The sequence below is a fragment of the Prionailurus bengalensis genome, chromosome B3, assembly GCF_016509475.1.
Source record: "Prionailurus bengalensis isolate Pbe53 chromosome B3, Fcat_Pben_1.1_paternal_pri, whole genome shotgun sequence".
Taxonomy (NCBI): Eukaryota; Metazoa; Chordata; class Mammalia; order Carnivora; family Felidae; genus Prionailurus; species Prionailurus bengalensis.
In genome coordinates this window covers 71,907,444-72,038,946 of record NC_057355.1, presented here as the reverse complement: position 1 = coordinate 72,038,946, position 131,503 = coordinate 71,907,444, and the positions used below count along the sequence as shown (strand labels likewise).

Here is a 131,503-nt window from a genome sequence, read left to right as displayed (position 1 = left end):
GGAGTATGAATAGGAGTTAGTCAAGTTTTCAGCCAGGGGCATAGAGTAGACACAAATGAAAAAAAAAATGTGAACAACAGTCCAGAATTCTAAACATTGTTTAGGTGTGTGGTATGGTATATATTACCAGAGGACAAAGTAAAAGACCAGGAGAAGCAGAAGAAGATAGAAATGACTTGAGGAATCTTTCCCTATCTTATTATACCCTGAAGGCTCCTATCACTTGCCAACCCAGAATCAAGGGTAGGGATTCCCAATATCACTTTAAGTCCTCAGGGAGAAGACACAATGTCTGTGTTACCTGGGGAGTAAACATTTCCCCTAAGTGCCATGCAGAAGAAAGTTGGATGATGACTATGGTCTTCCACACTTGGTCTGGGTCAATTTTTTCTCTCATTCCCACTGTATTGCCCCAAGCCTTTTGGGGCTGCTGGGCTTGAGGGGGTTGGCAGATGAAGGCAGAAACATTCCCAGTCACCTCTTGTTGGATGAAGGATCAGCCTCTTTTTCAGATTTATCAGTAATGAAGTCTGGAAAATTTCCATTGAATTACATATCTCCCTTGGGTCTTCTCAGAATTATTTTCTCGTTCTCTCTCATGGTTTTACCTCAACACTTGGGTCTCACTTCTCTAGCAGGTACTGCTGCTAACCAGGCTCCCAATGTCTGGATTAATCAATCCTCATTTTAGGACATCTCCATTGGAAACTGAAGTTATGCACAAAGGATTCTGTCCTACAATACAGGGGTTAGTTAGAAACAAGTCTTCAGGCTTTTCCTTCTCTGCACTTAGGCTAATGCCAGGATTTAGGGAGGATGCATTATAGAACAGGAAAATTTACTGTGCATAAATGCATCAGCAAAAAAGTGAAGACCTGCCTTTAGATGGAACATTTTTCAACTATTGGAAATGAAAAGAACTATAGGTAAGTGCAGTAAGTCCTTTCATAGCTAGATGAACGATTTGACCCCTCCATATCCACCCTTTGCCTTCCAACCCCATGTTATTCTAGAGTACCATACCTTGGAGCATTGTGAGATCATGGTCCTTCACTTGAAGTGTGCCTGTTTAAGCCTAAGACAGTGATCACATTGTAGAAAACACTCTTTTTACAAGGAGGGAAAGGTGGGCCCTGATGGTTGACCTGTACATGGCCATACAAAGGGACAAGTGTGATGCAGCCACCTCAGGATCAGAAAGCCCCTTTGTTTACAAGGCAGAAGAATAGCATCGGAGGAATTATGCCCAAGAGGAAAACACAAGAGAAGAGGGAGATTATCTAACTGCTGCCTGTTTTCCCAAATGCTTTGCGCATCCTTAGGAACTCTAGGCTATGGTTAACCTTACACTACAGGGTATGAAAAGGACCAGGGTGGAGCCGACCATTGGGTCATAAAAAGGGAAAGAGAATCCTTACAAGGTGATCCCCACCCTCATGGAAACATCAAGGACATTCAGGGGTAGGTAGGAGGGACTCCTTCCACATTTAAGGTTGCGACTCATCTTCCTCTTACTTAAGGTATAGTTAGGTTCGGTTCAGTGGAAATATTTTCACAGAGAGCCAGAAAGAGTCCCCTTTGAGGTGACCGGTTCTATCTCATTGCACTCCATGCATTATGTCCTGTGCTTTGGCCCAGATGTACTATGTTCACATGCTGCCCTTTTCCATTAAAAAATCTCTTTTCTCTCCTATCAAATCCATACTCACTTTTTAGTGTTTATTTTAGGCATCACTTTTCTCCAAAATACTTCCTATCTCTCTAAAGTCTCAGTTTGGATTTTTTTCCCCATGTGCCCCCTTAGACCCTATTCTTACCTGTGACATTCCACCTGTGACACATATTAACTTTTCCATCATTCTCATTAGGCAGTGAGCTACATGAGAGTAGTGACAACATCTCCTTTATTTCTGAATCACCACATATAGCATCCGATACATAATCAATACAGAGCAAGAGTTGAATGATTTTACTGATAGTAAGGCAATTTCTATAGAAGCTGGAGGGAGATGAGGCTCTGAAGGGAATCCTTAAGGAGAAAGACCACAGAATTGCTTTATCCTAGAGAAAAGGCACAAATATTTTTCTGCTCAGGTAGGACCCACAATTGAGACACTGTAAGTAAAGAGGTTCCTGTTTGCTAGGAGCAAGGACTGCTGCGGTGTGCCAGAGAATAGTAGGGCTGAGAATCAAGGCCTTAAGGTCAAGTCTCATGCTTTGCATGGCTAAAGGGGATCAGTATTCTCCCAATAACTGAGGCGTTTTAAAAACACTTTCAGAATATCATTGATTTGGTCCTTACAACTGTTTGTGGTCTTCAAAACTAGAAGGACCTGAGTCAGATGGCAAGGACTTAATTTCTGATTTCATGAGTGATTTTCAGGGATTCCTAGTTCTGTCTCTGACAAGCCATCTAATAGAGCCCAAGTTTGTGAAAGGCCTTTGGATTAGTATCATGGACTGAAAAAGCATAAGAAATTCATCCTAATATTACCCAGAATACTTAGCTTAAAGTTGACACTAAATAAATAGATGTGGAAACCTGACTGGATGATTCAATGTAGTTTAGCCCTATTCTCCCTTTTAAATATGCCATAACTTGCTTTAGATAGGCAAGCATTTTATGACAAGCTCTCAGTTAGACCCTTGGGTTGCTGTGGAAATTCTTCACAAAAAGGGTAATTTTATGTAATAGATGTACTAATGACCTATATTCCTATGACTCATTTCATAGCTGAACAGTTCAAGGACAAATGAGATGGATGCATTGAACACCTTCCAAGGCAAATGGCAAGTCAAGCCTAGAGTCTGGTGCCCTAACTTACAGGGGTTTCTATACCACAGTGTTTGTCGACTAAGATCTAGAAACTCTTTTGAATCCTTTGCACTCTCATTTAACTTGCTTCTTTTAGCGGTTTACAATTGAGGAGCACAGAAGTGGTTAAGTAACTTTTCTGAGGCTACTCGGCTAGTAAATGGAGATAATGGAATTCAAAACCAGGCAGTCTGGCTCAAGTCCTGATCCTGGTAGAATGGGGATCATATTCTTCATGAAATAAGTTTTTGATATTTTTGTCCAACTCATATACTCAATGATATCAGTATTATAACAATGGGGCATCACTATTTAAGATCTGAGAAGGAGACTCCTGGCATTTTCATATCTAAGTTTTTGCCACCCTTTCTGGAAAATCTTCTCCAGCTTTAAAAGTAATTAGATGAGGACCTCAGGTTCTTCAGATCTTAACAGTGGTTGGAGAAAGTGGGGAAGTGTGTGCCATATCACGATAAAATAAGTTTCAGGATTGTTCTGGAGATGATGTGTCCTCGCCACAATCATGTTCATGTTGTTGCACAGGTGGGAAAGATAATGGTTCCTGGGGGGAACCAGAGCATTGGTGTTACAGAGTTCATCCTGGAAGGTTTCCCAAATCTCAACAGCACAAAAGCAGAATTGTTTTCTGTCTTCCTTCTCGTCTATCTGCTGACTCTAACAGGCAACGTGTTGATTGTTGGAGTGGTAGGAGCTGACACTCGCCTGCAGACTCCTATGTACTTCTTTCTGGGTAACTTGTCCTGCCTAGAGATCTTGCTCACTTCTGTCATCATTCCCAAGATGCTGAGCAATTTCCTATCAAGGCAACACACTATTTCCTTTGCTGCATGTATTACCCAGTTCTATTTCTACTTCTTTCTTGGGGCCTCGGAGTTCCTGCTGTTGGCTGCCATGTCTGTGGATCGCTACCTGGCCATCTGTCACCCTCTGCACTACCCCTTGCTCATGAATGGCACTGTGTGCTTTCGGGTGGCCTTGGCCTGCTGGATGGGGGGACTTTTCCCTGTGCTTGGCCCCACAGTGGCTGTGGCCTTACTTCCTTTCTGTGAACAGGACGCGATGGTGCAGCACTTCTTCTGTGACAGTGGTCCACTGCTCCGCCTGGCATGCACCGACACCGAGAAGCTGGAGGAAACAGACTTTGTACTGGCCTTTCTCGTCATTGTATCCTCACTGATGATTACTGCTGTGTCCTATGGTCACATAGTTCTGGCTGTCCTGCGCATACCCTCTGTTTCAGGCCGACAGAGGGCCTTCTCTACCTGTACCTCCCACTTGATGGTGGTGACCCTCTTCTATGGAAGTGCCATTTTTCTTTATGTGCGACCATCACAGAGTGGCTCTGTGGATACTAACTGGGCAGTGACAGTGGTAACAACATTTGTGACACCACTGATGAATCCATTCATCTATGCCTTACGCAATGAGCGAGTCAAGGAAGCTTTGAAGGATATGTTTAGGAAAGTGGTAGCAGGCTTTTGGGGGGAACTTTTGCTTCCTAAGAGTTTCAGTAGGAAGGAGTGAAGTGAAAGTGAAGAGGGATGTAATAACCAGTCATAAGTCCAAGTCTTCTCCGTTGTCATTCTTTTTCCTGTGGTTATCATGGACATCACCAAATGACCAAATTCTGTAATCCCAAAAGAATTCCAAAGTCATCAAGTCTACCCTTCTTCTCCTTCAGGCAAAATTTCTTGATTCTATCTCATACATACCCCCATATTATTATTGATATATCATGATCAATACCATCCATTACATCTTAAGATCCTCCAGCCAGTGAGATCTTAACCTAAGAGTCCATGGTCACCAGGGAGTCTAGGGATGGACTTCAGAAAATTTATAAGCTGCCTTACTATTTAAATTTTATGTGTTTGACTTCATATGCATTTGTCTGGGAAGAGGATCCACAGTTTTAATCCAATTCTTGGGAGATCTGTGTGACCTTTGCCAAAAGTTAGAAACTGATTAAAATTTTCAGTAGTATCTTTTGGTTATTTATGAAAAACAAGAATTTTAAGAAAAATTTCCTTATAATCTTAAAAATAAATAAAAATAAAATAGATTACCTGTGTATTTTTGTATACATTTTATGGAAAACATTGCATTTACTGTCAGGTGGAAAAGAGGTAAAGCAAACTGAGTAAGGGACTTATGCACTTCCCCACAGTAATCCCAGTGTCTTTGCAAAAGCAGATCCAAAATAAAGTTCATGAATATTAGCATTTAATGTGGTTTTCTAATTTGCACTTTATTATAAAGATGATTTAAAGATATCACTCATTTTTTCACTGGATTGTGTTCCTTTCCTTTGTCCATTTTTTATATCCTTATATCTGTTGTGTTCAGTCTTGTTTTGTTTTTAGTAAAATTGGAATTGGGACAAGGACCTTTAATATCAAAGAATTACAAATGTCAACTATTGCTGTACCTGCCAGGAACCAGACTTTGTGGTACGTTTTATGTACTTCACTAGATATTTGAAAGGGAGTGAAGATTCCTATATTGTGGTACCCCTGGAAATCTTGGACAAATATTCACTTATTTCTTCATTCACTTATTTTTTTCCCATTTATTTATTCATTTGCTCCGCAAAGGTCTTTTAGGCATCTGACATATGCTATATATCATATATAGTGATATATGCTCAGAGGAACAAGAAATGGTTCCTCACCTCATGCAGCTTTGATTTTAGAGGGGAAGACTGAGAGACAAATAATTATGCAAAGGAATGAGGATGATAAAGGCGTTTATAAAACAACATTGGAAATTATATGAAAACTGATTTACCCTCTCGTATTTTCTTGTTAAAGAAATGTTCAGAGGCTGTCATTCATTAAATAGGGATTAATTCCATGTTAGAGTGTGTTTGTATACACAGACACCATATATATAGAAACAGCACATCAACCTCAACATTGGCAAGCTGAGCATTAGCATGCAAAGAGATAGCCATAAAGCTTCAGTGGGCTCTGGAAATAGTAATGCTTTCATCTAGTTCTATTAATAATACACACAAACACACACTAAATAATTCAATCCCCAAAGATTTCTGAGTGAAAACGAAAGGGATGGAAGGAATGACCAGTGGTTTGAGAGAGAAAAAGAATTCTTCAGGAGTGATCTAGGAGCACTGCCCAGAGAGCAGATGAACTATTTATTACCTTAAAATCTACCTAATTTCATGAAGCCTAAAAACCTTCAGCCAATTCCAGGCACTGACCAAAGAGAGGAATTTGTATCACAGTTTATGATATTTTTGGAAGGAACCACTCCCATATTTTGGCAATAAAGTGTGTTAAACCATCTATTTTCAAAATTATTTTATTGTAGGAAATGACTTTGGACTCAATTCAATAAAAGTTTATCGAATACCATATTCTGGGAAATAAGTTGGTATGGAGAAGTACAAATACATGATCTCTGCCATCAAGGAACTCACAGACTATATAGGTATAAATATTATAATATATAATAAAATTATATTAATAAATAAAAGTAATATATATATGACTGTGGGTCAAAATATAATAGACCATTGTAAAATTTAAAAGTGGGTCTGACAAAATGACATTTTACTAACAAAGCATAAGAACAAATATTAGGTAATTGAATGTGATTAAGAATGGAAATATCACAATAAAAATTGTACTAGGGAGCAATCTGTGATTTTATTTTTTCAATCTTACTTTACAAGTTCCTGTTCCATAGGAATTTTTTACTCTTAAAAAAATTTTTTTTTCTAATGTTTAGTTTTGAGCGGGGCGGGGAGAGGGGGGAGGTGGGAGAGAATGAGAGGCAGGGAGAGAGTGAGACACAGAATCTGAAGTAGGCTCCAGGCTCTGAGCTGTCAGCACAGAGCCTCATGCAGGGCTTGAACTCACAAACTACAAGATCATGGAGATCATGAAGATCATGAAGATCATGACCTGAGCCAAAGTTAGACACTTTACCAACTGAGCCACCAAGGTGCCCCATGAATTTTTTACTCTTCATCTTAATCTCAACAGCACTTCTCACAACTGATCTTGGACTTGTATTGAATATAGTTTTGTTCTTTGGTTTCCCTGGGACTGCACTTGCCTGGTTTTCTGTCCACATTTCCAGCTACTTTGTTTTGTTTTGCAGGTGTATCCACTTCAATAAAGCTATTAAACATTAGCTAAGTTGTAAAGTTATTTCTAGAAATCACAAATTAAGAGGACGCTGAAAATAAGAATGTATTTCCAACACCTAGAACAGAGCCTGGTCCATTGAATGTAACCAAGAAAAATTTGCTGAATGAATTAAAGACTCATGAGCAGATGATAGCCACAGCCCTGAGAGAGATGCTGAGCTCAAGTATCCAGCAGCTTGAGTGTTAGTACTCATTCCCACACTCAGCCCACTCCAGTGACTATTAGAAACTGAACCTCTCACATGTAGCTAGAGCCCTTAGAGGGTTATTAACAGTAGACTAGAAAAAATTTCCCTTGCAGCAATCAACAAAATTTTCTGCCTCTAGGAAAAAGTCATCCTTGAAAATTCTCAACGGAAGCTCTGCCTTGCTACATAAAATTTGTGTCATCTGGGGTTACCAGAGGGCAGGTGGGTGGGGTGATGGGTGAAATAGGTGATGGGGATTAAGGAGTGCACTTGTAATAAGCACTGAGTGATGTACAGAATTGTTGAATCACTATATTGTACACCTGAAACTAATATAACACTGTATGTTAACTACACTAGAGTTAAAACAAAAACTTAATTAAAAAAATAAGGATTATAAAAAAACATTAAAAATATTTGTGTCATCTGGGACACTGCAAACTAATACATTAATATAACATTATTCCCATTTTCCCAGATGACACAAATATTTTTAATGTTTTTAAAATTTTTAATATTTTAATATTTTTAATGTTCATAGGCAGTATAAATATAAGCCTCAAAACGATATGAAGAGACATTTCTCCAAGGAATTTATACAAATAGTCAATAAATACATGAAACTCAGCATTATTAGTCATGAGGGAAATCAAATGAAACCACAATGAGGGACCACTTCCTACCTGCTAAGATGGTTATAATGGAAAAGACATAATAATAAGTACTGATGAAGATGTGAAAAATTGGAACACTCATAAGGGGAATGTAAATTCCCACGTTAGAAAACAATATGGCAGCTCCTCAAAAGTTTAAGCATAGTGTTACATATGACTCATCAATTCGACTTCTAGGTATATGCCCAGGAGAAATGAAAATTTTTGTGTCCACACAAAAACTTGGACATGACATTCATAGCGGCATTATAATGCCAAAAGTGGAAACAACTCAAGTGCCCATCAACTGATGAATGGATACATAAAACGTGGTATATCCATACAACAGAATATTGCTTCACAAAAAGGAATGAAGTATTGATACATGCTACAACATGGATGAATCTTAAAAACTTAATGCTAAGTGAAAGAAGCCAGTCATAAAAGACTATATATTGTATGATTCCACTCACCTAAAGTATCCAGAATAGGCAAATCTGTATAGAGAGAAAGTAGATTAGTAGTTGCCCTGAGCTGCAGGAGAGGGATGGGAGGAAATGAGGAGTGACTTTTAATTGGGCATAATGGGGTTTTTTGGGAGTGACAAAAATGCTGTAAAATTGATTACATTAATCTGAAAATATGCAAATATGTAAAAAACCACATTTGTGTATTTTAAGTGGATAAATTATATCAATAATTCTTATAATGGATCTTATGCTTCATCACTTATAGTGATTCCACTTTGAATCCTGATACATTTTCTCTGGTAATCAGCCCCCATTTTCCCTGTATCCCATTTTTTTTTAATTTTTTTTCAACATTTTTATTTATTTTTGGGACAGAGAGAGACAGAGCATGAACGGGGGAGGGGCAGAGAGAGAGGGAGACACAGAATCGGAAACAGGCTCCAGGCTCCGAGCCATCAGTCCAGAGCCTGACGCGGGGCTCGAACTCCCGGACCGCGAGATTGTGACCTGGCTGAAGTCGGATGCTCAACCGACTGCGCCACCCAGGCGCCCCTGTATCCCATTATTTTTAAAAATGAAGACAGAAACTGGGTCATACCTGAGTTTGCTTTCTTGCCAATCAGAAGAGTACCTGATAATTTGGAACACAGCAAAATCTCATCACATTATTTTTTGAAAGCACAGATTACATAAGGGTTAAATATGTATCAACTAGTCATGCTCACTGGTGATTTGCTGTGGACCCTTTTGCATGATTCAAGGGGGACAGGTCATGTTCATAATAGTGGAGAGTACTAAAGGCCCGCACCAGCTCCTACAAATCAATATTATTTTTTTAAAAGGCAGTTATATTATAAAACACAAGCAATCAGGACTCTAAGAGTAAACAGATAAACAATGAAAAGCAGACTTAGACCGTTAGGAACTTCAGTTAATATAACCATTATTTGGGTTCTGAAACCCGCACTTCTCTCCCACCTAAGATTATCTTACACCTATTTCTGCTTTTTCAGAACTGGCTTTCCTTCTTTTACCTCCCTCCTCAGGCTGTGAGCTATCATCCCCCTTTACTTTGCTCCTTTCTGCCTTTGTTCCAGTGCTGCTGAGTTCTTCCTGTCTTGATTGTCAACCCAACCAGTATTCCTGCCTTCTACACAGTAATAGGAGCAGTAATAGCACCACCTTCATGTGTGCTGGTCTTAAAAGTCCTTACAAGTTCTTGATAACCCAAGGAACCTTTAAGGGCAGGGAAAGACAAGGACTCACTAAATAATCACGAACTACCCCTAAGACCTTTGAACCAAACATGTGAAAGGACTAGGTCTTCCCCTTCACAGCCAAACTCCTACAAAGAATTCTTTACCTACATGGCCACACTTTCCCCCTCATTCTTCAACCCACCCAGCTCTGTCATCTTCCCTATACTTTCTGTTTTAAATGCTGGTAAAGGCTGTCAACAGCCCCTGAGTAACCAAATCAGCTGTCAGAACAAGTGACTGTCAGGAGGTTTCCTTCTCTAGTTCTTCTACTCACTGGATTCCATTCCCAACTTTTTAAACACCGATGATCACCAGGGCTGGTTCTTAAATTCTTTCTCTGTGAATGCTCTTCCCTGCACATTTTTAGCCAAAGCAACATTAACCGCCACTGTGCGTATGTGTGTGCGTGTTTAATTGAAGTATAGTTGAAACCCAATATTACATTAGTTTCAGGTGTACAACACAGTGATTCAATAACTCTATACATTATATTGTGCTCACCACAAACGTAGCTACCACCTGTCACCATATGTACAATTACGATGTTTTTAATTCCTAAAATTCCTTCCTTTAGTTTGAATCTTTCTCTGGATCCCCATGCCTTTATATCCAGATTCCTACTGTGCATCTCCCCAGTAGCAAATACATCAAACACAACAAAGCCCAGGCTAGGTGTATCGCATTTCTGACGGGACAACCAACTGGAAGTCAGGGCATCCTGGAAAATTCTACTCTTTCTTTTCCCGTCATCCAATAACCAATCACAAAACTCTTTATTCTTGCCTGGCCACATAACCTAACAACTCCGGAAAGGACAAATATGGAGTCAGTCAGAAACTCGAAGATTCCCAGTGTACAAGCAGTTTGAGACGATAAGTAGGTTTGAAGGCCTATCATTCCAACAGTTCACAGGTTTGGGCCACTTCTACAAGCCGGAATCAACCATACTCTTAGGTTTCAGGTAGACACCTCACACTACAGCTGGCTGGCTTTCCAGGTAAGCAATCAAAGAATACCAACGGGGCTCGTGGATTCTTGCTAGAAATGGCAAGACTACTATCACTAGGTTATATTGAGTCTTGGAAAAAATTCAGTTATGCTCTCTTTGAATAGAACGGATGTCTGAGCCTTTGGAGCCCAAGGGTTCCCAGGCCGCAACTTTGCATTATTGGGAAGATTTCCAGGGCACTTGTGACTGTGCGGCAGACGGTGTCCTCAACCAAGAGCGCAGCCGCGCTCCTAACCGCGCGGCTGCTCCCAGGCGGGTGCTAGATTCCGCACCGCCCAGGGATCACTGCAGGGGACCAGTGGCCCCAGGAAGAGGGTTCTGGCCCGGCATTGTGATCCCAGCACACCTCCAGGTACCACTCTCTTCCGTGTGAAATGCTGTAGTGAGAATTGCACGAGTTTTTTCCCGCGAAATGTGCCTCGCTAAACACTGCCGGAGCAAGCTACTCCTGACAAAAGAGCCTGTCAGAGCCAGACTGGGGCACCCCTATCTCATGAAACCCTTGGCTCACAGTAGCATCTTCATTGTCCTTGCATCGGTCCACAGAAGTGTCCAACTTGCTCGCAAGCTGATCTCGAAACAGGTCCAGGTTGGAACGGACCTCAGCCTAGGTGGACTTAAGCTTGGGTTGTATTAACTGTATTTGGCTCTAAAAGGACGGGGAAGAGAAGGAAACAAAACCAAAAAGATCGGGGCTCGTCCGGGATTTGAACCCGGGACCTCTCGCACCCAAAGCGAGAATCATACCACTAGACCAACGAGCCAGCCCTGAAGGTGGGCTTTCCTCTCTTGAAATGATCATTCATCCTCGTTTGTTGCATCACACTACTGGACCGTTTTTGACGCTTCTCGTAAGCCCACTGATTTTTTCCAGACCCCAAGAATATCAATGAGCGCATTCGAAGGAATCTGAGCCACAGCGTCCCAGAGATAGGAATGTTCATTATGGAGCTCAGGCTGAGCTGCGAGTCTGTCCGCGGACCCTCCTGAGGTGGGGTCTGATTGCTTACGGGGTTAGGACCAGAACCATCGCAGGCGCACCGGGGTGTAAGGACACAGTAAAAATAGGAACCACCGAGTTCACTAAGAGGCAAAGGTTACCTCCAGGACCAACAGAGGAGCTCGACACTATGCCCCCCCCCCCCCCCCCCTTGGAGTCAAATCCCAAAACTACTGCTTTAGTCCACTGAGCTTGCTTTTGATGTTCCTTTCAGCTTTATTTAATAAACGTTGTGTTTTAGGTCTAGATTTAAGGCACCCTTCAAGGGTGGGCATAAGGTGACCTTGGGGAAGGGTTGTCCTTTCCATACCGTCTTTTTGAGAAGGCTGGACCCTCCTGCTTCTCTATCACCCAGAAGATGGTGGGTGGAAAAGGAAGGGAGGGCTTTGTCCTTGCTCTGCAGTGCTTTCTGCAAAGGGAACGATGTTCTTGGGCTCTAGCTTGTCTGCCCTGGTCACACTCTCTACCCTGTGCTGAGCACATTTCTGGCACACTGGGTAAATAGCTACTGAATCTCCTGAACCAGGCCCCAGACTCCTGGGCGGGCTGAGACCAGAGGAGAGAAAAGGAAAAAAGGAGCGTTCCCTTTCCAATCCTTTCATGTGTCTCCACTTTGTATTTGTTCTGGACTTCAGGAGAGCCTGAAGGCCCAGAGAGAAGCTGTCTCGGGGGAGTCCATGTTGTTAGCGAAGAGCGTTAAAGGACCGAGGAGAGGGTTACACTCTTTTAGCCAGCGTCTGCTTCAGGAAACCTGGAGGAGTCTCAGGTCCAGATCGACTGTGACGGGGTCTGATTCCGCTGAAAGGCTTGGGGAGGGGGCGAGGGATGTCTGGATGCCTTGGCGCCTTCACTGTGGCGGTCCCCAAATTCTGAGGGTCCGAAGGGTATGAACTGTGCTTAGAGAAAACCATCTCCATTAAAAAAAAAAAAAAAAAGTTTTATGAGTCCAAGCAGATGGGAGACATGAGGTCGCGGACATATCTTGCATCCTCTTCTGTAAGGAGCCCTCACCCTACCCCACTTTACCCCAGGGCTCACTGGAAGCCCGGGTGTTGGCGGAGCTCAATAACTTGTTAGGACTGAGGCTGAGGAGCCTGTGCAATGGGCTCTACCGGTGGTCTTCTAGAGACCTACATTCGAGTTTAGGCCTAGTCAGGAACATGGTTCTTAGTCATTCTCTTGTTTGAAGATGCTTCCTTCAAAACGAATTTGTTTTCATTTAGATTTATCTATTAAATTTTGTTTAGATGTAAAAGCCAGTTTGGCTGCAGTTTTTAAAACAAGGGATACAACGGTAAAAATGGACCTGTAGGGCGGCTCCATAGCTCAGGGGTTAGAGCACTGGTCTTGTAAACCAGGGGTCGCGAGTTCAAATCTCGCTGGAGCCTTAGGCGGGTGCTTGTTTTCCCATAACGTCATTCTCCGTTTTTGTCTACGTCTTGACCCAGTCTTGATGGGGGAAGGGGGGGGGGGGGGGAAGCACTGTGTAATCTTTTTGGTAAAATCAGATCCTGGACATCTGGGACGGAGGGTTATAGAACCGGAGCTCCTGGGATCCCAAGGAGAAGACAATGTGTGTGTGTACCTTTCGGTAAGTAGGAGAGGAACCAGATTCCTCAAGTTTCTGCTAGAAGACTGGATGGGTTGGCGGAGTCCACACTTACGTATTTGAGGAAGAGAGCAAATCAGCTCGGGCCCATTGATAGCAGTGACCCCCGGCGGGGTGGAGTTCGGCACACCTCCCAGTACACCAGCCGGGCGCCCAGTTTCTCCTGCGCTCCTGGAGAACTGGTTCGTGGGTTAATCGGCCAGTTTAGGCCAGAAACTAGATAGATAAACCCCAATCCGGCTTCTGCTCTGCTTCCATACTCACTTTCTCCGACTCAGAGTCTGCTTCCTACGCCCCAGGCTACTCCTGGGATTCGATTTATTATAGATTCGACTCTCGGGGGACTTGACGAGCTTCAGTCTTAGTCTGAATCTCAAATACAAAGAAGCCAGACTTCTCACTAGCTGGTACTATATCCACAAAAATCTACAGTAACGCGCAGGAGTCGCGCCCTTCGATAGCTCAGTTGGTAGAGCGGAGGACTGTAGAGGAACGACGTCTGCTGTTATCCTTAGGTCGCTGGTTCGACTCCGGCTCGAAGGAGGTGCTTGCTGTTTTGATGTAATCCCGTACTCAAACGTCCTGAAACTTTTGCCCTCCGGTTTCTTTTGATTCTATTTTCAGGCAACAAGAGAAGAGCTTTCCACCTGCCAAGAAACCTAATTTCACTTATCTTTATGATCATGGAGTAGATGTGGTTCACTCAGGAAATGTGAACTAATGGCTTTCATATTAGATTTGAATCTGTTACCTTCTAATCTTTAGAACCAATTTACGTTGATTAAATATTGGGGTAACTGCGCTCCACCTCACCAGATACCTATATTTTTTCATAAGCGCAAATAATGCATACTAGGCAAATCAGGGCTTAAGGAGAAATATATTAGAAAGTCTGCCTTTGGAAAAGGTAAATACACAATAGAGAGTGAGCAATGCAAAAGACTAAATATGCACATGGAGATGTTCTTTCATTAATAAGAAAGAAATACTAATTTAAACAAGAGGATATTGTTTCATCACCAAATCAGAAAATGTTGACTAATATGTAATACTGACCAAGATGCAGTGAGGACTTTCTTGTAGAATGGTACTACTTTCTGGAGGACATTGGGTGTTATAAATCAGGAACCTTGGGGTGTCTTGGGGTGACTTCAAGCCCCATGTTGGATGTAGAGATACTTAAAAAATTTTTTTTAAATCTTTAAAAAAAGTAAATCAGGAACCTTAAAAAGATAATGTTTGATCAAGTATTCTATTCTACTCTTAGAAATTTATCATTCATACATGAAAAAAGGATATATGGCAAAATAGTTATTTGTGGGTGATTTGTATCTTTATATTTTTATGTATTTTTTCAAAATATATCACGTGGATACATTACATTAATAAAAAACAGTGTTTTAATCTTACAAAATGAAGTTTAAACATACTCTGTGTCACTGTGGAAGACATTTTGGCATTTTCTTATAAAACTAGACATACTGTTATCATACAATCTAGGAATCATGTTCCTAGGTAACTACTACCCCAATGGTAGAAAACTATGCCCACACAGAAACTTGCCCATTTATGTTTATAGCAGCTTTATGCCAAAACTTGGAAGTAATAAAGATGTCCTCTGACAGGTGATTAGGTAAATAAACTATGGTACATTGATACAAATGGAATATTCAGCACTAAGAAGAAATGGGACATTAAGCCATGAAATGATATGGAGAAACTTTAAATGCACATTCACTAAGTGAGAGAAGCCAATCTGAAAAGGCTTCATACTGCATGATTCCAAGTATATGACATTCTGGAAAATGCAAAATTACGGAAACAGTAAAAGTGGCTGCCAATGGTTGAAAGAAGGGAGGGGTGCATTGGCAGAACACAATTTTAAGGGCAGTGAAACTATTGTGTATGATACTACAGTGTACTGGTAGATGTATGTCATTACACATTTGTCAAAACTCATGGCGTGTATAATACAAAGGTAAATCCTAGTGTAAACTGATGTGGAAATGTTGGGGTTCAGAGCCTATGGCCAAGAGACAATTCTTGAGATGTCTTCAGTGCAAAAAGGTGGTTTTATTGAAGCACAGGGACAGGACCCGTGGGCAGAAAGAGCTGCACTGGGGTTGTGATGGGTGACTGATTATATACCTTCAGATTGGGAGAGTTTAGGGATAGTCTAAGTCTCTAAGGTGTTTTGGAAACAAGGTTTTCAGGATCCTGAGGGGGCTGCCTGTTGTTGGGAAAAGATCATTTCTTACTGTTTAGTAAAAACTCAGTCATGACACCCTTCAGATGTATATCAGGAGGCCATAAGCTTGGAGTATGATTGCCAACATATATCTTGAGGGTGGGCGGGGGGGGGAGTAAGATATAAAGGAAGCTTCCAAAGGGATTTTTATATGTTAAAGTAGACATACAGGATCCTGAGGGGTTGGGAAAGTGTTAAGCTAAGACTGCCTTTTGCCCTTAGCAAAGTGTCATCATTGAGGCAGCTGAGCCTCAGAGGAAGGTCACTCTGCCTGTTTCAAGGCTTTGTCAGTGGGCTGTAGGCAGTAAAGGAATTTAATTTTTCATTTGCCTTTGTTTCCCACATCATAAACTATGGACTTTAGTTGATAATGATGTATAATTGTTCATTCACTGTAACAAATCTCACTAGTGCAGAATGTTGATGGTAAGGAGGCTGTGGGTGGGCAGAGAGGAGAGAAGGTACATAGAAACTCTGTATTTTCTTACTCAATTTTGCTATAAACCTAAAACTGCTAGTCATAGTTCAGACTGCTATAACAAAAGTACCATAGACTGGGTGGCTTAAACCAAAATGTATCGCTCACAGTTCTGGAGACTGGCAAGTCCCAGATCCAGGGGCCAACACATGGTGTCTGACAAAGCCCTGCTTTTTGGCTTGTGGACAACTGCCTTGCCTCTGTATCCTTGCATGGGTAAGAGAGAAATCTCTCAATTTCTGAGAAAATATGGCCTCTTTTGTGAAAACCTCAGGTGGCCAAGATATTTCTTGGTGAGAGGTGGGTGAAAAGGAAGTGAACATCAAAGAGGAGTCATCAAAGTGACACGAAGGTGGCCTAGGAAACATGGAAGAGGGTTTGAATGGGGAGAGGGAAAGTAATAATAATAATAATAATAAAAAGACACAATAAAAATGTAGCATGAAAAGCCCCAAGACCTTGATTCTTGCAGAATCCTAGTTCCCTCCTCCATTTATTTCATTCATTCTTCATGACAGTGCTGGGAAATTGCAGGGGATTTCCTTCTTGAGGGGAGCAGCCTGCCCAAATCCAGGAGTACTACTGTTAGGAAATAGGGACTGTCATGGCTGAAAAGTGCAGTGGGACAGCCCTTCTGAGAAGACGCCACTAAGTAGTCCCTGAGCGTATCTTCTCTTTCCCACACTGAATCAGGTGCTGCACAGTTCTTGCAGTTGAGTGGTTTAGTCTCCAAATCTAAGTAGTCTCCAAGATAAGTAGATTCATTTGGAAGGACAGGGGAGTGGCTAGGTCAACACCATTCACAGCACACACTCCCTGGGCCGGATGCAAGGAGTCAGCCAAGAATCAGCTTGGAAGTGTTTTTGGAATCAGAAACCCACCTGCAAATGAAATTCAAAGTAACTGTTTACCTATCCAACCCCACCCCCATGAAGCAATCAAGCCTGAGTGAAAGCTTGAAGCCTGGTAAGTATTGGTTTTCTCATTCATTCATCATACTCAATTACAAAAGTAATGTGATTAAAATCCAAATCGGATCTGTGCAGGTTATTTTCGGAGTATAGAGCTGCAGCTCTTAAACCAGTGTCAGCAGTAGGCTGATGGGGGCAACCACACAATTTCTGGGAAGTGTTCCTGACCCGATGATGCCTAAACCGGGTCAAAAGAATGAATCAGTGCGAATGTGGATTTTACAAGAGTGAGACCAAAGGAGTTGCCGAGTGAGGGAACACAAAAGCAGTGCAAAAGCCTTGACAAGGAGTAAGTCGGGTGCAAATACAACCTGGAAGGGAATGTCAGAGGAGCTCGAAGTGGGAGATTATTGTGTAGTAAACGGAGGTGGTTTGATTGCAAACATAGAAATCAGTGTCCGGTGGATGGAAGTACGGAAGAACGGAGAAGAGGAATTACTATGAGTTATGTGAATTATTGTTACGTAACCCTTTTTTCAGGGCCGAAGAGCTCGGGGTTTGTAGCTAGATTAAAACACACTAATGGCAGTGGTGGGATTCGAACCCACGCCTCCGAAGAGACTGGAGCCTAAATCCAGCGCCTTAGACCGCTCGGCCACACTACCGGTTGGTATACAGAGCTTTTTTTTAACCTTTAAGTTATGTACCTATGCAGCATATGAGCTCAAAATTTGGAGTTTTCTTCTCGGTTAGTGGACTTCCCCGCAGGGTTTTCGTTCAACCCTACGGATCTGAACAAGAGAGGAGTCATCGTGTTCTCACACGCCTGTGAAGTGAAACATAAACTAGTCAACGATCATTACAGTGAATGTCCTTAGAAGATTTTTACCTTTTCTGTAACCTAGGCAATAAGACGCAGGAAAAAAAAAAAAAATCCGCCGGCGACTTATTGCCCGTGATTAGAGAAGATTGAATAAGGGCCTCCTTGCCGTTGCGTCGTTGGTCTGTGGCTGTGAGCCTGAGTGCAAATGGAGTCTGAGTTCAGCTCCAGAAGGAAGCGCCCTTTCATTCACAGATCTGGCCAGCCTAACACAGAATTCCAGGGAACTCCTTGGTCTCCTCCTCCTGCAGATTCAGTCAGAATGGAGAGATTGGGTCGAGGTGCGGCCTTCTGGGTCAGTAACTACCGCACTGCTGTAGTATCGGAACTATTTCCCTTACGTAGGGACCGAAATGACCCCCCACCCCCACCCCACCAAGGGAGGTTGTGTTCCAGGAGCGTCCACAGCCCAGGAAGGGGTGGGTTCGGGGCTTCCCTTGGGTGCAAGCGCCCCTAGCTCCGTTCAATTTCTTTTAAAAGGAGCAGAGAGAAATCTAGATAAAAGTTTCATGAGTGATACCTGCGGTCTGCTGACCCAAAGTGGGATCTTGTACCTGTACGTGAACTCTACCCGGCTCAAGGCCCTGGATTCTGCCTTAGCTCTATTCTTTGCGGTTTCTGATTGGCCATTTCTGGGTCTTCAGAACCAGAAATTCTCCCAGGAATCTGTTTCCGAACTTCAAGGGCCCCTCCCCCACCCACCTCCTCTTGCCTTTCCTTGCCTGAGGGTTTTCCGAGACTTGGTGGCCTGAGGGTCGGGGGCTGGGGGTGCGCCGAGAGAGGCAAAATTGTTCTTCACTGGATCTTCACGGGGCGAGTGTCCCGCTAGCTCCCGCCCTCGCTGCCACGGTTGGGGGACGAAGAACAGAAAAGTTCTAGAAAAGTTGCTTGGAAATAGGGTGTCGAGAGCATTTGATGGAGGTAGACCCAGGCGGGGAAATGGGGGTAGAAGGCTGGGGTCCGCGAAGGAAGAGTCCTGGACGGTCCAAGGTCAGAGGCGGGGTCTTCTTAGACGCCTCATCAGCAGCACCCCATTCCAGCCAGGCCCGGCTGTCTGGTGGGTCATCTCCCCTTCACTCCGCCACCTCCACCCTACCCCAACCGGATCCCTCCTTGCACACAAGAAATTAAGTGCCTCCTGGTTGCTTCTTTTGCCTTCTGCTTTCCTCTCTCTAGTTCGAGTTCATGGGCAATCTGAGCAACCTGAGCAGAACTGGGTGTCCCCCAGTAGGCTCCAACCAAGTTCTCTTTCTCTCCAGAAGCTCCCAGAGTTAAGAGTGAGGTGCAATGGTCAGCTTGGAGGTGGTCAGCACGGGAGGCCAGTGATCCACCGGTCTAGAGGACTGGTCAAGGGTGTGGCTTCTGCTCCCTACTCTAGAGGCAGAGGGATTCCAATACCCCTCCCTGGCCCTTTTGGCTGAAGTGTAGGACTTCTAAGAAATTTCACTTTGTGTTTCAGAATCCTCAGAAAAAAAGCGAGTGTGAACTGATTGCCTTCAGCAGTGCACAAAAGTCTTTGCCACTTTGGAAAGAATGATGTGGGAAGATTGTTGTTAATCTCAAATTGTGGAGAACATAGAAGTCATGTATAGCCACCTCTAAGTGTAAGATAAGGAAGCATCAGTTTGAAAGAAAGAAAAGACCTTGGGGCTTTTCATTACTTGAAAAAAGTGGGGAGGGAGAGAACAAATATTTAAAATATAGTTTAAGGGGCACCTGGCTGGCTCAATGGGTGGACAATGCGACCATTGATCTCAGTGACTTTTAAGTCCCATGTTGGGCATGAAGCCTACTTAAAATAAAAATATTTAAATGTTAAAATAAAAATTTTAAATATTAATAAATTATTGCTAAAATATTTTTGAAATATTAAAAATATTTAAACTTTTATGCCTCCTACTGAGCCAGATAAGAAACTTGGAGTCTATGGGTAGCTCTTGGGAAGGTCTTTTTTTTTCTTTTGGTGATTTGGATGCTTTTTATTTCTTTGTGTTGCCTGATTGCTGCGCCTAAGACTTCCAATACTATGTTGAATTAACCGTGGCGGGAGTGGACATTCCTATAGTGTTCCTGACCTTAGGAGGAAAGCTCTCAGTTTTTCCCCATTGAGGATGATATTAGCATTGGGTCTTTCATATATGGCTTTTATGATCTCGAGGTATGATCCTTCTATCCCTACTTTCTTGAAGGTTTTTATCAAGAAAGGATGCTGTATTTTGTCAAATGCTTTCTCTGCATCTATTGAGAGGATCATGTGATTCTTGTCCTTTCTTTTATTGATGTAATGAATCACATTGTTTTGTGGATATGGAACCAGCCCTGCATCCCAGGTATAAATCCCACTTGTTCATGAGTGAATAATTATTTTAATGTATTGTTGGATCCAGTTGGCTAATATCTTGTTGAGGATCTTTGCATCCATGTTCATCAGGGAAATTGGTCTATAGTTTTCCTTTTCAGTGGGGTCTTTGTCTAGTTTTGGAATCAAGGTAATGCTTGCTTCGCAGAAAGAGTTTGGAAGTTTTCCTTCCATTTCTATTTTTTGGAACAGCTTCAAGAGAATAGGTGTTAACTCTTCTTTCAATGTTTGGTAGAATTCCCCTGGAAAGCCATCTGGCCCTGGACTCTTGTTTTTTGGGAGATTTTTTATTACAAATTCGATTTCTTTGCTGGTTATGGGTCTGTTCAAATTTTCCATTTCTTCCTGTTTCAGTTTTGGTGGTTTCTAGGAATTTGTTCATTTCTTCCAGATTGCCCATTTTATTGGCATGTAATTGCTCATAATATTCTCTTATTACTGTTTGTATTTCTGCTGTGTTTGTTGTGATCTCTCCTCTTTCATTCTTGATTTTATTTGGGTCCTTTCTTTTTTCTTTTTTATCGAACTGGCCAGTGGTTTATCAATTTTGTTGATTCTTTCAAAGAACCAGCTTCTGGTTTCATTGATCTGTTCTACTGTTTTTATTTTGTTTTGTTTTGGTTTGGTTTAGATAGCATTAATTTCTGCTCTAATCTTTATTATTTCCTGTCTTCTGCTGGTTTGGGGTTTTATTTGCTGTTCTTTTTCTGGCTCTTTAAGGTGAAGGGTTAGGTTATGTATCTGACCTTCCTTCTTTAGGAAGGCCTGGATTGCTATATGCTTTATTCATATGACCACCTTTGGTGCATCCCAGAGGTTTTGGGCTGTGGTGTTATCATTTTCATTGACTTCTATGTACTTTTTAATTTCCTCTTTAACTTCTTGGTTAGCCTATTCATTCTTTAGTAGGATGGTCTTTAGTCTCCAAGTATTTGTTACCTTTCCAAATTTTTTCTTGTGGTTCATTTCAAGTTTCATAGTGTTGTGGTCTGAAAATATGCACGTATGATCTTTTGTACTTTTTGAGGGCTGATTTGTGTTCCAGTGTGTGATGTGATCTGTTCTGGAGAACATTCCATGTGCACTGGAGAAGAATGTATATTCCACTGCTTTAGGATGAAATGTTCTGAATATATCTGCTAAGTCCATCTGGTCCAATGTGTCATTCAAAGCCACTGTTTCCTTGTTGATTTTCTGTTTAGATGATCTATTGTTGTCAGTGGGGTGTTGAAGTCCCCTACTATTATGGTATTATTATCAATGAGTTTCTTTATGTTTGTGATTAATTGATTTATATATTTGGGTGCTTTCACATTTGGAGCATAAATTTTTACGGTGATAATACTCTTCTTCATCTCTTGTTATAGTCTTTATTTTAAAGTCTAGATTGTCTGATATAAGGATGGCTACTCCGGCTTTCTTTTGTTGACCATCAATCTGAAGGTGTCTTTAGGTCTAAAGTGGCTCTCTTGTAAACAGCATAAAATGGATCTTGTTTTCTTATCCATTCTGTTACCCTATGTCTTCTGATTCAAGCATTTAGTCCATTGATGTTTAGAGTGAGTACTGAAAGATATGAATTTATTGCCATTATGTTTCTCGTAGAGTTGGAGTTTCTCATGGTTTTCTCTGGTCTTTTCTAGTCTGTTGATTTTGGTCTTTTGTTTTTTTTTCTGTCTTTTCTCCCCTCACAGAGTCCCCCTTAAAATTTCTTGCAGTTAGTGGTCACAAACTCCTTTAATTTTTGTATGTCTGGGAAACTTTTTATCTCTCCTTCTATTTTGAATGACAGCCTTGCTGGATAAAGAATTCTTGGCTGCATATTTTTCTGATTCAGCACATTGAATATATCCTGCCACTCCTTTCTGGCCTGCCAAGTTTCTGTGGATAGGTCTGCTGAACCTTATCTGTCTTCCCTTGTATGTTAGGGACTTTTTTTTCCCTTGCTGCTTTCATGATTTTCTCCTTGCCTGAGTATTTTGTGAATTTGACGTCGATGGTCAGTTTTTGTTGAATCTAATGGGAGTCCTCTGTGCTTCCTGGATTTTGATGCCCGTGTCTTTCCCCAGGTTAGGAAAGTTTTCCACTATGATTTGCTCACATAACCCTTTTATCCCTTTTTTTCTCTCTTCATCTTCTGGGACTCCTATGATTCTGACGTTGTTCCTTTTTAATGAGTTGCTGACTTCTCTGATTCTTAAATTGGGCTCTTTTGCCTTAGTCTACCTCTTTTTTTTTCTGCTTAATTATTCTCCATAAATTTGTCCTCTATATCGCTGATTCTCTGTTCTGCCTCATCTATCCTTGCCACTGCAGCATCTGTTAGAGATTGCAGCTCAGTTATAACATTTTTTATTTCATCCCAACTAGATTTTACTTCTTTTATCTCCACACAAAGGGATTCTAAACTATTTTCAACCCCAGCTAGTATTATTATTATCATGATTCTAAATTCTGGTTAAGACATCTTGCTTGTATCTGTGTTGATTAAGTCCCTGGCTGTTGTTTCTTCCTGCTTTTTCTTTTGAGGTGAATTTCTTCGTTTCATCATTTTGAAGAAGAAAAGGAATTAATAAGGTAAAAAAATTAAAATTAAAAAATTAAAAACAACACACACACACACACACAAATCAAATAAATGATGCTAGATCCTAGGTGTGTTTTGGTCTAGGTGTTGAAAGGAGGTTGATAGATTAGAGAAAAAAGGGAAAAAGAAAAAAAAAAGGAAAACGTTTGAAACTGTGAAAAAAAAATGATTACAATGAAATAGAATAAATGAAACGATGGAAGTAAAATAGAATTTGAAAAAATTACAAAAAAGTAAAAAATATACTAGAAAACATTTTTAAATATTTTAAGAAAAATTGAAAATAAAAATACTTTTTTCCTCTTTCTATATTCAAGGAATAGAAACGAAAAAGAAAAAAAAGAAAATTGAATACATGGACCAGCGAACAGACTGAAATACGATTGAAATTACATTGTTTACCCCTAGAAGTTAAACTATGAAGCACTTTAGAATCTGTAAACTAAGCAGGCGGAGGGACTTGTGGTGTTCCTGAAGAGTGAGGTTGGCCCAGTGGGTGGGGTTAGTGTAACGGCTCCATTCTCCACTAGATGGCGCTGCTTAGCTTACTGGGGCGGATTGTTGCGGAGCTTGTAGGCGTGTATGCGCGTGCGCGGGAGTGGTCAAAATGGCGTCACCCAACGGCCCGGTCTGTAGTATCTGAATTCCGTTTTCCCCGACCAGCAGTCGCACACCTGTCCTTTGTCTCTGGCTTTTGTCTATTCCCCGCGTTTACACTGTCCATGACCAAGCCGTCAGGTTGCCAGGCGACACCTCCCTCCTGAATTTTATCTCAGATGCGGCTGTGTTTCCCGGCCCCTCACTTCTGAGGGACTGTGGTTTTGACCCGTTCTGCCCCTCTGTAGGAGCGTGTCAACGAGCAATGGCCAGTGCCAGCTGCACCCAGGAACATTTATGGGACTGTGCTGCTGCTGCTGCCCAGAGACTGAGGCTGGGCGCCAGCCCATCCCAGAAAAAGTTCACGCAGTTGTGTAGCAGCAGCGTTTCAGGAATTGTGGAAAATCACAACACGCATCTGGCACCAAGCTTCACCCTTAAGGAACTTGTTCCAGCACCAGCGAATGTCGAATGTCGTTGTTCTTTGCAGTCAGCTGAGACCTCTGGAATCGGCAGCGGTGGCCACACGGACTCTACCAAATGTCCTCCTAGCAGGGGAACCACTTCTCCCCATGTGGCCCGAGAACTTCCCGGACCCCACTCTGCTCCTGGGAATTCGCCCTTCCCACCAGAGCACCACAGGTATTGAGCTGAGTTTCAGACTCTGCATTCCCCCTGTTTACATTCTTAATGAAATTTAAACCCTTTCCTTTCTCCTTTCTCCCTTTTTTGTTCAGTCCCTGTGGCTGTTTCCACTTTTCCACTTTCTCTCCAGCTGCTTTGGGGGGGGGGGTGCTTTTCCCATACTCTCCCCACACCCTCCCCCCCCCGCCCCGTCTCTGTTCTCGCTCTGCAAGCATAAACAGCTCCCTGCCCTCTGCAGATTCTCTCTCCCCCAGTTCACCTCGCTGTGCTGTGTACCTGTTGAGTTCTGTGGTAAATGTTGTGCAGATTGTTGTGTTAATCCTCAAATCAGTTTTCTAGGTGTGCAGGATGGTTTAGTGTTGATCTGGCTGTATTTCATGAATGTGAGACACAAAAAAAAACTTCCATTCTGTTCCACCATCTTGGCTCCTCCCTTGGGAAGGTCTTTTGATGAGCTCTTACAGATGCGATTATACAGGCATACTTGTGTATGTGTATGTTAGGGCTAATTTGGTAAACACACACATTTAAATAAACCAGAGTTTATGTAACTATGTTTTAACTTAAAACACCACCAACACCAACATGTCATAAGGTGCAAGTGTTCTGGGCCCTTCTTGATCAGGCAATAAAAAGAACCAGTCAACAGGAAAGAACCTGGTTTACAGCAGAGCTCCCCTTGATCCTGGCATGCTGCATTTTCAGCTTCCAAACAGACAGACTTGAGATCAGTTTCCTGTCAGGAGAGAAAGTATTACCCTCTCTCGTACCTGGCTGAAATTCCTTTACTGACCAGTGTGCATAGCTTCCCCTATTGAATCACTGGATAGTGCTTGAGTACTCCTTGCTTACTTTGAACTCACTGGATCCTTCAGTGGAGGGAGGAGCCTTGGTCTACTTCCCTCAAGAAGTGGTTGCTATGTTGAATTGCACAGTAAAAGAAAGAAATGCCCAGAGACTCACAAGCTAGGTATCTCAGATTTCCTTTGTCACACATTTAATTGTCCAGTATCTGAAGCAAATACATAACGGCCCCTTTGGAAAGAAGCCTGATACAGATAAATGTGATGGGTTTATCTGACACATGGTTATTACTTCCCTCTTCAACACAGAATGCTAGTATTCTAAGCTCTAGCATTCTGCAATAATGCCAGAGAGTTTAACCCTGAATTTCCTGCTATCTTTACCTTGTTAATAGTCCAGATGATGAAAATTTATTTACAAGCAGTAAATTCAAGACCTTGATACTCAAACTGTGGTCCAGGCACCAGCAGGATCAGCATGTCCTGGTAAGTTATTAGAAATGCAGGGTCTTAGGTCTATTGAATTGGAATCTTAATAAGCTACCCAAAGGTTAGAGAATTTTGACAGGTACTCTCTGTTCCGGTCTATGTATCAAATGCCCCATGGTCAATTTAGGGCATTTGAAAGTTCCCACCAGAATCCTTCTAGATCAGCAGGAGACTTGCATTACATTGCAATGTAAAATTCTTTCTCTAGCTCCAGTACAGAGCCAGCCAAGTAGTGGCCTGTACTGTAAAAATAGTGCTCAAAATTAAATACTGGTGAATGATATGTATTGGATGTATTTGGATGTATTTGTATGTATTTGGATGAATGTAATAGATAGTCTTTTGAGTATTTATTGAGCCCCTACTTAAATATTTAGTTCCTTTAAGGTCTCACATGTTAATTACATTGTTCATCATAGTTCTTTTTTTTTTTTTTTTTTTTGAGCCAGAGAGAGACAGAGCATGAGCAGGGGAGGGGCAGAGAGAGGGGAAGACACAGAATCTGAAGCAGGCTCCAGGCTCTGAGCTGTCAACACAGAGCCTGATGCGGGGCTCGAACTCACAAAGTGTGAGATCATGACCTGAGCTGAAGTCAGACATTAACTGACTGAGCCACCCAGGCGCCCCTACATTGTTCATCATAGTAATGCAAAGCACTGTGATGTACTTATTCTTGCAAGTTTTCTAAAATAAATGTTCAAAGGAAAAGGAGAGAAGGGTAATCACTTTTCTCAGTTTTGACAGGGAGAATCAAACCTCTTCTTTTTAACTTGTATTTTTCCCTTACAATGTTCATCAGCTCAGGAAACCATCCTACTATCTTTAAGTCAGACTTCTAGGAACTCAGACCACTATCTCTAGTAACAAGCCAGGGAGCCAAGCAATAATTCTGTAATAATCAGCCCCAAATGGCCAAGACTTGATTAGCAACTGACAGCTTTCCTAATATTTGTCCCTGCTTCCAATTTAGGACCAACCAGAGAAAGTCAAATATGCACCCCTAACCAATCACATAGGATGCTTTGCTTCTAGGTAGACTGTCTATAGCTTCCCCATGCCAATGGTCTCCAATCAAGGCACACCTGAAGCCTTCCACTATAAAGCTTTCCCACTTTTCTGTCTGCCTATGAGTCTCTGACAAAACTCAAATGATGATGGCTGACTTCCTTGCTACAGCAAACTCTGAATAAATAGCCTTTGCTGTTGTCATTTACTTGGTCTTCCTTTATTTCCACACTAGAATTAAAACCTTGCACAATAGGGGCACCTGGGTGGCGCAGTCAGTTAAGCATCCAACTTCAGCCAGGTCACGATCTCGCGGTCCGTGAGTTCGAGCCCCGCGTCGGGCTCTGGGCTGATGGCTCAGAGCCTGGAGCCTGTTTCCGATTCTGTGTCTCCCTCTCTCTCTGCCCCTCGCCCGTTCATGCTCTGTCTCTCTCTGTCCCAAAAATAAATAAACGTTAAAAAAAAAAAACTTTGCACAATAAAAAGTTGAGGGGAAATGGATGAAATACAGACAAATATGCAAAAAAGTAATTAAAAGTAATTCTAAGATCCCTACCAGGGGTCAAGTTGTTCTAGAGAACTTCTAATTGGCCAGAACACTCTGGAACAGGCCTTTTTGATGTTGCTCTCTGGACCAGACTAGTGGAGCAGGCTCTTGGAACCTCCTGAGTCAGGCCAACCCAAGTGAGCTGAGGGCAGTGAGTGGCTGGAAGAATGAGAGAGATTGATGTAAGGTCCTGGGACAAACTTCAGGGGTAGGAAATAGACTGAATGTAGATAGGGTCTCTTGGGCAAAGGTTTAGTTATCCTGTGAAGAGAGGGAGGACCCTGAACCCAAAGACAGCCTCTGTGACGGGGAACAAAAACCATCAGGCCCATGGTTGTTGTCCTAGCTTCTCTTTTTGGAGGCTCCTTTGAGCATTTTAAATTCCTTTCAGATGTGTAACAAGCAGTCTACAGTTATAGGGAAGAATTCAGTCCATCCAGAGAATAGAAAAGAATAGAAGCTTGCTCAGTTGTGACAGTTTAGGATGAGGGAACAGATTTCAGGAAAAGGTTAAGAGGAGCCAAGAATGCAATGGGAGAAAAAGAGAGGAGAAACAGCAAGTAGGGAGGGGATGAGAAAGCTGTTGGGATGCTGGTTTTGACTGTTTAGCAATGTTGCCTAAGGCCCGTGTCTCTGAATAAAATAACAATAATAAAGATGGTAATAACCGTGATGATAGTAATGAACTCTCATTTCCAAAACAAGGATACAGCAACTTTGCAAGGTTAACTAACTGACCCAGGTGTTTTCTAACCACTATGCTACATACTCAAGTCCAAAGGGATGACCATGCTGATTAACTTGGAAGTTTCTACCAGTGAAATGCCTTGTGTAGGCAAATGGGATACAGCGACCGATTCTTGATTCTCTAAAGCAGAGCAGTCAGTTCAAAGCCTTGTAGTTGTCTTACAGACAAGGAGGATATTGTCTGGAGAAAGACTGAGGTTTGCACACCAAGGGAACATTGGGAGGAATGGCTATTGTCAAGCCACAGAAGATCCTATTACCCTCTTGGCCCTGAACAGTTGGATATGTTCCTCTCGTCTTAGGACAACCTTGTGAGGCCTCTCCGTGACTCATCCCTGAACCAAGAATATCTGCCATAAATGCCTGATTCTGCCTGTATGGAGATTTCTCTTCCTTCAAGATTTGTAAGGTTAGTGGCACCGTGTTTTACATTGATACAATGAAAAATAGTTGTTGCCAATTGTTGCCAGGTGAACTATGTGTGGTTTCTTTCCTGATTGGATGGGGGCCCCCAAATGTGGGGCAAGGTCAGGTGGAAGCAGGTAGCCTGAGGGGTGAAAGAACACCCGAGGCAAAACAAAGGTGGTAGATGTTTATTGAATACACCTCAAGGGAGAAGCGGGAGGAAGAGCAGGGGAGAGATTGCTTGCAAGAGGTGGGGGTGGGGAGGAATGTATCTAAACCGGGAAGGGGAGCATGTATGGACTTTCCCTTTTTGGCAACTGTGCCTATGTGTAAGTAGCCCATTGGTCAGTTAGGGCCTATGGATATTTTGAAGTGGGTCATCTTATGGGCCTGTTTGCATTCACCCAGAGGGTTACTGCAGGCCCTTTTGCCTTGATCAAGTTTCCATTGCTCAAGCCTGAGCCTGAAAGGGGCCTCTAGGCTGCAGAGACTTGAGGTCCTGGGGCTTAAACCCAGTCACACCTGAAGAAGTCTTGGAAGGTTCTTGGTCTTGTCATGAAAAATAACCCAAAGACAGACATGCAACACAGCGGATGAACGACACAAGCAGGAAAGTTTATTAAGGCAAAAAGTACCCTCGAGATATGAGAGCAAGAGCGAAATTGAGAGAGCACTGTGTCCCTGGGGTTTGGGATTCTATATTTTGTCAGCAGTTGTTAACTAGGGCATAGAATATTCATTACTTGGGGCTGGAAGCAGGGCTTCCCACTTTTTCTTCCTAAATGGGTCAGGGGTTTCCTGTCTTGGCATCCTCCATCTTGGGCCTGTTGGGTTTGGTCCCCCTTCGTATGGAATGCCTCCAGGACAGGCCTCTGACTTTCTTGGATCTGACCATGACTTCCTCCTTGCTGGCCTCCAGGTATCCTGTTAGAATCTAACTACTGCCTACTCTAACACAATGAATCATAAGCTTACAGATAAGCTTACAGATTTCTTAGAAACTTCATGATCTTGGACAAATGAAAACATTAAAAAATAGTGGGCACAAGAACAGGCGTGTGGACAGAGTCGAAATCTTGCTAAACAGAATTGGTCCACTTTTGGGGGTTGCATGAATCAGTGCTTTTTTCCAGTGTTCCCAGCTATGATTATATTTCCAGTAAGAAATAAGTACAATATCTTTCTTAAATAATTTTTTTTGTTCCTGTTTACTAGCTTATATAAACAAGGTTTCTAAAAAGTGAAAATCCTTTTTAAAAAGTTGTATTATTTTCATACCGAAGATGTAGGTAAATCTTCCTTTAAGGAAGGATTAAACTCTTTCTCCCTAACACCCCTTTTCCCTACATGCTCCTACCCCTAAGCCTTTGAGAGAGAGGCATTGATCCCAAAATACTTAAGGTTTTTAGAAAGGACAAAACCATGATAAATCTTTTTTCACCTTCCCCAGATTTTATCACAATATTAAATGAAAGGAGTGTATTATAATCTGTCCATCGGACACCCTCTATAGGAGTCTCTTACTTCTCAGGTGGGTCTACCATGTGCCCAAATATCTGAGATTCTTATATCTGCATCCTTTCTGTGGCTCCAGATGCACAGGGATGCACTGTCTCAGGAGAGTATCAAGATGAAAGACAAGACAGCCTGGTGGTGGCTCTACTCGAAAGGAACTTTTTAAGAAGGTTGACAGGACATGGAGAAATTCTCATTTTATGGAAGAATATCTTGGATTTTTGCTCTGGTCAAAGTTCTTAGTGTTTTGGGATGTTGGCTTTACTGTGTGCTTCTATAAGATGAGAGGTAGAGAAAGAGCCCACAGGATGAGGCTCCATAGCTCAGGGGTTAGAGCACTGGTCTTGTAAACCAGGGGTCGCGAGTTCAAATCTCGCTGGGGCCTTTGGTCCTTTTTTCCTCCGAACCTCACTTCCAGACGCCTCAGAAGATATAGGAGGGTAGGACCCGGCACCTCAGACTCTCCCAGGTCCTCCGCACCTACTGAGACGTTGAGCCAATGCCCGATACTTTCCCTGCTTCTGTCTGGTGATTATAGCAGCTGATAAAGGACTGTTGTGAGGCTTACGCTTTCTGGGTAAACAAACACGCATTCCTTCCAACAGAAGGCACTCGAGTGATACGGTTCTGGATACCCTAGTGACGGGAATGAGCCTTGAGGCAGAGTTAAAAGGCATCTGTAGGCTGGCTCGTTGGTCTAGGGGTATGATTCTCGCTTAGGGTGCGAGAGGTCCCGGGTTCAAATCCCGGACGAGCCCAGTTTTGCTTCCTTCAACTTGTTTACGTTTCTGTCGCTGCATTTTGTCCTCTCTTCTCTGCTTAAAATGATGCAACCGAAGGCTCCCTACGCGATGTGAAATAGCAAAGGAGAGACAGCTCCAAGCTAGCTTTTGAATTCTGTCCCACGACGTGTTTCCTCACTCCCCTGGGCCAACAGGCCGGCGGGCAGGTATGAGAGCAGATCATTCTTTGGCCTCTGAGTGCCTCCATAGTGAAATGGAAATGGTAATGCGTTCCCTTCCCCTGCCTGACTCCAGGGACTCATTCAGTCACATAAAACAGTGTATGGGAAATTTCTTGGAAACTTTATATGGTGCCACATATACCGAGCTGTTTTCTTTCCTGAGAGGGAACTGGGGGCTGATGCATGCTAACATTGTCATCGTTTTAAAAATGTACAATGTGTTATCCTTTACAAGGGTTTTTATGTGTTGTCACATAGCGTTGTCTCTGTTTTTCTTTTCCTCCCTCCCTCCCTTTCTCTCTCTCTCTCTTTTTTTCTCCTCCTTCTCAGTCATTCTGTTCTGGCCACACTGGCCCTCTGTTCCTCAAATACATGGCACTGGTTTCCTGTTCTGAGCTTTACTTTCTGTTTCCTCCTCCTGGAATATTATTTCCTCAGATATTTGTATGACTTCCTCTTTAATTCCTTCTGTGCTCAAATGTCACCTCTTTAGAGACATGTTCCTTGATCACCCTTTCCAAAATAGCCCCCAATTGTCACTATTCCCTACATTATTTTTTTCCTCACAGCACTTATAATTATTTGACATGATTACACACATTTGTTTGTTTCTTTTGTCTTCTCTTTCCCCCCTATTAGGATACAAATTCCAGATATAAAGGCCTAAAGTTTTATTATGCTTGTGGCTGTGCCCTAAGCACTTAGCACTGTATACGATACATAGTAGGTGAAGAATGGATGAATGGATGAATGAATGTTACCATATTCCTGGACATACTTGCTGGCTTCCAGAAGCCACAATTAAACAGCATTTATTTCTGGCTTCTATAGACTCATATTAAAGTCTTCCCAAAGGGTAGGAACCATGGCAATGGGCTTACATTAAAAATGGAAAGCCTAAACTGATCTTGATCTTTCCACTTGGGCCCAAGTACCCAATTCAGGCTTCTCCTCAGAAAGAAACTACCTAACTGCTTATCTGCAGACACCAGAATTACAAATACCTGTATTGATAATAACAAGACTATCATATAGACTTTTTCACTTCATGTAGCTTTCTGTAGACAATGTTTGATCTTTTATTATTTAATCTGTAGTGGAATTTCAACCCAGATGGGAGAAAAGAAAGGGTAGTCTTAAGTGTGGCAAAATATGTATTTAAGTAATGAAAATACTTAACATTTTTTTGACTGCCAGACTCTGTGCTAAGCACCTTTATATGTATGAACTAATTTTCATAACACTTCCATGACGTATACAGTATTACCTTCATTTTACATATGAGGAAATTGAGGCATACAGAAGATAAGCCACCTGCCTCACACCACACAGCTAGTAACGTGAGAACTGGAGCTCTGGTAGTCTAACTGTAGAGTCCACTGTCCTCAGCATCCTCCCCAAACCCTCACATTGCCTTCCTTATAGGACATTTGCTTTCTGCTTGATGATGTCTTACCATGGTTCAACACTGTTTTGTAATCGTATGGCTTACTTTTCCAGTTTGGTCAGTGGGCTTCCCTTGTAACAGGCAGGCATTATGTTTTACTCATCTTTTCTGCACCCCTCAATAGAACAGTGCCAAAAACAAGTGATCAAAATATGCTCTTTGAGTGAAGAAAGGCAAAGCAAAGGTTATAGGTATATGATATTAAAGTACTAGTACTTTACCTCTGGGAAACCATGGGTTCAAAGGCATCATTATAATCTTATGATGGCATTGTTTTTCACTAATAAGAACTTTGAGTTTTGAAAGAGTAAAAAATGTGAAGTTACAAAACAGCATATACCCATATTCCCACTAACTGGTGAAAGAGGTTGGGGCTCGAAAGGAACGCGAAGAGATTCAGTGCTATTATGTGGCCACACCGATGCAAACACTGCTGCTGTCTGTTACAAATTAGCTCAAAAGCATATGGCAGCGGTGGGATTCGAACCCACGCCCCCGAAGAGACTGGAGCCTTAATCCAGCGCCTTAGACCGCTCGGCCACGCTACCTGCTGGTGGAGTGTGAGGAAGCATATTCTCTACCCTTCGATCTCTTCCCGGCTCCCCGCCCTCCACCCTCCGCCGTGTGGTTCGTAGTTTTGTCGTTTCCCGGGTTCTTCGTATCTCTTTTTTCGCCCATCCCTTCCTGGTTTGTTTTGCTTTCTTTCGTCTTTTAAGCCGCAGTATTTGAGACTGGTGGAAAGAGCTGTTACACACGTCCTGTCCCGAGAGACAGGACCACCTCTGTTAGGTTTTGACGTTCGAAGCACCTGCCCTGGGCCAGGCGCAAGCTGGTCACCAGGAAGAGTCAGGGCCCTCTCCTGTCTCATGGCTTCCCTTCCCCCCCAGGGAGGGCGTCACACGACGGGAGCTGTTTCTCCGCGAAGGATACTGAGTTTGGGGTCGTCCGGCTGCAGGGCGCCCTGACGCGGCTGGAGGAGACACCACGCGAAAGCTTTCCGGAAAGCACGCTCCGTGGAGTGTGAGGCAGGGCGGGAGATGTCGGAGCGCAGGAACGGTCTGCAGAGTGCCTAGTCCGAAAGGAGCCTCCCCGTTGCCCAGCTCTCCCGCCAACCGCGGGCAGCCCTCCCCACGCCCCCGGGGTCGCCCCGCAGCCCGTGACTGTCCTGGATGCGATGGCCTCCCACCATTCCTGTATAGCATCTTTGGCTCATTCGGAAGCCAAAACGTGCCGAAATATTCTCGTTGATGCCTGGGCTTTTTTTTCTGAAAAAATCTGTAGTCGAGGGGCATCGCCTTCCGGAATTTGGGCGAGAGAGACTGCAGTGATCACTTTATCCACTAGGCGTCACCCCGTGCCCACAATTGTAAAGAGGGGACTTTTGGGCCAACTGTCTACGTGGCTAAAATTTTCTTTACTAAAGTTTAAAAATGAGAGAGCAGTTGTGTGTGGCTCGTTGGTCTAGGGGTATGATTCTCGCTTAGGGTGCGAGAGGTCCCGGGTTCAAATCCCGGACGAGCCCTGTTTTTTTTTCCTGTCTGTTGTCTTCCACCCCCAGTAGACCTTCAGCTTTCTTGGTGTTTAAACACCTTCCCACTGAAGGGAGCACCTTCTGTAGCTAAAGTCACTGGATGAAAACCATTGTATACTCCACTACTTCAGGTTTATATACTTAATCCTCAGGCAAATGTTCTTTGTGTTATTAAATCTGGATAAATACCAGATGTTATTACATATCATTTATATGGTCTTTGACAAAAATCACTATTTCTAAAATTGACCAGCATTTCACTTTTGCAGTTTTTTGTTGTTATCCAAAAATTGTTCATTCAGGACTGGGAGAGTTGTATTTTCTCTCAATCATTTTGCTTAACCCTCAATTTTCCTCCACTGCAATCATGGGGGCCCTTCTTTGGGTACTGGGACCACAAAGGGTCAGCAAATGCAGCAAGATGTCTTGTCACATAAAGCCTGGGGTCCCTTCTTCCTTCAAGCCTAACATTCCAGGGACTTGGGCTATGTGCCTGTGGGGGTGGGGGAGTCTCAAGCATGGTAGCACCTTGGGAATGAACTTCTAAGCAGGATGCTCAAGCCTGCCAGCTTATTAGTCTCACCTGTGAAGCTTTTTACCATTCACTGGTTTGGAGTCCAACCCATTAAATTGGATTTTGTGATGATAGGGCCTTGGCATGGCTATTTGTTAAAAGCTCCTCAGCTATAATTAGGGTTGGCCTAGGAACTACAGCAGCTGTGCAGTTGCTCCACAGGCCACAACTGGAGACTCTACCCAGTACCCCCAGTAACTCTACGGATCCTGTATCCCATCCACCCTCCTCAGAATCACTGCCTCCCAGCTGGGACTTCATCTTCCCTGGATAAGGGTAGTTCTGGGAGCAACCACATGCCAAATTTAGTTTCTCTGTGACCCTCCTTACTTCCCCAGGCCACAGAAACAGACTGTGCTAAGAACAGGAAACTCCAAAAGATAAGAGACGGCCCAGTGGTTCAGCCTGCTTGGTTTGAAGGGGACAGGTGGATAGGTACATGGCTCTCATTCCTCACACAGGGTCGAGACCCTAGCTAACATCAAGCCTTCACCTGCACTCCCTGCCTGCTGTGTTTGGTGCTTACATCCCCCTCAGTCAGATGTGCCCTGACTCACCTGATGAACAAGAGCTAGAAACCACAGTTATTTTTCACCTCACTCTTAGCTATACTGCTGAGTATTTAACTTCTGGTACCTCTTCAACATTTGGAAGAACTGCAAAATAATCTTGGAACCAAACCAAGATTATTTAGCGTTCTCACATTCAATCCTTTAACAAATGATGTTGGCTGCACAGTTAGAACATTTCCAGAATCCAAACACTTCTCACCACCTCCACCACCACCACTGTCGCATAAGCTGCCACCATTTCTGCCTGTGCTGTTGCAATGGCCCCTTCGCAGGTCTCTCTGGTTGGTCCTTGTGCCCCTTCAGTCCATTCTCAACAGAGCAGACAGAATACTCTTGTTGAAACCTAGGTCAGAGCTGGTCATTGCTTTGCTTAAAACCCTCTGTGCATCTCCATTTCATTCAGCATTAAGTCAAAGCTCCTTGCCATGGCTTAAAAAAATCTCTACATGACTTTGCTGCTTCTTGAACTCCCTTCACTTCACTGACCTCATCTCCTACAGCTCACTCCCTTTGGTGGCTACATTCCAACTACATTAGCCTTCTGAGCACCTCAGAAATTCCTGCCTCAGTGCCTTTGCACATGCCCTTCTCTCTGTCTTGAATCTTATCTTCCTCCTGCCTGTGTAGCTCAGTTCCTCCCTGCTTTTAAGATCCCTATTCAGATGTTGCCTATCACAGAGGACTTCTGTGACCACCCACATGAAATAGCATCCACCCCCTTTGCTCTCTGTCCCCCGTTCTCTAATTTTGCACACCCCCTTTGCACATGCCACATGACTTTGGCTGCTGCTGCTGTTGCTTTTCTTAATTCTCCTCCCACCCCCCACCACTGGACTGCAAGCTCCAGGAGAACAGGTTTGGTTTTTTTTTTTTTTTTGTTTTTTGTTTTCTTTTTCTTTTTCTTTTTTTTTTTTTTTTTTTTTTTTACTGCTGAAGCCTCAGAGGCTAGAACAGTTTTTAGCACCTAATAGATACTCAATAAATATTTGGTTAATGAGTTGCAAGAATTGCTTTAAATCACAAAGTTATACAGGCTTTTAAAGAATGCCAGATCCTGTTGCATCAGGGGAGACAGGAGCATGGAGGTTCTGGGGACTTGAATAGAGAGAGCACTCTTGCAGTGTGAGGGATGGGTCATCATTGGGGCATGCCTGGAAAATATTCTGTGGCAGCCCCCCTTTTAGGCCACGATATGGCCCTGTCAATATTTTGAAGAAGTGTTGAAAGGTTCTTTTTGGTGGGGATAGGGGTGAACAGCACAGGCACTGCCCTAGATTTGTGTTTTATTAATTTTGAGAGAGAGAGAGCATGCACATGCTCACACAAGTGGGGAGGGGCAGAGAGAGAGGGAGAGAGAATCCCAAGCAGGCTCTACACTGTCAGCACAGAGCCCAATGTGGGGCTTCATCTCACAAACTGTGGGATCATGACCTGAGCTGAAATCAAGAGTTGGATTCTTAATCAACTGAGCCACCCAGGCACCCCAGAACTAGATTTGTGTTTTAAAAAGATTACTTGGTGGGGGAGGGGGAAGTACCTGGGTGGGTCAGTCGGTTAAGTGTCCAACTTCGTCTCAGGTCATAATCTCACAGTTTGTGACTTCGAGCCCTGCTTTGGCCTCTGTGGTCACAGCTAGAGCCTGGAGACTGTTCCAGATTCTGTGTCTCCCTCTCTGTCCTTTCCCTGTTTGTGTTCTGTCTCTCTCTCTCTTGCTTTCTCAAGGATAAATAAACGTTGAAAAAAAATTTTTTTTTAATTAAAAAATTACTGTGGTAGTAAGGTTGACAAAAAGCCACTGGGAGCTCCATTTCTGTGTCTAATAGGCCTAGAGCCCTGCATCAGGAAATGTTATGGCTGGATGTCTTTTGCCAACTCTAAAATTATTAGTTGTTTTCACCTCCTGCTTGTTTTCAGCTCGTGCATTCCACCAACTCTGCCAGTTCCCAACCACTTTTAAAGAATGTTGGTGAGAACCACAGAATTAAGCTCAGGGCCACAGAGCTAGTTAGTGGCAGAGCCAGTGTCAAGACAGGAATCCAGCTTTCAGGACTCCCAGGCCGCTGCTCATTCTGCCCTGGCTGGGTGCTTCTGAAAGGGGAGATGGTTTGTTTGCTTGTTTAATGAATCTGGATTCTTTGGGGCCTTGCTGATTATTTGGGCTCAGGGGACAATCATTCATATTCTTTAAGGGCATCTTACTGATTTTCAGGGGAGCTGGAACTGGCCCGGAGAGGAGGGCAGAGACAGGAGTGATATGAAGGATCTGAATGTCCTCGGAGGTGCTGTGGGGAAGGCTGGGTTAATGGTCCTTCCTCAATGAGGGTGCAGAGGAAGCTGCTGGGGCTCAGTCCAGGGACACACATGAGAAGCCAGATATGCTAAGATCAAAGCATTTTCAGAAGTAGAAATCTAAGGGACAGGGGGCCTACCAAGTAGCTGTTAGAAAGACATGTTTATGCAGCTTCCCTCAACCTGGCCTCCCCTGGGTTATGGCCTGCTGGCAGTCATTTCAGGGACACACATAAAGTTACCAAGAAAAAAAAAAAAAAAAAAGGCTTACTTTGCCCCCAAGGGAGAACAGGATCTGCCATGTTCACAGCTTGAGGCTTTCAAGTGTAAGGCTGAGATTGATAGCCTCTGATCTGAGTCTGAACATGTCCTGCCCAAGTCAGGAGCTGCTTGTTCTTGGACACATGCAAGCTCTAGGCTGATGGTCTCACCTGGACAAAGAGACAGGTGAGGTGGTGGGAGGGCAGGTTGGCAGCTGGCCAGAGACTTAGAAAGGTATTGCGTGAATCCACTAGTTAACAGTGTGTTTAGGGAACAGCTCTCCAGTTGCCAAAGGTAGCTGATGACCCCACCAGAATAGTGGTGCTTCATTCCTCCCCACCTTTTTTTGGCCAATACTTAGTGTTCTTGATTTAGTGTGTGTTCTTTTGACCAAAATGTCAATTTCCTAAGCCATTTCACAGGGCTCCTCCACCTCTACCACATTCCTGAATCAGAGCCCCACCTCCCCACTTCCGGGCCTGGTAGCCAGGCTCCATCTCCGTTTCCCCACTGCTTACCTTGACTCCAGGCCAGGGGGCGGAGACCACATCTCTACCCGCCCTGTGGGGGGGGGGGGGAGGGGAATAGAATTGGTTGCCAGAAATTTGTCGCCTTAAGAGAATAGGAATTGTGTCATTTCAGTTTAGCTCAGAAACTTAGTTTGTGATAGCAGAAAGGAACCTCAGAGTCAAATTCTTCCTTTGTTACCACGTCCGTTTTAGAAATATAGACTCAGACTTGCGAAGGAACACAACTTGCCCAAGATCGCCTAGGTAGTTCATGGCAGAGGGAGAACAAGACCTGAAGTCTTTTACTTTTTCATCTGTTGGCCAACAAAAGACAAAGCAGCAACTGCAGAATAAATGTATGCACTGATTTGGGGTCTTGGGGATTGCCACCTGGAAGGCGCAGAGTGGAAGAAAAGTGTGCCCCGAAGAGACAATGGAGGTCAGGGTATTTCAAGAGGAAAAAGAATTTACATGAGTTGTTTTCAATGAGATGTGATTGGTGCTAGCTGCAAAAGTGCTGAGCTGTTAGAATACTACTGGAGAGTCACATGCAAGCAAAGGTTGCAAAAGAGTTTTTCCGGCCTCTGGCCAAAGCGTATGGATGTTTTCCAGGATGTTGTTTGTACAGTGCTGAGGTTTGGGTTTCATCGGTGTGAGGATGTGCTTCAGACTCACTTCCCCAAAGGCTCCAGGCTCCATTTTATGGCCCCTTAGCGTGTCTGACTCCATTTTACGAATTTACTTTCACACATCCACTCTGTAAACAACTTTTGATCTCTTGTGAAGTACCAGGCAGTGTGCTAGAGCAAACAGGTTCCTTTTCCTGGCTCTCCAGAAGCCCACATGTGGGAAAGAAGGCCAAATAAACCCTTCGCTGCTCCACACAGCAATCACTAAGCCAAATTATGTACAGGGAGTGTGGAGACAGGCTTCTTATGGAGATGCAAGGAGGAGATGGAGGTGGTTAATTGAAAGAAGGCTTCCTGGAGGAGTTGGTAAGGCCCCATGCCCTTTGCCCTGCACTTAGAGATATTTCCTGACACCAGGGCTTTACTTTGGTTGCATGAAAGTTTGTGGGAACCGGCACAAATTTCCTCACCAGCAAGGCCCACTTCCAAGGTTGGAAAGAAACCCATCATCTGACTGTTCTCCACACCAGGATAGGAGGTGAAAATGGTTTGGGAGGGTTCTTTGGTGAAAATGAATAGGGGGAAAGAAATCAGATCCCAATTTAGAAGTGCTTCCAACCTTTCAGTCTTTAGGGAGGTGCTAAAAGGTGGCATCTGGGTGATAGAAAAATGGGCACAAAGAAGATTAGAGAATGACGTGGGGGTGGGGGGGAGGAGTGCACCCTGTGCCCTAAGTGACCTTACTGAATCCAAGCCATTCCCAGCTTCTCATTGCCAGTGCTCCCCACCCCCCACCCCCTGGCCCTGCTTCCAGGCCACAGGCACACTCTCACTTCTCCCACACTTATGCCTAGCCCTGGAAATTCTCTCCCTGGTGGAACCCAGATCATCCTAGCTCATGTCTATGATCCCTGTGAAATGATCTCCAGATTTGCTGAAAGAACACAGGTAATTGAGGACCACAGCTAAGGAATACAGACCAATCCTTCCTCTTCCAAGGGTGTGGTGCATTTGGGGGCAGGCCCTCCCAGTGTCCAAGGAGGGGGCCCTCTGAGGAGCTGCTTGAGTCATGTGACGTGAGGCACTTGCACAGGCTTTGTGGGATGGAAGCTCTGCAGCAGGGCAGGAATCCAGATGTGCTTTCAGACTGAGGTGTCAGGTACTCTGTATTGTAATGTAAAAGTCAGTTCTATCCTGGAATTGCAAGTCTTTAGAAAGTATTATGCTGTTTACCAATTTGGGGCTCATCTATTGTGGTGACCCTTAAATTTCAGTGTGCATTATAATCACCAGAGATGGCCTACTGATTACAAATGCAGATTCCAGGGCCTTACCTCCAGAGACTTGGATTCAGTAGGTCCAGGGTAAGGCCCAGGTTTCTGTAGTTTTAGTTAGTAGCCAAGAAAGGGACGCTTTCACTTAGAAACCACCTCCATTCACTGTATTTATAATTTTTTTTCTTAATGTTTATTTATTTTGAGAGAGAGAGAGAGAATGCCAGCATGGGGAGAAGCAGAGAGAGAAGAGAGAGAGAGAGAATCCCAAGCAACCCCCATACTGTTGGCACAGAGCCCAGTGCAGGGCTCAGTCTCACTGACAGTGAGATCATGACCTGAGCCAAAATCCAGAGTCTGACACTTAACCAACTGAGCCACCATATATTTTCTTTCTTTCTTTCCTTTCTTTCTTTCTTTCTTTCTTTCTTTCTTTCTTTCTTTCTTTCTTTCTTTCCATACTTATTTATTTTTACATGTTTATTTATTTTTGAGAGAGAGAGCACATGCATGTGAGCAGAGGAGGAGCAGAGGGAGAGGGAGACGGAGACAGGATCTGAAGCGGGCTAAGTGCTGACAGCAGAGAGCCAAATGTGGGGTTTGAATTCACGAACTGAACCGTGAGATGATTACCTGAGCTGAAGTTGGATGCTTAACCAACTGAGCCACCCAGATGCGCCAGGCAGGGGCAGACTAAGGAGTGGTTAAGGGCTGGTGGTGAGGTCATTAACCCTTCCCTAATAACTCTGCAACCTCCACTCCCATTCTTTCCTATGGGCACTTCATGTTTCCTCAGCTTTAGGTAAAGCACTCAGAAAATCCATCTTCAAGAAGAGTGCCCCTAGCGCCCTCTTGTGGCATGATCACTGTCTCCTGCACGCTCCTCTATGGGAACTCTGTGGTCACCACTACAAGGACAGAGGGGCCCAGGCCTTGGGGAAGAGGAGATATAAAGCAGAGGATGATAAGGGGAATAAGCAAACCCCATATCAGAATGACCAAGGAAAGGGACATTCAAAAGGAGTTCTAGTGAAGGGCTGCTGATGGCTGCTGGAAGTAGTGCATGTGAGTTAGTGTTAAGATTTTTTTCTCAGCCCTATATACTTGTGTTTGGTGGGCATTAAAGAAGTTAATGCAGGACTTATAAATTTAAAAAGCACTCCTCAACGAGCTTCTAAAGTGCCTTTGGGAAGGGCACTAAAATTCTAGTAGTAGTGAGTGATGGGGTTTGGATTATTTTTATATGAATATTGAAGGGCAACCCCCCAAACAAACAAACAAACAAAAAACTGGGACTATTTAAGTTACATTCCCTTTGTTTATAGTTTCCTTGGTTTGCACTCTGGTGCCATCTATGGCTCCTAGTCCCTTGCAGCAGTTCCCAAACTGCTATTCCATAGAACCCTGTTCCTTTGGATGCTAACAGTGGTGCCGCTCAAATGAAGCTCCATGCTCAAATCAGTTTGTCAAGTTCCAAATCAAAGGAAATTAGTCAAGCCTCTCAGAATCTCATGCTTTGTGAATTTCGTGACTCTTGGAGGGAAGGAATATGATAACAATGTTTCTGAAGCTTTTGATCAGGACACTTTTCTTGAAGCACACTTGTTACCATTTTCCAGAACAGTGTTTACCTGAAGGCAAGTGGGAAAAGCGCTTGCTTTGCCTCCAGTGTTTATTCCCCCTTTCTTTTTAGTAATAACAACCAGAATTTTAGCTGGGCACATGACAACCCAGAATAAATCCAGCGTTTGCCGCTATCCTTTGCAGTTGAATATGACCGTGTGACCAAGTCATTGTCAATGAGATTCAAGTGGAGATGGTGTGTGACACTTTGGGATCTACCCTTAGAAGGCACTGCCATTCCCCTTTTGTGCCTTTCTCCCTGCTGGCTGCTCCCTGCTCCCTGCTGGCTGGAGATGCTAGCTAGGGCTAAAGTGGCCATCTGTGCCATCTGAACAGTGACATAGAAGCCACATCCTGGGATAGAAGTCCAGCACCTTGGAGCACCTCACCAATCCTGCACTAACTACCCCTGGCTTTCTTTTACATGAGAAATAAACTTCATCTTGTTCATACTGCTGTTACTTTGTGTTTTCTGTCATTAGCCGCCATTTGGGAAATTTATAATGATAATCTCTTTAGATTTTTTTGTAATTTTTTTTCATGCTTATTTTTGAGAGCCGAGAGAGAGAGAGAGCGCACAAGCAGGGAAGGAGCAGAGAGAGCGAGATGCAGAATCTGAAGCAGGCTCCAGGCTCTGAGCTGTCAGCAAAGGGCCTGATGTGGGGCTCGAAACCACGAACCGTTAGATAATGACACCCCTTTTTTTCTTTTTAAAAAAATTAAAAAAAAATTTTTTTAGACAAGAGAGTGAGCATGATCAGGAGAGGGAGAGAGGGAGAGAGAGAGAGAGGGAGAAAGAGAATCTTAAGCAGGCTTCATGCTCAGTACGGAGCCAGACGCAGGACTTGCTCTCATGAATATGATATGACCTGAGTGGAAATTAAGAGTCAGATGCTTAACTGACTGAGCACCTAGGCACCACTGGTTTTTTTTTTTTTTTAATATTTTTTCAAAACCAGTTGTGTATTAGGATGTATGTATAGTCTAGGAATGTATATAGAAGCCAACAAAAATAATAAAGGATATTAAGAAAGATTGGAATAAGGCGAGGGCCCTTCCTATTAAAAGAATTTAGGATTAAAAGATGTATTCTAACAATAAATATGCTAATTGTAATAAATTGGGTTATTGAAAGTATTCTTGTAAAGTTTCTATACATAGAGAGTTTATATAAGGGACATTAAGAAGAGTGTTTTCCCTTGGTTGGTGCTGTTGGCTAGTACAGGTCCCATAGTGAGAAGGAGCAAGAATTGTTTGCCTTCCAGATTCTCCTGGTCCCCTACCTAGGGAGGAAAAAGAAACTTAATAATGGCATAAGTTGAATTTCTCCCCAGCTTAGTAGGACAGAAGACTTAGAATTAGATTCAACTTGATATAGAAGCAATTAAGAAATGTAATTTTCTTTCCCATGTTTGTAGAATAAGATTCATATTGGCTAGGTAGCAAAATATTTATTTACTATACTTCACTGATCTTTTAAAGTGACTGGATGCTCAGAAAAGGGTCTTTATTTGGTCGTAAGTAGATTGATGGGAAGGTGGGGGGCAGGGAGGGGAAGGTGGAATCCAGGAGACCTCATGAGCTATCCCATCAAGCAAGGGAGGCTCTCAGGACAGGAATGGAGAGAGATGGGGGTGTCAAAAAGGAACTTTTGGGGTTTCTACAGCAGATGGAGATTTAGAAACTAGTTTTTATTATTGTTGGTATGATAACCTATACTCTACCCCCAAGAACACTTCAGTGGTATCTACAACTTGCTAAAAACTTGTGGAATTAGATTTGCTTTGGGAGATTCAGCAAAGTGGTGAGCCCTCTATTCTGTTGATCAACTTGCTGTTTTACAATCACCTTAAAATGGTGACTGACAACAATAAGAATTATGTTGACCCTCAATCTGGAGGCTGACCAAGCTCAGCTAGGCAGTTCTTACTTGAGGTCGTGCCTGTTTTTACTCACGTGGCGGCTGGAGCTCAATGATCCCACAGGCTTTTTCACTCAGCCATCTGGCATCTGGGCTGAGAAGACCTGAGCATCAGGGAACTGGAACAGGTGGGGCAATCTGAGCATCTCTTTCTATCCATGTGGCATCTCCTTGCAGTGGCCTCAATGTTACCAGACTTCATACTTGGTGGCTGAAGGCACCCAGAGTGAATGCCCCAAGAGAACCATGGCCAAGCAGACCTAGTCTCAGAAGTCATCAGAAGAGATGGGATCAATTGCACCAGTCTAAATTAGTGGGAGCAGGCACAAATGCCCACCCAAGTTCTCAGGAAAGACTGTGGACTCTACCTTTTAATAGAGGAGTCGCAAGATTCTGGAAGAGAATGTGGAATGGAAAACATTTTGTGGCCATTTTTAGAAACTACAACCTGCTATATAGCCTTAAGTTGAGCATGGCATTGGGCAATTGCAGACGCCTTGCAAGAGTAGCCAACCACATCCACAGGACACTAATGACCTCCACAGTCTCCTGTGGGAGAGCCAAAACCGGGGGAGCTCTTTGAGCACTTCTCTCTATCCAAGTGTCCTCTTCATGCGGTGGCCTCAGCACAGTGGAACTTCGTACACAGCAGCTGAAGGCACCCAGAGAAAGTGCTCACTTCCTCTGCTGTCACTTTGAGACTCTTGCCTGGTATCATGGGATACTGGAGCTGGGTAGTTCCCCAGCTGTCCTGAAGGACAGCTTATTCATTTGATGAAATGAGTGATTAGGGAATTGCAAATGATGTGTTACATCCTGACACTAATTTTAGTTTCCAGCAGCTATGTGCCTCCTGTAGTCCCTGGGTTTTGCCCCAAAGCTCAGCAAAGGGGGGTTGGGGTGTGGGGAGGAGTCTTAGGAAAAATTCAGTAGTCCAAAAATAGATCCAGTTTTCCCTCCCTTTCCTTCCTTTTCTTCTTCCTCTTCCCCCTACCCCCCCCTTACCCTTCTCTCCCTCCCCCTCCTCCTCCCCCTCCTCCTTCCTCCCCTCCCTCTCCTTCTCTCCCTCCTCCCCTTCCTCTCTCCCTCCTCCCCCTCCCCCTTTCCCCCCTCCCTCTTTTCCCCCTCCCCCTCTTCCTTCCTCCCCTCCCCCCTCTCTCCCTCCTCCTCCTCCTCCCTCTCCTTCTTTCCCTCTTCCCCCTCGTTCTTCCTCCCCTCCCCTCCCCCTCCCCCTCTCCTTCAACTCCTCCCTTTTCTCTTCTTCCTCCTCTAGCTCCTCCTCCTCCCCCTTCTCCTCCTCCACCCTCCCTCCATCCTTTCTTCTTTCCTTCCTCCCTTCCTTCTTCAGGCGCACAAAATTGAGTTTATCATATTCTGTTTGTAGCCTATGCTAGGCCTTTCCTTTGTTCAATTTTATTATTTCTTTTTTTATTCCTTGTGACTGCTTCTATTTCTCTCACCCTCATGGACACGTGTGCTAGAGTATTTAATCCATGTTCTTCCATCCTATGTATTGTATAGCCTTGGAAAATACATTGTATTATTTTGGAGCATGTATGTTTTAAATTTTAATAAATAGAACTTTCATTCTGGTTCTTACCATTTTTCACATGGCACTGTGTTTTCTAGTTCTATCCATGTTGCTATTTCTAAATCTATTTTTTGAAACTGCTTTATACTATTTTATTTTATGTATTCAACACATCTTCACTCATCCATTCCCCTCAAGAGGGACACATAAGTTGCCTCCAGGCCTGCTCTGCTACCAGTCATGCCATGAGCAACTGTACATGTGCTCCACCTGGAAAAATTCTGGTGGAGTCTGTGCCCAGGATGGGGTCACAAGGGCTCAGCATATACACATTCATTCTAAATTAATTAATTAATTAATTAATTTGAAAGAGCATGAGTGGGGGAGAGGGTCAGAGGGAGAGAGAGAGAATCTCAATCAAGCAGGCTCCACGCTCAGCACAGAGCCTGTTATGGGGCTCAATCCTACCAGCCTGGGATCATGAGTCAGTCATTCAACCAACTGAGCCACCCAGGTGCCCCAGGTATACCCACTCTTAATTTCACTAAACACTTCCAGGTTACTTTCCAGTATCACCACACCAATTTTCATGCCCACTAATATTTTTGCCAGCACTTGATAAAAGATTTTCTTAAAAATATATATATATTTTAATTTATTTTATTTTTTAGAGACACAGAGTCTATGTGGGGTAGGGGGCAGAGAGAGAGGGAGAGAGAGAGAAACTTAAGCAGGCTCCATGCTCAGTGCATGGAGCCCAACCTGGGGTTCGACCTCTCGACCCTGAGACCATGACCTGAGATGAAATCAAGAGTTGGTTGCATAACCAACTGAACTACCCAGGCGCCCTGAATATTTCATTCATTTTTTTTTTAAGTAATCTCTACACCCAACCTAGGGCTCTAACTCACAACCCTGAAGCCAAGAGTCACATCCTTCATTGACTTAGCCAGCCGGCAGCCCAAAATATAAGATTTTCTAATTTTTGAAAACTTGATGGTTATAAACTGTTATCTCTTGGTTATCTGAATTTCTGTTTATTTGATTACAAGTGAGGTTGAGCATTGTTCATCACCCATGTTGACTTTCTCTTCTCAAATTGGCTTTTCATAATTTTTGGCATTTTTTTCTCCTTGTAAGTTTCTTGTCTTTTTATTGCTGACACTAGGGAGTCCTTTACATCTAGATGTTAACTCTTGTTGGTTTTAGGCATTACAAGTGTTTTCTCCCAGACTGCCAGCATTATTTAACATGTGAACCCAGTCTCTGTTCAATTTCTGCAGGGTAATACTCTGAAATGTACAGACAGGTCTAGCTGCCTCAGGTGAGGATAAATTTTGTAAGAAATGTTGCCTCCCCCTTCTGTAAACTTAATATAGCATCTATAGTTCAGGTACTTGGAAGTCCTGGCAGGAAATAATGAACATGTTATAATGTGTATATATATTTCTCTTTATAAGATGAAAATGTTTCTGCAGATAGTGTGCAAAGCAAAATTTAGTCACTAGAGGTAATTAATTATTTACATTTACATCTTTGTGGCACTGTGCAACACATATCCCAAAAAGGACAGTTTGAGTTCCAAAAGAACACCCATTCTACAAAATTTGGGAAAGTAAATAATAACCCCTTAGTCATTCATTTCCATGGTCTGGGATTTCGCTTTGGTTGTTGATGTATAGAAAGACTTTGAAGACTTTTCCAGTATTGCAGACCATTTTCCATCCCCAAAATCACTTTCTTCTTACCAGTTAGAAAGAGGAGACTATGTAGCTGTCTCTCCAAAAAAGAAATCACTTCAGGGCAAGAAGTAGTAAAATTAAGTCCATTTTCCCATTTCTATATCAAATGACCAGGAGATGATAGCAACAAAAAAGCTCTTATTTTCTCAGTGTCTTATACCGCGGTCTTTTAAATCGAACCCTCGTCCACTGGTTCCCTATGTCAGTTTCCCAAGAATACCATAGGCCAGTGGTTCCCAAATTTTGTTCCACATTAGAATCATTGGGGGGGCTTTAAATATCTCAGACTCAGGTCACAGCCAACACCAGTTGAAGCCAAATGTCTCAAGGTGGCCTTTAAAAATGCCCAGGTGATTCCAGCGTTCAACAATGGGTTTGGGAACCATTGCCATACTTCCCCAGGAACCCAGGGCTTGATCAAGGCTAATGTTAATGTCAGGGAGTTGTTTCTGTCCTGCACACCGCGTGAGAATGAGGCTTGCTAGGACTCGATGTTCAAGTGTTAAGTGTCAAGAGGGTGAGACTCTTGTTCCTCTTGCCCTCTTCTATCTCCACAGTAATCTATCTGCAACATTTCTTCTTGAATGAAATGGGCATAATAGCTACTTCCTAGGTTTTCAGGAAAGACTGACTGCAAATCTGGGAAATAGATGATAGTGTGTCTGACACACAGCAGGACTTTAATAAATGCTTTGGAAAATCCACGTTTGTTTAATGAGGACACATTCAGGACCTGCCTTATGTAACTCTCCCTCTGAAGATAACTTCTCATCCTTCCCAGTGACACCCAAGCACACTCTTCACAGGCTCCTCCCTTTCTGCTCTTTTCACTTTGGCCCTCCCCACACTCACCTGGCTCCCTATCAGTTATTGCCAAGGAACAGCTAGACACAAAGGACTTTCTCAGATCTATGGTCACAAGGACATGTTACCTGTGAGAACTACAGCAAAAACACAAGGTGAGAGGAGTTAGCTTGGTAGGAGAAATTGGAAGAACTGGGAAGAAGAGATTAATAGTGCTGAAAACATGTGGAACTGGATGGAATTAGTGTTGAGACAATTAGGATAAAGGAAGTCATTCAGCAGTAGGAAGAAAACAATCAGCCATGGGTACTTTTGAGCATCCTTCTACATGTCCAGCTCTGTGTTAAGCACTCTGATGGATTCAGGAGAAACGGAAGATCTCAAGGAGCTTGCAGAAGCAAAACAAATAGGACACAATGGGAATGACCAGAGAACAGTTCAATGCCAAACGCTGAGAGCTGAAATAGATCAAAAGGGCTTGTTTGGGGAACTGTTCCTCCAGCTGGAGCCTGAGATTTTAATTAGCAGAGAGAAGGAAGTAAAACATCCCAAGGGTGGGGGAGCAAAGTCAGGGGATGGGGCTGGAGGAGTCTGATCACCTTCTGCTATGTCCTGTCTCTTCTTACTCTGTAGGGCTTACAGCAGATGTGAAGGGAATCTCACCCGTGATGATACTAATGGTGATAATTTACCTGATGCTTTTGTTCTGGGAAAATGAGCAGAATGAGGAAGGAGAGGAGTCCACCATAGAGCATCTGCATGTGGACTACCCTCAGAGTGACTCTCTTGTAAGGTACTGCAACCACATGGTCTTACAAAGAGTCATCAGGGGACCTGACAATACCTGCAAAAAGGAGCATGTTTTCATCCATGAGAGGCCTCGAAATATCAACAGTGTTTGCACCTCTCCCAAGAAAATGACTTGTCAGAACCATTCTTCCACTTTGTGTTTCCAGAGTTTGACAAAGTTCAAAATGACAGTGTGTCAGCTCATTGGAGGCACCAGATACCCTGCCTGCAGGTACCACATTTCCTCCGTGGAGGGGTTTATTGTTGTCACTTGTGATGACGTGGGGCCAGTTACTTTCCAGAGATATGTTAAATAAGTTGAGACCACTGCCTGGGTCTGAGGGGTACTGGTACTCTCCTCTCTTGCAGACTTCTGTATGGGGTACTGGTATATTGGTTCCTCTCTCAGGGGTACCAGTAACTGGTTCGCCCTGGAGCACACCTCAACTGTGGACATGGGGTAATGCTTTGTGTGAATTGGGTAGCCACTAGTAATTCATCTGTCCTGCTGGTATGGCTAAGCTGGAATAATTTCATTCTGGTTTAATAATAATAATAATAATAATAATAATAAAAACTCGACTGAATTGAATCATAAACTCTTCATGTGTTTTAATTTCTTGTCCCTTTTCTCTGGGTCACATGTTGAGAGCCAAGAGTGAATCTGAGGCAGAGCTGGGATTCAGGTAAAGTGAGCAAGGTGCTCACTTCATGTACACAGTTTAAAGGCGCCCAAAATCCCAGTAACCTGGATAAATAACATTTAAAAAAAATCAAAATTAATGCAAAAATTTTCTGATGAATAAAATATCTGAGTTTTAAATCAAGACCCAATCTGACAGGGTTGGACTTAAGGTGACATGAATTAGTGAGTTAGCCAGTACAGGGTCAGATCCTATTATTTGACATTTTGGTATTTGTCATCAGAGATTACTCTGCATTAAATTAATATTTTTTAAGTGTTGCATTAAAATAGTATTTATCTTGATTACTGGGCTTTTGGGTACCCCCTTAAATTTTGTACCCGGAGTGAGTGCCTCCTTTTGTTTCACAATGCTCCCAGACTTGATCCTAGGTGTGGAGGCATTTGGAGTCATTGATGAGGGTCTCCTCTGAAGAGGGCATATATAATTCAAGCTGCGTCTGTTTACATTTAGCAGCTGCCTCTGTGCCTTGAAAGAAGGGGAAAGGGAGAGTGGAAGGATTGCCTGATGGGTCAGAAACCATTTCCCTTAAAGACTGTGGTGAGAAATGAATCCAGATTTCCCAGGAAGAGATTGAGACTCTCAGAGCTCAGTACCTGGACGCTTGCGTCCACAGAGGAAATAGAGAATTTGCATCCTAACTCCTGACTCTTTTCCCCTTATAGATCTTACAGTGGAACTGATTGTTTAACTCCCCCACATCCAGCTATGGGCAAGGTGTCTTTTGAGTTAGAGGGTGAGCCCAAAGAATGCAGAGGAGAGGTTCCTCATTCTGGGGATTTGATTAAGTCCTGTTCTTCTCTGAGCATTGGCCCCCTCACCTGGGAAGTTAGGGGCTTGGACCAGCTAGTCTTTGAGGTTTCCAGGCCTATTACTCCACAGTTGTGTTTCTCCTTGTTGGACGAAAGGGTTAGTACTGAGGAGTAGTGAGAAATAAGGGATAATTGGCAGCTGAGTGCCAGGTTACGGGGTCACTAATTCTGAGTTATGACATTTCGATCCTGTGAGAGCCAGAAACACAGTGAGCTAGAGCTGGCACAGGCTATGCACAAGCTTTAGAGGGCCCTTTCTGTTCTCATCTTTTCAGTTGAGAGATTTTAACTATTGCATTATTTATTCGAACTTAGTTCAGGGTCAGATCCAAAAAGGAGGTACACCTGTGCTAGTTGTTAACTCTGTCTTTTGCAAGCGTCAAGTTCTAACTGATTGATTTGATTGAGGGAGGGAGGACATCTACACTTGTGAATGAAGGACACTTTGCAGCCTGGGAAGTAGACAAGGCTTACTCATTACCCATTTCTCCATGGGAGTCCCACTGTCACCGTCGTCTTCGTGGAAGTTTGGATGTCACCAAGGAAGCAGAGCCCTCAGATGCTGAGTAGGAACAGGTGGTCCCTGGCAGATGACTTATTAGAGTCTAAGTAGCAGCATCATTTCTTGGGCAAAATTTTAAAGTCACTGACATGTGTCTTTAAAGACCCTGTTTTTATATTCTGAATTCTGATTCCTTTTCCTGCCCCTCTCCCCAGGATTTATTGTCCTTTTTTTTTTTTTTTCCTTCTCACTATTTTTCCTTCCCTTCCTCCCATAAGCCCCCTCCTTCTAAGTAGAAACAGAATTTTGCAGATAAATTCATTCTCATTAAGGTGCTAGTAACTGAGACTGTCCAGTGGAATCTATTCTCAGAATATTTTCATTCAATAGGGATCAAAACCCAATTCAAATGAATTGTGATGTTTTAGACATTTGTAGTTTGGGAGGGTTTTTTTTTTTTAATGGGCACCTAGCAGCCCCAATCAAACCCAAGTAGCTGTGAATTCTATCCACTTGAAATGGATGTTTCAGAAAAATGATTTCAGTCAAGAATCTCTGCCTTGCTCTTCCTTTTTATTTTTCTCCCCAGTATCTTTCTGTTTTCCTGTTATCACCTCATTATTGATGTTGACAGTAGAGGATATTTAGAAAAAAAAATCTAAATCCTTCTTCCCTCCTACCTTCAATCTGCAGCAAGTCTGGTTTAAGCCACACACACAAACACATCCACTTAATTCCTAATCATTTATCAATAATCAATCAACCCAGTTACTGAGGCTTATATATTCTTAGTGCTGAGTCTTTGCTCTAACTTCACACACAGAACATTTTTAAATTACCTATAATAAAAACCACAAGTCCATGTGTGTTAATGTCAAATGAGTGGTATAAGAAGGGAATGATTATATAGAATTATCGAATCAGTATGTTGTACACCTGAAACTAATATAACATTGCATGTCAATTATACTTCAATAATAATAAAAAAGGAAATGAGTGATAAGAAGATTAGGGAAGTGAACAATAGAGTTGGTAGACATAAGTTGTGAAAAATGTGTTAAAGAAAGAATGTGATCTGAATTGGGCTTTGAAGGATTTCAAGAGGCGGAAAAGAGTAGGCACTCAAGAAAGGACCAAAAATGGAGAGACAGAATAGGGTGCATTTGGAGAAGGGTGGATAGTGCTGATTTGGTTCATGTACCAAAATAATGGGAGGTAAACCTTGAGAAGCTGATTGAGATTAGATCAAGAAAGCCTTGACTACATGGCCTCAGGGGATTAGATGGCCTTGAGTAGGCAATGAGGAATATTTCAAGGTTTTTGAAATAGTGTCATTGCAAGGGGTATTTTTAGAAAAGCAGTGTGTTGAAGGAATCGGAGGGGCCAGGAGCAGTGGTTAGGAGGTTAGAGTGATAATGCAGGAGATATAAGGGGATGAATCTCTCAGTGGTGGGAGGGAAAAAAATTCTTTCTAGAGCAAGAGAAGGAATTATCACCCTGAATAAGCATTTTTTTCTGAGATTCTCATGATGAACTTTCCAGTATTGAGCTTAAGTAGAGGATTTTCTACATGTTATGTTGTTAACAAATGTTGAGAAACTAGCACATATACAGTTCAGTGTTTGATTCTGTACCAAATAAAAAGGAGCAGAAACAAAGTTCCAGGCTCAAGGAATTTTCAACCCTAAAAAGAGGGAGAAAATTACATACATCATCTAACTTGAAAAGTAAAAAAAGAACATATAAAATGAAGTGCAATGTAATCTATGCTGTGGGGTTTCAAAAAAGCTGAAAACAAATCACTGTGGGTTAAAATATAAACAGGGATGATTTCTTCAAAGAAGAAACAATGATACCACCACTGGGCATTGCCAAATGCCCACTTTATTAAGTTCTCTGAGCATCCTTGGTTCCCGTTGTCTCCTCCTCCTACCCCATACAATTCTACCTACCCCTTTCTTGCCCCTCCTTCCTCATTCAGCTAGACCAATAACAGAAACTCCCAGGAAACAAATAGAGTTTCACTTCTCAGCCCTGTAACCAGCTGGATTCTTTCTCTGCAGGACCAACTTGCCAGAGGAACTGGTAAAGAGAAATTCTATGACTGCGAGTGGGTGGGGAAAGAAATGAGAGATGGGGGAAATAACATGTTTTGAGGCCGTAGGAAACTCAGAAGTAGTAAGGAATGTGTTGGGTGAGATCACTGTGACCACTATGGAGATGACAGTCCCTCCCAAAGAGATTATAGACAAAGAGAAAAGAGAGAGAAATAACTACTTGGTTTGGGGCACTTTAAACATACTATCTTGTACAATTCTCACATCCCCCCCCCCCTTTGTTTTTTCTGCATGGGGCAAACTGAGCTTAAAGGAGTTCGAGTAAATCGCGTATGAGCGGGTAAGCGGGGATTTGGAGCTGGGTCCTCAGATTCCACAGCTGAGTATCTTTTCATGCCATCATCCTTCCATAGAAGGAGCCTGAACTTACATGCAGGAGTCAATCCTGGGAATAACTTCCCTGAGGAAAAGAGAACTATCTCATTAATATTCTCCTTATTTTCATCTTTTACTTTTTTATTTTTACTGCAGAAGAGAGTACCCCAGATCTGAGATGGATTCTTTCTTTCTGCTGCTCCTCGGCCTGGGTTTGGTTCTTGCAGGAGCTCCAGAAAGCATAATGGAGATAATTAATGAAGAATTATCGGGGGAAGAGATGTACTATGATGTGGCAAACAGGGACCAAGAAAAACGGACTAGTGAGGTATTAATGAACTTGACTCTGTTACATAAAAATACTAGGGCCAGTACGTCCAAGGATAGTCTGTCTTCCTCATTATTGACATTCAGAAGATTACATTATAGCTTCCACGGAGGAGACAGCCCAGGTAACGACAAAGAGTATTGCAATGATGTGGTGGTCTGGAGAAAAGTTTCCAAAGCTAATGGGTCATGCAGGTTGAGCAATAACTTCATCCATGGCTCCATGGAAGTGATGCACGGGGTCCCCAAGGCCTCCAGCTGCAAGTGTGGACAGAATCTTGGCATCAACTGCTCTAGGAGCCCACGTCTGGAGACCACTATGTGCCAGCTTACTATGGACAAACAGTTCACCAGGTGCCAATACCACAGTGATACCTCATTAAAGAAAATATTGGCAATGCTGACAGGTCATTCTCTGATGAGCTGGCTAGTTAGTGGCTCCAAGTTGTAAATCCCACAGGGCTTTGAGACCGGAGTCTCTCTAAAGAAAGACATCCTTATTCTCATTATTGTTTATTTCCTTCTATTATCCGTATCTACCATTTCAGCAATATAGCAAACTCTTGGTTATCTATACTAACTGGAGGAATTAAAAATGCAAAATTGTGAATTCAATTAAAATTTATAACTGATCCTGGAGTACAGATTCTTTCTCTCCCCCTCTCTCCGCCCCACTTCTCTGTCTCTGTATCTGTCTCTGTCTCTCTCTCTCTCTCACACACACACACACACACACACACACACACACACACTTTCTTGGAACCAGACCAAATTCTATCCTAGCTCAGCTATTAAGCCAAGAAGCAGAGTCCATCCAACCTGACAAAATTAAGAGAAAAGGCCCAAAACAAATACTGATAATTGAAAGTTAATTGTACTGCCTCTGAGACTATTCAGAGAAATAATGAATGAGCATAGGGGATACTATTATCTCCGTTTTTCAAATAAGTGTGTGCATCCATGCTCAAAAATGTGAGCACCCACCCATGCAACCAGGTGCTGCCTGTCCTCCAGAAGATGCCAGAAGAAAAAGATGCTTTTTGGCTTAGCTGTTGCCCTCAGTCAACAGCTCCGGCCCTATGCAAGCCCCATTCCTCCATCCTTGTCCCTATCTATGTCACAAGTTGCTACAGATGGAATGATAAAGCTCTTATTGCAATTTTTACTCAGCATGGTCTTGATTCCCTGGGACTGCGGGAGAGGGATGCAAGCCATGGAGAAATAGAGCAGGTAGAAAGATGGGAAACAGGACATCTCTGCCAAGTACTAGGCAGGGTTAGTCTTCGATCCTGTTTCTGATGTTGTATTGGTTTTTTTTTTTCACTACCAATTGTTTATTTGTAAGTTTTAGGGTTCAACACTCTACACAAAGTATGGGCAATTATCTTGTTCCTTAGTGGGTGCTTTTGTGTTCCTGTTCTCTCCATCCTGAGACCACTCTTTTAATGTCCTGATTTTAAATAAATACATGTATAGCAAATGTTACATCACTGTAACACTTTTCTTACTGTACAGCACTCTTAATATATCAATTTTCCTAATGCTTTTCACATCATGTGCAGGATTCTCATTTTATTAAAACTGCAAGACTCTGACAATCAACCAATATGCAGCATTAGGGCAGATAGTTTTATATCTTTCAGCTGGGTTTTCCTTGTCAGTATGGTGCCTGCTTAAATAGTCACTATGAGCTTGGCCAAATAGGTGTGTAGTTAGCACTCAATTTTCTCTTGGCAGCCAGAGGAGAAGGTGATAGAGGGAAATGCCTGGTACCCAGAGTTTTCTTCTCCATAGGAGGAGAACCTAGAGCCCTGGAGGAGAGGTATGCTCCCTGGGGTCCATTCTGGGGATAGTTCTATGTGGCAAGGCTGGTGCTACCAGCCACTCATCACACATGGGACAGGTTCTCCAGAGCAGAGCGGTCCATCGGGTCTCTTCTTGGTTCCAACTTGGTTCCATTTGAGTCACTTCTTCCCTACAGTACAGTCCTACTGTAGAGTCAAGCTCTGGGTGATGGGCATGTCAGCCCCAGAGACAATAACTATTCAAGCTCTGGCAAAGTTTTTTGGTAATATGCAAAGAAAACGCAAATCCAGCCTCGTTCAGAATTTAGTACAGACTTCTTCCTTCACCAGAAGAGAAGAGCAAAGAGCCATAATAGATACCTCTTTCTAGGCCAGGACCATCCTCTAAAGAGTCTTAAGACCAAATCTTTCCACTTCTCTGAAGGAATTGGGAGCTCCCAGGGTATATCTAATCATCATACTGTGAAGTCTGAAAGATGTCAAATGTGGAGATGCCATCGAGAGTTGAGACTCCTAACTACTGGCATTTCCCACCCTCAAAGCCTGTCACCCCTTTGACATAATGTGCAGCCTGAGGTCCCTCATGATGATGATAGGCAAGGGATTTCACATTTTAAAACCTTGAGTCTTTGTAATGTCCCTTCTCTGTTCCCAAACCACAGAGAGCTTTTTTTTTTTTCCCTTTCATTTTTCTTGTAGCTTTACACCTAAATTTCTTGGCCTGGCTTCCAAGGCTACTAATGCTCCATTCTCATCTCACCTAGCCTGACCCCAGCACTGTCCATCTTCTGTTGCTTTAAGGCTGCTGTCTTCACAGTCCCCAGAACTCACCTCCTTGTCTTCACTCCGTTGGTGGGCTGGTCCTGATAGGCTTCCTCTTCATGGTCTCATTCTGTCACCTCAGCCCCTTCAACTGCACAAGCCCGCCTGGCTACAAAGGGCCAAACAAGTGTCTCTTGGACTTCCTAGAAAGATAACCGAGGGTAGATATGTGTCATTTCTCTGCAGCTACAGAGAGACATTAGAGGGAATGAAATGAGGGAATAAAGGAGACAGATCCAATCCCAAGGGCCACAGAAGGGAGAGTTGGATAGAGAAAGGAAGCTGGGAATGTAATGATAGAGAGTTTTGAGAAAGGGATACTAAGGGGGGTATGTAGCACAAAAGTAATACCCATCTTGTCTTTAGCCATTCCCTCTGCTTTCCCAACATGAAGGGCACTAAATTCCCTTTAATCAACAATTCTGAAGCGAAACAAGTCCTGACTCCCAAGGCCCAGGGTGATGCTGAAGTAAGGGGAGCCTTTGTGACATCACAGATAAGTCCTCATATGTTTTACTGCCTCGTCATGCTCCCCCACCCCCAACTCACTTCACATCACTGTCCTTATCTACGTGATGAGGAGGCTGGATTAGATCTCGGGGCTCTCTGACTTGGATAGCCATCAGGATCAGTGTGGTGGTGTTCTCTGGTTGCCTGCCCCAAACTACCCGCTCGGCCTCAAGCCAAAGAGGTACAGTGAGGCACGGAGCTGCCCAGCCAGACTTCTTTTCCCAGGATCTCTGAGCAGGAGGGATGTGTGCCACTTCTACATCCAGGTTTTGTGACATGGAACTGGCCTCCTCTGTGCTTTTTTTTTTCTTCCCAACTGCTAGATCCCCAAAATGGACATGAGTGTGACTCACCTTTCATCCCTTAGATGATAATAGTGTTCTAGGAACGTTCTAGGAATGAGCTGAACACCAAAAGGGAAGGAAGGCATGTACCTGAATAACTGTGTGCAGCAGAGATATCTCACCAATCTGGACTGCTTAATTATATGAGAGAGAAATACATATGTATATACATTTTTTACATTTTTATTTATTTATTTAGAGAGAGAGAGAGGGAAAGAGAGAGAATCCCAAGCAGGCTCACCACTGTCAGGGCAGAGCCTGACGCAGGGCTCGAACTCACGAACTGTGAGATCATGACCTGAGCTGAAATCAAGAGTCAGAGGCTTAACTGACTGACTGAGCCACCCAGGTGCCCCAATATGTATATTTTTAAATTCACCATATTTTGTTCCATTAGCCTAGCCTTACCCTAACAAATTTACTAGCCGTAGGAGCTGTTATCAAATACGAATCCCTGGGCCCTGGTCCAGGAGATTTGGGTTCTATAGATCTGGGATACGACTACAGCATACAGGACTTTTACAAGCATTAGGTTTGCGATGTGGTTTGAAGTTTGAACACCACTAGATTAGATGGCTTAAAATCTTTCCTTCTAGTTATAGAACATTCTAATTCTAGTCCCAGTGAGGGGAAAAAAGGTTGCTGCGTATGTGTTCAGAACTTTTGCAGACAACACTGGGGCAAAACAAGTCAGTTTAACTCCGACTGACTCTGAACTTCGTTCGCAGTGTCCCAAACTAGCAAGGCGGCATTGTTGTCTTCAAACTCCCTGGAAGTAAACACACTGCAAGAGGGACTCATGTTTCCAAAAACACGAGAGTGGCTGAGATGTTAGAAGAGGCGTCACACACATGGAATGCATCCTTTTTACTCCGGCAACTAGAGAACTGGCAGACCTTCATGTTTATTAATATGTTAAACTTTTTCAAGATCACATATGATAATTACCACAGGGATGGTTAATAGGTAATAGCAATATTTAATTACCAACTGAGATCTTATAATGTGCCAGGCGCTTGTCTAAAATGTACATATGGTTTCTTTATTCTCAGAGCAACCTCCATGAGGTAGATTATTATTATCCCTGCTTCAATGATGAAGAAAGCATCATTGAAGCATAAAGCATAAAGACTTCAGGAAATATACAAAGTCACACACATAATAAGTGGTCCCCCAGGAACAAACAAGGATGGTCTGATTCCATAAATCAGGTGTTTTTTTTAGTTTTTATTTATTTATTTTTCAATATATGAAATTTATTGTCAAATTGGTTTCCATACAACACCCAGTGCTCATCCCAAAAGGTGCCCTCCTCAATACCCATCACCCACCCTCCCCTCACTCCCACCCCCCATCAACCCTCAGTTTCTTCTCAGTTTTTAAGAGTCTCTTATGCGTTGGCTCTCTCCCACTCTAACCTCTTTTTTTTTTCTTCCCCTCCCCCATGGGTTTCTGTTAAGTTTCTCAGGATCCACGTAAGAGTGAAAATATATGGTATCTGTCTTTCTCTGTATGGCTTATTTCACTTAGCATCACACTCTCCAGTTCCATCCACGTTGCTACAAAGGGCCATATTTCGTTCTTTCTCATTGCCATGTAGTACTCCATTGTGTATATAAACCACAATTTCTTTATCCATTCATCAGTTGATGGACATTTAGGCTCTTTCCATAATTTGGCTATTGTTGAGAGTGCTGCTATAAACATTGGGGTACAAGTGCCCCTATGCATCAGTACTCCTGTATCCCTTGGGTAAATTCCTAGCAGTGCTATTGCTGGGTCATAGGGTAGGTCTATTTTTAACTTTCTGAGGAACCTCCACACTGTTTTCCAGAGTGGCTGCACCAATTTGCATTCCCACCAACAGTGCAAGAGGGTTCCCGTTTCTCCACATCCTCTCCAGCATCTATAGTCTCCTGATCATAAATCAGGTTTTTAATGTTTATTTATTTATTTTTGAGAAAGAGAGAGAACACAAGCAGGGATGGGGTAGAGAGAGTGAGACACAGAATCGGAAGCTGGCTCCAGGATCTGAGCTGTCAGCACAGAGCCTGGCGTGGGGCTCAAACTCATGAACCAAGAGATCATGACCTGAGCTGAAGTTGGAAGCTTAACTGACTGAGCCACCCAGGTGCTCCAATAATTAAATGGTATCTGCCATTATTATTTTCATTATGATTAGATCAGGGCACGGTGTTAAACACACAACTGAAGAAAAGCATTTACTATTGCTGAGAAAGGGTTTCTGTCTTCAATATGTGAAGAGTTCTGTCTATTTAATAAGTTAAAGATGAACATACCTGAAGAAAAATAAACCAGGGACACAGAAAATTAACAAAAGAAATAAATAGTCATTAAACATTTGGAGATCTTTTTTCCCCTTTCTTCTAAAGGTAATATAGATAAAAGCGGTGTGATATCATTGTTTACCTGCCCACTCAACAGAAATAACTTAAAATAATAACATAGTGGTGGCATAGGTACAGGAAAAGGGACAATTCTTGGGCACTCCTGCTGGGAAAACAAATTAGTACATTTGCCATCTCTCTGGAGAACAGATAGAACTAAGCCCTATTCTAGTTTTCAGACTCTCTGCACATTTGGTTTCTTTAGTTCACTGATGACAATCCTCCTTCCTCTTATACATCCTTTAGGTAAGAGACTCAACTCAGTTAATTCTGGCCCTTAGGACTTTGAGTTGGGGATCTCCCCAGGCGCCTGAGTGGACCCTGGGGCTTGTCCTACAGATGGTCAAAGAACAGGGCAGAACCCCAGGCATGAAAGCTCCAGGCTATGCTGCTTGGTTCGCTTTCCTTGCTCTCCCCAGCTCAGGCTGTTCTGAGAACTCCATGTTCTTTCCAGGAACATGGGCTGAGCTTTCAGACCCATCCCATTAAACATGCCTTCTGAGAGCTCTCATGGCCTCAGGAAGTAGGGCCTGTCAGAGGAGGAATCAGCAGGGGTAGGAGCATGAGAGCAAGGTTGAGAGGCTGATCTCTTGGGAGATGCCCACACAAAGAGTCACCTACCTTTACTTTTCCCCTTCTGACACTCACCCCCCCAACCATCCCTTCCTCATCCTACATCCGTATTCTCTTCTCTTGCCCAGACTGTGCCTGCAACACACATCTCCTTTTCGCACCCTGTCGTGGCCTTTTGCTTTCTAGTTTCCTTTTAGGCTTTGCCCCACTTGACTTTATGTGTTCTCCGTGTGTCCTGCATTCATACTCACCCATCAGGTGTAGAGTGACAAGGGTTCTGGAATCAAGTCACCCATAAGACTTAGGCCACTATTCAATCTGTCATGGTTCCAGCCCCTGTGAATCTGGGGCTCATGGAGCACGTGGCTCTGAGTTGCCCAGGTGGAAAAGGACAAGAACAGCGTGAATTGATGAACTCACCCTGGGTACACATCGAGCCTTTTTAGTGGGTGCCTCAGCTAGTCTTCTAGCAACCTCCCAGTCTACTAAATTCCCCTTTGTCTTCCTTTAGAAAACACTGGAATTTCTCAACTATATTTATAAAACTCATTGTAATCATTTTAATAAACAACATATTTTTGTGCCTAACTGCCAGACAATACGGTTAGGGTTGTGAACATCGCTCAGTGTGTGGCAAATTATATTGATGTAAATTTGTTTTTATCACACTTCAACAATCTGTCCATAATTTTTTTTTGTAGTTTTATTTCTCATGTCAGGCAGTCACCTGTCCATAAACTATAAAAGTTTAAAGGCATGTCTATGTAGGCCCAGACTGGTTGAATAGGCATTTGGACCTTGGGGAGAGAAATGTGGTGAGATTACAGTGACGTGGTCCATTACGGGGGCAGAGTAATTAGAGCAGTTAATGAGCAGAAGATATTTATAGGCAAGCAATTGAGAAATTTCCATATGTAAGGCTGTCCATACCAGCTGTTGTGGGGGAAAAAGCATAAATAAATGTACCCTTACTGCACAAGGTATTGAATACAGGACAGTAGAATAACATCTTAAGAGCGAGACATATCTCTTTTGTCTAGGGTGATTAGTGCAGGGACCTGTAAAAGAACTAAAATTTTGAACTTGATGGATGATCCATTCAAATAGCTAAGATTTGGATAGGAGAAAAAAAAGTACTAGAAATGGGAAGTAGCACATAAGTACAAGTAGGTGGAAAGATTGTTATAGACAGAGGAGTATTAGAATAAATAATTTGTATGTTTTTTACCTACAAGATTGTGGTTGCTGAATAATGGTTCCCAAAGATGTCCAGGTCCTAATCCCTAGAACTGGTGAGTGTTACTTTATATAGCAAAAGAGACTTTGCAGATGTGATTAAGTTAAGGATCTTGAGATGTGGATTATCTGGGTTGCTCCTGAGTACAGTTGTAAGTGCCCCTGTAAGAGGAACCTGCGGAGATTTGACTACATCAGATGAAGGCAATTTGACTGAAGCAGGACAATTGCAGAGCACTTACATGAGCTTGCAGTTGGGAAAGTCATCTAACACAAAGCCTATTTTATAAGAAAATGTTGAATATCTCATGAAATTTATTGAATACTGTACTGAAAGTGAAAACAGCATGCTTGGATGGGTACAGAATGCCCAGCATCACAAGAGTATATCGCATATCGCTAGGCAGACCAGGAAAAGGTCCAAATTCAAAATTCAAAGTAGTTTCTACTGAATATGTATTGCTTTCACATCATCACAAAGTCAAAAAAATCATGAAGCCAAACCATCACAAGACACAAAATAGATGAATAGTTGTCTAGGACTGGCGGGAGAATGGGGAGTGATGGAGGTGCACACGAGGGATCTTTGAGGGTGATGGGAATGTCCTGAGAGTGGATTATGAGACAATGGCACACCTCTAAGTTTACTAAAAATCACAGAATCGTGCATTTTAAGGGAGTGACTTTTATGTTATGTGAACTATACTTCAATAAAACTGCTAAGGAAAAACCCAAGGAATTTATTGTTGACACATTTTCCTGATCTCCTTCATCCATCCTAATAGCAAGTCCTGTGATTTTTACCTCCATTTTGTTCTGCCCAATATTTTTTAGATTTTCTTTACTTATTTTGAGAGAGAGAGCATGTGTGCATGCAGAGGAGGGGTAGAGAGAGAGGGAGAGAGAGAATCCCAAGCAGGCTCTGTGCTGACAACAGGGCTCGATCTCACGACTATGAGATCATGACCTGAGCCAATATCGAGAGTTGGGTGCTTAACCGACTGAGCCACGCAGGTGCCTCTGTTCTGCCCAGTTTTTGTTTAAGATATTCCCAATAATTGCCTATCTGATTTCTTCTGGCACACCCTTGTGCCTGCCTAGCTGTTCTCTAGTGTGCAAACACAATTTTCTGCTAAAAATATAAATCTGTTCATGTCTACTTAAGTTGGGATTCTTTTCAGATGACATCTGGCCATTTACAAACACTCTACTTATTTTCTGTTGGGTGGCTGCTTTTTTTCTTTTAAACAAATAGGAAGTAATTTTCTTTATATACTACAGACATGGCAGGATAATTTATTAAGACACTTATTTGTTTATTTATTTATTTTTTTTGGTCCTTCTCTATGAGACAAAACCAATATAATCACTTTTCTCTTTTCCATTACCAAAAAAGGCAAGTTTTTGTAAATAAACCTTGTGGGTTATTAACATCTTTTGTATTTCAGGCCAGGTAACAGCAGTGAATAGTAATGAAGAGTGTGCTAGTCTCCCAGAGATTAATTTGAGTGTTAGGCCCCATGAAGAAAGTATGGCCAAGAGTGAAAGTGGATAGAAAGGAGAATTATCTTTGGGGATGGTTTATTTCCTGCAACTGGAAGAAAGTAGTGACCCAGTATTCATACAGCCCCCAAATGAGGAGATGTGAGTTGGCTGGATTCTAAGTTCAGAGGTGGCGTGTGGATTTTTTTTTCTTGTGCACTCTCAGGAGGATTCTTATTATATAAATGAACCAAACATAGCCACTGTATATAGGCCCTATGTTTACTTCTTTATAGCAAGTGGGATTCATAGGCTTAAAAGGTCACCAGTGTCAAATTCAAATTTTTACCCATCTGGTTGTCTTAAATGTCACCTTGGTAAGCATATTTTTTGCCTTTTAGAGCATGTATGCTTTGCATACCAATAAAACTACACCCAACATCTGCAAGCCACAGGGTAAAATAAGCCCTCTAGCTATAAAACCACAGCAGCAACAACAACAACAACGCACAAGCTGCTGCTGCCCTTTGGAGCTCAAAGACTCCCCTTCATTCTGCAGAGCGCCATCTTTTAGACACATAAGCCCCCCTCTTAATTCCCTCTCCCCTGGGAGTTTTCTTGCCCCCCCCCCCCCCGCCCCAGCCGGCTTCCCTGCCCTGGCCTTAAGGATGGTGCCTCACCACCACCACATGGTGATGGTGGTCTCTGGGTGGTCTCCTGCTGCGAGGGACCTCACCCACACACCCACTTGCCAAGCGGCACCCAGATAAAGCTTGTGTGCTACTGCCACACTGTGGTCGTATCTTTTTCTTTCATCAGTCCCCAGATTCCTCAGACTATAGTTCTCATCTTCATGCGGTGATCCTTGTTCCAACACTGCAGCCTCTGCCCAAGACTTTGTTTTTTTTCTCCCTGGCGACGGAATTCTACGGGTGTGGCAAGTGGTAAGCCAATCGCCACTAAGACTTGTTATATTTCTTCACATTTTAACTTTTTATTTTTTAAAATTTTTTAATGTTTTTATTTTTGAGAGAGAGAGAGAGAGAGGGACAGAGCGTGAGAAGGGGAGGGGCAGAGAGAGAGGGAGACACAGAATTTGAAGCAGACTCCAGGCTCTGAGCTGTCAGCACAGAGCCCCATGCGGGGCCAAACCCACAAACCGGGAGATCATGACATGAGCCAAAGTCGGATGCTTAACCGACTGAGCCACCCAGGTGCCCCACATTTTAACTTTTTAACACAGTTTTATTGAGATGTAATTGACATATGATAAACTGCACATATTTGAATTGTCTAATTTCGTAAGTTTTGACATATGTCTATGCCCATTAAATCATATCCAACATTTACCAAATTTCATGCCCTTTAGTTATTCCTTCTTCTCACCTTCCCTACCCCCAATCCCCAAGCAACTACTGATCTGCTTTCTTTTCACTACAGATTAATTTCCATTTTCTAGAGTTTTATAGAAACGGAATCATACACTATGTACTATCTTTTGTTTGGCTTCTTTAACTCAATTTAATTATTTTGAGATTCATCTATGCTGTTGTGTGTATCAATAGCTCATTCCTTTTTCTTGCTGGGTGGCATTTCATTAAATGGATATACTACAATTCATTTATCCATTTACCTAATGGTAGAAATTTGAGTTGGTTCTAGTTTTTGGTGATTGCAAATAAAGCTGCTGTGAACGTTCATGTAAAAGTCTTTGTGTGACCATACATTTCTTTTTCTCTGGAGTAAAACCTACTAGGGGAATGGCTGGCTCAAATGGTGGATGTGTATTTACCTTTCTAAAAACCTACTGAGCTGTTTCCAAATTTGTTTGTATCATTTTATATTGTCACCAGCACTATTAGGAGAAATCCAGTTCACCAACATTCTTACTGACACTTGGTAAAGTCAGTCATTTTCTTTTTTTTTTTTCTCAACGTTTTTTAATTTTTTTAATTTTATTTTTGGGACAGAGAGAGACAGAGCATGAACGGGGGAGGGGCAGAGAGAGAGGGAGACACAGAATCGGAAACAGGTTCCAGGCTCCGAGCCATCAGCCCAGAGCCTGATGCGGGGCTCGAACTCCCGGACCGCGAGATCGTGACCTGGCTGAAGTCGGACGCTTAACCGACTGCGCCACCCAGGCGCCCCAATTTCATTGTAACCATTCTAGTAGATGTCTGGTGGTATCTCATTGTGGTTTTAAGTAGCATTTCCTTGAACATTAAGGATATTGAACAACTTTTTCATGTGCTTATTTGTTTGCCATCCATATATCTTCTTTTCTGAAGTGCCTGTTAAAACATTTTCCTATTTTTTTTATTGGATTATTTGCATTTTCATTGTTGCATATTCTGGATGCAAGTCCTTTATATATATATATATATATATATATATATATATGTATATATATATATATGTGTGTGTGTGTGTGTATATATAATGCAAATATATATGCATTCATATATATATTATAATGCATATATATGTACATTTGTATATATATTATAATGCATATATGTGTGCATTTGTATACAATGCATATATATGGATTCATATATATTACAATGCATATATATTATAATGCACATATATGTGCATTCATATATATTGTAATGTGTATATATGTACATTCATATATATATTATAATGCATATATGTGCATTCATATATATTATAATGCATATATATATGCATTGCATCTAGTATGGATGTGTAGTGTTTATCAGTTTTCTCTTCAATACTGCTTTAACAGCATCCCACAAATTTTGCTATGCTATGTGATTCTTTTCAACAGTAGTCAGATCAAAATATTTTCTAATTTCCATTTTGATTTTTTGTTTGTCCCATGGATTATTTAGAATCGGTTTGTTTAGCTTCCGTATATTTTGAGATTTTTGAGAGGTCTTTCTCTTATTCATTTATAATTTCCTTCCAATGTCAGAGAATATATTTTGTTTAACTTGGATCCTTTTGAGGTTATTAAGACTTGTTTCACGGCAGAAAATTTGGTGTATCCTGGTAAGTGTTCTGCAGGAGCTTGAAAAAATATGTATTTGCTTTTGTTGTATGGAATGTTCTATAAATGTAACTGGGGGTAAATTGGTTGTTAATTTGGTTCAAGTCCTCAATATTCTTGCTGATTTCCTGCCTACTTGACCTATCAGCTATTAAGAAATGGATATGGAAGCTCAAACTGTAATATATGGATTTCACTTCTCCTTATAGTTCTTTCTGTATTTGCATCTTGTAATTTGAAGACCAATTTTTAGGGGCATAAAAATTTAGGATTGTTACGTCCTGTTGATTAATCGAACCTCATATTTGGAAATGACCCTCATTAGCCTTGGTAATATTCTTTGTTTTGAAATCTGCTTTATCTGATATTACTATAGCACTCCAGCTTTCTTTTGATGAACACTAGCATGATACATGTTTCTACATCCTTTATTGTTACCTTCTTTATGTGTCTTCATATAAAGTGTATTTCTTGTAGACAGTATATAATGAATCTTGTTTTGTTTTTTAAAATCCCAGTCTATCATTAGCTTTTAATTGGTATGCTAAGACCATTTACATTTAATGAGATTATTGATACAGTTAGTTGGAGTCTAACTCCTGCTATTAGTTCTATTTGTCCCTTCCATTTTTTCTTCCCTTTTTCTGATTTTGGGGCCTTCACTTGATTTATGAATTTTTTTATGATTCCACCTTTATCTCCTTTGTTGACTTTTTAACTACAGATCTTTGTTTTAATTCAGTGGTTTCATTAGGATATACAGTATATATCTATAACTTATAGCTTACTTTCAACTGATACTGTACTACTTCACTCAGTATAAAAACCTTATGCTAGTATACTTGGATTCCTCTCAGATTCTATGCTATTTTCATGCATTTTACTTTGGAATATGGTATAAATCCCATTATACATTGCTACTAGTTTTGGTTAGTCTGTTTTATTTTAAATAAATTTAAATTAAAAAAAAAAAAAAGCAGGGCACCTGGGTGGCTCAGTCCGTTGAGCGTCTGACTTAGGCTCAGGTCATGATCTCATAGTTCGTGAGTTCAAACCCCACGTCGAGCTCTGTGCTAACAGCTCAGAGCCTGGAGCCTGCTTCCGAATTCTGTGTCTCCCTCTCTCTCTGCCCTTCCCCCACTCACACTTTATCTCTCTCTCTCAAAAATAAATAAACATTAAAAAATAATAACAAAAAAATCATATGTATTTGCCCATTTAATTACCATTTATAATGTTCTTCATTCAAAAATAAATAAATATTGGCCTTTTGTAGCAACGTGGATGGAACTGGAGAGTGTGATGCTAAGTGAAATAAGCCATACAGAGAAAGACAGATACCATATGGTTTCACTTTTATGTGGATCCTGAGAAACTTAACAGGAACCCATGGGGGAGGGGAAGGAAAAAAAAAAAAGAGGTTAGAATGGGAGAGAGCCAACGCATAAGAGACTCTTAAAAACTGAGAACAAACTGAGGGTTGATGGGGGGTGGGAGGGAGGAGAGGGTGGGTGATGGGTATAGAGGAGGGCACCTTTTGGGATGAGCACTGGGTGTTGTATGGAAACCAATTTGTCAATAAATTTCATTAAAAAATAAATAAATAAATAAATAAATAAATAAATATTAAAAAATAACAAAAAAATCATATGTATTTGCCCATTTAATTAATTACCATTTACAATGTTCTTCATTCCTTTGTGGAGATTCACATTTCCAATTGGTATAATTTTCTCTTTGCCAGTTTACCTTCCCTGTTTGCTGGTGATGACTTTTTGTAAGCTCTGCAATCTAAGAATGCTTTTATTTTGCCTTCGTTTTTTAAAGATATCTTTACCAGGTATAGAATTTCTACCTTGACAACTTTCTTACTTTGAGTACTTTAATATTTTCCTGCTCTCTTCTTACTTACATTATTTCAGAAAAGAAATCTAACATCACCCCTCTCTTTGCTTCTCCAATCCTAGCATGCCATTTTTCTGAGGCTGCTTCTAAGGTTTTCTTTTCATGACTAGGTCAGGGTTGTTTTCTTCCCAATTTGGTTATGATGTGCCTTGGTATGGTTTTCTTCACGTTTTGTGCTTGGAGTTCATTGAGCTTTTTTTGATTTGTGAATTGATACTTTCCATCAACTTTTGAAAGTGTTTGGCTATTACTGCTTCTAATTTTTTTTCTATCCCCCTGCTTCTCCTTTTCAGAGACTCTAATTACTCATCTGAAGTCACTTGAATTCATTCTACAGCTTGCTGATGCTCTTTTCACTCTTTGTTTTGTTTTCTTGTTTGATGTTTCATTTGGATCATTTCTATAACCTTCAGATTCACTAATCTTTGTTCTACAGTATCTAATCTGCCATTAATCTCATCCAGTGTATTTTTCATCTCACACATTTTAGTTTTTATCTTTAAAAGTTTCAAAGTTTGATTTGTTTTTTTCTATTGTCTATGAATCTACTTAATTTTTTGCACAGAAGAAATCCAGTTATAATAATAATTAAAAAAATTTTTTAATGTTTATTTATTTTTTGAGAGAGCATGAGGAGGGGAGGGGCAAAAAGTGGGAGACACAGAATCCAAAGCAGACTCCAGGCTCTGAGCTGTCAGCACAGAGCCCAACACAGGGGCTCAAACCTGTGAACCATCAGGTCATGACCTGAGCCAAAATCAAGACTCAGATGCTTAACTAACTGAGCCACCCCTTATAATAACAGTTTTAATGTCTTTATTCTATGCCTTCTTATGGCCAAATGCAATTGAATGATTATTCTCCTCAGTATGGTTTTTGTTTATCTGCTTCCTTTTTTAGTAATTTTCTAAAAGTTTTTATTTATTTATTTTGAGAGATAGACAGTGTGTGTGAGTGGGAAAGGGGCAGAGAGAGAGAGGGAGAGAGAGAATCCCAAACAGGCTCTATTCCATCAGCATGGAGCCTGACTCAGGGCTCAATCCCATGAACTGTGAGATCATGACCTGAGCAGAAACCAGGAGTCGGACGCCTAACCTACTGGGTCACCCAGGTGCCCCCAGGCTTAGCTATTTTTGATTGGATGCCAGATGTTGTGAATTTTACCTTGTTGGTTTACCAGGTAAGGATATTTTTGCATTCCTATAAATTTTCTTGAACTATTTTCTGGGATGCACATAAGCTATTCGGAACCACTCGATCCTTTTGATTTGTTAGACGGGTACAGAGCAGTTGCAGCCTAAGGCTAATTATTGCCCATTACTGAGGCAAGACCTTCCTGAGTACTCTACCTAATATCCCATGCATCTTGACTTTTTCCAGCCTGGTTATGGGGTTAGGCACTATCTTCTCTGATCCTTTTAGATAATTCTTTCCCCAGCCTCAGGTGGTTTTCTCCCACACTCATGATAAACAGTACTCTGCTGCATACTTGAAAGGAACCCTGTGCAGATCTCCACATTTCTGTTCAAGGCAGTTCTTTCCTTTCTAGTACTGTGTCCTGTGGTCTCAAGTTTCTTGGCCTCCTTGTTTCCTCAATTCCTCCTCCTCATCTCCTGTAGTTTTCAGGCTCTTCCTGTTTGCCAACCCTTCACTTGTGCCTGAAATCTCTCTCCAGGCAGTAAGCCAGGCAAATTGTAGGACTCACCTTGTTAGTTTCCTGTATCTCAAAGATCAGTGTGTTTGGTTGTCTCATGTTAGTGTCTTGAAACTAATTTTTCCAGCATTTTATCAGTTTTAAAAATTGTTTCAGGTGGGAGGGTAAATCAGGTCCGTGTTATTCCATCTTGACTAGAAGATTATATTCATCCTTATGTATGCTTTCATTTTAAAACCAAATCTGGGGGTGTCTGGGTGGCTCAGTCAGTTAAGTGTCTGATTCTTGGTTTTAGCTCAGGTCATGATCTCATGGTTCACGAGTTCAAGCCCCATGTTGGACTCTGTGCTGACAGCGTGGAGTTGGTTTGGGATTCTTTCCCTCTCTCTCTGCTCCTCTCCCTCTCACTCTCTCTGTCTCTCTCTCTAAGTTAATAAATTAAAAAAAAAATTTAAAAACCTATATGTTAAAAAAAAAACACAAAAATTAGCGGTGCCTGGGTCGCTCAGTCAGTTAACCATCTGACTTCAGCTCAGGTCATGATCTCACGGCTGGTGAGTTCTAGTCCTGCGTTGGGCTCTGCGCTGACAGCTCAGAGCCTGGAGCCTGCTTCGGTTTCCATTTCCATCTCTCTCTGCCCCTCCAACACGTGTGCTCTGTCTCTATCAAAAATAAATAAACATTTAAAAAAATTAAAATTAAAATAAATAAATAAATAAAACCAAGTCTAGGGGAGCCTGGCTGGCTCAGTCGGTGGATCCTGCAACTCTTAATCTCAGGTTTGTAGGTTTGGGCCCCACGTTGGGTGTGGAGATTGCTTGAAAATAAAATCTTAAAAAAAAAACAAAACAAGTTTAAAGTGTGTTTGTCTAAACAGGCTCCTTAAAAATTTTGGAGATAAACCACCTCTCCTTGCTTTTCTAGTGAGAAGGTAGATCTATCATGGCAGAGTTGCACTCATAATGAGTTAATGATGCAAAAGCTAAGAAATATAGGAGTTTGATGAAGATCTCATAGGAAATAAGAATACTTTGTGAAGGCATAGATGAGCATTTTGCTTTTACTGCTGTAGAATATTGGGAAAGAGAGAAATTCTTTACAGCACAAGAAATTCTTTACCAAATTCTTTGGTAGCTCAAAGGGATGTCAATGGCTTTTGTGTTAAGTTTCAAAAATGTTAGTTGTTTAAAAGGGGAGGAAAAAACAACCCTATGTTTCATATTAAGACAATTGATAACAGAAAGAGAAACTATGATGATAACAGAAAGAGAAACTATGAAACTATGATGATCAACACTCACGTACAAAACTGTAACTTTCTGTTTTGTAACAGAGGTAAATTGTGCTGCCACCCTTAAGAGCTAGGGTTTTGGTGCAGATACAATGGATTGAGAAAAGAAATTCATACTTTTATTACACCTGAGTTTGAGAAGCACTTTCACACTGATCACATTTTCAAAGCACTTAAAAATTTTTTTTGAACATTTTTTATCTATTTTTGAGAGGCAGAGAGAGAGACAGAGCACTAGCAGTGGATGAGCAAAGAGAGAGATGGAGACACAGAATCTGAAGCAGCTCCAGGCTCTGAGCTGTCAGCACAGAGCCCAACACGGGGCTGGAACCCAGTAACTAACCGTGAGATCATGACCTGAGCTGAAGTTGGACACTTAACCAGAGCCACCCAGGCACCCCCAAAACATTTTTTTTCCCAAGCTGTTGCTGGTTTTTGAAGTTCATTTTTTTGGTGTCTTCTATTAGAGATCATTGTCATGTTATTTGTTTTGGGGTCAGATTTTCTTTGTACTCATGTATACAGGTATGTAATTCAGTCTATGCATATGTAATCAAGTTTTTCAGTAATTCAATAATTTTCTTAGTGGCTGTGCTCTTGTTTGGTTTAAGAAAGACATCCTTCACTAGCTCCAAAATTGTGAAAAATATTCTACTGTATATACTTGTATCATTATAATATCCTTAATGTTGTTTTAAAAATATTACTTTGACCTCTAGTCCATCATACATGGAAGAATGTGTTTGTGTGTGTATGGGTGGGTGGGTGTGAACACTGAAATCTGTTATTCTTTCTTTCTTTCTTTCTTTCTTTCTTTCTTTCTTTCTTTCTTTCTTTCTTTCTTTCTTTCTTTCTTTCTTATAATCTCTACACCCAATGCAGGGCTCAAACCCATAACCCCAAGGTCAAGAGTCACATGCTCCACTGACTGAGCCAGACAGGTTCCCCTATTTTTTCTTGATATAGAACCCACTGTCTCACTGGGCTTTATTTTCCTTTTCCCTGGCAAAATCTATGAAATATTCTATCCTAATATATTCTATGCTTCTATTTTCCTGTTATTTCTGATCACTGAGAAGGACCAAATTATGAGATCAAGCCATATCAGTGACGATATCTTAGTCTGTACCTGCTAAGCTCACACTGACATTACAGAAAAAAAAATAGCAGATATCAATGTAACAAATCTCAAAAAAAAATTTTTATATAGAATCATACAATAAAAAAGCGAATTAAGGCATACATAAATATAAACTTGCAGGAAACTGCAAATATGAAGAGATTTTTGTCATCCCGGAGCTGGCTTGACTCCATTTTTGCAATATAAGATGTCAAAATTACTCTATATTTGTGCTGTGAAGATTGATTTTCAATTATTGAGTAACTATTATTTTGTGTACGTCTATTAAGATCTGGTTTTGGACACATGTTCTTAAATATGAAGTGCCAGTATCTCAAACTGTCACATTTGATATCAGTTAACTTCCACTTTTGCATCAGGAAAAGTCAGTTCCTTTCTGTATTCTCCCTCTGTGAGCGCAAATATTCAGGTCTTTACTAGGGCCTGGACCCTAGTAAATGTCTTGAACAAAAGATGTGCATTTCAGGGAAGTCACGGATCCTCTTAGGACCTACAAAAATCACATTTTTCTCTAGATTTTCTCAACCTGACACCATTCTCAGTTTGGCTAGGGGTGTAAAGGTCAGAAGCATAAATATTGCCTCAAAATGTTTAAGCAGAGTCTAAATTTGAGGTTAGCTAAAACCTAGATTTTTCTTATGGAATTCAACGAAGAGGTACTCTGGGATTTACTCATAAAGGTAAGTCTAACTCTAAAGACTGAGTTTTTATCTTTGCTTAACCACTCAAACTTAGGAACTGACTCTTCCTGCTACTGAGCAAAAGTGGAAGTTAACTGATACCAAATGTGGCAGTCTGAGAAATTGGCACTTCATATTTAAGAACACGTCCAAAACCAGATCTTAAAAATCCATTTCGTAAGTGACATTTCTTAGAACTAATTTATTTTAAATTTGAAAAATAGATAGCTTTAAAGACAACAATAAGAAATCAACCATTCAGAAATAACAGTTTATTGAGGTTTTGTTTTGGTTCCTCCGCCCCCACCACATAATCTATATTTCCATTAATTGGGATCATGTTGTAGATGCAGTTCAATGTTTTATTTTTTGCCCAGCCATTTGTAATGGACATTTGCCACTGGTCTCCATCCCTTTCTTGTTTTGTAGGTAACAACCCTTCCTTCGGTCAGCAACTGGAATTCTGCTGGAATTTTAATGGTGTGGTTTTGCCTTTACTTCCCTGAGGAGGACATGTGTTACAGGTTGACCAATCAGAAGACCTCACAATCCTGGATTTACGCATGTGACAGAAACAAGGCCAATCGGTAAAGTTATTTTCTATATTGGATGAAAGTGGGAGAGGATGACACTTCCTACTGTGACCTTAAATATAGGCTATAAAGGTAACAATGATTTTCTCTGCAATTACATTGAGAGACCCTGCATGAGAATGAAGTTAGCATAGAAAACAGTGGTGGAAGAGAGAGAAAATAAGAGTGCAGTGAAAGATTTAATTTCTTCATCCTGCTGTGCCTCTTGGACTTGTTTTCTGTGAGTCAATATAGTTCCTCTTGTGTTTAAGTTAATTTGTTTGGTACTTCTATCACTTGTGACCAGATAATCCTACTACTATAATATTAAATATATTTCATATTTTTAAATTTTCATTGGTTAATTTATTTGTAAATTCTGGAAAACAATCTATTCTATAATATATAATTCTCTGACTACAGAATACTATCTCAAATATTAGCTTTTACTACAGTGGTTATTATTGTTTTTACCATATTTATGAACATATCAGACTCAATTTAACCTTTCCTCAAATTTTTGGATATTTATGTTTTCAAATTTCAAATTTTTGTCTTTATTAAGTAAAGCTTACTGTCCATATTTCTATATAAACTATTGCTGCTTAGAATCTTAGCTATTAAAAGTGGGGGGATATTATCAGCTTTTCAAAGCTTTTTATTATATTTGCCAACTTTTTCATTGTGATCACAAATGAGTGATTGCCCACCTTATCTCACTCAGCAGCATTGAGTTTATGAGGTATTGTAATTGTTACCAATTTGTAAGATACAATTTTAATTTTTCCTTTTGTGATTGAGCTATATAACTATTACACAATCATAATCCTTTGATGCCTTATTGTAAGGTCTGTTAAAAGTCTTGCATTTTAAAAATGATTTACTTTTAAAATACAACCTAATAATCTCTCTGAAATATGTATTTGTCTCCCTGGGGAGACTTTGACCCATCTTACTCTTGTATTTTATTTTTTTTAATTGTGACCAGGGACTCAAGACCTGCATAATAGAAAAGGCCCAGGATAGACAACCCCTCTCAGGCCCTTCCCTGCCTATACACCTATAAGTTACCCTAACCCTCCCAAGCACGTTTAAAAGCGGAGAGGAAAAGTGGGACTCAATCAGATATGTGCACACCCATGTTCAAAGAAGCATTATTCACTATAGCCAAACAGTGAAAGCAATTCATCTCAATTTTTTCCCAAAAACATTTACTGAAAAGGCCTAAAACTTCCCCCACTATTTTGGGATGTTTTCTATGTCATAAATTACATTTTTATGTATACAAAGGCAGTGCTTCTCAAACTTTAGTGGGCTAAGACTCACCTTGTGAACTTGTTTATAGTGCAGATATATGGGCCAATTCACAGAGGTTCTGATTAACGAGGTTTGAGGAAAACCCAGGAATCTGCAATCTACAGGGCGTCCAGGTGGTTCTGCTGTGTGAGGTTGCCAGGCAAAAACTTAAGAAGCATTGCATGAGCATGTTTCAATCCGTCTGTTCTCTGTTCTCTGTTTCTGTCTCTGTCTGTCTATCTGTCTTGCCCATTTACTGCGAATTCCCATTCCTACCCTGTGCCCCAAAGCAACCACTAATCTACTTTCTGTTCTGTCTCAGTACTAACTTTTGAACAAGTAGAAGAATGAATGTGAGTTGCTTTATTAGATATTAAAATATTTTATAAAATTAAAATAAGTAAAAGCATATCACTGGCAAGTGAATAGATAAAACCATCATCAAAACACAACAGATAGTTCAGAAATAGAATTGTTTAATATATAAGCTAACTTTTAAATTAGTGATGAGGGACCCCAAATCATTGGTACCGGGATTATGGAAAAATCATGTGAAAACAAAACCCACCTCTCACTATACTTCAAAATAAATTTCAGATGGGTAAAAGACTTAACATTTTTCAAAAATCCATAAAAGTAATACATTAGAATAGAAGCAAAAATGCATATACTTTGGGGTCAGAAAGGATTTTGACAAGTATGAAACTACAATCTGAATTCATAAATAAAAAAATTAAGAAGTTTAGGGTACAAAAGTCAAGGAGGTATCCTGGGCAGGCCCTGAGGCATGTCCTCAGCAGGAGCCTGAACTCTGCTCTCCATGCACCTGCTGTTCCGTTTTCTGCAGCCCAAGATGCCACAGACACTCCAGGTTCTCATTTATGGGAATGTGTGCTGAGCTCCCTGGACTTTCACAATGGTCTCACTCTCCTGAAGAGACTCCCCAGGGGAGTCTGATAAGAGTGTAGAAGCAGGGGTGGGAGGAAGGGTTCATGCTTATGGCCACACCAAGACTGCCCAGTCTCACGTCACCACTGCAGGCCAGTTTTTCTTTCCAGTCCCATTCTCTGCTCTCCTGCCTTCAATCCTCCTGTTCTCTCTACTTTCTCATATGTGCCCCCCACATCTGCCTTTTTAAAAAAAATGTTTATTTATTTTTGAGAGAGAGAGCAAGTAGGAGGGGCAGAGAGAGAGAGAGACAGAGGATCTGAAGCGGGCTCTGCACTGACAGCAAAGAGCCAGATGACAGGTTTGAACTCACAAACCTTGAGATCATGAACTGAGCTGAAGTAAGATGCTTAACCAACTGAGCCACTCAGGCACCCCCAACATCTGCCTGTCTCTAACTCCTCCATTCTCTGACTTTTTCTACTCACATATACAAAGGTTAGATCCAACCTGTTTCCATCTCCACGTAGCTCAGAGTCTCTGGGTTATGAGTATTGGAGAATCACTCAGGTTGCCTTAAGGGAAGACTTCTCTTATGCCAAGGCCACAGTGGAGTAAGAAAACCCAGGAAACTCTCCTGCAGCAGCTCAGCTAGGCTTCATGGCACGTGGGCCAGCACGTGGGCCAATTTCTTACAGCACTCCAGTGGTTCAAACACAATTCTAGTCCTCCCCACTTATTTTTTTTTTTTAGTAGGCTCCACACCCATCACAGAGCCCAATGTGGAGCTTGAACTCACGACCCTGAGATGAAGACCTGAGAACAAGAGTCAGACGCTCCACCGACGGAGCCACTCAGGCGCCCCTGGTTCTTGCCACTTTTGTGATCTCTGTGTTTCTGTTAGTTTCTTCTGACAGAGTTACAAAGACAGCCTAGAGAAGGAAGCACAGGTTGGCCTCAGGAAGGGAAACTAGACTGATAAGGGCCACAAAATAGCAGTGAAGAATCGAATCGTAGATGTCAGACAGACTTGTGACCTGAGCATGAACCAGGGTTTTGCCAGGCCCAGTGTAAGATTTTAAGCAACCTCCTTTCACAAAGAAATGCTGATTACAATGAAGACAAAAACAATACTAGAAAACATCATAAGGCTGTTTGGATGATGAAGATGGTAATGTATAGATAGTGCTTTGTACATCATTGCTTGTTGTGTTAGCCATTATTATTTATTATTTGTATATATATTTATTTATGTACAAATTAATATTATTTTGCATATTACTTATGTATTTATTTCAGCTGCTCACAGCTGTTTTTCTCCCTTTCTACTCCAAGCTCCTGTGCTCTAAGGGGAGGCCAATTCCCCTAATATCAGGATCTCTGCAGCCCAGCCCTGAGGCATCCATTCTCTGAAGCATAGTCACCACAAGGACTGAACAAGGTCAAGAGACTCCAGGCACAGGTAGGCCTGGAAGCCTGTTCTCCAGTGTACCTAAAGCACTTGCCTTTGTCTGGGAAGTCTCCTTGGAGAATTGATTAACAGCCAGATTTGGAGTAGAAATGGAAAATGATAGATAGGCCCAGGAGTTCTCTGTGAGAGATGACACTTTGTACTAAAGGGTAGTCTGTCCCCTGGTATCTAGCTGTTGGGCACAATTCCTGTAACACATGTTACTACTGTTCAGACTCTTGCAAGGAAAGTTTTAAAATAATTATTTAACATAACAACCACAAAGATTAGTAATAATGTGCTTCATTAGTATGTACCAAATTAAACATTTTCATTTCTTTTAAGGTAGAAGAATTTTTTAAATAATGTAACTCATCTCAGTTTTATGCATTTGTGCTGCAGAGACACTTGCTCACGTGTATTTAAAGTACTGGGGGGTATTGGGGTGCCTGGATGCGTCACTTGGTTAAGCATCCAAGTCGTGATTTCAGCTCCAGTCTTGATCTCAGGGTTTGTGAATTCGAGCCCTGCATCAGGCTCTGCACTGACAGTGAGGAGCCTGCTTGGGATTCTCTCACTCTCCCTTTCTCTCTGCCCCTCCCCTGTTCACACTCTCTCTCTCAAAAATAAATAAACTTAAAATAAATAAATAAATAAATAAATAAATAAATAAATAAATAAAGTACTGGGGGATTTTGGTGCAGCCTGCTGTGGGGTGAATAGACAGGTGGATGCACTGACATCGAGGAAAGTAAGGACTGAAATATCTCCTGATGAGGTTACCGTAACTCTGCAGACAGGCTCACAGGGTGGAGAGAGTTTAGGGATGCGAAACCTGATCACAGCAGAAACCATGAAGTCTATCTAAGAGAAGAAAAAAATAGGATAAAAAAACACCCCCACAAGGTAAGTGATGCCCCTTGGTGGCAGAGCCATTCTGAGTGGTAACAGGAGGCAGAAGAGGCTACAAAATGGACCGAGCAGCTCCAGGCAAGGAGGTCGTGCTGAAAGCATATTCACAAAGAAAAGCAGATGGTGTTCACCCGACCCCATGTACCTTGCTTGATCCCTTCTCCCAGGGCGTCTATGGTCTGAGATGAGCAAGAGGAGAAGTCATAAGATGAAGAATTTTCCTCAAAGCAGCAGGCGGAGGGGAGGGAGGATCACTTACAGCTCTCTACGGTGTGAGTTCACAACTCCTAAGAAGAGAACAGATGCATTTGTTCCAGATGGTGGGAGCCTCTTCTCTGCCTGTCTGTCTATCTGTCTGTCTGTCTCTCTCTCTCTCCCCTCTCCCCACTGCTGTCTTGACCTTCTCTCTCCTTCCCTCCTGCCCTCCATCTCTCCTTTTCTCTCTTCCTCATCCTTCCTTGTTTGCTCACCGCTCTCTCTCCTTTTCTCTCCCTCCTTCCTTCACCTTTTCCTTTCATATCGACAGTCTTCCCGACTGAGTACAGGCCTAGGAAGGTTACTTTTTAGTCCATACTTCAGAAATGGTTAAATATATTCTGAATTGTCAATTTGAATACTGCCCAAAGTCTTCGAGCTCAGAACGGCGGTAAGTGGCAGAAAGGAATGTTGCCCAGCACAGGAATAGAAGTGGGCACAGTATGGAAATGGCTCACATCCCCTTATCTTTCGTAGTCCCCCCTGGAAAGCATGTGGACTCTGATCACCCTGCGGCCCCTCACTCTGCTGCTCCTGCTGCTCCTGCTACTGCAGCCACTGCAGTTGAAAATCTTGCACAAATATGTTCCGTTGTCAGCAGAAGAGATAGAGCAATTTGAAGATTATTTGGAGGAAATGCGCAGCACAGGACCTACCCTACCAACCCCTAAGGATGTTTTCAAAAGGCGCACCATTATTGATCCGGGAAGACCCTTAACTGATTCCAACTACTGCACTGATGAAATAAAGACGAAAAATGTCCACAACAGATTCCGTTGTGTAAAAGAACATTTCTTCCTCCAGATATCATTTGAGGAACTGCAAGACATCTGTAACAACCTGTTTGTGTCTTGTAAGAATGGGGTGAAGAGATGTCACAGGAGCAGGCAATCAATAAAAGGAGTGTACTGTAATTTAATCGAAGGAGTGGTAATGACAGACTGTGTCTATGAATCTTCTTACAGGCAGGGACAGGTCCTTATGATTTGTCGATGGCAAAATGATATTCAAGAAGTTATCCCTGCTTACATAAATGATATTATGGAGATAAATGATACTATCAAGGAGAAACATGTCTTCCACGGTTACTTCCAGTGACCCTTCTAAAAGAGTATTCTCTAAGAAGTCAAGAGTAGGACACATCGCTCGCCATATGGATCCTTACAGTTCAAAATTGAGAACGGTAACGTTGATCCTATCAATTTTAATCATCCACCTTCTTCCCTTCTTCTCCTGACACCATGCAAACAATGTGGGCTAAGTTCACAGACGGTGCTCTGAGATGTGGCTTCAAACAGGTCATGTCATTTAGCACGTTTTGGATGTGTTTGGAGGGTGAATGCCTGAAGGGAAAGGGTGGCTGGCTCCAAGAGGGACAGGAAATGGTTATCTGGAGTGTGCTCCTATGTTGTCTTCACGTACCTCTCTAGCTCAGTAGAAATAATAAAGTGCATTGACCTAGTGAAGTGTCTCTGGTATGGTTATGTGGGGTTTCTGGGTTGGGAATTACTTTTCTCTGTGATGTAATTTGAAAGAAAAAGAACCTAAAGCTTCTCAAGAAATTGTGCAATTAAACTTTCCAGTGCTATATTTGTAGATATTTCACCCATTCTGTTCTTTCCACACAACAAAATACTCAACAAAAACATAAAGGTGTAGATTCTAATAGAGACATCTCAGGATAAATACTGAAATATTCAGGATAGCAAGCTCCCCGAGGTACTTTTCAAGTGTCCAATAGTATTTTTGTAGATTCCCACACCTTTGCTTTAGCTTAGGCAGCAACACTGTTCACAAAACTACAAAAAATTCCTCACTTTCTGGCAGTCACATTTATTCACAATCCTTTTCCTGGCTTGCCAGTAGATGTGGCTTCATTTGAGAATACACCACTTCCAAAAAAGGCTGGAGAATCTGTATGATGAAGGAAATCTATTTGTCCAGTTCAGGTAATAATTTCTCTCCCTTTGTGAAATCTCTTAACATCTTTTTTAAAGTTTATTTATTTTGAGAGAGAGAGAGAGAGAGAGAGAGAGAGAGAGAGAGAGAGAGAGAATGGGAGAGGGGCAGAGAGACAGGGAGAGAGAGAATCCCAAGCAGGCTCCGAGCTGTAAGTGTGGAACCCGAGGCGGGGCTCAATCTCACAAACTATGAGATTCTGACCTGAGCCAAAATCAAATGTTGGATGCTTAATTGACTGAACCACCCAGCCCCCCCTTAATATCTTTTTGTTATTATTTTCAGTAACTTAAGGCAAATGGGATAAGAAGGAGTGAAGGGAGATGGTAGGGAGAGTGTCTGTTACTTTTGCACATCGTAATGAAATCCAATCCACTTATTTCTTCCCCAGTCCTTATTCTTGTCTTCAGACTCAGAGCTAAGATCCTACTTTATCAATTAGTTGATGCAAATAAGGGTCTAGGGACAAAGATTCAGATCCCATTTCAGTGACTAAGGGAGAACCACTGTTCACATGGAGACTTGTGGCTTTTAATCGTAATGTCTGAGTGAATGAGGATCCCATCAAACTTTAGAAATCTCCATCTCTAAAAGTCAACCTTCAGCTGAAGAAGTTCTGCATATAGGCTAGCATGAGTACGTGCTATGGACCATCTCGTCTGGGACATGCTCATTTCACCTATCTTGGGATTATCCAACATATAATATATTTGTGAGAGTATGGTATAGTACAGTAAATAAGGCAGGAAATGACCATAACATATCTCCTTCTCTCCAGATAAATGATCTGATCCATACACATTAGAGACATGGAAATAGAACAAAGATTATTTATACAGATTGTTCTTTTTATCTAATAATGCATTAAAAAATCCAGGTCCTGGCCTCAATCCATGAGATTCTTTAAGATATATCAAAACTATAATTTTTAGCTTTACCCATTGTATGATTTCAAAAGATTATCATCCTGTCTCCATTAGCATTCTCTCTTCCTTAATACCAAATTAATAAGATGAATATTGTCCATAACCTTGACTCATATCACAATTTATTCTTTATGTTAGAATCCCTTGAGTTGATGCAACATTAATTTTTTAATTGTTATAAAATATACATAGCACAAAATTTACTACTTAAGCCACTTTTTAAAAAAGTACTTATTTTTGAGAGAGAGATCATGAGCAGCAGAGGGGCAGAGAGAGAAGGACACAGAGGATCTGAAGCGGGCCTGTGCTGGGAGTGGAGAGCTCCATGCAGGACTTAAACTCAGGAACCGTGAGATCATGACCTGAGCCAAAGTCAGACACTTAACCAACCGAGGCGTCCAGGCGCCCCTTCTTTAGCCATTTTTAAGTGTATACTTCAGTAGCAGTAAGTGCATTCACACTGTTGTGCAACCATCACACCAGCCAGCTCCAGAAAATTTTCATCTTGCAAAGCAAAACTCTGTGTATGTTAAACAATGACTCCCCCATTTACCCCTCCTCTCAGCCGCAGACAACCCCCATTCCACTTTGTGTCTTATGAATTTGACTATTCTAGATACCCCATATGAGTAGAACCATACAGTATTTGTCCTTCTGTGACTGTCTTATTCCATGTTTTCAGGATTCATCTATATTTTAGCATGTGTCAGAAGTTGTTTCCTTTTTAAGGTTGAATAGTATTCCATTGAATGTAGACACTACAGGTTGTTTATCCATTCATCCATCAATGAACACTTACTTGGGTTGCTTCTACTTTTTGGCTATTGTGAACAATGCTGTTTTGAGCAAGCATGTACAAATATCTGTTTGAGCCTTTGCTTTCTATTCTTTTGGGTCTATTACCGGAAATGAAATTGCTGGATAATATAGTAATTCTATTTTTAATTTTTTGAGAAACCACCACACTCTTTTCCATAGCAGCTACACCATTTGACATCCCACTAGCAGAGCACTAAGTTTTCATTTTCTCCAATCTTATCTTCACCAAAACTTGTCAGTTTCTTTCTTTCTTTTTTTTAATAATAGCAATCCTAATAGGTGTGAAGTGGTGATACAACATTAATTTTAAATTTTAATTATTCAGTGAAGGAATGTAGGCCACCACATTTGTAACAGTAAGAAAAAAAAATTGTGTTTGTTTCCTAACCAAAATAAACCCTAATCGGTATTGTCTTTAGAAAATTTATGATGCACATAATGTTATTGAATAAGAGTGGAAGAGTAGAATCCAATACGCAGAGAGCACGGTAGTTCCATATCTTCTATTCTAGCACAACATTCTCCAACAACATTAGGGGGAGTATAGAACCAAAGCTTGTCGCTATCCCTATCCTGCTCCTTACTGAAGAAAACTGATGATGCCTAGTTGAACCCTATCCATTTACCCCTGCATACTTTTGTGCGAAGTTGAATTCGTATTTCTGGTTGACTTGAAGCATACAAGAATGGTTTTTCAATTATAATGTATATAGCAGTCATAATACCTCACACTGTATATGCTCTATAATATAAAGATTTCAAAGTGTTTTCATGTACTTGTTCATTGTTGGTCACCATAACACTGTGTCACAAATGAAGGAGTCATATTCTCTGTCAACTGTTTGCTCAGAAATATGCTTGGTCACTTGTCCTGATCACACACAACTTAGGACCAGCAATGACATCACACACTTTATCCAAACCTTTCTTTTCTTTCTTTCTTTAAGATGGATATCTTTCACATGTATGAAATATAAAGATCTTGATATCTATGAGCTATCATATTTTTTGAAACACAAGAAAGAAATGGTTTGTCCCTTATTGCATTTGGTGCATTCTATGATTTGCATTGAGTATGAGATAAATATTCCACCCCAGTTTTCATAGTCAGAAGATTACAAAAGCTAGTAAATATTATCAAGTTCTTCTCTAAGAGATCAAAGGAGATACCTCCAGTGACATAGAGCCTCTCCAGACATGACTCTAATCTATCAAAACAAAAAGTAGAAAATACTTTATCCAAATGAGATTTTGAACTCAGGAACACCTTTTCTGTAAGACTGGACTCTGACACTATGTTTTCCAACTACTAGAATATAAACTTCAGGAGAACAAGGACATTCACAGTGATAATGAGTATATATACAAATTGACATTTCAAAATGTCAATATTTGACATTATTCAGTTGTTGAAGATTGTCTTCCTTCTCTTATTAAAATATATTCAGGGGTGCCTGGGTGGCTCAGTCCGTTAAGTATCTGACTATTGGTTTCAGCTCAGGTAATGACCTTGTGGTTCGTGTGTTCAAGCCCCACCTTGGATTCTGCACAGACAGTGCAGAGCCTGCTTGGAATTCTCTCTCTCTCCCTTTCTCTGCCCCTCCCACATGTGTGCAAGCTCTCTCTCTCTCAAAATAAATAAACTTTTTAAAAAATGAAAAAAATCTTCATTAGAAGTAAGTATAAGCAATTCACCACTTTAATATATGCTCTAACAGTAGTGGCAGAGCAGAGGGAAGAGCAGCAGGTTTCGAGGATTTCAGGAAGCAAAACATTTTATGGATATTGGGCTAGAAGCTTGTGAAACAAATGTCAAAATGGAGGGAGTACTTCTAAGAAAGAGTAGACATTAAGAATATGAAAGGGAGAAATTTCAAGGAGGAAGCAAGAGTAAGAGAAAGAGGTAGAGAGGGAAGATGAAAGCAAGTCTTGGTCACGAGGAGGCCTTCATACCAGGAATAAAGGTTATGTCAATAAAGGGCAATTTTTTTTTTTTCTGAAATTTATTGACAAATTGGTTTCCATACAACACCCAGTGCTCATCCCAAAAGGTGCCCTCCTCAATACCCATCACCCACCCTCTCCTCCCTCCCACCCCCCATCAACCCTCAGTTTGTTCTCAGTTTTTAACAGTCTCTTATGCTTTGGCTCTCTCCCATTCTAACCTCTTTTTTTTTTTTTTCCTTCCCCTCCCCCATGGGTTCCTGATAAGTTTCTCAGGATCCACATAAGAGTGAGACCATATGGTATCTGTCTTTCTCTGTATGGCTTATTTCACTTAGCATCACACTCTCCAGTTCCATCCACGTTGCTACAAAAGGCCATATTTCATTTTTTCTCATTGCCATGTAATATTCCATTGTGTATATAAACCACAATTTCTTTATCCATTCATCAGTTGATGGACATTTAGGCTCTTTCCATAATTTGGCTATTGTTGAGAGTGCTGCTATGAACATTGGGGTACAAGTGGCCCTATGCATCAGTGCTCCTGTATCCCTTGGATAAATTCCTAGCAGTGCTATTGCTGGGTCATAGGGTAGGTCTATTTTTAATTTTCTGAGGAACCTCCACACTGCTTTCCAGAGCGGCTGCACCAATTTGCATTCCCACCAACAGTGCAAGAGGGTTCCCGTTTCTCCACATCCTCTCCAGCATCTATAGTCTCCTGATTTGTTCATTTTGGCCACTCTGACTGGCGTGAGGTGATACCTGAGTGTGGTTTTGATTTGTATTTCCCTGATAAGGAGCGACGCTGAACATCTTTTCATGTGCCTGTTGGCCATCCGGATGTCTTCTTTAGAGAAGTGTCTATTCATGTTTTCTGCCCATTTCTTCACTGGGTTATTTGTTTTTCGGGTGTGGAGTTTGGTGAGCTCTTTATAGATTTTGGATACTAGCCCTTTGTCCGATATGTCATTTGCGAATATCTTTTCCCATTCCGTTGGTTGCCTTTTAGTTTTGTTGGTTGTTTCCTTTGCTGTGCAGAAGCTTTTTATCTTCATAAGGTCCCAGTAATTCACTTTTGCTTTTAATTCCCTTGCCTTTGGGGATGTGTCGAGTAAGAGATTGCTACGGCTGAGGTCAGAGAGGTCTTTTCCTGCTTTCTCCTCTAAGGTTTTGATGGTTTCCTGTCTCACATTTAGGTCCTTTATCCATTTTGAGTTTATTTTTGTGAATGGTGTGAGAAAGTGGTCTAGTTTCAACCTTCTGCATGTTGCTGTCCAGTTCTCCCAGCACCATTTGTTAAAGAGGCTGTCTTTTTTCCATTGGATGTTCTTTCCTGCTTTGTCAAAGATGAGTTGGCCATACGTTTGTGGGTCTAGTTCTGGGGTTTCTATTCTATTCCATTGGTCTATGTGTCTGTTTTGGTGCCAATACCATGCTGTCTTGATGATGACAGCTTTGTAGTAGAGGCTAAAGTCTGGGATTGTGATGCCTCCTGCTTTGGTCTTCTTCTTCAAAATTCCTTTGGCTATTCGGGGCCTTTTGTGGTTCCATATGAATTTTAGGATTGCTTGTTCTAGTTTCGAGAAGAATGCTGGTGCAATTTTGATTGGGATTGCATTGAATGTGTAGATAGCTTTGGGTAGTATTGACATTTTGACAATATTTATTTTTCCAATCCATGAGCAGGGAATGTCTTTCCATTTCTTTAAATCTTCTTCAATTTCCTTCAGAAGCTTTCTATAGTTTTCAGCATACAGATCCTTTACATCTTTGGTTAGATTTATTCCTAGGTATTTTATGCTTCTTGGTGCAATTGTGAATGGGATCAGTTTCTTTATTTGTCTTTCTGTTGCTTCATTGTTAGTGTATAAGAATGCAACTGATTTCTGTACATTGATTTTGTATCCTGCAACTTTGCTGAATTCCTGTATCAGTTCTAGCAGACTTTTGGTGGAGTCTATCGGATTTTCCATGTATAATATCATGTCATCTGCAAAAAGCGAAAGCTTGACTTCATCTTTGCCAATTTTGATGCCTTTGATTTCCTTTTGTTGTCTGATTGCTGATGCTAGAACTTCCAGCACTATGTTAAACAGCAGCGGTGAGAGTGGGCATCCTTGTCGTGTTCCTGATCTCAGGGAAAAAGCTTTCAGTTTTTCCCCGTTGAGGATGATGTTAGCTGTGGGCTTTTCATAAATGGCTTTTATGATCTTTAAGTATGTTCCTTCTATCCCGACTTTCTCAAGGGTTTTTATTAAGAAAGGGTGCTGGATTTTGTCGAAGGCCTTTTCTGCATCGATTGACAGGATCATATGGTTCTTCTCTCTTTTTTTGTTAATGTGATGTATCACGTTGATTGATTTGCGAATGTTGAACCAGCCCTGCATCCCAGGAATGAATCCCACTTGATCATGGTGAATAATTCTTTTTATATGCCGTTGAATTCGATTTGCTAGTATCTTATTGAGAATTTTTGCATCCATATTCATCAGGGATATTGGCCTGTAGTTCTCTTTTTTTACTGGGTCTCTGTCTGGTTTAGGAATCAAAGTAATACTGGCTTCATAGAATGAGTCTGGAAGTTTTCCTTCCCTTTCTATTTCTTGGAATAGCTTGAGAAGGATAGGTATTATCTCTGCTTTAAACGTCTGGTAGAACTCCCCTGGGAAGCCATCTGGTCCTGGACTCTTATTTGTTGGGAGATTTTTGATAACCGATTCAATTTCTTCGCTGGTTATGGGTCTGTTCAAGCTTTCTATTTCCTCCTGATTGAGTTTTGGAAGCGTGTGGGTGTTCAGGAATTCGTCCATTTCTTCCAGGTTGTCCAATTTGTTGGCATATAAGTTTTCATAGTATTCCCTGATAATTGTTTGTATCTCTGAGGGATTGGTTGTAATAATTCCATTTTCATTCATGATTTTATCTATTTGGGTCATCTCCCTTTTCTTTTTGAGAAGCCTGGCTAGAGGTTTGTCAATTTTGTTTATTTTTTCAAAAAACCAACTCTTGGTTTCGTTGATCTGCTCTACAGTTTTTTTAGTTTCTATATTGTTTATTTCTGCTCTGATCTTTATTATTTCTCTTCTTCTGCTGGGCTTAGGCTGCCTTTGCTGTTCTGCTTCTAGTTCCTTTAGGTGTGCTGTTAGATTTTGTATTTGGGATTTTTCTTGTTTCTTGAGATAGGCCTGGATTGCAATGTATTTTCCTCTCAGGACTGCCTTTGCTGCGTCCCAAAGCGTTTGGATTGTTGTATTTTCATTTTCGTTTGTTTCCATATATTTTTTAATTTCTTCTCTAATTGCCTGGTTGACCCACTCATTCGTTAGTAGGGTGTTCTTTAACCTCCATGCTTTTGGAGGTTTTCCAGACTTTTTTCTGTGGTTGATTTCAAGCTTCATGGCATTGTGGTCTGAAAGTAAGCATGGTATAATTTCAATTCTTGTAAACTTATGAAGGGCTGTTTTGTGACCCAGTATATGATCTATCTTGGAGAATGTTCCATGTGCACTCGAGAAGAAAGTATATTCTGTTGCTTTGGGATGCAGAGTTCTAAATATATCTGTCAAGTCCATCTGATCCAATGTCTCATTCAGGGCCCTTGTTTCTTTATTGACCGTGTGTCTAGATGATCTATCCATTTCTGTAAGTGGTGTATTAAAGTCCCCTGCAATTACCACATTCTTATCAATAAGGTTGCTTATGTTTATGAGTAATTGTTTTATATATTTGGGGGCTCCGGTATTCGGTGCATAGACATTGATAATTGTTAGCTCTTCCTGATGGATAGACCCTGTAACTATTATATAATGTCCTTCTTCATCTCTTGTTACAGCCTTTAATTTAAAGTCTAGTTTGTCTGATATAAGTATGGCTACTCCAGCTTTCTTTTGGCTTCCAGTCGCATGATAAATAGTTCTCCATCCCCTCACTCTCAATCTAAAGGTGTCCTCAGGTCTAAAATGAGTCTCTTGTAGACAGCAAATAGATGGGTCTTGTTTTTTTATCCATTCTGATACCCTATGTCTTTTGGTTGGCGCATTTAATCCATTTACATTCAGTGTTATTATAGAAAGATACGGGTTTAGAGTCATTGTGATGTCTGTATGTTTTATGCTTATAGTGATGTCTCTGGGACTTTGTCTCACAGGGTCCCCCTTAGGATCTCTTGTAGGGCTGGTTTAGTGGTGACAAATTCCTTCAGTTTTTGTTTGTTTGGGAAGACCTTTATCTCTCCTTCTATTCTAAATGACAGACTTGCTGGATAAAGGATTCTTGGCTGCATATTTTTTCTGTCTAGCACCCTGAAAATCTCTTGCCAATTCTTTCTGGCCTGCCAAGTTTCAAAAGAGAGATCAGTCACGAGTCTTATAGGTCTCCCTTTATATGTGAGGGCACGTTTACCCCTTGCTGCTTTCAGAATTTTCTCTTTATCCTTGTATTTTGCCAGTTTCACTATGATATGTCGTGCAGAAGATCGATTCAAGTTACGTCTGAAGGGAGTTCTCTGTGCCTCTTGGATTTCAATGCCTTTTTCCTTCCCCAGTTCAGGGAAGTTCTCAGCTATGATTTCTTCAAGTACCCCTTCAGCACCTTTCCCTCTCTCTTCCTCCTCTGGGATACCAATTATGCGTATATTATTTCTTTTTAGTGTATCACTTAATTCTCTAATTTTCCCCTCATACTCCTGGATTTTTTTATCTCTCTTTTTCTCAGCTTCCTCTTTTTCCATAACTTTATCTTCTAGTTCACCTATTCTCTCCTCTGCCTCTTCAAGCCGAGCTGTGGTGGTTTCCATTTTGTTATGCATTTCGTTTAAAGCGTTTTTCAGCTCCTCGTGACTGTTCCTTAGTCCCTTGATCTCTGTAGCAAGAGATTCTCTGCTGTCCTGTATACTGTTTTCAAGCCCAGCGATTAATTTTATGACTATTATTCTAAATTCACTTTCTGTTATATTATTTAAATCCTTTTTGATCAGCTCATTAGCTGTTGTTATTTCCTGGAGATTCTTCTGAGGGGAGTTCTTCCGCTTGGTCATTTTGGATAGTCCCTGGCGTGGTGAGGACCTGCAGGGCACTTCCCCTGTGCTGTGGTGTATACCTGGAGTTGGTGGGCGGGGCCGCAGTCAGACCTGATGTCTGCCCCCAGCCCACCGCTGGGGCCACAGTCAGACTGGTGTGTGCCTTCTCTTCCCCTCTCCTAGGGGCGGGATTCACTGTGGGGTGGTGTGGCTCGTCTGGGCTACTTGCACCCTGCCAGGCTTGTGATGCTGGGGATCTGGCGTATTAGCTGGGGTGGGTAGGCAAGGTGCTCGGGGGCAGGAGGGGCAGGCTTAGATCGCTTCTCCTTAGGTGATCCACTTCAGGAGGGGCCCTGTGGCAGCGGGAGGAAGTCAGCTGCCTCTGCCGCGCAGAGTTGGGTGTTTGCGCGGAGCAAGTTCCCTGGCAGGAACCGGTTCCCTTTGGGATTTCGGCTGGGGGATGGGCGGGGGAAATGGCGCTGGCGAGCGCCTTTGTTCCCCACCAAACTGAGCTCTGTTGTCAGGGGGCTCAGCAGCTCTCCCTCCCTTTGTCCTCCAGCCTTCCCGCTTTCCGAGCAGAGCTGTTAATTTCTGACCTCCCAGACGCTAAGTCGCGCTTGCCGTCGGAACACAGTCCGCCCGGCCCCTCCGCTTTTGCAAGCCCGACTCGGGGGCTCTGCTTGGCCGGCGAGCCGCCCCTCCGCCCCGGCTCCCTCCCGCCAGTCCGTGGAGCGCGCACCGCCTCGCCGCCCTTCCTACCCTCTTCCGTGGGCCTCTCGTCTGTGTTTGGCTCCGGCGACTCTGTTCTGCTAATCCTCTGGCGGTTTTCTGGGTTATTTAGGCAGGTGTAGATGGAATCTAAGTGATCAGCAGGACGTGCGGTGAGCCCAGTGTCCTCCTAAGTCGCCATCTTGCCGCAACCTCTCAATAAAGGGCAATTTTAAGGGGCGCTGTTAGCACATGGGAAGTCATTAGTGAACATTATCCATTGTCTGTATCTTCACACTTTCTGTGCCTTTATGTGCTGACAGCCTGGAGGTCTGAAAGAATATTTCTAGAGAAGGCAGAGGGAGACAGTCCGAGGCCTCATTTCTAATAGCACACCTTCCCTTGCTGATCTTCAACAGGGTGTTGAACACTCACTAAGAGATGGAGTTGCCATAATCCATTGCCACTTAAAGATGTTAGGTTGCACATTTAGACAAATAGGTGGTGAAAGTTTTTTAGTGTCTCATTTGTTGACATTCTGACCCCGGCATTTTGGAGAAGGGGATAGTGACAAGAATTCAACAAGTGAGTAAATATCTAAGACTACTGGTCCTGTGACCTTCTGTTTTAATTATGGTATAGATGAATCCGATGCAACAAAGATTCTAAAATACAGTACCTCAAACAGATAACAGTTTATTTCTCCTTTCTATGACAATCCAGGGGAGGCAATTTGTCCAGGGTGGGAAGGTGATGGTGCTCTATGTGATCACTGAAGGACTGGGGTTCCTTCCACATGATCCACATGATCATTTCCCCAGCTCCGAGGTGTTGTCTTTGTCCAGTTGGCCGCAGCCAACTCACCACAGATCTGTACTCCAGTGCACAGGAATGGGAACAGGTAGAGGGAAGCCAGCTTTCTCTGAAGGGGACATGGCTAAGAATTTGCTCATATTTCTTCAGCTCATATCACACTGGCCAGAACTTAGTGCCAAGGGCACACTTAAGGTGAGAAATCTGCAGAATGTGGTTTGATACTAAAAGGAAGAATAGAAAAATGTATCTAGGGAAGCAATGATTGGTCTGTCAAACATCTGATCTGACCTAAGGAAATGTTTTTCTCAATGCAGTTGATCATCATTGTTACTATTATTCAGTCTTTAAACATCTGCCTTGACCAACTGCAGACCTCTATAGGAATTCAGGGAATGTACTCACTACTTACTGGCCTTCAAATATGAGCATTTCTAGGTAGGATTATTATTGAGGAATAGAGTGTTGGCTCCTTGTGCAGAATCTTATTTCAGCCAACCTGGAACAGTACAGAATCGATGACCAGTAATGTCAGCCTAAAGTGATTGCTAGAACCCACCAGCAAAGGTTTGGTCCATTGATTTTCAACTCTCACTCATGAACCAGAATCTTTAGTAAAACTTTAACAAAATTGCTGAAGCTCCTGGAGATTTATTTAATTCACTAGATGAGACCTAGCCATATGTATCTTTCACAACCTCCACAGGCAATTCTAAGATTCAGCCAGAGTTCAGGATAACTGAAAAGAGCGTCCATGCCAAAAGTCTAACTATTGAAACAAACCGGCAAGATGATTATACCCAAGATAGGAGATTCCTTTTACTAGAGGTGTGTGCATCAGGCTATCACGGATGGCTGAGAAAATTCACTAACATCCCACACCTAAGTCTCCTTGCTCTGATTGGTGGAAGGAAGCAACCCATTGAAAAATAATATGGGACCAATGACCAAGGGAAGAGAATTAGTCTTTCTGGCTGTTCTGGTTCTCATTATAAATTTGTATGGTTTCATTATAAGTTAATATATGAATGATGCCTAACAATAAATCTCAATTTGCTTAATTTGGGGTGTGTTAATAAAATTAAGTGTCTGGAAAGCAAAGCTAAGAACAGATGCTCACTTGTAGCAGTTTTACCAAGGTAATTGTAGCCAGCCTCAATTAGGGACATTTTTGTCACATCTCTAACCTAAGTGCAATAATCATCATAGAGAACGATCTCAAAATTAACCTTTTGCTACAACTCAGATGTGTAGAAAAGAAGGCAAAGTCTTCATTTTGTGGATAACTAATCTGCCGTTCTCACGAGACACCACTCATGGGGAATTTGGTTGGGTCTCCCTTCCTTTTCCACTTCTCTGTGGAAAGGAACTATGTGAGGAGAGAGGAGTTTCTGTTTCTCCACCGTGGCAGGAGAGAAGGCAAAGACTGGAGCAGATATTTGTACACCAATATTCATAGCAGCATTATTCACAATAGCCCAAAGATGGAAAAAACCTCAAATGTCTATCTGTGAATGAATGGATAAACAAAATGTGGCACATACACATGGTAGAATATTATTTCACTTTGAAAAGGAATGAAATTCTGATACAGGCTACAACATGGATGGATCTTGAAATGTTATGTTAAGTAAATAAGCCAGACTCAAAAGAACAAATAATGTATGGTTCCACTTATATGAGGAACCTAGAGTCAAATTCATAGAGACAAAATAGAATGGCAGTGTAGCTTCTGTTTCTGGAATCAAGGCATTCCTTCCACGTGTAAAGAGGTTGGAAGCTGCCAGTGCTCCCTAACAACAAGTAAAAAGCTGAACAGACTAAAAAAATCAGCAACTCTTTTAGGATCTGTAAAAGAGTTGAGGAGAGGACAAACCACTGCCCCAAGATTGGAGAGACTGACAGGCAAATACAGAGAATAACAGCTTAATGGAGGAGAGGCTCATGAAGTGTTAAATTAACTAGACAAGGAGGCCATTAGACTGAAGTGGCTTTAATTCCTGAGTACCCTAGGTAAGCACTACAAAACCTAAGACTGAAATGCCTCAAGGTGAAAAAATTAAAACCTAAGGACAGTCGATCACAAGCAGCCAACTTGGCTTTCCCAAAGAAGGTGACCGCGTGGGATATAGCCAATTAAATAATTTCCCTCCTGGGGCCGCTGGGTGGCTCAGTCAGGTAAGCATCTGGCTTCCGCTCAGGTCATGATCTCCCGGTTTGTGAGTTCCATCTGGCTCTGTGCTGACAGCTCAGAGCCTGGAGCCTGCTTCAGATTCTGTGTCTCCCTCACTCTCTGCTCCTCCCCTGTTCGCGCTCTGTGTGTGTGTGTCTCTCTCTCAAAAAATAAATAAAAACATTTTAAAAAATAAATAAATAATTTCCCTGCTTTGCTTCTTACCTCTTCTCTATAAAAGTCTTTCCCTTAGCTCCTTTTGGTGAAGTGCTTCTAACCACTTCTAACTGGGCACATGATTTGAATTGGTTTTTGATCAAATAAACTGAAAAATTCAGTGTGCCTCAATTTATCTTTAACAGGGGAAACCACTGTGGGAACCAGTGCAGGGGTAGGAAAATCAGAACTGTCACTGATACATTGCTGGAGGCAATGTTGTATGGACAACTCTGAGAGTTAAAAATTTCAGGAGAAATTTTTCATGAGGAGGCCCCAAGTTTTGTGAGATTTACCTCCCCATGCTTGAGCAGGTTCCCTGAACAGGTTTCCTGTATCACAAAAAAAATCTCCTAGTGCTTCTGGCAGGGAGAGGGGGAAAGGAAACATTTTTCTCTGTTCTTAACGTTCTGTTTTCTTAACAGAAGCACCCTGTTCTTCTTAATGAGTCTTGCCCTCTGGAGAGACTAGTTAAACCGAGGCTAATCTGCTGGGGAATTATCAGAGTCTAACTGACCTGGGGGAAAGAAAGTACCCAACTCCAAAACACTCTACCCATCCTCTCCCCTGGAGAATCCAAGATATGACAGACATGACACAAGTGAGATTTTAAGAGCCTCTGCAGAGTGTATAGTAGAGGAAACACTATCTGTTGTCCCTTAATATTGGTAATTCCTTTCTTCTACTGGGGTTCATAATAGGAACCTCAAATTTTACCTGAGCACATAGTCAGTCACCCAAAATAAAAGAGGTAGTTTTCAGTTTTCTTTGCAAGTAAAATTGGCCATCTGAATAATTTCTAGACAGGGGATGTCTATGGAAAATAACTGAAATGAGTGTAACTTCTGAGACATATTCTTGAAGGGGAGGGGAATGCCCCTATTTTCCTTTTCTTATTCCTAATGGTTGGAACATGGACACGATGGCTGAAGGTATAGAGTAGCCATCTTAGACCCTGACATGGAAGCCACATGCCTGGTTTGAGCAAAATAAAACTGAACAACAAAATAGAAAGAACCTGGATATCTTACACCATGGAGCACCATAATAGACCTAAACTGTCTGTTCCTAGACTTTAGAAAAAGAAATGTGAGAGAAATAAACACCTATCTGGTTTCAACCATTGTTATTTGAAGTTTCTGTCTCCTGCACAATAATTCCAATTGATACATGCAGGATTTGGGGAGGAGGGAACATAATCACGTGAGATGTAGGTGGTTACTATTAAAACAATTACATCAATAACCACCGACTGGTGAGGCTTGAGATCTAGGTTGTCCAAAGTATATGCCTGGTGTTAATTTTAAGAATTACGTGTAATGATACAATTGGAAAAATAGAAGCACAATAGCTATGCTATGTTAGAGAAGTGTCAATCCTCTTTACTGCTCAATCCCCATGCTTTACCTAAAATATGCTGGCATGGGAGAACAACAAAAGAACATTCAAATATAAGGATTAGCAGAAACAACTCTTAGATTGGGAATTACATATTTAGCTGCATCACTGACTTATTTATGAGCCTGGAGGACCACAGAAATTCTTTGTGTTTCATTAGCTAGCCAAAGATGAATCTTCTTAATTCGAAGACAATTGCAGGCAGAAGTGAGGCTCTTTGGTCAAGCTTTTGGCTCTGTAAGCGCCAGCCAAGACCCAAACTGAGATCCCTCCATATCCATCTCATGATTTATGACCATACTCAAAAGACAGCTTTGTGAGATATTCAAAAGTCAATAAGGTATCTACTGACTTAAATAATAACATTTGCGATTTAAACTTAAAAGACTGAGGAAGAACTATGGCTTTTCATTTTGTTTGTTTTTTTAAAAAAATTTTTTTAATGTTTATTTTGAGAGAGAGAGAGACAGAGCATGAGCAGGGGAAGGGAAGACAGAGGTGGAGACACAGAACCCAAAGCAAATTCCAGGCTCTGAGCTGTCAGCACAGAGCCCGATGCGGGGCTTGAACTCACGAGAATTCATGAGATCATGATCTGAGCCGAAGTCGGATGCTTAACTGACTGAGCCACCTAGGCGTCCCTGGGTTTTCATTTTGAATTTTAACCAATTTAATTCCCACTGTTAAAACCAAAATGAAATTCTTTTTTTTTTTTTTTGCTTTTATTTTTATTTTTTTTCTATAATTTATTTATTTTTTATAATTTACATCCAAGTTAGTTAGCGCATGGTGCAACAATGATTTCAGGAGTAGTTTCCTTAAGCCCCTTACCCATTTAGCCCATCCCCCCTCCCACAACCCCTCCAGCAACCCTCTGTTTGTTCTCCATATTTAAGAGTCTCTTCTGTTTTGTCCCCCTCCCTGATTTTATATTATTTTTGCTTCCATTACCTATGTTCATTTGCTTTGTATCTTAAAGTCCTCATATGAATGAAGTCATACGATATTTGTCTTTCTCTGACTGACTAATTTCCCTTGGCATAATACCCTCTAGTTCCATCCACATAGTTGCAAATGGCAAGATTTCATTCTTTTTGATTCCGAGTAATACTCCATATATATATATATATATGTGTGTGTGTGTGTGTATATATATATATACATACATATATATATATATATTTATGACATCTTCTTTATCCATTCATCCATAGATGGACATTTGGGCTCTTTCCATATGTTGGCTATTGTTGATAGTGCTGCTATAAACATTGAGGTGCATGTGGCCCTTTGAAACAGCATACCTGTATCCCTTGGATAAATATCTAGTAGTGCAATTGCTGGGTCGTAGGGTAGTTATTTTTTTATTATTTTATTTTTTTAATGTTTATTTATTTTTGAGAGAGAGAGACAGAGACAGAGCATGAGAAGTGGAAGGGCAGAGAAAGAGGGAGACACAGAATCCGAAGCAGGCTCCAGGCTCTGAGCTGTCAGCACAGAGCCTGACACGGGGCTCAAACCCACAAACCACGAGATCATGACCTGAGCCGAAGTCGGACACTTAAATTACTGAGCCACCCATGCGCCCCAGGGCAGTTCTTTTTTTAATTTTTTTAGGAACCTCCATACTGTTTCCCAGAATGTCTGCACCAGTTTGCATTCCCACCAGCAATGCAAAAGTGATCCTCTTTCTCCACATCCTCGCCAACATCTGTTGTTGCCTGAGTTGTTAATGTTAGCCTTTGTGACGGGTGTGAAGTGATATGTCAGTGTGGTTTTGATTTGTATTTCCCGGATGATGAGTGATATTGAACATTTTTTCATGTGTCGGTTAGCCATCTGGATGTCTTCTTTGGAGAAATGTCTATTCATGTCTTTTGCCCATTTCTTCACTGGATTATTTGTTTTTTGGGTGTTGAGTTTGGTAAGTTCTCTATAGATTTTGGATACTATCCCTTCATCTGATATGTAATTTATAAATATCTTCTCCCATTCTGTCGGTTGCCTTTTAGTTTTGCTGATTGTTTCCTTTACTGAGCAGAAGCATTTTATTTTGATGAGGTCCCAATAGTTCAGTCTTGCTTTGGTTTCCTTTGCCTCTGGAAACCTATTGAGTAAGAAGTTGCTGCCTCCAAAATCAAAGAGGTTTTTGCCTGCCTTCTCCTAGAGGATTTTGATGGCTTCCTGTCTTACATTGAGGTCTTTCACCCATTTTGAGTTTATTTTTGTGTATGGTGTAAGAAAGTGGTCCAGGTTCATTTTTCTGCATGTCGCTGTCCAGTTTTCCCAGCACAATTTGCTGAAGAGACTATCTTTTTTCCATTGGATATTCTTTCCTGCTTTGTCAAAGATGAGTTGGCCATATGTTTCTGGGTCCATTTCTCTATTCTGTTCCATTGATCTGAGTGTCTGTTTTTGTGCCAGTACCATACTGTCTTAGTGATTACAGCTTTGGTAATACATCTTAAAGTCCGGGATTGTGATGCCTCCAGCTTTGGTTTCCTTTTTCAAGAATGCTTTGGCTATTCAGTGTCTTTTCTGGTTCCATACAAATTTTAGGATTGTTTGTTCTAGCTCTGTGAAGAATGCTGGTGTTATTTTGATAGGGATTGCATTGAATATGCAGATTGATATGGGTAGTATTGACATTTTAACAATGTTTGTTCTTCCTATCCAGGAGCATGAAATATTTTTCCATTTTTGTGTGTCTTCTTCCATTTCTTTCATAAACTTCCTATAGTTTTCAGTGTATAGATTTTTCACCTCTTTGGTTAGATTTAGTCCTAGGTATTTTATGGTTTTTGGTGCAATTGTAAATGGGATAAATTCCTTGATTTCTCTTTCTGTTGCTTCATTGTTGGTTTATAGGAATGCAACTGATTTCTGTGCATTGATTTTATATCCTGTGACTTTGCTGAATTCATGAATCAGTTCTAGCAGTTTTTTGGTGGAATGTTTTGGGTTTTCCATATAGAGTATCATATCATCTGTGAAGAGTGAAAGTTGGACCTCCTCCTGGATGACTTGTATGCCTTTTATTTCTTTGTGTTGTCTGATTGCTGAGGCTAAGATTTCCAATACAATATGAATAACAGTGGCGAGAGTGGACATCCTGTCGTGTTCCTGACCTTAGGGGGAAAGCTCTCAGTTTTTCCCCATTGAGGATGATATTAGTGTTGGGTCTTTCATATATGGCTTTTATGATCTCAAGGTATGATCCTTCTATCACTACTTTCTTGAGGGTTTTTATCAAGAAAGGATGATGTGTTTTGTCAAATGCTTTCTCTGCATCTGTTGAGAGGATCATGTGGTTCTTGTCCTTTCTCTTATTGATGTGATTAATCACATTGATTGTTTTGCAGATATTGAACCAGCCCTACATCCCAGATATAAATCCCACTTGGTCTTGGTGAATATTTCTTTTAATGTATTGTTGGATCTGGTTGGCTAGTATCTTGTTGAGGATTTTCGCATCCATGTTAATCAGGGAAATTGGTCTATAGTTCTCCTTTTGAGTGTGGTTTTGTCTGGTTTTGGAATCAGGGTAATGCTGGCTTCATAGAAAGAGTTTGGAAGTTTTCCTTCCATTTTCTATTTTTTTGGAACAGCTTCAAGAGAATAGATGTTAACTCTTCCTTAAATGTTTGCTAGAATTCCCCTGGAAAGCCATCAGGCCCTGGACTCTTGTTTTTTGGGAGATTTTCGATTCCCAGTTTGATTTCTTTACTGGTTATGGGTCTGTTAAAATTTTCCATTTCTTCCTCTTCCAGTTTTGGTAGTTTATATATTTCTAGGAATTTGTCCATTTCTTCCAGATTGCCCATTTTATTGGCATATAATTGCTCGTAATATTCTCTTGTATTTCTGTTGTGTTGGTGGTGATATCTCCTCTTTCATTCTTGATTTTATTTATTTGGGTCCTTTCCTTTTTCTTTTTGATCAAACTGGCTAGTGGTTTATCAATTTTGTTAATTCTTTCAAAGAACCAGCATTTGGTTTCATTGATCTGTTCTACTGTTTTTTTTTTTGTTGTTTGTTTTGTTTTGTTTTGGTTTGGTTTTGGTAGCATTAATTTCTGCCTTAATCTTTATTATTTCCTGTCTTTTGCTGGTTTTGGGTTTTATTTGCTGTTCTTTTTCCAGCTCTTTAAGTTGTAAGGTTAGGTTGTGTATCTATGACCTTTCTTCCTTCTTTAGGAAGGCCTGGATTGCTATATACTTCCCTCTTAAGACTACCTTTGGTGTGTTTCAAAGGTTTCAGGCTGTGGTGTTATCATTTTCATTGACTTCTGTGTACTTTTTAATTTCCTCTTTAACTTCTTGGTTATCCCATTCATTTTTTAGTAGGACAGTCTTTAGTCTCCAAGTATTTGTTACCTTTCCAAATTTTTTCTTGTGATTGATTTTGAGTTTCATAGCCTTGTGGTCTGAAAATATGCACGATATAATCTTGATCTTTTCATACTTGCTGAGGGCTGATTTGTGGCCCAGTACGTGATCCATTCTGGAGAACGTTCTATGTGCACTGGAGAAGAATGTGTATTCCACTGCTTTAGGATGAAATGTTCTGAATATACCTTTTAAGTCCATCCAGTCCAGTGTGTCATTCAAAGCCATTGTTTCCTTGTTGATTATCTGTTTAGATGATCTATCCATTGTTGTAAGTGGGGTGTTGAAGTCCCCTACTATTATGGTATTATTATCAATGAGTTTCTTTATGTTTGTGATTAATTGACTTGTATATTTGGGTAGTTCCACATTTGAAGCATAAATGTTTACAATTGTTAGATCTTCTTGGTAGATAGACCCATTAATTATGATATAATGCCCTTCTTCATCTCTTGTTACAGTCTTTATTTTAAAGTCTAGATTGTCTGATATAAGTATGGCTACTCTGGCATTGTTTCAGTGACCATTAGCAAGATAGATGGTTCTCCATCCCCTTACTTTCAATCTTAAGCTGTCTTTAGGTCTAACGTGCATCTCTTGTAAACAGCATCTTGTTTTCTTATCCATTCTGTTACCCTATGTCTTTTGAGTGGAGTATTTAGCCCATTGACGTTTAGAGTACTGAAAGATATGAACTTATTGCCATTATGTTGCTTGTAGAGTTGGAGTTTCTCGTGGTGTTCTCTGGTCCTTTCTAGTCTTTGTTGCTTTTGGTCTTTTTTTTTTTTTTCCTCTGTCTTTTCTCCCCTCAGAGAGTCCCTCTTAAAATTTCTTGCAGGGCTGGTTTAGTGGTCACAAACTCCTTTAATTTTTTATCTCTCCTTCTGTTTTGAATGACAGCCTTTCTGGATAAAGAATTCTTGACTGTATATTTTCCCGATTCAGCTCATTGAATATATCCTGCCACTCCTTTCTGGCCTGCCAAGTTTCTGTGGATAGGTCTGCTGCACACGTGATCTGTCTTTCCTTGTAGCTTAAGGACTTTTGTTCCCTTGCTGCTTGCATGATTCTTTCCCTGCCTGAGTATTTTGTGAATTTGACTTGATATGACTTGTTGATGGTTAGTTTTTGTTGAATCTAATGTGGGTCATCTGTGCTTCCTGGGTTTTGATGTCTGTGTCTTTCCCCAGGTTAGGAAAGTTTTCCACTATGATTTGCTCACATAACCCTTCTACCCCCTCTTCTCTCTCTTCATCTTCTGGGACCCCTATGATTCTGATGTTGTTCCTTTTTAGTGAGTCACTGATTTCTCTAATTCTTAAATCATGCTTTTTTTCCTTAGTCTACATCTTTGTTTCTGCTTCATTGTTCTCCATAAGTCTGTCCTCTATATCATTGATTCTCTTTTCTGTCTCATCCATCCTTGCTGCTGTGACAATCATTAGAGATTGCAGTTCAGTTATAGCATTTTTTATTTCATCATGAATAGTTTTTATCTCCACAGAAAGGGATTCTAATCTGTTTTCAACCCAGCTGGTATTCTTATTATTGTGATTCTAAATTCTGGTTCAGACATCTTGCTTGTATCTGCATTGATGAAGTCCCTGGCTGTCATTTCTTCCTGATGTTCTTTTGGGGTGAATTTCTCCCATTTGTCATTTTGAAGGAAGAAAAGGAATTAATAAGGTAAAAAAATTAAAATTAAAAAATTCAAAACAACACAAAAATTAAATAAGGTTGCTAGATCCTAGGTGTGTTCTGGTGGTTGTTGAAAGGAGGTTGATAGATTAGAGAAAAAAGGGATAGATAAGAAAAGACAAAAAAGGAAAGCATTTGAAAATTTGAAAAAATGAATACAATGAAATGGAATAAAATGAAATGATGGAAGTAAAAAAATAGATTTAAAAATTTACAAAAAAGTAAAAAATATAGTGGAGAAAATTAAAGATAAATATTAAAAAAATTTTTTTAATGTTTTTATTTTTGAGACAGAGAGAGACAGAGCATGAGCAGGGGAGGGGCAGAGAGAGAGGGAGACACAGAATCTGAAGCAGGCTCTAAACTCTGAGCTGTCAGAACAGAGCCTGACATGGGGCTCAAACTTGCAGACTGTGAGATCATGACCTGAGCTGAAGTCAGATGCTTAACCAACTGAGCCACCCAGGTGCCCCAAAGAAAAATATTTTTAATCGAAATATTAAAAAAAGATAATTTTTTTTCTCTTTCTGTATTCAAGAATAAGAAAAAAAAATCGAATAGATGGTCCAGCAAACCGACTGAAGTATGATTGAAATTACATTGGTTTCCCCTATAAGTCAAACTATGAAGCACTTTATAGTCCATAAACTAAACGTGCAGAGAGATGTGTGTTGTTCCTGAAGAGCGAGGTTGGCCCAGTTGGGCGGAGCTTAGTGTAATGGCTCCATTCTCCAATAGATGGCGCTGCTTAGCTTACTCGGTTGGATTGTTGTGGTGCCTGTAGGTGTGTATACGCATGCGCAGGAGGGGTGAAAATGGCATCACCCAGCTACCCAGTCTCTTGTATCAGAACTCTGTACTCTCCCCAACCAGCAGTCGTGCACCCCTCCTTTGCTTCCAGCCTCCGTCCACTCCTGCTTTTACACCGTCACCAAGTCATCACTGCTTTGTCTGTAACGAAGCCGTCAGGTTGCCAGGCGGCACCTCCCTCCTGAGTTTTATCTCAGATGTGGCTATTTCCTGACCCCCTTACTTCTGTGGGACTGTGGCTTTGACCTGCTCAGACCTTCTGGGGGAGGGTCTCACTGAGCAAGGCCAGGGACCAGCCCGCCCCCAGGAACGTTCTGGAGACCACGCTGCTGCTGATGCCCAGATACTGAGGCTGGGTGCCAGCCTGCTCCAGAAAAAGTTCACATGATCGTGTAGCAGCAGCATTCCAGGGATTATGGCAAATCACAACATGCATCTGGCTGCAGGCTTCACCCTTAACATCCTTGTTCCAGCACCAGTGAATGTAGTTGTTCTCTGGGGTCCACTGGGGCCTTTGCCTATGGGGAGTCCTTCCAGCAGGGGAACTGCCTCTCCCTGTTTGGCCCAAAGAACTTCGGACTTCACTCTGTTCCTGGAGATTCGCCCTTCTTACAAGAGCACCACCAGGTATCAAGCTGCGGAGTTTTAGACCTGCACTGCCCGTGTGTATGAAGTCTTAATGGAATTTAAATCCTTTCCTTTCTCCTTTATCCCTTTTTTGTTCAGTCCCTTGCATATTCTTTCTTTTCTCTCCAGCTGCTTTCAGGCGGAGGGATGCTTTCCATACTCCTCCTCTCCCCCTGCCGGCTCCATCCTCTCTCCACATGCAAAAACAGGTCCCTGCCCTCTGTGGCTTCTCTCCCCCAGTTCACCTCTCCGTTCCATGTACCTGCTGAGTTCTCTGGTTCAGGTTGTGCAGATTGTTGTGTTAATCCTCAAATCAGTTTTCAAGGTGTGCAGGATGGTTTAGTGTTGATCTGGCTGTGTTTCAGGGACAAGATATGCAAAAAAACCTTCCATGCTGTTCCCCCATCTTGGTCCTTCCCAAAATAAAATTCTTAATAGGCATTCTGGAAAAACTGCCTTGAGTGCAACAAAAAACCTCACATCCACGCTCACAGCCCTGCTCCTTAACAGTCTGTACTGTCTGCATGCCCTCAGTTGCTGCCTAGTGCCAAGCATACAGAAAAATCCTAATGATGCTAGGGCCTAGCGCCTGCCCTGGGACTTCTGTTTCTAGCTGAGGGCCAAGACAAGTAGACTGATGATTCTGGACCTTACTGGAGACCTTGGGAAACCCCTGGGGCAGAGCTTGGGCATGATCAAAGGACAGAGTTGATGGGTTAAAAAAAATAATGTAGGAAATTAGGAACATTCTGATATGTGTAGTCCATGCACACACTGACCTCATTTGCCTCATTATTCAGGAGGTATCAGAGGTCAGGTGTTCTCCCTACATGGGAACAGGTACTGATTTCCTTCCAATTTCAAATAGTAATGATAAAAATCATGAAAGCTAAATTTCCAGGCTTCAATAGCCTATAAGTATAAAATAAAGCTACACTTCCAATACAAAAGCTGATTTTAAAGACTTTTAAGTGCTCATTTCCCCAGACAGGCATGTAATCTCCCTTTACTGTCTTTGGGGAACTTCTGAATCTCCTGGGGTTGCTGACTTCTTGCAATCTCACAGATCCTTCAGGTCCTTCTCTCTGTTCAGGGGTCATGTCCACTGACTGTTCTGTCAGAGGATGTTGCAAGCTTGCCTCCACACTGGTGCTTCTGCTTCCAGCACTGCCTTGGCTTCAAGGGAGAAAACACAGCTTCCCCTTGACTCCTAGGCCCTAAGATCTACTATTTCATTCCCCTACTTATCCAAAGCAGAGCTGTGATTAGACAGAGACAGCTTAAAAAATTAAATGTTAAGATAATTGGAATTAAAAAAAAATTCAAACAGCAATAAACTATGTGGCAGTCAGCATCCTTAAATAAACCTCTTTGTCTTTGGAGATATTTCCAAGAGGTAGAATCCTAGAAGTAAACTTTACTGGTTATGTGAGTATTTGATTTGTGATTGTCACCGAAATGTACACATATTTTACATGCTTTTCTATAACTGTGTTATACTTCAACTTTAATGGGTCTTACATTTGTTTCTGGATCAAAGAAAAATTACATTTTTAAACCTAATGTATATTCACATATTTTCTCCCAAAAAAGCAATGTCAATGCATACTCTTATAGAGAGTCTATTTAAATCCTTCTAACATTGCTATCAAAGGTATCATATTCCATTCTGATAGAAAAAATCTGGTTTTTGGTTATGGTTATTAGTGAGGTTAAATATCTCAAATGTTTACTGACAGTTTATTCTTTTCTTTTGTGAATTCCCTATTCATACACTTTGCATATTTTTCTACTGGGTTGTTTATATTTATTGATTGATCTTAGGAGCACTTTACATACAATGGGTATCAATCCTTCTAGTGTATGCTGCAAATAGTTTTTCTGTTTAGATGTTTCTTTTACAAATATGTTTATGGTATCTTTCATCATCCAGAGGTCTTAAAATTTATGCAGTGAATTACAACTAATGATTTGCATATCCTTTAACATTATAAATACATTTTCCTTTATCTTCTGCTTTGCTTTTATAATGTAATTTTTCAATGTCTTAAATTTTTAATTCATATTAAATCTTTTTTAGTGTACGTTGCAAGATAGAAACCCAATTGTACTGATGTCTAAGAAATACTCCAACATGTTTTCACTAGTTTCAGCTTCTGGCTGAAACTCCTGGAATGTGAGATGCTGGGCGTAGAACCCAGTTGAGCCAAAATTCAGACCTACTGAATTGTGAAATAATAAATAGGTATTGTTTCAAGCCACTAAACTTGTGGTAATTTGTTATACAGCAGTAAAATGACAAATACAGTAAGACTAAGAATTTTGGCAGCAATAAAAAACAATGTTATAGAAAGGCATCATGTTGAAACTCACTTTCAAATGGTTGCTCCCAAAATTATAGACAGAATTCTGAAATCAAATGTGAAATGTTAACAATTAGGGAAACGGGGTTAAAGATGTATAGAAAGTTATGATTTTTTTTTTTAGTATTTTTACAAATTTTCTCTAAGTCTGATATGAACTAGCAATTCTCAGAGTAGCAGAAGCAGTAATATGTATGGTCATTAAGCACTTGAGGGTATGTTCAATCCCACTGGCAATGTGGGAAATGTAAACTATTATGATAATGAGATATAATTGCATACATATTATAATTTGGAATTCTTCCAAGTATATACCCAGGAGAAACACACATACAGGCAAAGGAAGATGCACAAGAAAGTTCATTAAAGCGCTATTTATATAATTACTATTTGGAAGCTTAAATGCCCATTTATAAAGGAACAAATACATAATCCAGTATACTTTTAGAATACATTAATAAAAAAAATCAACAAATGGGATCTATATACAGTAGTGTTGATAATCCCAGTAACAATGTTGGTTGTTAATTGCAAGTGGCAAAAGGATATGCACAACATGAATTAAGTTATGTACATTTTAAAAACACAAAGTGGTATACTTTATATATATATATATATATATATATATATATATATATATAGTTTGTGGTATATGCAAAGCTAGTAAAAGCATAAAAATATCCACAGGGAAAATAGTACTAACGTCTCTGGAGTAGTTACTGCTGGAAAATGAAGAGAAAACAATGGGGGAATAACATTAGCTGCATCTGCATTCTCTTAATTCTTTTAAAAAATAGTAAGGGGCACCTGGGTGGCTCAGTCAGTTGAGAGTCAGACTCTTGATTTCCACTCAGGTCATGATCCCAGGCTCAGTGGGATGGAGCCCTGAGTCCAGCTCCATGCTGAACGTGGAGACTGCTTGGGATTCTCTCTCTCCCTCTGCCCCTCTCCCCCACTCACACTCTCTCTCTAAAAGTAAAATAGTAAAATAAAATAAAATAAAATAAAATAAAATAAAATAAAATAAAATAAAATAAAAAGATCTGAACCACATATGGCCAATCATTTACATTTTAAAAGTATTGATGGAAGTGTGTGTGTTCTAGTATTATTTTTATTCTTTTCTATATCGTTGATTTATATTATCATTTTTTTGAAAGAGATCAAAGAGACTTAATTATAGAGTCCTTAAATGTGGAGATAGGAGGCAGAGGAGATGGAAGTGCCTTTAATTTTTTTTTTAATAGAATTAGGTGAAAAAGAACATTCTGATGAAAAAAAACAAAAAACAAAAAACAAAAAAAACCCACAAACAAACAAACAAAAAGAACATTCTGATGAGTCTGTTCATGAGATTAGCTTTGGAGTAATAATTTAAAATAGCGACAAGGAAATAATTAATGAGTCAGCAGTTTGTACCTTTATGTTAGTTTCTTTCCCTTCCAAATGTTAAGAGCTGTATTGTAACATCTGATTTTGAAACTGAACTGTTTTACAGAGGTATATCATTTTGATTTTAATCTCTTGAGTAATGCATATTAATTGTTGAAGACTAAGATACTATTGAAACAATTAACCATATTCTATCATCCAGAGACAATTATGATTAACTTATTGGTTAATCTTCACAGATAATTCTGTCATCCAGAGAAAATTATGATTAACTTATTGGTTAATCTTATTCAGTAAAATAAGTGCCCATGTACTCAAATTTTTAAAGAAAGCTTGGGACCCGTTTTCATAGTTCCAATCATGAGACTTGTGCACTGGTGCCATCTGCTGGCACACCTCATACACATTGTAGATGCTGTGGGGTTATTTTTGAGAAGTGAACACATAAAAAAAATTACACTCACCATAAATTCAGCATCTACCATTTCCTTGTGTTGCACAGACATGCACACACACACACATCTGCACACATATGGATATACTTATATACATATATTAATATATATCTACATATAATCCAAGTAGGCTCTGCATTGTCCGCATGGAGCCCGATGTAGGGTTGGAACTCACGAATCATGAGATCATGACCTGAGTCAAAACCAAGAGTCAGACACTTAACTGCCTGAGCTACCTAGGCACCCCTGAGCTCCCTTTATTTTAAAGAGAAATTTACTTTTCCAAGGGCTACAAAATTAGTCCTATTTGTTTGCAAAGTCAATTTTCTTCACATATTGAATGGTTTCCATATCTCTTTAAAATTGCAGTTAAAAAAAAACATGAAGTAAAAGCAAACATCACGAGGCAGGAACTATGGGATAAAATCATAATAATTAATAATTAGACCTCAAGTTAGTGGATTCTGAGTTATCAGAGGAGCTATTGCTTTCATAAAACAAAAACAAATTGCTATGAAAAAGTAACAATAGAAAAAGGATAAACACTTGTAAAATAAATATAGAAATGTCATGGGGAACAAAAGAATCAGTGTCTGGATCAAAAGATAAGGTTAAGCAAATTACCCAGAGCTGGAAGTGGTGCCTCTTAGGACTTGGACTGGAGTCAGAAAGTGGTGAGGAAAGAGACTGTAGCTTTTAACTCTGTGTGTGTGTTCCTTTGATAAATACAAGATGTGACCTGAGTGACAGAGTTTTTGTTTAGGATGATGAAAAAGTTTTGGAAATAGATGGTAGTGATGGTTTCACAGCATTGTGAATGTAGTTAATGCCACTGAACTGTATAATTTAAAATGGCAATTTTTATGTTTACATATGGTTTACCACAATTTAAAAAAAAAAGCATGAGCAGAGATAAGATTCGTCTTCTGCCAAGTCTGTGTCCTAACAACACCCGTGCTTAGGGAAATGCCAAGTCCAGGATTGCACAAGATGGATTGAAGTGACCACAGCTGTGAAGAATTAAAGAACTATGGAAGTGGGGAATTGCAGTGATCCCAATGAGGATATTTGCTTATTTCTGGATGTGATGCTGCCTGTTCAGAATAAAAAACATGAGTCACCATTAAACAGGGGCTTCCAAGGGGAAAAGTTCCGATTTTACAAATGGCTTGTCCTTTTTTTTTTTTTTTTAAATCTAGTCTTGGGATTTTAACTAAATCTTTTTCCATCCTAGGATTAACATTTAAAAAGTCACTTCAAAAGTGGTTGAGGTGACTAATCTGAGCAAAACAAATAGATTCTAAGAGAAGAGGCAGTGAGGGGAAGCCTGGGTGTGGGAGCAGCCTGTCCAGGCTGGTATAGATAATCGTAGGAACAGTAAACACTGATGCTGACATTACCCACAGAAGGGTGTGTGGCAAGACTAAACATGGGTGAATAAGGAGACATTCATGGTGCTTACACAAACTGAGCACTATGATATAATTTCCCTCGAGGAAAATTTCCTCCAAGAGAAATTCCTGAACCGTATCTTCTCTGGATATCTTCCTAAAAGATTCCAAATTCAACGTGCGGAGGGTATGACCGAAGATACGGTGCAGCCATCATGAATAATCCACTCATATTTAAAGAGTTTTAAATTTGTGTTTACAGGGTATAAAAGAGTGTGTGTGTGAAAATCAGATTCATGAAGCTTTGTGTCAGGAAGTGGAGAGAGTCTCAGGGGAGAGGAGACACTGAATCATTAAGAATTTGTTTAGAAATGGCCCATTCAAAACACAGACAGAGAGAGAGAGAGAAATGGCCTGTTCAGTAAAAGGTATGCAAAGTTATGTAATAATGAGAAGTTATATTTTGCCTATCAAACTGTCAGAGATTAAAATAAAATATAATACCAAATTATGCAAAGGATATAGAGGGCACAGATCCAGTCTGTATACTGGTAATGGGGTTATAAGTACAACTTTACTAAAAGGGAATGTGTGAAAACCTAAAAGTACCTATAACTTTAAGATTATTTATTCTCTGACCTAATAATTACACTCAGAAGAATTTGTTATAAGGAAAAGCATCAGTGCAAATTATTTATCATTGGAAGTCACTTCAATGTCCAGAGGTAGGGAAAGAGTTAAATAAATCATATTTCATTAATAATATACAGCTAGTAATTTTTTATTTATAAAATGCTAATGCATAATTTTAACTTTCAAAAAATACACTTCTTCCCTTTCATTTGCTTATTTTCACTTCCCTTCCTTTCTCTTTGCTTTCCTCCCTTTATTTCCCCTTTCTTCCCTTCGTATACAATTTTGTCCTGAGGCCATTAGATGCAGTAGAGCAAGGTAGGCATCCACAAGGAGGGTTGGGCTGGCATGGAGAATAGGAAGTCAGAGTCTGAAACAGGTGAATGGAGCATTCATATAGGGGGTGAGATGGAGTTGGGGTGAGGTATGAGGGGGGGGGATGAAGCATGGAGAGTTAGAGCTTGAGTAGCTAGAGGAGGTGACCACTCAGAGGGTGACCTGGTGTGGGGTTTGGAAACTTTAATGGGGAGCATCCATGGCAGGAGGCAGCCTTGCAGAGTGTCAGAATCAGAGTAGGCAAAGAGCATCCATATGGAAGGGGGACAGTGACAGCAATGGAAGATTGGTTGCATACATGGAGATTGATCAAATAAGTCAATATATTAAAGAAAATAAGGAAGAAGGGTGTTATAACTATGGAAATGGAGATATAAATATGGAAGGGGAGAAAACTAATATGAGCTCTCAGGTTCGACTGGAATTGGAGGTATTGGTGTGAACTCATGGTTTTTAGTGTAAACAAATAAAATACGTGTGTGTGTGTGTGTGTGTGTGTGTGTAATTGGATCTTTTTGCTATATTCCCAAGCTCTGTCAGTGTTGTAACTCTCTTGGAGCTCTCTCAACTGAACAACCATAAATACAAAACACTGTTCTCCACTGAAACAACCAGGTGTCTTTGGAGAAATGGCTGGTTCAAGGACAAGGGAAATATAAGATGAGCTTGGACCATTATGTTGTTTCTCAAAGCAAGGAAGTGCCTAAAGAATAATGGGGGCATGGCAACAGTATCCAGAAGCCAGATTTAAAGGATTTCACTGACCAGTTTGGGGACAGATTATATAACTCCTTGAACAAAACAAGAAACCATGAGTTCCTACTGATATAAATAAATAAATAAATAAATAAATAAATAATTTAAAATGTGAAAAGGAATTAAATGCTTCCAGTTTCAAAGTACATCACCACAAAATATTTATTACTTATTGTTAGTTACAAGAGAAAAATAATGGTAACTTTAATAGAGAAACCTGACAAATTCTGCCTTAATTAAGTGAATAAAGTAAACATCACTTCACTGATTGCAGTGGGAAGAACACACATCACTTCTATGTACAATCTGATTCTAATCAGGACAAACCCACAGTGAGGGACATTCTACAAAACAGCTGGTTGGGGCGCTTGGGTGGTTCAGCTGGTTAAGCATCTAACTCTTCATCTCAGTTCAGGTCTTGATCTCACCGTTGTGAGTTTGAACCCCAACCCCATGTTGGGCTCCACGCTGGGGGAGACGCCTACTTAGGAAAAAAAAAATAGGTACAAAATAAGCTTCCAAGGAGTCAGTAACGAATCAAAGAAAGCCTGAAGATCTAGATCAGAGCCAAGGAGAATAAAGAGACATGACAGCTAAAAGAAATACACGATTCTGAATTAGATTATTTCTGCTAAAAAAGGACGTTTTTGGGACGAATGGTAAAATTGGAATAGAGTCTCATTATCAACCATAGCCAAACTATGGAGAGAGCCCAAATGTCCATCAACTGATGAATGAATAAAGAAGATGTGGTATTTATATAATGGAATATTACTCAGCCATCAAGAATGAAATCTTGCCATTTGCAACTACGTGGATGGAGCTAGAGTGTGTACTATGCTAAGTGAAAGAAGTCAAACACAGAAAGACAAATGCCGTATGACTTCACTCATATATGGAATTTAAGAAAGAAAACAGATGAACATATGGAAAGGGGGGAAAGAGAAGAGAGGGAAACAAACCACAAGATACTCTTAAAAATAGAGAACAAACTGAGCGTTGATGGAGTGAGGTAGGTGTGTAGGAGGTGGGCTAAATGGGTGATGGGTATTAAGGAGGGCACTTGTTGTGATGAGCACTGGCTGTTGTATGTAAGTGATGAATCACTGAATTCTACTCCTGACACCAATATTGCACTGTGTGTTAATTAACTAAAACTTAAATTAAGAAAAAAATGTGAATAGAGTCTGAACTAGATGGTAGCATAATATTAGTGTTAATGTCCTGGTGTGGACAGTTGTGTTGCGGTTATGTAAATAAATATTCTTGTTTGTACAAAAGATACACTAATGTATTCAGGGGTGAAGGAGCAAATGGTTTAGGAAAAAAACATTCTTTGTACTGTACTTGAAACTTCTCTCTGAGTTTGGTATTATTTCAGACACTTCAAAAATATTTTTAAAATATAATAGAAAACTGCAATAATATTTCATTTCAATCGTGCTTTTAGAGATATATATGTTTGTATGTGTATTTGCACATACAAAAGATAAAAGTATCTGTCCCAAAACATTGAGTGATTAACTTTGAATAGTATAAGTACATTTGACTATGACTTTCCTTTGTTCTGTATTTTTCTAATTATCTATGATGAATTTTATTACCTTTTTTCTTGATTCATTAAATCGCTATAAGAAAAAGTAGAAAATACAGATGTACAAACAAAAAAAATAATCAATCAATTAAAATTGACCTAAATCTCATCACGGAAAGTTAACCACTGATGATATTTTGACATATGTCCTTCCAAGATTTTTTACATATATATATAGTGGAATCTTAATAAACACACATATATAAACAAACACATATATATAAATACACACACACACACACACACACACACACATATATATATACACACACATATAGTGGAATCTTAATAAACACACTATAAACTTTTTTTCATTGAACTTATCTGCATTCTTCCATGTTAATAAATGTAGGTGTTTATTATCACTTTAAGGTGCTAAGTAGTATTTTACTGTGGCATTACTATTACTTATTTAATGATTCCTGTTATTGGACATTTAGGATTTTCCACTTTTTACTATTATAAACCATACTGCATCCTTGTTCATATAATTTTATGCACTTGCCAAATTAAGTCCTTAGGATAAATTATGAAAAGTAGAGTCCATGGGTCAAAGAGTATGAAAAAAAATTTAGGAGCTTTTACTGCACATCATTCTTGGATAATTTCACATCTCCCACCACAAGAAAAAGGAAGTACAATTACCCTCTGGAACTATGTATCAGTTTACATTCTTACAGGCCAGGACATCATTGGATATTGTCATTTTTTTTTCTTTGTGAAGAACTTATGTAGTCCAAATAAATAATAATCTTTAACATTTCTGGAGACATCTTGATATACAGATGCATTTCAAAAGTTTATAAATGTCCTGGAAGTGATAGATAACCTGTGGTTTTTAACTAAGTTGGTAGGTCAGTTATTAGTCATGAAGTTGAGGGAGTATAATCATTCTTTAGGTCCCAGATAAAGAAAAGAAAATAATGATCATAAATAGAGAAATGTAAAACACTACAATGAGCCATTCCAGAACGGAAATCTTTCATTTCCTAACTGTATTCATCACTTATTGCTATGTAACAAATTACCCTAAAACTTAGCAGCTTAACGCAACAAATATTTATTATGTCACAGTTTCTAAGGGTCAGGAGTTTGAAAGCAGGTTACCTGGGTGTTTCTGGTTCAGGGTTTCTCATGAAGTTGCCATCAAGATTTTAGCCTGGGTTGGGGCACCTGGGTGGCGCAGTCGGTTAAGCGTCCGACTTCAGCCAGATCACGATCTCACGGTCCGTGAGTTCGAGCCCCGCGTCGGGCTCTGGGCTGATGGCTCAGAGCCTGGAGCCTGCTTCAGATTCTGTGTCTCCCTCTCTCTCTGCCCCTCCCCTGTTCACGCTCTGTCTCTCTCTGACCCAAAAAAAAAATAAATAAATAAACGTTAAAAAATAAAAAATAAAAAAAAAAGAAAAGAAAACAAGAAGTGATTAAAAAAAAAAAAGATTTTAGCCTGGGTTACAGTCATCGAGAAGCTTTGTTGGGGCTGGAGAATCCACTTCCAAGAGAGCTCATTCACCTGGCTTTTGGAAGAAGCCTTGTTCCTTACTAATATTACCAGGAGACCTCAGTTCCTCACCACAAGGGCTGTTTGAGTGTCCTCATGACATGGCAGCTAGCTTACCCCAGAACAAGTGATTCAAGAGCAAGAATAAGGAGGAAGCCTTGGTTTTTATTTTTTATTTTTTATTTTTTCAGCTTATCTTAGAAGTAGTATGCTATCGCTTTGATCACAAGGTGTCACATTCGATCAACTAGAAATGAATCACTGGGGTGCCTAGGTGGCTCAGTTGGTTAAGGGTCCGACTTTGGCTCCAGGTCATAATCTCACAGTTTGTGAGTTCAAGCCCCGCATTGGGCTCAGTGATGACAACTTGGAGCCTGCTTCAGATTCTGTGTCTCCCTCTCTCTCTCAGCCTTGCCCCCTCTCTCTCTCTCTCCCTCTCTCTCTTTCTCTCAAAAATAAATAAACATTAAAAAAAAATAAATCACTAAGTTCAGCCCATACTTCAGGACAGGGGAATTAAGTTCAGTGAATATGGAGACATTAAATCACCACAATGACTAGAAACCATGAAGCTCTTATCAAGGCATCTCTGGAAAGTCTGAGATATTGATGACAAGTGGCTGACTATCCCCAGATCAAGAAAATTGGAAACATGGTATAGTGGTAACACTGTTGATTTAAGGGTCAGGAGATCTAGACCATCTTTCTCTTAAGTGGTATTGACTAGTTATAAAAGGAGGATCAGGACATATCAGGCAATGTTTGAGAATGAAGCCATGCAAAAAACTATGAGTTCAATTTAATACATATACATTGAGCACCTAAAAATGTACGAGGTATTGTTAGTTCTGCTGAAGATATTCCTAACTTGCTGATAAACAAGAACCAGAGAGGTTACTTGCCCAAGATCGGATAGTAAATGTTTGAACTTGGATTTGAACACAGGCTGTGAAGTTCCATATTCTCTGTGCCTAACTAACCATGATGCCACACTGACATTCTAGAGTCTACCCTGCCTGCTTGTTTGCCTGAAGTAATCTTCAACCTGGGCCCTTGGCCTTCAGCTCCTTAGAGACTTTCAAGTAAAATGAGTTCTTTATTCTTTCCTAGAATACATAGGTCCTAAAGAATCAGCTTCTTTCAAGGCTTGCTCTTTGCAAAAGTATTAGGCCAGGTGGCCAAAAAGCAGATCCTATGATGGAAATTCTTGAGTTAGTAATTCATTGAGAGCATACTCTCAGGAGATACCTGTAAGGAAATAACTGAAGCAGGATAGGGCAGAAGAAGAAGTTGAACAAAGATGTGATTTTAGCTAAAGTCCAGCCTCAAACCTGACCCCATGGAGAGCTCTGGAAGATAACTGACATAAAATTAAGGCAAGAGGAAAAAAAAATTAAGGCAAGAGGTCCAGGTTCTTGTTCATCTGTATCAATCAGTCATTGGCTATGAGCTACCCTGGTGGAAGGACATAACTCTTAGGCATCACCAATGAGGAAGCCCCCCTCACCCTTGCCCTCTTTGGAGGTGATTCTCCAGAGAAGGGTGCAACTGGGAATTCGTGGCAGGTAACACTCAGCAGCTGGGGCAAAGGATATCTGTCTTTATCATCTGACCCTTTGGAATCCCTTTCCTTTGCTTTGGAAATACATTCTTGTAACCCCAGTCTCCTAATGGAGTTGTTTGACGTATGTTGGTCCTTAGACAGACTAGCTTTCCAGAGCAGTGCCACGTACTGGATCAATTCACATCATCTCCCCTCTTCCTTTCACAATTTTTCCCTATAGGTCTCATTTGTGGATATGCTATAATGGCAGACACAATAACTGGTTTTAGTTTTTTGCTTTTATTAAAAAAAAAGAATGCATAATCAGTAACCAGCACATTGCTGAACCCTTGTAAAAGAGTTCATAAAGTAGAGGCACCTGGTCCATTGAGTGTCCAATTGAGTGTCCGACTTCGGACACGAGTTTGAGCCCCACATTGAGCTCGTTGTTATTGACGTGGAGCCCATTTTTCCTCTGTCCCTCTCTCTCTGCCCCTTCCCCCCTCTCAAAAGTAAATAAACATTAAAAAAACAATATATCTTTTAAAAAAGAATTCATAGTAAGTACTGTTTTCTTGTTGCTTTTCTTGTCATCTTATAAAGGTACTGAAAATCCCACTCATTCTTTGAAGCTAAAAATTTTATATCCTTATATATAGGAATGCACAATAAGTTCATAAGGGTATAATTCCAGACACTAGTCTCACATCAGTGATGGAGATCTGATACTTCCAAACAGTGGGGCACCCACTGCCTCCTAAAATCCTGTATCCTGTACAAATAGGTGAAGAGCTATCATGCCCTATGAGCTCTCACAATTTCCCTCATCATGCCTTCTGCTTAGCCTTATTTCCACCATATTCCTCGTCTCTTTTTTTCTTCCCCTAAATCCATATTTTACTTGGTCTTTGAGTCATAAGTCTAATAAAGAGACAGCCCAGTTGCTCTTAGAGGCGGCATCTCTGATTTGAGTCACTTCCTGGAAACTAACGGAAGTCAAGTCTGCACACATGAAGAAGAAATGGTGGACCTATGGGTAGGGTGCAGGGTACAGAGGCAAGAGCATCAGCAAGTTACATGCTAAAGCAAAGGATTGCTGAACATAATGATAAGTCTGTCCCTTGGACTCCCTTCACATCCCACCAAGAATGAGTCTCTGCCAGATGTTATAACTTTATCACCTTGGGAAGGAGAAGGGTAGAAGAGAGCCAGCTCATTTTACTCTGCCTGCCAAGACTGAGCACTCGAGGGAGCTGAGGAAGAGTCTCCATGTCAGAAGTATAGTGATTTATTGCTGAAGATGTAGAATTATAGGTAGAGAAAAGATTATACATATGTTTATTGTCCAATCAGTGCACATGCAGATTCTTTGTGGTATCTGGGCACCATATCTTCCTGCTAGACCTAGGAACCATTTTTTTGTGTTCTTTACTGACAGATGTTATTGTTCTTGGATAATTTTACATCTCCCACCATAAGAAAAAGGAAGTAAAATTTCATGACCTTTCAAAACTTGCCTGAATTTAGACAATGGAGATCTTCCTGCCTCTGCAGTTTCCTAATGCTGTTTATTTAGTGCTGGCTATATCATGATTCATGACACTGTATCATCCACTGAGCTGCCTGTAAGCACCAGCTTCTAATGACTTTCTCTGGAAGTTTATTTTGTTACCTTACATTGTTGTCAATAACCACAAATGCAAGTCTTACCCAGTGACTTAGTCCATTCAGGCTGCTATAACAAGTACTACAGATAAGGTGTCTTACAAGCAACAGAAATTTATTTCTTACAGTGCTGGATGCTGAAAGTCCAAGGTCAGAGTGCCAGCATGGTCCGTTAGGGCCTTCTTCTGGGTTGTATACCTCTCATAGTATCCTCACATGGCAGAAGGGGCTAGAGAGTTCTGGGGGATCTCTTTTATAACAGCACTAATCCCATTCATAAGTGCTCCATGACCTAATCCCCCGGGATAGACCCTACCTTCTTTTTTTGTTTTAATATATTTTTTTTAATGTTTATTTACTTTTGAGAGGGAAAGAGCACGAGCACACATGAATGCAGAGGGGTAGAGAGAGAGAGAGAAACAGGAGATCCCAAGTGGTCTCTGCACTGACAGTGGAGAGCTTGATGTGGGGCTCAAACCCACAAACTGCAAGATCATGACCTGAGCCAAAGTTGATGCTTAACCAAGTCAACCAGGTGCCCCAATAGGGCCTACCTTCTAATACGATCACATTCGGCATTAGGATTACATTTTGGGAATTTAGGAGTGACACATGTTCAGACCATGGCACCCAGAGTATGCAGGAAAATGAGAATGATAATTCATTTTCTGGTCATATGGAATTTGTCATTGGTAATTTTATAATATAAACATAAAACAATATATCTTCCAACCATATCTTCTCTTGAACTCTGTGGGTCATAATCACTGCATTCCTAGGATGTGACCTCTTGTATAACTAACAACACTACATTCCTGCCTTCTGCACATAGCCACCAGCAAGGAGAATAGGCAAGGGGCCCATGGGCAGAGTAAGAAGAGCAGTACTGTTTACATAAGGAACGACAATTATTTATCTTTATCAAGACCAACCCAAGAGAGTACATCATCACCTATCGATCAGAGGTGAGAGAAGACATTGATTAGAAGTACCCCATGGGTCCTACAAAGCAATGGCCTCAAAGCCCTTACAGGAGACGGGAGTCTCCTATCTCCACATGGTGTGGAGCTTGCAAACAGTGGAGTAACCACCCTGGGTGCCAGCAGTGGGGGGCTCACAGGGCAAGGAACAGGTGCTGCTATCCCTGCCCCCCTCAAGTGTTATAAGCTAGAAGTAGCAGAGCAGTAAGAACATGAACTGGTAAAAGCCTCCCACAATGCATCAACTCCAAGAGTCAGTAGTGACCACTGGTGACTCAGAATGCTAAATTCATACTGTGTCTGGGATGTGTTTTAAGCCAAATTCATATGTGAGCACCATTCTGGTGACCCACTTTCATGTGATCCCACAAAAGAAATACCATGCCAGCCAGAGGGAGTGATCCACTTTCCAGGCCACCCTCCTAGAACCAGGGCTTGGCTTTAGGCCTCTAGGATAACTGTGTATGTGCAAGTCTCAGAACTCTTGGAGGGGCAGCTGGTTGGCCCTACACATGGGATAGGGGAGCAGCGCCCTCAAGGGGATAAATGGGACTCAAGCCTACACAGGTCCCAGTTCAAGCTTGGAGCACCTGATCTAGATGGTACTGTTGGTCCTAGTCAGTACCAGACACAAGAGGAGGACTTCCTATGTGAAAGGCACTCCAAAAGTGTAGGGTAGTTCTGAGGGGTTGGGCCCAGGGCAGAGGCCCTGTTTGCTGAGTTCTAAGGACTGCACTAGCCCCAAGTATATAAATTTTGTGGATATCCAAGGGATGGAATTTGAGGAGTTTTACAGGATCCCACATATCCACATAGTAGCCAACATGCCCAAAATTGTAAGACATGCCAATGGTATTGCATTTTGTATTATAGTACTGCTTCCAGATGGAGCCTGTCAAAATGCTTAGGTGCTTGGGGCACCTGGGTGGCTCAGTTGATCAAGCGTTCGGCTCAGGTCATGATCTTGCGGTTCTTGAGTTTGAGCCCTGTGTTGGACTCTGGGCTAACAGCTTGGAGCCTGCTTCGGATTCTGTGTCTCCCTCTCTCTGCCCCTCCCCCTGCTCATGCTCCTCTGTCTCTCTCAAAAATAAACATTAAAAATTTTTTTAAAGAAATGGTTAGGTGCTCAATGAGCACCGAGCCCAGCAACATCACCACCAAATGCAGCTGCCACTTACTGAACCCTATTATGGGCCATTTAACCTCATATAATTCTCATAGCTACCCTATGAAGTAGGTACTATTATCTCATTTTACAAATAAGGGACTGAAGTTCTGAGACCTAAGAACTATTATCCATGATCACAACTGCTTTTAAGTGGCAGAGCTTCAATTTCATGCCATGATTATATGATTCTCAAGAACTGGCTCCTTTCTCCTACAGCAGCATATCACATGAGATTGACTTATAGTCTAAACACAGATTACTTTATAATCTTATCTAGTTGTTAGTCTTTAAGGTAGGCCCAGTGATAGCCATATTAAATGAACAAAGCCAGGAGAAAGGCTTAGAAAATTCTAGGACAACTTTTCCCAACTAGAAACATAAGTTCTAGAAGATGTTATTAAATGATTAAGGGAAGGGTGGATTTCATGGTAAAATCAATTTAGCAATACTGAATATGATCTGAACTCTGCCTATTAGAGATTCACAGCCACGCTAATAGTAAAGGTTGTGAGATCTGCATAAAACAAACTTAACTCTATTTCACCCAGCATCTCCCAAATCATTTTCACATGTCTATTAACAGTCTTTGAAAACAATTCACAGAAAAACTGCTGTAAGAGGAATTGTAACAGAAACCTCAAAATGCTTGGATTCCACTTGGTGTGCAGACCCAAACTCAGACTAATTGGATCGATATCCCTGGAATTATACTTATTGGGATTATATGCGTTGTATTTTTAACAAGGAGATTCTAATGAACAGCCAAGGTTAAGAGAAACTTGTACAGAGTGTTCTGAAGATGATGTTTCAATGCCTTGCAGATCATAAAGTGATTTTTTTGGCCTTAGTCCCTCCCTTCCAGCAGCTTATTATGTTCAGTGCTATGTTACCCAACAGGCAGAGTAAGATCACTAGCAAAATAGGGGCCAAAAAGAAAAAGAGAATATTAGTGAGAGCAAGGAGATTGATTTTGAAAAAAATGTATTTATATTTTTTTCAAAAGGATTTGTGTAGTAATTTGGGTAAAAATCCAAACTTTGTTGAACTTTCATATAAATGTACTATGTTTTAGTTGGGTTTCTTTTTTTCTTTCTCTCTTTCTTTCTTGAGATGGAGAGAGAGTACACAAGCAGGGAAGAGGGAAAGAGGTAGAGAAAGAGAGAGAGAGGGAGAATTCTAATCAGGCTCCATGTTCAGTGCAGAGTCTGACATGGGGCTCAAACCCATGACTCTGGGAACATGACCTAAGCAAAAATCAAGAGTAGGACGCTCAACCAACTGAGCCACCCAGGTGCCCTAGGTCTCTCTCTCTATCTCTCTCTGTTTTTTTTTTTTTTTTTAAGTATTTTGGGTAGAATCCATAATTATCCAGGATGTTGGGCCTCTAAAGTCACAGTCTGGCTCTGTGTTCATGTCCTGAGAGAAGGACTCAAAACCTAGAGATTCTCTTCTGAACATTCTCTCTCTCTCTCTCTCTCTCTCTCTCTCTCTCTCTCTCTCTCTCTCTCTCTCATTTTCCTATAGTATATAGTACATATGTACTTATCACAAGACAAAGAATCCAGAATCCAGGCCCTAACCTCTAGTGAGTTGAATGTTACCCTTTGGGGTCCAGGAGACCAAACTGAAGGGTGCTGCAAATCGGGAAGCAGCAAATGAAGGGAAGGGCAGGAACACCCCATTTGAATTATAGATCAACCATTTATAAGTGGGGTGATCTTGGTCAAGGTGAAATTGGCCTCTCTGTGCCTGTTACTTCTCATCTGTAAAGTGGAGCTTATCTACTGTCCCTCTTTATGGGGATTATGTAAAACCAAGTACGTGACAGCATCTAGTAGAGTGTCCACATAGAAGGATAGCTTCCTTCCTGCTTGTCTGGAAGAGAAAAGAACACATTGAGCCCTCTGAAATGTGAATCAGGCTACTCAGCAGTTTTTATTGACTGCATAGTGTTTGACAGGGGTCAGAAAAGTTGCTTCTCTTGAATGATTCTATGTTTCATACAATTTTTATAACTCCTGAAAAGGTCCCAGATAATCAACAAGCAGATAATCAATAAATGTGCCAAAGAAGAATAGAGGAGAAACTTATAATATAGTTGCTTCTACAAAGATGCTTATGACTTCATAGGGTCATATATTGTATACTCAAATTAATTAAAGGCTAATTAAATCATGTATACAGGTCCACAATTCTTTACCTGAAACTTCTATTTTGGGTAACTCAAGAAAAAAAACCTTATCCACATGGTTCACCAGATGCAGTCCTAGATACAGTCACTGATTTGCTTCTGCAGTGCAGGGGTGCTGTGTGGAAAGCCCAAGGGGCTCACGTGATTGTCCTAGAGGCTCATGGATCACAGGGAAGGACATGGGACTACAGTGAGCTCCTGTAGTCCATATCCAAAGGCAAACATACCAGGGAACAGACTGGTGGCAAGGATCACAGCAGATACTAGAGAATCTCTTCACTGATCCCTTTCCAGGGCAGGAGTGATGGAGGACCTGAAGAGACCATATATCATTACCCTATTTTGCCACCTGTAACCCCAGCAAAAAAAGATGCAGGGTGGGTGAAACCTAGGACAATGAAGAATTGTGTTTTCAGGGCACAGTGGTAAGGAATAGGTCAGCCTCTCTTCCCAGAACCTTTTTTGCAGAACACCTAACAGGAGGAAAAGGGTATGAGAAAGAAGTGGGAAAGAAGGGAAAGAGGAGACGGGGAAGGGGAAGAAGAAGGGAAGTTGCTTCATTGTCCAGACATCACCTGGACCTTCATGTCATTACAGGATATAATAATAAACTTTTCAAAAATGAAAGTGAGGTAATTACAGTGAGGAGTGACTTGGCCTGGTTTGGACAACTTGCAGAATGTCAAATCAAAAGGACGGGAGCTTTTGTGGCATTTGCCTCCCTTGAGTTCACAGGCAACAACAGGATTATTACAGACAGCTCTGACCGTATCTAGATCTTCGTGGATGAATGTGTACTGGGCTATGCATGTGTGGTTGTGTTCCTTCACCTTGTGTGCCATCAGGGCATTGCATTCCCTGGCCATCAGGTCAAACCTGAGATAGTCTTTGTTGCTCTGCAAGGGAGCTTCAGCTCTGAGCATCTTGTTCCCTCCAACTTCGTCTTCACCAAGGATTGTCTCTTCTGGCCAGCCAGGTTGCACTATTCCTTTGTTGCTAAGCAGCATGGTTTCTGTAGTTCGGATGCCCTCTCCTTTAGTGGCTTTGGTCTTGTCCTCTGAATCGCTAGACAAAAACTCACTCAGGGGCTCATCACTATCCTCGAGGACTGCGGCAGCCATCTGAAGTCCCAACCCCAGACCCACCCCCAGGCCCAGTAACAGCAGCAACATCATAAAGAAGATCTGTACCAGAGTCAGCTTCATCTTTCCTGGAGGGAGAAGGGAAACAGAAGGACTGGCTTTGAGATGAAACTTGGCTCCATCGGGGACCCCAGACTCCCTAAACCCTGACAACTTGGTCTTTGGGGTCTCCTCTCCTTTCTCCGCACTACCCAATCCCCTCAAGGGAGAGATTCTTGCTTGTTCTTTTCTCATTTCTCTGGTCACTCCCCACAACATTCCTGTTGCTGTGTGATAAGCCACAGCTTATCCTGCAGAACAGGAAGATGGTGGGGAGAAGCAGCCCTAAAATTGGTTCACATATGGGGAGTCAGTGGGGAAAGTTGACATCCAGTGACTCTTAAACAGAAATTAACCCAAATAACCCAAGAGAATGGTTGAGAAGACAAATAAGTACAGTGTCACTTTCCTTGAGAGAAATTCCTAGAGAAAGCCTTATTCTCAGTAAAGGACTAGAATTGTCATAGGAGACGATCTCTCTATTTTTACCCCAAGTCAATTTTTGCTCCTTCAAGCATCTATTACTCTCCTTTCTACCCACCCCTCCCCTCAAAAGATAAAAAGAAATAGAAGAAGTACCATGGTCCATTCTTACTACTAAGCTTAGACTGTGTGGTAGGGACAGGTGGGGTGTTGGCAGGGAGGCTATGCCCAATTTCGCATCCCAGGACCCTGTTAAAACCACATGATGTCATGCCAGAAACCTTCTACTACTAAAGATCACTTGGGGCACTGGGTGGCTCAGTCGGTTGAGCATCCAACTTCAACTCAGGTCATGATCTCATGGCTTGTGGGTTTGAACCCTGGCTCGGACTCTGTGCTGACAGCTCAGAGCCTGGAGCCTGCTTCAGATTCTGTGTCTCCCTCTCTCTCTCTGCCCCTCCTGCCCCTATATATATATATATATATATATATATATATATATATATATATATATATAATATATATATTCTTATATATATTCTTATATATATTCTTTATATATAATATTCTTATATATATATTCTTATATATATTCTTTAGCACTTGGATATTTCCTGCTGATTAGTTTTGTACTCTCAGAGAGGAAATGGAGTAAGAATGAAACAAACAAAAAAACCCCAAAACAACCAAACAACTGATCTTCTGGGGTTCCCCTACTAATAAAGATCCCAATGAGTGCTGAGAGTAGGAACATGTATTTTTGTCCTGCTAGGCCAATTTCATCCCCCAGTCAAAGAGAGATCTTCCTGGGGCGCCTGGGTGGCCCAATCGGTTAAGCATCTGGCTCTTGGTTTTGGCCCAGGTCATGACCTTGCGGTTTCATGAGTTTAAGCCCCATGTCAGGCTCTGCACTGGCAGCACATAGCCTGCTTGGGATTCTCTCTCTCCCTCTTTGTCTGCCCCTCCCCCACTCACACTATCTCTGTCTCTCAAAACAAATAAATAAACTTAAAGAGAGAGAGAGACCTTCCCTACTAGAAAAGAAAATTGCTGTAAAGAGCATTGAGATAATTGATAAAATTAGAATATAGTCTGTGGAGTAGATAGGAGTGTTCTATCAATCTTTGATATACTGAAGTTGAAATAGTATACTATGATTATTTAAAAGAATATCTTCTTAAAAAATGAAACCTGAAATATTAAGGAATAAAGGGGTACAATGTTTGCAACTTACCCTCAAATGGTTCAAAATATAGGTTATATGTATGTATATACATGCCTTTACAGAGAAAGAAAGAAAATGATTTTTTTTAATATAGGGGGCAAGTTTTTGTTTATTTTATTTATTTTTAAAGTTTATTTATTTATTTTGAGAGAGAGATAGGGAGAGTGAGGGAGGGGCAGAGAGAAAGGAAGAGAGAGAATCTCAAACAGACTCCATTCTGTCAGCACAGAGCCTGACTTGCGGCTGGAACTTATGAACTGTGAGATAATGACCTGAACAGAAATCAAGAATCTGATGCTTAACTGACTGAGCTAACCAGGTGCCCCAGGGGGGAAGCTTTTAAAATTATGTATCTGAATAGAGAGCATTCAGGAGTTCTTTGTAATATTGTTGTAACTTTAAAGTAAAAAATATGTCAATATTTAAAAAAATTTTTTTTAAGTAAAAGAACTTCCCATGTTGTTCCCTAGGGCACTCAACACCACTGTGACTTACCTCCACACCTAAGTAGCCTCAAAGATTTTTGCGTTCTCCTGTTCCCCAGGTTCTTCCCTCCCAGGGTTTCCTTCTTCCTGAAAAGTGCCCTGGATGCTCGTCTGTAGAAAAATGGTTAGCTCCTGCTGGTCCATGTGCTCTTAAACCCAGACTTAATTCCCAAGCCCAACCTCCTTCCATTCCTCCCACCAGCACTGAATAAACACACTCACCCAATTCTCTCTGCTCCCACAAACACTTTGAAGTAAGGTTATTTGGACACTGAGACAGACCCAGACGTCCAAGGCAGGAAACGTCTCCAGCTTAGGAAAATCAGTTTCATTTGGTCAATTGTCCGACTCCTAAGTTACACCCACTATCCTGAGGTTTATAGCAGCCTTATTTTGTCATGAATTTCAGATCAAGTCATTTTTTAATATTCTCCGCATGTACTTTCTTTAACCCTTTCCTGTCATTTCTGGAACATCAAGACCTTTGGCCTTTATATGGACCGACATGGCTATTTTGCTTTTTACATTATAGAATTGTGTCATGACTTAATTTGAACACTTGGAATATTTGTGTCAGTCATAATTTGCACATAACTTAACTTATGAAGCCTATCCCTGTCCTCCACTCCTTGCTCCCTATTTGCAACCCAGCCAAAAACCACATTCCCATAAGAACAGACAGATTTTGCGAACCTGACAATTTAGCCCTAGATAAGACCGTATCCAAAGCAGCACTACCTCTGTCAGTTCCTGCAGCCTGAGTGAGTAAAACCCGGAGGGTTACAATGTTGATTCTCTTCTCTTCCTTAGCTAAAAGTGCCATCATGAGATAATAGTTTTTAAAACACTCTGGAGATTGTGAAAACACTATGCAAACCTTCTCTGGATGCAAACAAGTCTCTTCAGGAGGATCTTTTGCTTTGTCATTCAGGCAGGGGTTTTCAAATTGTCTCTGGGAACTGCCTCTGTGATTGGCAAGGTATGCCTCGCTGACCTTCTGCAGTGATGAGGATGATCATTTACAATAAGTATAATAACAACTAACCAACACTGAGCATCTACTTCACTCCAGGTGTTTATTACATTTCACCCTCTTGTTGCCTGTGCTATCCTTCTCTGGTGTCCATTCTGCCCATCTGTTCTGGTAAGGTCTATTTGGAACATGAAGAGGCCATAAGGAATCCTCTGCTGAACCCAGTAGCTGTCTAGAGTCTGCAAAGATAATACATTCAACCACACTCATCACCTTCTTCTTTATAATCAGGTGTTTTGGTTACTATTAGGAATTGTCTGAAATTAAGCCTCGATTAAAGAAAAAAAGGACATACGTCTGTGGTCTAAGTATAACCTTTAGACTGACAGCGTTTTGGTTTTGTTTTTCCCTTTGTAGGCCATGGTTTTCTCATCTTCTAAAGAATTTGTTTTTAATTTTATTTTTAAGCAATCTCCACCCCCAGTGTGGGACTCTAGCTCACAACCCTGAGGTCAAGAGTCACAGGCTCTACCTACTGAGCCAGAAGGTGCCCTGAGCTTTCTCATCTTCTAAATTTGACTAATAGTAGCTTTTACCCCACAGAGATGTTGTCAAGATTACACAAGACACTGCATGTAAAAGGATCAATATATTAGCTATTGTAGTTATTATTACATAGCAATTATCAATACATGCTCATTACCTGCTCAATGCATTTTCCTATCAGAAATAATACATCCTAGAGCTGCAGCTAACAACAGTGCTCACTGCTTCTCCGAGAAGGCAAACAACATCTAGAATCTCAGAGAAGGAATTATGGCTCATATAGACCAACACTTCATTTTACAAATAAAGTGACTCAAAGGGCGACTGAGTGGCTCAGTTCATTGAGCATTCGACTTCGGCTCAGGCCATGATCTCATGGTTCATAGGTTAGGGCCCCACATCAGGCTCTGTGCTGACAGCTCGGAGCCTGGAGCCTGCTTTGGATTCTGTGTCTCCCTCTCTCTCTGCCCCTCCCCTGCTTGTGCTCTCTCAATAAATAAATAAGTAAATAAATAAATAAATAAATGAATAAATAAATAAATAAAATGTTTAAAAAAAACAAATAAAGTGACTTGAAGAAGTTAATGTCTCAGATGCTACAGGTAAGTATTGGCAGTTCTGATATTAGAACTTTGACTTCTAGCTAAGCAAAATTTATGATAGACCAATGATTGGCAAGCAGGAAGGTACATAGATTAGATAGGTAGATAGATAGATGATAGATAGATAGATAGATAGATAGATAGATAGATAGATGATAGATAAAAGGCAGGTAGATAGATATAGAGAGATACAGATAGAATAGATGCTCTGATAAGAAAATTGACAATGAATCCATCTAAGACTTAGATTCTAAGTATAAGTGCTATTTCTCGTAAATCAATCTAAAATATGGACTTCCACTTGGAGTGAGGATAGAGGAACAGCGATTGGATTTTGCCTGAAACTGCTAAAAAAAAAATGAATTATATGAAATGATAGATTTTCAAGGCATTGACAAGAGACAATGAAGTACAGTGATCATTGAGAGAGGGGCCACCAAACGGGATGAGCTTACTCCCCCAGCCTCCCCCCCTGGGGAGAGTTTCTAGGCCAGGTGGTACAGAGGGGGGACCCAGGCAGAGTCTGTCAGTCTCCCTGAGTTGAGGCGATAGAATTGAGAGTCCAAGGAGGCCCAGACAACTAGAGTTCATGGGGCAGAATACCAGGGGGCACAAGACTGCAGAGAAAGAACTCCAGTGACCTGCAATGAGGAAGATATCGCTACACATCTATCAGAATTGCTATAGTGAAAAAATAGCGAGACTGCAAAAGCCTGGAGAGATCCAGAAAAACTGGATCTGTCATACATTGCTGATGGGAATATAAATGGTACAATTACCCTGGAAAACAGTTTGGAAGGTTCTTAAAATACTAACTATATATTATAATACAACTTGGTAATCACACTCTGGGGTGTTTATCCCAGAGAAATGAAAACATATGTCCACACAAAAACCTGTACACAAATATTAACAGCAGTTTCATTTGCATCAGCCAAAACCTGGAAGCAGCCCAAATATCCTCCACCAAGTGAAGGGCTAAACAAACTGTAGTACATGTGTACCATGGAATACCACTCAGCAATAAAGAGGGACGATCTGCTGATACAATAACCTGGATGAATTTCAAAGGCATTACGCTGAGCAAAAAAAAAAAAAAAAACATATCACATGGTCATGTACCGTATGACTCCATTTAGATGAGATCATATAATATGGAGAACATGGTAGTGTTCGTCAGGGATTTAGAATGGTGGGGATAAGGACACAGATGTGACTATACAGAGGTACCACAAGGGAGATCTTTTTGTAAGTTTTTTTTTTTTAACTACTGTCTATGCCTATGAGTGTGGGGCTCAAACTCACAACCCTGAGATCAAGAGTTGCATGCTGTACTGAATGAGCCAGCCAGGCGCCCCCACAGGGAGACCTTTGTGGTGATGAAATAGTTTTGTATCTTGATTGCAGTGGTGATTGCATGAATCTACACATAAAATAAAATGACACATTATGCTAATGTCAATTTTACACATCATGCTAATGTGTAAGATGTAATCACCAGAGGAGACAGGTGAAAGGTACATTAGACCTGTACTATCTTTGCAGCTCCCTGTAAATCAATTTTTTTTCAGAATAAAAACTTATTTTAAGTGTTAAGGCTCATTATAGATGTTTTACATAATAGTATAGAGAAACACACACATGCACACACCAGACCCCCATCTAGACGGTTATTTACAGTTGGTGTATATCCTTGTGGTCTTCTCCCACCCCACTCAGCCCTGTGTTGATGTTAAGTTCAACATGTCCATAAAAATTACAAGTTGAGGAGTGCCTGGCTGGCTCAGTCTATTGAGCCCCCAGCTCTTGATTTTAGCTCAGGTCATGATCTTGCAGTTCATGGGATCGGGCCCCACATCAGGCTCTGTGCTGACAGTGTGAAGCCTGTTTGGGATTCTCTCTCTCCCTCTCTCTCTCTGCCCCTCCCCCACTCATGTGCTGTCTTTCTCTCTCTCTCTTTTTTAATTACAAGTTGCGATGTCAGATGGTAGTTAAGTATAGTGAATATAGGAGCCTGTATTAGCAGGCGAGTCTGATGTGGAGATACACATTTGGGAGACATCAGCTTATGACCAGGTACCTAAAGTATGAGACTGAATGAGCATAAGTATCAAGAGAAGTTTGGTTTTCTACTTTGTTTTGTTTTTAAGAAAAGAAAAACAACAGCTTGTTTATTGATAATAAAGACTAAGCAGAGAGGAAAACCAATAGTGCAGGAGCAAAAGGCAAGATTTGTTGGAGCAGTGATGTTTGAGTGCTCAGACTGAAGACGAATTGCCTGGGTTTATACAGAAACATGTGTTATTGTATCTGTGAATCACACTTCAGGAGAGTGAAAGGGACATGCAACATATTTTCTATAAAAGTTTGGATCTGGAGGCATGGTTGAGAACCACTGGTTTACACAAGAATTAGTAATGGTCAGGGATCTTGCTACACTGTGCACTTGGGAGCTTTTTCTTCATTCTGTGGTTGCAGCTGCTACTGCCCAGTGACAGGTGACTGGATGGATAGTGTCGCTCAGCTCTGGGCTGGATGCTCTCCAGCTATGAGGAGTTTCTTAAAATGAGACACAAAAGGGAAAGGGAACAACATTTCACTAATAAGGAATTCGACTCTGCTGTGGATCCCAAATAAGCCATTGGCTTTTATCCCCAGGTTTTGGTCATGCACTTGCCCAGCAGATATACAAAAGTCCAGAGTGGGGACAGTGGGGTGGGGAGGCATTTTTCAGAGATGGACATGTTATTTGAGATGACCCAGTGTTTAAATTCTGGCATCTGTTAGGACTCCAGTGTGCTCCATCAGTTTAGCCTGACCCACCAAACACAAAGAGCTCTAGACTATTAAGGATATGCGGCAAACATCTTGAGAGTAAACACTTCCTTACGATATCATGTAATGTAATTTTTCTTACAGAAACAGTTCTGAAGGTTCTGCTCTACTCAAGGGTGGCCAGCCACGGAGGTAAGTAGAGACTGAACCTTAACTGAGCTCTGCTCAACACACCGTACAAATGGGCACAGAGCCGACTTCACCCGGAAGAACTGGCTTTTCTTCCAGCTCATACAAAGGTGTTTTTTTTTAGGCTTTCTAGGGATCTAAATCAAGGTCTTTTCATTTTGGTTCATTTTCACCTAAATGACCATATATGACCCTTACAACTTCCCCAACAAGTAAGAAGAGCTAGAATTATTTCTCCTGTTTTATAATAACATTGAGGCCTTAAGATGTTAAGTGACTCACGTAAGGCCATGTAGGTAGCAGGTACCAGAACAGGAGCAGGACTCTGATCTACAGGCTCCCACCTGTTGTTCCTTCTCTCATACCATCTGTCTCGCCCCTGATGGTCTGTTCCAGTTGAGGTCCTTTCCTCATGGAACTAGAGAATAACTGGCTACCATTGATGCCCAAAACAATCTTATAAACATCCATCTAATATAAGATGGACATTTTCCGTGATTAAAAATCAGTTATTACACTTATTAAAAATTGTATTAAAATTGTTATCAAATTCTTATTAAAAATTACAATTCACATTTGTAAAATGAACTCACATAAAGCTGCTCACTGTCTACAGAAATCAACCCCTCTAACTTCTGCCAGATCTTTCATTCTTATAATCTTTTCATCCCCTCGAATTGCTGCAGTTGCCCTGGTTTGGGCTTGTCTTGTTCAGTCCCTGCGTATCCCTGGTTTCATTTGGTAGATGATCCTCTGGGGGAGTTACAGTACTATGTCTTATTCTTTCTAACTGAGTGGTTTTGGCAGTTTCTCTAATGTTGGGGGAGTTTTGTTAATAATATATGACCAATAAAACAGACCACAACCACCCTATTCTGGTGCAACAGGAACTTCCAGAACCAACAAAGTCTACAGAAAGAGCTCCCCCAAATCACACTTAACATTCTACACCTCTACTAGGAAAGATGCCAGCTCACCAACATGATGGGTTGCATTTGCAATAAAAATTATGTTATCCATTTTTATCAATCAGCATAAGAAACATTCACTGACTTCTTTAAAATAGACTTAATTATCGTTAAAGACATATTGTCTAAAATTTTTTTTGAAATGGCTTTATTATCTGATTTACATGCCACAGAAACAACCAAATGTCCTTGTGAGTTGCATTATTCTTAGTATGAAACTTCGTAAGGTTTCACATTTGAAAATTATCAGCTATCAACTAACTATAGGCATTCTGAAGCTCTGTCACCTACAGATAGTTTTTATTTTACTCTATTGCTTGCTTGGAGGCTCTGTTATAAACTACAGACTGAAATTGTGCCTTTAATAAAGGACAGTGTCAGAGCCTCATGAAAAAGGATTTGTACCAGATACTTAAAGCTATTGACTATTTATTTATTTGTTTGTTTGTTTGTTTGTTTGTTTATTTCAAGTAGGCTTCATCCCCCGTGTTAAGCCCAACACAGGGCTTGAACTCAAAACCTTGATCAAGGCCTGAAGTGGGATTAAGAGTCAGACATTTAACCGACTGAGTCATCCAGGTGCCCCTGTTGACACTTTAAAGCATAGATTCTTAAGAACAGGCTTTTGAGTTAACACCACTTAGTCAACTTTCACACCAAGCCTGTGGACTGACCCAAGATTTCCAGAACTCCATTTAGTCAATAAGCAGACAACTTCATGAGACTGCTTACTCAAGATCCAGCAGAACAAGAATTAGTTGTATGGGACTGAATGAACTGATAAGGAAAGTTTGCAGAAAAAAAAAAAAAAAGAAGAAAGAAGAAAGAAAATTTGTAGTTGTTTGTATGGAATATTGTTTTATTTTATTTTATTTTTTAATTTACATCCAATTTAGTTAGCATATAGTACAACAGTGATTTCAGTAGTAGATTCCTTAAGCCACTTACCCATTTAGCCCATCCCACCTCCCACAACCCCCCCAGCAAACCTCTGTTTGTTTTCCATATTTATGAGTCTCTTCTGTTTTGTCCCCCTCCCTGTTTTTATATTATTTTTACTTCCCTTCCCTTATGTTCATCTGTTTTGTATATTAAATTTCTCATATGAGTGAAGTCATATGATATTTGTCTTTCTCTGACTGATTAATTTCACTTAGCCTAATACCCTCTAGTTCCATTCACGTAGTTGCAAATGGCAAGATTTCATTCTTTTTGATTGCCGAGTAATACTCCATTGTATATATATACCACATCTTCTTTATTCATTCATCCAAGATGGACATTTGGGCTCTTTCCATACATTGGCTATTGTTGATAGTGCTGCTATAAACATTGGGGTGCATGTGTCCCTTCGAAACAACACACCTGTATCCTGTGGATAAATGCCTAGTAGTGCAATTGCTGGGTCGTAGGGTTGTTCTATTTTTAATTTTTTGAGGAACTTCCATACTGTTTTCCAGAATGCCTGCACCAGTTTGCATTCCCACCAGCAGTGCAAAAGAGATCCTCTTTCTCCACATCCTCACCAACATCTGTTGTTGCCTGAGTTGTTGATGTTAGCCATTTTAACAGGTATGAGGTGGTATCTCATTGTGGTTTTGATTTGTATTTCCCAGATGATGAGTGATATTGAGCATTTTTTCATGTGTCGGTTGGCCATCTGGATGTCCTCTTTGGAGATGTGTCTATTCATGTCTTTTGCCCATTTCTTCACTGGATTGTTTTTGGGGTGGTGAGTTTGATAGCAAAATATTGTTTTAAAAGCTTTTTTGTTGTTGTTTATTTTTGAGAAGGAGAAAGAGAGAATGCACACAAGGAAGGGGAGAGGGAGAGAGGGAAACAGAGAATCCCAAACAGACTCTGCACCAGCAGCCAGAGCCTGATGCGGGACTCAAACTCACAAACTGTGAGATCATGACCTGTGCCGAAGTCAGACGCTTAACCAACTTGAGCCACCCAAGCAGCCCTGTTCAGAATACTGTCTTAATGTTCTACTTCAGTGTTGATGTTGTTTTGATGTTCTATTTTGAATATCAAAATAAAGCTTTTTTCTTTCTTCTTAAACTCTCTATAATCTATAACAAGTTACTAGATTCTACTTTTTAAAACTGAAACAAACATTCTTAAATGATATCTGATTCTTACTGACTCACACACCACTGCCAAGAATTCAGGAAGTCTCCTTACCTTTTTTTAGTACGTAAGTATTTTACCAGGTCTCCTTACTTCTCATGGCAGTATAGTTATTTACATAAGTCCAGTAAAAATTTGTCCTCCTTTTCTGGGACTCAGTTGGGTAAGCATCCTACTTCAGCTCAGGTCATGAACTCACAGTTCATGTGTTCAAGCCCCAGGTAGGGCTCTGTGTTGACAGCTTAGAGCCTGAAGCCTGCTTTGGATTCTGTGTCTCCCTCTCTCTCTGCCTGTCTCCCACTTGTACACACACACTCTCTCTCTCTCTCTCAAAAATAAGTAAACATTAAAAAAAAAATTTTTTTTAAGAATTTGTCCTCGGGGCGCCTGGGTGGCGCAGTCGGTTAAGCGTCCGACTTCAGCCAGGTCACGATCTCGTGGTCCGTGAGTTCGAGCCCCTCATCAGGCTCTGGGGCCTGTTTCAGATTCTGTGTCTCCCTCTCTCTCTGCCCCTCCCCCGTTCGTGCTCTGTCTCTCTCTGTCCCAAAAATAAATAAACGTTGAAAAAAAATTAAAAAAAAAAAAAAAGAATTTGTCCTCCTTTTTACCAAAATATAATAGAAAAATCGGTTATGCAACCAAGTTCTTGCCCAGATGTCATTTTTGAGAATGATCCTTGTTTAATCCAGTATGATGAACTAATGTCTACAAAGTCATCTCAGGAAAACTTGTGTAGTACCTGGTTTATAGGGTCCCAGTTTTGCAGTAGATGAGGAAGATCTCTTCTTGTCAGGCCAGGAACTTTAGGAAATTGTGGGGATCTTGAGAAGAAAGGAATTCACCCAAATTTATGGGTACAATGGGTGAAACCTAGTGGAAAGGGTTTCTTGGGCTTGGTTTTTCTAAACCGAAGGTAGCAAACAGTAGAGGCTTTTAAAAGTCCAATCTGAGATTCTGAAGGAAACTTCCAGAAAAAAGTAAATTTTGTGGCCTAGTCAATAATAATATGGCTCTAGATTTACAAAGCAGATTAAGAAGACCGATGTGGTAAATGAACACTCTTTCTGCAAGTGTATAAATAATCAGACGAAACCAACAGTATTGCCCCTTACTTTTTTTCTTTCCCACTGAACTGAGAGTTTCTTAACTTCTCTCTTACCCTCAGTGCCTAGCACAGTGTTTGGCATGAAGAAGGTAGTCAACATTATTTATTGGAAGAATAAAAATCAGGTTATGGAATTGTATTTGTGCCTGATTCCGCCCACAAGGCAGTGATGGAGGGTTGGGGAGGTAGGGCAGGGGCCTGAGCCCACCAAGTATGGTGTCCTCTGCCCCCTTCCAGCTGTAACTTGGGGGAGGGTTAGCATCCATTAAAAATAAACTCATAATTAGCTTCAAAAATACTCCCGGAATAAATGAACACGTAAGTAAAAATAATAAAATAGGGAGGAGAGATGAAACAAGATGGGCAAAATGTTGATTATCATTGAGTTGCAGGTGGTGGGCACTTGGGGATTAATTATACCCTTCTCTCCCACTTCAATGCAGGTTTGAAGTTTTCCACACTAAAAAGTTTTTAAAAATCGCCTTGGAGGAGAAGAAAATTACACAAAGTAAGTCTGAGGGCTCTGTGAGAAATGGAAAT

At 41.0% G+C, this 131,503-nt stretch overlaps 5 protein-coding genes, 1 long non-coding RNA gene and 8 other non-coding genes across 16 annotated transcripts; 9 read left to right on the top strand and 5 right to left on the bottom strand.

Annotated features, from left to right (window-relative positions):
• The first annotated feature begins 2,985 nt into the window (after nt 1-2,985).
• On the top strand, nt 2,986-4,543 carry LOC122467682 (olfactory receptor 6S1). The gene has a single exon (XM_043554203.1). It carries the CDS (start codon nt 3,317-3,319, stop codon nt 4,358-4,360), a length of 1,044 nt encoding a protein of 347 aa, XP_043410138.1. The 5' UTR covers nt 2,986-3,316; the 3' UTR covers nt 4,361-4,543.
• A 6,738-nt stretch (nt 4,544-11,281) lies between these two features.
• Nucleotides 11,282-11,353, bottom strand: TRNAP-UGG. Its single transcript has one exon. It is a non-coding gene; the product is annotated as a tRNA-Pro (tRNA).
• A 1,551-nt stretch (nt 11,354-12,904) lies between these two features.
• TRNAT-UGU lies at nt 12,905-12,977 on the top strand. The gene has a single exon. It is a non-coding gene; the product is annotated as a tRNA-Thr (tRNA).
• Nucleotides 12,978-13,649: 672 nt separating this feature from the next.
• On the top strand, nt 13,650-13,741 carry TRNAY-GUA. The gene is given in 2 exon segments: nt 13,650-13,686; nt 13,706-13,741. It is a non-coding gene; the product is annotated as a tRNA-Tyr (tRNA).
• Nucleotides 13,742-17,418: 3,677 nt separating this feature from the next.
• Nucleotides 17,419-17,500, bottom strand: TRNAL-UAG. Its single transcript has one exon. It is a non-coding gene; the product is annotated as a tRNA-Leu (tRNA).
• Nucleotides 17,501-29,726: 12,226 nt separating this feature from the next.
• TRNAT-UGU lies at nt 29,727-29,799 on the top strand. The gene has a single exon. It is a non-coding gene; the product is annotated as a tRNA-Thr (tRNA).
• Nucleotides 29,800-30,100: 301 nt separating this feature from the next.
• Nucleotides 30,101-30,172, top strand: TRNAP-AGG. The gene has a single exon. It is a non-coding gene; the product is annotated as a tRNA-Pro (tRNA).
• A 2,119-nt stretch (nt 30,173-32,291) lies between these two features.
• On the bottom strand, nt 32,292-32,373 carry TRNAL-AAG. The gene has a single exon. It is a non-coding gene; the product is annotated as a tRNA-Leu (tRNA).
• Nucleotides 32,374-33,275: 902 nt separating this feature from the next.
• On the top strand, nt 33,276-33,347 carry TRNAP-AGG. The gene has a single exon. It is a non-coding gene; the product is annotated as a tRNA-Pro (tRNA).
• Nucleotides 33,348-42,207: 8,860 nt separating this feature from the next.
• LOC122467681 lies at nt 42,208-43,900 on the bottom strand. The gene is made up of 2 exons (XR_006293043.1): nt 43,044-43,900; nt 42,208-42,370 (listed from the first exon to the last, which is right to left on the bottom strand). It is a non-coding gene; the product is annotated as an uncharacterized LOC122467681 (long non-coding RNA).
• A 1,495-nt stretch (nt 43,901-45,395) lies between these two features.
• On the top strand, nt 45,396-49,225 carry RNASE12 (ribonuclease A family member 12 (inactive)). The gene has a single exon (XM_043554202.1). It carries the CDS (start codon nt 47,661-47,663, stop codon nt 48,189-48,191), a length of 531 nt encoding a protein of 176 aa, XP_043410137.1. The 5' UTR covers nt 45,396-47,660; the 3' UTR covers nt 48,192-49,225.
• Nucleotides 49,226-50,391: 1,166 nt separating this feature from the next.
• RNASE11 (ribonuclease A family member 11 (inactive)) lies at nt 50,392-53,308 on the top strand. Its single transcript, XM_043554201.1, has one exon. It carries the CDS (start codon nt 52,503-52,505, stop codon nt 53,100-53,102), a length of 600 nt encoding a protein of 199 aa, XP_043410136.1. The 5' UTR covers nt 50,392-52,502; the 3' UTR covers nt 53,103-53,308.
• Nucleotides 53,309-55,808: 2,500 nt separating this feature from the next.
• Nucleotides 55,809-129,231, top strand: RNASE9 (ribonuclease A family member 9 (inactive)). 3 transcript variants are annotated; one of them, XR_006293042.1, is made up of 5 exons: nt 55,809-55,969; nt 71,948-72,105; nt 75,574-75,736; nt 126,713-126,760; nt 129,186-129,231. XR_006293042.1 is itself a non-coding variant. In XM_043554200.1 (4 exons), exon 4 carries the CDS (start codon nt 77,384-77,386, stop codon nt 77,987-77,989), a length of 606 nt encoding a protein of 201 aa, XP_043410135.1. In that variant the 5' UTR covers nt 55,809-55,969; nt 71,948-72,105; nt 75,610-75,736; nt 77,369-77,383; the 3' UTR covers nt 77,990-78,353. The 3 variants fall into 3 exon arrangements, 2 of the variants coding, with proteins under 2 accessions (XP_043410135.1, XP_043410134.1); XM_043554200.1 differs by lacking the exons at nt 126,713-126,760; nt 129,186-129,231 and adding an exon at nt 77,369-78,353 and having other exon boundaries at nt 75,610-75,736; XM_043554199.1 differs by lacking the exons at nt 126,713-126,760; nt 129,186-129,231 and adding an exon at nt 77,369-78,353.
• Nucleotides 118,073-119,563, bottom strand: RNASE10 (ribonuclease A family member 10 (inactive)). The gene has a single exon (XM_043554198.1). The coding sequence runs from the start codon at nt 119,561-119,563 to the stop codon at nt 118,916-118,918; it is 648 nt and encodes a 215-aa protein (XP_043410133.1). The 3' UTR covers nt 118,073-118,915.
• Nucleotides 129,232-131,503: the final 2,272 nt, after the last annotated feature.

Excerpts from the sequence above, each read along its gene's own strand:
- RNASE10 (XM_043554198.1), bottom strand. The coding sequence starts at position 119,563 with ATGAAGCTGACTCTGGTACAGATCTTCTTTATGATGTTGCTGCTGTTA.
- LOC122467682 (XM_043554203.1), top strand. The coding sequence starts at position 3,317 with ATGATGTGTCCTCGCCACAATCATGTTCATGTTGTTGCACAGGTGGGA.
- RNASE9 (XM_043554200.1), top strand. The coding sequence starts at position 77,384 with ATGTGGACTCTGATCACCCTGCGGCCCCTCACTCTGCTGCTCCTGCTG.
- RNASE12 (XM_043554202.1), top strand. The coding sequence starts at position 47,661 with ATGGGGCTGGAGGAGTCTGATCACCTTCTGCTATGTCCTGTCTCTTCT.
- RNASE11 (XM_043554201.1), top strand. The coding sequence starts at position 52,503 with ATGGATTCTTTCTTTCTGCTGCTCCTCGGCCTGGGTTTGGTTCTTGCA.